The sequence below is a fragment of the Nesoenas mayeri genome, assembly GCF_963082525.1.
Source record: "Nesoenas mayeri genome assembly, chromosome: 1".
NCBI lineage: Eukaryota > Metazoa > Chordata > Aves > Columbiformes > Columbidae > Nesoenas > Nesoenas mayeri.
The window spans coordinates 44855002-44999180 of NC_137541.1; the positions used below are offsets into that span (position 1 = coordinate 44855002).

General features: G+C 39.2%; 2 protein-coding genes across 5 annotated transcripts; one reads left to right on the plus strand and one right to left on the minus strand.

The window, feature by feature from the left end:
• Positions 1-1304: 1304 nt before the first annotated feature.
• On the plus strand, positions 1305-98740 carry CDK17 (cyclin dependent kinase 17). Its single transcript, XM_080363811.1, has 17 exons — positions 1305-1398; positions 40154-40302; positions 55870-56034; positions 62307-62440; positions 81092-81217; positions 85194-85250; positions 86873-86987; positions 87483-87577; positions 88775-88837; positions 91988-92111; positions 93100-93220; positions 93759-93856; positions 94155-94260; positions 95071-95113; positions 96320-96410; positions 96642-96719; positions 97132-98740. Exons 2-17 carry the CDS (start codon positions 40185-40187, stop codon positions 97167-97169), a joined length of 1572 nt encoding a protein of 523 aa, XP_080219937.1. The 5' UTR covers positions 1305-1398; positions 40154-40184; the 3' UTR covers positions 97170-98740.
• Positions 98741-105825: 7085 nt separating this feature from the next.
• On the minus strand, positions 105826-127571 carry ELK3 (ETS transcription factor ELK3; the record flags this gene model as incomplete). Of its 4 annotated transcripts, XM_080355084.1 has the most annotated exons (5): positions 105826-105924; positions 109638-109760; positions 115935-116166; positions 116386-116729; positions 127365-127571. In XM_080355084.1, 5 exons carry the CDS (start codon positions 127569-127571, stop codon positions 105826-105828), a joined length of 1005 nt encoding a protein of 334 aa, XP_080211210.1. The 4 variants fall into 4 exon arrangements, with proteins under 4 accessions (XP_080211210.1, XP_080211211.1, XP_080211208.1 ...); XM_080355085.1 differs by lacking the exon at positions 116386-116729 and having other exon boundaries at positions 115935-116273; XM_080355082.1 differs by having other exon boundaries at positions 115935-116729.
• Positions 127572-144179: the final 16608 nt, after the last annotated feature.

Below are 144179 nucleotides of genomic sequence, written 5' to 3' on the forward strand. Positions count from 1 at the left end.
ACTGAAGAGTTGGCCTGCTTGTTATATATTCTTTGTATGGTGGAAATATGAAAACAGAAGTGTACAGTAACTGGCTCAGAAGACTGGTTTTTAGCTTTTCGGTCCTGTTCAGCAGCACATGAAGCCTCAGAAATTTAGGGGTGGGAAGGGCTGAGAAATGAGGGAATGTAAACTGCATCGCTTTGAGGGGAACAAGATTCAAAGCGCGGGAAGGAAGCGCTGTTGGCGCTGGCAGAGCCACCGCAAGAAAGACAAGAGGGATGGTACAGGCACTGTGAGTGCGGGAGACAAAGGAAAGAAAACACCACAAGAATAAATACGGATGTTTTCATAGCGACTGAGCTAGAAATCGATCTAAAGAGCCACATGGCTTCCCTTCAGTTACTGACTTGTCGGCCGGGGAGGAATGGGCTAAGGGGGGCTGGCTGCTACCTCAAAGATGGGCTAAATCATCTCCCAAATCCGAGAGGAAACATCGCCGAAAAGAATAAGCGAGCAAACGCCCCCTCCCACATCGCCCTGCCCGAAACCGCTCGGGGAGACCCCTGGGCCGGCCAGCCCAGGCAGGGCCTCGGGGCGGCCTCCGGGCCCCGCGAGCCGGTGCCGTGAGATCCGCTTCCTCCCGCGGCAGGCGGCGGCTGCGCAAGGCGGCTGAGGCGGGAGGAGCAGCAGCAGCAGCAGCAGCAGCAGCGCCCCCCGCGGCGCAGCTCGGCCGGGCGCTCCCCGGCCAGTGCGGGGTGCGCAGGGAAGGGCCGCGGCGGGAGCCCCCTCCGCCGCCCGGGGCAATCCCCGCGGCGCGGGCCCCGCGCTCCGCCCTCGGCCCCCCTCCCCCGGCTGCCCCGCTCCCTGCGCTGCCACCGGCTCGGCGGGCCGCCGCGGCCGCTAGGTGTCGCCGGCGCCCGGGCCTCCCCCGCGCCCCTCCTGCGCCCCGGCTGCCGGCGGGGCTGGCTCAGTGCGAGCCGCCGCGCTGCGAGCGGGCGGAGGCGTCAGCCCGCAGTGGAGACGCACAGCCCGGCTCGGGTCGGCTGTTCTCCGCGCACTCCCGCGGCCCGGCCCGGCTGACGCGAGGCCACCCGCGCCGCTCTCGGCACCGCCGGCCGCCCAGCGGGCGGCTCCTGAGCACGGCCTGCGGCCGCTCTCCGGCGGCGGGGAGTCGCGGCAAGGCGACGGCTGCAGCGGCGGCGGGGGGAGCAGCCATGTTGGAGCGGGGGATAAAGTGACTTTCCTCGGGGAGGGAGCGCGGCCGGCGGCCCGGCGGAGGCGGCGGGTCTCGGGGCAGCGAGGGGAGGGCGGGGGGCTTGTCTCCCGGCGGCCGGATACCGCTCCTGCTCGGAGGAGAAGGGGAAGGAGAAGGGGGAGAGGAACCGCCCCCAGACCCACGGAGCTCGGGCGCTGCTGGTGAGTTGTGGCTGCTCATTGTCTGCCGGCCCCGGGGTGCGGGTCGGGCCCGCGGGGGGCCCCGGGCCTGCGTGTGCGTGGGGCGTCGCGGGGGGGTGGAGGTCAAAACGCGGCTCCGGAGGAAGGTGGTGGGAGATGGGGCGGGGGGTCGCTCCGCCAGAGCGCTCGGGGAGCCCGCGGGGGCCGCAGGGCCGCTCTGCGCCCCCGGGCTGGGCTGTAGGGGATTTCCGCTGCCCGCTGGCGGCTGGGAGCGGCTCCGCGGCGGCCGGGGGCAGCCCCGGGGTTCGAGCTCCGTGTGCGGGGCGAGCGGAGGGAAGCCGGGCCTGAGGGGTGAGCCGGGGCTTGCAGCCGGTGGGCACCGCGGGGCTTTTTGGCGATCTGGTGTTGGTAACTGTCCTTTCCCCGCCGCCTCCTCCCCTTCGAACGAGGCTGCTTTCTCCTGACAGCTCTTCTCCTCGCAGCCTCCGCACCTATGACACATTCGCTCCTTATTGCAGGTCTTCCCCCCACACGCACACCCAAAATATGTAGGTTTCTGCGCGTGGCATGCGAGTTTTTGTGCCCTGAGCTTTGAGTTAGTGGATGACAGGATACGTGAACATTTGCTGACCCTGAACTTCTGTGAACTCCTCCCTCCCCTTCCTCTCTCAAATATGTAATGGCTTGAGTCCAGTCAGAGCAAAATGGTTCTTCTCTCTCAAGGACGGGGAAATTAGGTGGCATTAGGTGTGTTTTATATTTCGTGGAAATTTACTCCGCCAGCCAGTCCCAGTGCCGTGTTCATGGGGTGGATTAGCTGCTGCGGTAGAAGGCTGCTGACCTTGATCCCCTTTGTCTCCTGCAACAATTTCGGGAGCTGGCTGGAGTTGTTTTAAGCTCAGTGCCGTCTTTGGCACTTTGCAAATGGTGTTTAACAGTATTACGGGTGTTGAGAGGGGAACAGGGCTGAGGTATATCATAAGCCAAACTAAATTATTTAAGAAGCATCTGTTTCCCTTTTTTAATTTTGGTAAATAATTTAGACGTTTGTTGTTTGTTTTTTTTTTTTTCTTTCTGTATTTTAATAGAAGATCAATAGCAACTTTCTTCTGGCTATCATGGCATAGATAGGAGATGAGGAAGCCTGATTTGACATTCTTCCATTGCTTCCCCGCCTGTGTTTCCCTTTTAAAATTGTATGAATTGCACTGGAAGCTAGATGACCAAAGGTTAAATACTTGGAAGGTGTGGGACAGAGGAAAAAAAAAAATGAAATTAGCCTTAGTACCAAATTCAGGTTTGTTTTTGTACTAGAATTGTATAGAAGTGAAGTAAGTGATCTGGTATTTTATGTGCCTAGGATGTTAAAGAAATTGCCATATTGCTTTGTTGTAGGAAATCTGTATCATATGCAGCTCTTGTTATTTATATCTGCACTTCAGTAAATGATGTGAGAGAGACTTGTTTTGAATAATTAACACAAAAGTAACAGATATGAAAACGTGAAATCATATATTTGAAATGCAGAGTGAAAAATTTCCTTAAAAATTGTTTATACTTGAAAGAACAAACTGAATTTTCTTCTCCAACACAGAGAAACTATTATAATGTTAACTTGGCATTAAAAGGGCCACTTACATCTGAAAGATGAAAGCATCTTTTTTTGATGGCGTTATTTAAATACTGCTTTGACGATAATGAGTCTGGCATACAAAAATCTGTAGGAAGGATAATGCAGTGTTCATACCTTGCATTTGCATAGTGTGCAGTGTAGTCCTGTGTTTACCCACGATGGAGGTCTACGCAAATCAGTAGATGGGATCTGCCTGCATCCATACCGAAGAGCTTGCAAATTGGAGCCTGTGTCGTCTGAAGCAAATTATAATTTGAAAGCAGCGAGTCGCTTATTGCAAGCTCGGCTAAGGATGCAGTGCATTAATTGATCTTTTAAATATGTAAAATACCATCGACGCGTAGTGAAATACTTGATTTATAATTCCAAATATAATTAGATTGAGAACAACTGAAAGTCAGAATCGGGCTGTGTTTTTTCCTTGAATGACTCTGGCTTCAATTTCTGCCCAACGCTGCGGTGTGAAAATACGATACAGCTTATGACATGGATGTTGAGACATTCTGTATGCCTGTGTTATAGTTACAATGTGGAGCTCTTACAGTAAAACTGGGCACATTTTTTTGAATGGCTTACTAACATATAACTTCTTGTAATTTCTTAAATGACTATCTGTTGCTAGAAGAAAAAAAAAATAGAATGTTTCACTCTCTTATTAAGTTTTGGTTAAGCACAGTATATCTGAGTAGACCAACCGAAAAAGTGCAATCAGGAAAGGCTTTGTTAGAAACTGATTCAGTGGACAATCTGTATTAAAACCTTTCTGTGAGTTTGCTCTTTACCTTCTTGACACATTTAAAGGAAGCTGTTGGTATTTCACATACTGATCATCTTTTGTTTGTTGGCCAAGGGAGTTAATCAGCTGGTTTTTAAAAATGTATCTATGCCGGTTGTATCCTTATTGAATACACAATCTGGTGCGATGTGAGAATTGACAAGATCATGTCTAAAAGCCAAGCTCAATAATAATAAAGCTTTTCTAGTGTAAATTCATTAAATGTTGCCTACAGTTTTTAAGTTAGGAGTATCTTAAGTTCTTAGCTGCATCATTTTAATGCTTGCTTTTTTATTTTGACAGCAAGCTCTGAGTATGTATCTGCTGAGGCAGCTGGACACCACTGTCATCAGTGGCACTTCTGAATTTGATATGAAACGCTGCTCCACAACTTTATCTTGTAAAAATCCTTTTAAAAGGCCTGATGTTTATGCAGCAGTTATGCTCCTCGTCTGAATAACAGACTAAGCCAGGGTATTGCTACTGATCATTGCCTTTTTTGCAATACCTGTAATTGTAGCAGTGACTTTTTGCTTCTGAGTGTAAGAACTGGAAAATTTTTTCTGTGCCTGTTCACATGCTGATATGAAGATTATCTTACTTGGATATTAGAGGTAAAAGCATTTTATATTTAAATATTTTGATCACTAGACAATAGTTTTAATTTATTTATTAAAAATCTTTAAGAAATCTAAGACTAGGGTTTTTTAAAGAACCTTACAAATGTTTTCTATCCTGCTCTGCATACCTTTTTGGGGCCTACTAACTTTTTTCCCCATTAAGCAGGGAAGAACATGTACTGCTTCCTCCAGAAACAGTAAATTCCCACAAATGCCTATTAATTATGTGGAATACTTTCTTTTTTCTTGTGTATTTATGAAGAGTTGTGAGGTACTTTTGACAACTGTTTCTCTGAAGAGTGAGAGTTGGTGCTTGTTTAGTCAAACAAGTAGTTATAATTCTTTATCCAATACAAATCCGTACATGCAAATTTTTAACTAACCTGATGGATTGGCAGTTCTTCCAGGGTTGTTGGTTTCCTGGACTCCTTTTAGAGTTCAGTACAACTGGCTAATTAGAATATCTACAAACAGCGGTTTAAACCTCAAGCATTTAACCACTGATGTTGATAGTCACAAGGGACAGACAAAACTGGAACTTAAGGTAGTTTGCCAACTTAGAGCACAAGAACATAGAAAAGAATATAGTTATTGAGTTTTGTGATCTGGTTATATGGAAAACAATAACCTTAACAGATGCATAGATCAGGTAATACATCAGTCCTCAGGTAATAAGGCTTTTGCCACTTCCGTGGAGATCATTATACCTTATGTCTGACTAGATTATGAAATATCATAGACACACTGATACTGGAAGCAGTAATAACCCTGTGCTTTACTGGCATGTTTGGGCTTTTGTGGTCTAGTGCCTATTTTTAAAGGATTAGAAATTTCTTTCATTAGGGTACATGAGGTTACCACAGGGTCCTATGTATAAGCACGAATGTTATAAAGAGGGGAAAAAAATAAATGTGTGAGCAGCATTGCTAAAAATACAGCAGCAGCAGAAAAAATAACTGTCAAATCACACTTTATGTTTAATCCTGCCCCACATGAAAAAATAATGATTCCAAGAAAAGCGAAAATACTATCTTTATAACATTTAAAAACCCTCAAAGTCTTCTGTGAATTTCAGGATGATTTTCTGCTTGCTTACTTCTGTAATAGCTTGAAAATACAGTAAGCTAAAGAACAGCTTTATCCTAGATTTTGATTATGACCTTTTTTCCTTACTTTTAATCTGCTCTGGAACAACTAGTTGTGCATATATTATGATGAGCAAGGCTGTGTTATTATACCAGAACAAAGAAATTAAATGTCTTTCATGTACACTCCGAGCTACAGTTCTTGCCGGTATGTATTTTAAGTTGGAGTTGCTAGGTATCTTGCACAAGTGAATGTTACTCTGCTCCCTCTAATCGTATTTTATTTAATTGTAATGTATACCTCATAATTGTACTCCTTTCTCTGCCTGCTGCTGTTTTCAAGGCTTGGTAGGGTTGCATGATGGTATCTGATTTTTAACATCCGCACCTTGTCAGCTTCACTAAGGGTACTTGCATGCTTTCAGTTTGTGTTGAAGTTGGCAGGATCATGACTCTCTTCTGTGCTCAGTGGATTAGGGCATTTTGCAGACATGTAGCTGTACTGATATGCTTATATCATAGTGAACTGCCATAACCTGCATAGTCATCTTTCAGAAATGTCTCCAGGTATTTCTAAGTTCCTACTCTTACCTTACTGATATGGAATTATCTTGATTTGTTTGTATTTTGTTCAGATATGAGCCAGATGTTTTTATGCAGCAATGATTAAAGCTTTAGTGTTCACTACAACAGAGATCTTTGGGAAATATGAATTCCTGAGAATTATCAATTAATACTTCTTATTGGCAAACCTATTGTCCTGTAATTGAGAGAAAACTTCTTAGATTAAAAAGTTACAGTGGCCTGTAGGAGTAAAGAAGACAGTTCACAAAAATGTAAACAAGTTGAATAAAGTGACTATGATTGGTAAGGATTGATGAGGAAAACTCATGCTGTCATAGACTACGACAATAAGGCAGAGTCTTTTTAGGAGGAAAATGAATTCTAACAAAGCCATTAGCCTGTTACAAATGCTTAAGAAAATGTTGGCATTTGACAGTCTTCAGAAGAGGGTGATGTTCATTCATACTGCTATATTCAGAGGTAAAACCAGATGATGGTCGTGTGTGATGATGTGAAACTCTTCCTGAGAGAACCTGAGGGTATTAAACAGCTGACACTGAAGTTGCGTGATAAGAACTGTGAATGTTTATAGGGTGCTTTCTGGAGTGTTAATGCGGATCGTGTTTTTCAGTATGTCTCAGAACACTGAGAAATTGTGTAATTTTAACACAACTTCAGGTTTCTTTCAATGATTTTAAAAGTTATTAATATGCATAGTCATGGGTATTGACAGCAGGAGTTTAAGTGAAGGAAATAACTGTTCAGCATATATTTATAGAAGACTGATCTTATGAAATTAACTTCTGGTTCTCTTGGTAGGATTACAAACTGTGTGTGGTTTAACACTGTTGATATTGCAGACAGGCTTCTCTGAAACCTTTTACTTGGCTGTTATGTGACATTTTGATTAAGGAACTAAAATGATAGATCAAGTGTCTACATATTAAATGGGTTACAACCTGGCAGATAATGTGAATCAAGTGGTTAACTATAAATAGTTGCCGCGTTGTGTAACTGCGTGTGATGAGGACTCCTCATCCTCCAAGTACGATCACAAAGGAGCTGTGGGAAACCTGCTCAGCTCCTGCTGTCGGGCATTGCCACTAATGAAGGGAAAGCCAGTGAAAATTGCTGATTGTTTTTGTAGCTCGCACAAAAATGGGAAAACAATAGAGACAGCAGAACGGGTCATTAGCGCACGGTGGGTGCTTGGAAAAATGGCAGTTTCCTGCTTGTTTCCTTGATGTGGCATATTGTATCAGACTTTAAAAGACTGAATACAGTATATTAACTTCTGAAATAAATTACTGATTTTTTTAAATTAAAACAAATAGAGTATAAGCGGTTGTTAATATTAGCTTCTCGTTTTGAATTTCTTTTGTAAAGCTTTGGAATAGTTTTTAATGTATAATGCAGAACAGATTTTAAGTGTTGATCTGCATTTAGTATGTGGGTTTTAGGGCAAGCTTTTATTTTAAAAACATATTAATAGTACAATTAATTCATTAATAATATACAAGAGGAGGAGAGTCAGTTATGGAATAACAGATGACATATTATAATATTGCCACCGGTTTTCTGTGTATCTTGAAGCAAAGTTGAATTCCTAAATGTAGAATTCATAAACGTTCTGTGTAGGCCAAAAATGTTGTGGTCATTTACATATTTAACTGGGGAAATTTAAAAGCCATTTCTTCTGTCTGTCCCTAGTTCATTGCAAGGTTCCTCTGTTCTTTTTCTCTTCATCCAGATCTGGTTGTCATAAACGGCAGTATTTACATATAGAGGAGGCTTGTTGCTGCCTTAAGTACTATTTGATCTTAAAGCTCTGTCATAAATGTCTTACTAAATTGTTTAAGTGTCTGCTTGTGAAATGTGAAACTGTTCCATAATTCACCTTATTTATGTTTGCTCTGAAAACTAAATATAAAACTTAAGTCTTCCTGTATGACTGTGGGAGACTAAGCTTGGGCTGGTACTGCCTGTGGATAACTTCATTGCTCCACAAGCAATTTGAACTGGCACAATTTTGACACTATTAGAGCTGTAGTTGTTTTCCCCTAGGCCGGCTGGTGCCTCCCTACTAGCAGGTGTCTGGTGACCATTGATGACCGTGTCAGGGAAGCCGTGGAGGTTACAATAGCCCTTCGGCTTCAACTTTACTTTTGTTTTTTAGATGTAAATAATGGTCACTTTCTGCGGAATCAATGGAAAAACAACAGTTTGTAATTATTTCTTTTTAAATATCCTGAGCAGATGGGAGTGGAAACTTCCTGTTGTACAGAGAGGAAATGAGGTCCTTGACTGCGAAATGTGTCAAAGTTTTATATATTCTGTACTAAAGTCTTTTAGAAATTATATGCAAAACAGCAGGTCAGAAACTTCTTTTGATACTGAATAGGAAGGGACAGCGGGGAAACAGTTACCAATAAATCATATAAAGTATATACTTAATTTTAAGCATCTGTACATCTTTGGGTGGGAGTTGTGCAAGGAAGTGGGATTTTTGATGTGGGAATTGTTAGTGTTGGAGGAAAGAAATCCAAGAAGCTGAAAATAATGGGGTTTTTTTGAAAATAATATTTTAGAACTGTACTATTACAAGCCGAAATTGAGCTATGGTAGGCATTAAAAAATCTTCGGAATAGGCAACAATTAAAAAAAAAAAGTCAGTTAATAACTATAGTGGTCATATTTTACAGGGGCCCAACAGGGGAGTTGTGCGGGGTCCTTGTTTTTTCTGAAGAAGGGATCACCTCAGGAGAGACATGATGAGATCTTTGGCTTTTTTGAAGCTAGAGTTTGGATGTAAATTACTGAAGTTTATGCTGAGTGTTCTTGAGGATAATGTCGTGTATGACACTCGGATAAAGCGGTTTCAGAAGCAATTCCAAAAGTTTAAGATTTTGTCTTTACCTTTGTCAATGTGATTCAGTAGGTTATGGTGAAGAAACAAAATATTTTAAAGCTTATGCTATTTACCTTCGGGATTAAACAAGATAAACAGCTTACAGTGTTCCCGTTTGCACAAGTCACAGTATTTTTAAACCTGCTGCTTATAATTCTAGGTTGTTTATCACGGAATGCAGTTAGCCTAAATGTTTTATTGTGACATGTTTTTGATACATCTCAATATAATTCTCAAAACCAAATGTTTGATCCATAAGCAAAAAAAGGCTTTAAAATTTATTTAGGCAGAAGGCCTTTTGTTATTATGCATACCCTTTTGTTTTTTTCTGGACAGCACAAGAGAAACAGCGTAATAGTGTATAGTAATTAGTTTGCTCAGTAGGTATATGCTTTTTTTCTTGAATTATGCATTTTTAGGAGCAATATGAAGTAGATCATGAGTTCTCAAGGTATGGGTTTGATATGCTTTGGTAGTAAGCTTAGTTACTACATTTTAAACTGTGTTTGTTTCAGTTTGTGTATGAAATGTAAACTGTTGAGTGTTGACAAAGTGTTCTGAACCTGCTTCCTTTAAAATGAGCTTCTTTTTTTTTGATGGTCTTACATAATAGGAGTTTTGGTTTCTTGGTATTTGTGCGTATTTCTGGCAGTGGAAGAGGTAGACATTAGTTAAACGATTTAAGTCATAAGTTGTTTCTCATTGTTAAAATTTATTTGCGGGATGAATGGATAGCTGGTGATGATTTGCACCTGTAGATGCATCTTAACAAAATACCTATATTCTTTTTAATTGTTTCTTTCTAGGAGTGGGTAGATAAAAGCTATTTTGTTTTATTTTGTTTTTTCAGCAAAGAGCTTATTCACATCTAAAATATGAACTGCACCAAATTGTCTGATTTGAGTTTTGACTTTTTTTTTTTTTTTTTTTTTTTAATGCTCATCTCTCTGATCAGTAGAGAGAAACAGGTTCAGAGGGTAATCCAAAGATCTTAATATAGAGCTGCCTCCCTTTCCACATTTACCTTGGAGGGAGCCCATCACAGTCATTGTTTTTGTATTACAACATTACAGTTTGAGCTGAATTAAGTGCTTGCTTCGGAATAATTGTTGATGCATTAGTAAACTGAATAGGTTTCCACTGCTATCTTCAGAGCACTGGAGGGAGAAGAGAGAGCGGGAATTACAGGGTTCATTGTGAAGAAGGAAAAGGGGGTCGCTGGGGGATGGAACCTAGCATGTTCTTACTGGTGGTGGGAAACTGTTAATTGATCTCGAACTGGTATGAAGTTTTCTCTGAAGTGCCTCAGGTGCCTAAAGATGAACAGTGTGAACCTCCCTTGCAAATTATGCTAACGAGTCTTTAACATGTAAGCAAGAAATTGTGCAGATTTTTCTTTATTCTTCATTTTTGCTTGCAGATGCTCAGCATGAATTAAAATTCTAGTCATGTGAGTAGTAGTGATGGTGTATTTTAATATTGAAATAGGTTGCTGAATGATATGTTTTCACTTTATGTCTCATGGCATTTTCAGAAACTAGGCTTGCAAGGACAAATAAAATTGATGGGTTTTTTGTCTTATGAGAACTTGGTTCTTAGAATATGTAGGTCTATGGTAAAATAAGCCTAGTGAAGATCAGAGCATATACTACACTTGCAGTTGATGTTTATTATTGACTTTTTAACAACATTGCACTGCATTATGTTAGTAGTAAATGTATGTATTTATATGACTAGATTATCATATCTGCTTTTGGTAACTGAAATTGTATGTTAGTTCAAAGAGTTTATTTTTTTGGTTTTGCTTGGAAGATAGGATGTGAAATCTCAGTTTTACTTGTATATTGAGAACTGTTTCCTTAGGTAAGTTGACATGATTTACCAAGTTTTATGCTAGTTTAGATAAACTGGTGAACATGTTATTTTAGGATATAACTGTAACAGGTTTTGTGTTGTGACATCGTCCAGTTTTCATGGAAAGTAGTGCATTGCTAGCTAAAGTATGTAGGGATGGATTATGTCAGTTTTTGATTGCTTAACTTGAGGACTCTTTAAGATACTGATCTTCAGGGTGCGAGTGCTGAGGAGGTTTTGAAAATCAGCCTTAACAGTGTTGGCTGCAGAGATGTGTTAACAGAAATAATAACCTGACAGTGTCCAAATACCTAATGGTAAACATTTCTAAGAGACAGCTGGAGGAGAAGGGAAGATGGTGTATCTATAAAATATCCTGAAGCCAGCTTTATACTAATACAATAGGGTAGCTTTTCCCTTGTCTATGGCTAGGTGGTATCTTGCTCTCAGTATTTTTATACCAATGTAAATTAATCTTTCCTGGACTATTTAACCAACATTCATGCTTTACATCCCAGTCTAGGTAATTGCACTGGTGCCTTTTCTGGTCGTACATCAGACACAGCCAACACATGTAACCTCACTGCTTTTTGGCAGGCCTAGGCCTGAAACACAGACTTGGAAAGCAGTTGTATTGACTCTCTTCTACACAGAATATTCTCTTAACCACATTTGTTATACAGAACTTCCAGTGGTAGACTGTTACAAAAAAAAAAAAATCATTGTCACTTAAGGGAGAAAAAAACCTCAACCCTCTGATAAAGCACAGGAAGCAAAATTGTTGACGGAGAAAATTCCTTTTCTGTATAGTCACTTTTATGAGAAGAGCCACACCCCAAAGGTAATATGTTTAACTTAGTGGATCCTAGTGACATAAGAGATTTTTTTTCCCTTGTATTCAGAGACTTAAGGGGGATAAAGAAAATTATGTGATTTAATATTCTTTCAAAGTTATTTGTGGTGGTTGCCACATTATTTGTGTTATGTTCTAATGTAAAAATATTTATGATCATAAGAGGCTTCAGAAAAATAACACATTCCTTTTTGTGCAAAAGTGGGAGACATTTACAATGGTCCTTTCATTTTGTTTAACCCCTGACGAAGCTCCTTCCACAGTGTGCACCAGCATTTTCCTGCTAGGTAGTTATATTATTCCAGTTGCAATTAGTTATCCTGGCTCTTTATCATAAAGTCTAGGAAGCTTTTTGATTAAGCAGTCTGAAACACAGGGAAGCTGCACTCTCTTTTCCAGCACAGAAGTGAACTTCTAATCATGTCCATTTCCCTTCCTCGGATGAGTAGCTCTGCTGTATTTTTGAACTAAACCTTAGGATTAGCAGTGGTTTTGTTGGGGGCAAATTCAGGTAGTGAGGGCAGGAACACCTCGCTAGGACCAAAGCCAAGCTTTGCAGGCAGGGCACGGCATTCCGGCACCCTGCATCCAGAATAGGATATTACTGAAGTGCGTTCTTGTGAAATACTGGGGATCTGGTGGTTTCTTTGTTTGTTTTTAAGCCAGAGGAAGGCCTAAGGGTTTTTTTAGGGCTTTGCTCTCTGTGCTATCGACCGTATTTTGATCTAAAAAGTCAGACATCTGTGTTTATGTAGTGAAACAAGCATATGTAAATCTGCTCTTAGATCTCTGTACTGCAGGTTTTTGTGGAGAGATGCTGCATACAGTATTATTCATGATATATGCTGATTATGCATTCTAAGCATAGTTAAACGTTTTGAACTTTAGTAGGCCATAGACATGTATTCAGGTATCCAGTTATGAAATCCTGTCATTTCAATAATATAATGTTTTAGAAAAGCTAGAGGTGATTAGTGGATGATGTTGTTCATTGCTCTCAAACCCACACTCTGCAGCATCAGAAGTTTCATGACAGAGGAGATTGAATTGAAGCTAAGAAGTGTTTCATGTGTCCTAATGTGTTGTATTGTAGTAATACTGGTTTAAACTTACCCATGGTTCTGACGCAATTTTTCATTGACTAGCCCTTCAGTAGAACACTGTGGCTCTCTACCCATCAATAGAGTTCTGGTCTCCAATTTATGCTATGAAATGCCTTGTGCTACTTCTCTTACCTCTCTCTTTTTAAATTTCTTTTTTCACTTTTTAAAACAAAACTTCTTAAAGGCAATAAACAGCTTTTCTCCTTAATTTCTGATATAGTTTTGTTGTCTTTTTGTCTGTCAGTATTTTGGAAGTACTGTGTTTCCTAAAAAATGTCAGTAGGGAATACCAGAAGAGGCATGCTATCCTGTTGTTGGAAATTTTCATATACGTAAATCTTTGCAGCTTATCTGGTTTTTGTCCTTGTCTTTTTTAGTAATTTGGATGCTACTACAAATGATTAATTTTTGAATTTAGATTTTTTTTTAAGTTTAAATTTAGAGATTATTGTTTTTAAGAGCCCTTAAAATAATCTTCATCTGCCTTGCCCATCAGATGGCAAAGCTGATGTTTTTGATGATACTTCAAGCATCCAAGATTACTGAGTAGCAAAATTAGTAATAGGATCTTATTCCGAGCCCAGATTTTCTTTGTTTTTTCCTGTCTTTCCTATATATTTGGTGCAGAAGTTTATTTACTCAAATAATTCCATGAGATTAGCTGTGGGAATCTGTATTGGTGTAATAGTGATTGAAACTTGTAGCTTCTGATCTGTAACTTTGCTGGCTTAATTTTTTTTGTTTGATTTATTTTAAACGATTCATTTTAAAGGGTTACTGATGTTTCAGTATGCAATAATACCATATTTAGGCCTATTAATGTTTCTACAGTATGACACAATGTATAATAGGGGCTTCATTTTTTTTATAAATCCTGTTTGGAGCTATACTGCTGTGTATGCTATACTAAAGTAGGATTGATGAAGGCTGGAGTCTTCATGTGAAAATTATGTATTTTAGACTAAGTTTAAAATTGATAATGTGTAATTCTTCCACCTTGTGTAATTGTCTAGAATGGGGAAGCTATGTTTGAAAAGGATAGAGCAGGGGTGTCAAACTCATTTTCACCAGGGGCCACATCAGCCTCGCGGTTGCCTTCTAAGGGCTGAATGTAACTTTAGGACAGTCCTAAGTAGAAGATTGCCCTGTGTAATGATTTAATTCCGTGCCATTTTGAGGCACGACTTAGAGAGAGCCTATCTGTTATATCAAAGGGGTTTTTTAAATGTTGATTTTTGTTTTAAAAGCAGTGTGCAGTCTAAATTTGAACGTATGAAAAGAGAAAACATGATCTATGTAAAATGTTAATTAAATTCATAGAAAATAGGTAGCTGATGGATAGAAGGACATTATGACCTTGTAGAAAACAGAAGGTATTTAGGATTATAGTAAATATTAGAAGGCTTTCTGAACCATAGACCTTTGTATATTTTGTTTAAGAGATCTGGAAGTAACTTTAATAAATGTAACCTATTTTTAGAGTTAGTTTGTCTTTTGGGTTATAGAATATTCTGCATATGATATATTTAGAACCATTTTTACTTGAAAGATGCAATGAAAGTTTCAGGTATTTCTTTAGTGAAATATTTGCATATGTTGAGAGGAAGAGATGAAAATTGCAATTTTATGGCTGGCTGAAATTTTTATATGGCAAATGAGATGTAAAGAAATGCAACCACATTTTCTTCACACATGCAAGAGCATGTTCTGTTAGCGATTTCTGCAGTTACCTTTGTTGCACACTTCATGATTAGTTAATGTACTTTGGGCATATTATAAATGCATGTCTGGCATATCAGAATATGATTTAAACTGTGTAAATCATAAATACTTTATTCACTATTTTCACTGCTCATTACACAGAATTGTCTAGCAGCTCTTGAGAGACTAAATGAATTCTCTCAAGACCTAAATGCTGTCATCAGCAGTATCTTACGTGTTTACATTCTCGACTGCATGGGCAGTACATGGGCCACTTTCTGAAGTAATCCATTGTGTGAATACAGAATATTCAAGTCGTTCTCGTACTAAAGTAGAAGTTCAGAACAAGCACTGAATCAATTAAAAATACTGTTCTTTTTGATAGTGAAACTGCCTCAGATTGAGGCATCCGGTCTCAAAACACCAGTATTCATAACTTAGTAGGGTTAAAAGAGAAAGTTGCTTTTTAACAGCTCTTCATAATTATTTGAAGTTTCTTGTTTATTGTAAAGGGGAAAGTGAACTTTCTTTGTATGAAATGGTGTACAATGCTAAAATTAACCTTATCTGTAGCATGTGATGTACTGTTTATCAAAATGATGCATTGTAATTTAGGATCGTTCAATGAAAATAGCAATAACTTCAAAGTGTTTTTATTTATACAACCAAATCAACATAAATAGTTTGAATTAAAAACAAAGTTTGAGGCTTTTTATAAAAGATTTTGTCTCTCTAGGGGTGGCATTCCTGTCTTGGGGGGTGTGAGGCTGACAGGGGTCAGGGCACGGTGAGGACCGGGCTGTTTATATCCTGACTGGGCCAGGGACAGTGATGCGGACACAGTCACCTGGTGGCTCCTGTGGGTGTACTCTTAAATGATAAAACTAGCTTGCTACCTCAAAGCTCAGAAACGCATCTTAAATTGCTGCATTGATCCTCCTCAAAGAGCAATATTCGGTGAACACCTGCATTCCGATTCCTGTCTATATTCTCATTAACATGATGATTGGTTCTTCCTGGTCAGCAAACTTATACTCTATAAAATCTTCATGTTGGTACCAAGATAAAGGTTCTGTCTTTGTGGAAGAGATTAGGTTGAATGTATTATGAGGTACAAGGGAATGAACATTTATTCGCAAGCCGAATATTTCACCTGTTTGCGCCATATCTGTTTTAAAGGTAAAAAGAATTTATGGTTTAAGAGTAAAAAAGATTTGAAGTTAGTATGTATTTACTGTCACCTCCAAAAGTCATTACTGACTAGATTATATACTAATCTGGATGGGATCCTTTTGTGGTAAAATATTTCCTTAGTTAACTCTACCTGTCCATTTGAAAGCTAGTAAATCTTTGCATTCTTCTGACATGTATTTTTAGTTCATAAAGATGTAAACAAACAAACACAAACAAATGCTTTCCTTTGATACTCTAAAAAGGATTCTTGAACTGAGGATTTGTGCCTGGCATTATCCTCTGTTATTCTAGAGATCCAGCAGAAAACCTGATTGTAAGCCAGCTCTGGTGGCACTACTAAATGTCTTTATATATAAAGTCAGGATAGATTTGTGTGTGTTCAGTACTAAGGTGTTCTGGAGCTGAACCAACTTGCATCAATCCTCTTATTCACCTGTTGCACTGCAGACAAGGTCGAAAACGAAAGTAGACTTTTGAAAAAGTAAACTGGAGATGCCCACACATAACACTAAGCCCGCTTGCTTTAGCCTTGTCCCTACGCTCTGTTTTCCCTGCAATGTGGTGGTGATGAGGCTGGAGTAGAAGGATGTCCCTTTCCATCGCCTGGTGCTCCTGGGTAGTTTTCCTGCTCTGCAGACTTTACCAATGGAGGGTTCCCACAATAGGGCTGCAAACAGGGTGGTAAATAGGTGGTGCTTTTCTCTCTGGGTGGTAGCTGAATTTAATGCCTTTTAGAGGAGTTCATGATTAGTCATCTTGTTCTCTTGCGTCAGTTATTTGTTGTGAAGCTCTCTGCTGTATATGCTTGTTGACCTAAACATGAACATGTTGAACTGCTGTTCATAGAACACACACATTTTTGAAAAAATGCACATTTTCAGTTTATCCTCCAAGATGCTCCACGAAGTATGTGTAGTGTTTACATAAGGAAGGGGGATGTTTAGGTCTTTCAGTTGTCATGGTGACTAGACTAGGTAATTGTCACAGAGAATACTTTGACACTGGTCATAAATTAAGTAATCACATGAAACCTGTTCATTACAAGCCTAATTAATATGAAAAATTTATTCTATGCTTACCCTTCATATCCTCATGTTTTACTAAATGTCAGGATAATTCATAATTAAAACATTTTGAACAGTTCGTCAAGTATCATAATAAATTGTGAAATGAATGATGTCAGTCCTGTAAGCTGCTTTGAGCTTATTTGGCTGTCTAAAGGAAATACATTCAGTAAGAAATTTTGCTTGTGATTTCTAAAATGTGAACTGCAGTAGAAATGAAGTTCCAGAAGAAGTTTGTTAGGCAGTAAAAAGAATAATACTGTTTTGATAGTAGTAGAAAGACTTGAATCCTTACTCTTCCTCTTATTTTTTTGTGAAAGCTGGCTGTTTGGGTATGAGGAGTTTAGCATGGTATTTACAATTGGATGCGTTTTTGCTGTTCCTGAGAATAGAAAGTTTAGCGAGGCTTCTTGCTAGTATGAAAAGCAGTATCTGTGTTTTCATTCTTTGCCTCCCCTTATTTTTTTGATGTTCAGTTTGCTCTGTATTGCTGTGAAGGAAATATGATCATGTGCTTTTTAAAGAGATGATAGAAGACGTAGAGTGTATTTCAAGTGTTCAGAAATCATCAGATTTAGCTTAAAAAGCATGCGTGGCCTGTGCTTATGTCAAGTGCATGGGGATCCCACGTGTATGTATCTTGGTTTAATAGTCTTTAGATTCTGTTTTTTTCTGCCAAAAACTGTCTTCCTTCCCCAAATAAGAGTTTAGTCTGACCTGCTATGTTTTGTTATTTAATATCATCTTGCTGGGATATACATGAGCCTTTAGAAGGTTAATTTTCTTTATACTGAAATTTCTAATCAACTAGAAGTTTCTTCTACTTGACTTTCTTACTTGCCTCTTATGGTGTCACATTTGAATGGTAAGCCAGAGCTAACTGAGCCTGGAAAGAAGCAAGATATCTGCTTTATCTAAGCCTATTGTAATAGATTTATGCAACATGAAGAGACTGTGTGACAAGAATAGACTTAAAAAGTGTTGGTCCCAACCTTTCTTTGCTTTGTAAATGAGATTTGAATGTTTAACGCACAAATTTAATGATAAATGTATATTTGAAAAACAATATTAATTTTTTTTTGACCCTGTAGATAGAAGATTCTTTAGTGGGATGATAGAGATTCTTATTGTGGAGTGTTGTCAGAGTGATGAAGAGGTGTGGAAGATGGATGTGGGAAAAAGGACAGCTCATATAGGTCAGTCTCATCCTTAGGGCATCCTGGCTCTGTGCGCGAATCTCTACCATTCAGTATGTGAACTCTGGCTTTTTTCCCTTCTGACATCTAATACGGGACAAGTAGTACATTTCATGCTAATTTAAAAATTTTTCAAATTCAAGATTGAGAGCTTTTTCTAGCAGGTTGTTGGGTAGTTGTGTATTCAGTTACTTCAGCTCAGAAGTTAAATGTGCAAATATGCTAGTTTGTTCCCTGCTGAAGGGAGGTTTTCTTCAGGCATCGCATTATCAGTATAAATTTATAAGCCTGAGCCCTGTTCTCTACATGAGTATAAGATCTTGTATGCATGTGGGGATGTAGGCTACATATAGTTACATTTGCATGTTCAGTGTTTATTTGTAAAGTTGTTAAAGCTTATTGCATGCACAGACTGATTCTTGGTGAAGTAGTTGAACTGTACCTACAGAATTTATGTTGCATGTAGGAAGCGTATGATCTTTGTTAAGGGCCTGATTAGAGCTCATGGAAGCATGACATGGGGAATTAGATGTTGGGAAAAGCGGTACCTCGGTGCTTGGTTTGTTTCAGATTTGCCTTGGTAATGTTTGAATGCCTTTGCTTTTTTTGCTGTCAAAATGTCACTGCTTGGATCTGTCCCAATGTTTTTATTCAAGTGATAGAAAACAGAAGGGAAGGAACTAATTGGTATCAGTCTGGAAATCATGCTCTGAATACATGTACAAGCATTTGTGCTTTCTTATTCAGATTTCCAGCATGTGAGATGTGACTGCAAAAGCATCATTCTGGGGATGTAGTTAGGGCTCTGGGGGAGTCCAAAATGTATTTTCATCCTTATTGCTGCTGAAGGAAAGTGGGGAATATTTCTCTCCTTATTCAGATTCTCATAAATTCTTGCTTTATAATGAAGAGCTTGTCTTGCTGGTTCATTAGTAATTGCTACCTCCTACCATCTCTTTTGTCAGCAGGGGGTAGGATTTCCTCCTACACTCAGGCAAAAAAGAGAAAATTAGATAGTGATAGAGGCTAAAATTAAAAGAAATCTGAGAAGACATAGGCCAGGTTAGTCTCTGATTCTGTAAGACGACAATTACTTTAGATTTTCAGTGAAAAAAATCTTTCCTTTCTTGATAGTGATATCTTTATGGGGAGGAGGCAACACCAGTGTTGCTGGGCAGAGAGTATTTCCACATAGATTTTCTGCCGGTACCTGGGCTGGCTAGCATGTATTGATGTTAGCCATTTGATAAAGGTATTTCTAATCTGAAGGCTATCCACAGTTCAGAAGCAGTTGCACCTCATACCTTGGTTGCCTCGCAGCAAGAGGCCGAGGCACTTCTAAAACTTAGTAAAAACCTAAACTGTGAAAGCTTATAATTCTGTTTGTGGTTCGGCATATTGCAAGGATGGTATGGGTAGCAACACTTCAAACAAAAATGCAAGACATAATGTGGTGGTTTGTGTACCTGTTTCATTGTCTTGGCTTCATGTACACTGCAGTCACAGCAGCTGGCTGTAAAGTAATTGGTTTGCATCCTGCTACTGACAGCAGCAGTTTGTTGGAATTAGTTGCAAAAAATGTTATGAAACTCTGTGTGAGGTCTTCCAGTCACCTCCCTCCATGGCTTAAAGTTTTTATTCCCTGCAGGTTAAAAACCTTTCCCTTTTGCTTTTCCATCTTCCATTTAACTTCAACATTTGGTGACTGGAGTGAATGTTTTTTTCAACAATCTGTTTCTTGGTTTGTGATTGCAAGTGATCAGTGAATGTTTATTTCTCCTTCACTCTGAGAATTTGCTGTGCAGTTTGAAAATGCAATCTAAATACACAGAAAAAAAATAGTCCACATCGTGCTGAAGGTGTGAGGTGTTTGCTAAGGCTGCGTGAGGCAGGAGTTGATTTGGAAACCCTGTGTTGTATTGCATTGTAATCACCTGTTGTCATGTTACGAGTTTTCAAAACTAAAGTAAAAGTGTTCTACTGTCAGTACTGAAATATGCAATAACAAAGTGTAATATTCCTTTCCCTCTCCTGTTTTCAGGCTAGTAGGTCTTTTTTTTTTTCTTGTGGGGGTGGGCAGCTTATAACTTCCTTAAGTGTTCAGAGAAGTGTATGAGCTCAAGTGGTCACGATCTCTGTTTGAATCATCAGTAAGAGTTATGTTATGAAACAGGTTGTGTGGCATTACTGACACTTCAGTCTGCTGAACTAGAAAATTGCTTGCAACTTCTTACCTTTAGACCAAGCCTTCTTTTTTCCCTGCATGTGGAAAGTCAAGTAACTGGTTTTCAGGAAGTCAATTTTGCCTTTATTCTTATTTCTTTAATAGCTTTATTATTTTGCATACTCCCTGGACAACAGGTGTCCACAAGCATTATGACTGTTAGCATTAATTTATTTCCATATTTTCAGTCTAATGGCAAGATTGAGAAATAAGTTCATATGGAAAAGATAAATCATACTCACCAAAAATAGAGAGGGAATGAAAAGTTATGCATTTTAAAGTGTAAAGAATGTGAAGTTTATTTGTTTAGATTGAGATGACTCCTGAGATTTTTAAGGTTAAGATGTGACATTAATGTATTAATTCTCCAGTTGATATGATAGATAAGTATTTATTCTTGGGCATCACTACTTGGGGTGAATATTTTGATGGTTGGTAAAGAAACCGATTCAATACTTCACATTTGCTGTTGACATGCAAATTACAGAGTTCAGCCAGAAAGCTAAAGCAAATGTGATCTTTATTTTACAAAGGACTTGACTGTGTGTATCCTTGCTATGATCCCTGTTCATTTCTTCAGCTTTTCTTCACAATAATTTACTTTACCCAAGTCTGGGAACTCGAGAAAAGTGATATGATTTCTTACGTATTTCTTACGTATCCTGAAAAGGATAGGATTTCTTACGTAATTCACTCAGTATCTCTCAACATTAAAAATAGATCCGTGAAATGCTTTCAATTTTTTGGCAGTTTCTCATTGTAAACGTGCAATGTTGGATATTTTCATTTCTAATAAAAATTGTACCCAATGTTTAAACAAACTTTAGCATAGCTCCAAGTGGAAATTTCCAAAATCAATGCTAGAAGAGGAGAAATTCGATACTAAAAGTATGTTGAGATTTCAGCCTTATAGCAGGTCATTTCTGATGCTTTCACTAGAAGCTTCAGTCACAAATTACTATTTTGTTGTTTAGATTAGCTTTGCTTATTTGGCTGTGTGGGTTTTTTTTTTTTAAATGCAGAAAGGTTACCTTCAGCAGATCAGAACTCATGTCTCACAATCAAGAATAGACTGACACACAAGGAAGAGTAAACTAAAGAACAGAAATGCATATTAAAGTACACTTAGATAAGGAGAATATTCTTAAACAATGCTGGCTTAGTGGTGTGGATTTTGTAAAGGCGCTCTTATATGGTCTTGTAAACACATGCAGTTGAAAACAAGGCGATGTTATCTTAAGCATGAGACTTTTGATTCTGTAGAGATCATGGAGGGCTGAGAGACTAAATCCATTGTCAGTGTTCTTTCTTATTTAGCTTAAAAGGTTTGAGGGCTATTTATTGGGATTTTTTGTTATTTTTCTTCAGAGCCATGCATTTTGCAAGAGCTTTCACATTTTCTTTTTTTTCTTCAATGCTTTTATTAAAAAAAAAAAAGGAAGAAAAAAGCAGAGAGAAAAATTAACACACACACAAAAATCCCACTACCTCTAAGGCACAGTCAAGATTCTGAAAGTGCTTTTCTGAGCAGTGTCCATCATAATAGAACCTGGATCAGACCAGAAGCAACTGTAAAATCTATTTACTTCCTTCCATTGTTAGAATAGCAAGATGTGAATTTCTAAATATGGCTTTAATATTCGATTATACTGTTACATAAGATAATAGTAGATTAGATAATGGAGAAGAAAAGGGAAAAATGGAATCTAAAACCACGTTCCTATGTTATGCTTTAATGTCGGGGTTACAGTTGAATCTGTAGTGAGACAAACTGTCCTGAAAATAGTGAGGAAAAATGGATATGTTTCTGTAGTATTGACTTACTGTCCCCTTTCTATTGTTCCTTGATTGAATTTGATACTTAACTATTCTGAACGTGTTTCAGATTTCAAGTCCTTGAAAACTCTTCATCCCAGCACTGAATCCCAGTTTGTCTCCTGTGTAACTTAAATGGTCCCTACAGAGAACTGAAGATTGCTATGGACATTTGTCCAGAGCAAATCCTTCTTTGAAGATTAGTATATAAGTATATTGTTTACATTCTTTTATTTCCAGAAGTATTATTTTTTATTACGTACTTTTCAAGAGTAGCCATGCAAATACAGTGAAAGAAGTTATTATTGTTAATGTTTTTCTTGTTAAATTAATTCATTTGGGGCAAAATGGTGAGACTATCCACTTTCAACTAGCTGTTTAGTGTGTCTGTATCACTATATATACTTTTTTTCCATTCCATTCCATTAGATATCTGTTGTTTAGCCATACCTGTTCTTACATGTAGTCAAATATTGCAAAGGTTTTAAATAATTGTACCTTGAGTAATAATACATTTGTTCCCAAGCAGTCTTGTCTTGTCTCTTGCTGTGCACTGAAGTTAAAGTAGTTTAAAAAAAAAGTTAAGCACTAAGAAAACAGAAAAATCATCAATGATCACCGTATGGCTTTTAACTGTAGCGTGTTGTTTTTCATAGTAAAAAAGAATCTTTTCTTTTCCCAAGAAATCAGTTCTGTCATTAATATTTAGGCTTAAGGACTGTGTTATGGTACAGTTGTTAGTGTCTTTATCTTATTTTAAGGATTAAAAAAATACGTTGCAGTTTAGTAGTTTATTGTATTGGAAATTTTAGGTGTAATTACTTCAAACCCAGATACGAATATGGATTGTGACAACTGTGAATTATGTAAAATATCAAACCTTCCTGTCAAATTGCCTGAGTCACCTATTTCTCTCAATTTTTCTTCCTTTCAAAGCTATTTCAAATTTAAGAAACTGCTATGCAGGGTACAAGATAATTAGAAATAATAGCACATTTCAGTGTTTTTACTTGAATAATTTCAGCTGCATTTAAATTTGCCATCTAGGCCAAGGGGCTGAACACAGATGGCAGAGTAATGGCTGACTGGTGATCTACTTCATAGTTGAAAGGACTAGTCTTAATTTTACGGACAAGGAAATACAGTTTTAAAAACGCAGACTAGAACAATTCAAAATTTTTCAAAGCAAGATATGTAAGAGTAGTAGATTACATGATATTAAAACTGAGTTACTTTTTAAGTGGTTTGCCTTTGCTTTAAGATATATCTCAGTTAATAAAAATAGTAAAATTTTTTTGCAGCACATGTTGAAAATGTTAGCTAGACCATGTGAGAAGTTTGCGTGCTGCTCTGTTTCTCTCTATGTGTAAGAATTGTCATTTGTTTTTATCCTAGCATCCTCACATATAAATCACGGCATGTGTCTTTTGTGGTTTCTGAAAAGGAAAGAAATTGTTGGTTTACCTGCAGGGAATGAGTCACCATTAATTCTGTTAAAGAGCCATTTTTAATATTGCCGTATTTTTGAATAAAACAGAATTGCTTTTTGGATTTTCACGACTTTTGATAAATCTGTTCTTAGACTTTATTCCTCAGTTCATCATGGCCTGACTTCTGGTTTCATCACAATTTTGGTCTTTCCACCTTCTTTGAGGATGGGATAAGAGAGTAGCAAAATAGAGCTTGCCTCGTGCGTTTGTGTCTCTGAGGAATTAGACCAATTTATGTGGTATCAGTAGGCATCACTGCTTTGACTATAACAAATGCTCAAATGATTTTGAGATAGTAACACTACATTGGCTTAAGGCTTCCTGTGTACAGTAAAGGAAACCAGAGATCTTTGAAGCTCTGGAGATCTTGTGTCTCGTTGCCCTTTAAAGATGAAAACCTGCCATAGGCACTGAAGGTTTCACTAACTGAATGTGGCAAATCATTAGCATATTTTGTGACAGAGCAAAAGTGATGATAAATCTTCAAATTTTCTTGCATTATTTTTATAAGAAGACTTCATAACTACGATCTAGCTCAAGCTTTGTCCTTTACTCCTGTGTGCCCTTAGGAGTAATTTCTGAAGGAACAACCCTTGAGACTAGATGGTTTATAGATACCTGATGAATTTTGCTAAGTTAAATACAAATTAATAGTCTCGACTGAATGCTTCAATTCTTGCTCCTATGCAAGGTGGAGGCTCAGTTTCAAGACAGTCCCACTTCAGTGGGAGAGTAATTAGGTCAATTATAGATAAAAAATACTAAATCAAGTAATGGTGGAAAAGACTTCTTTAAACAAATTTCAAAGTAAGACTATTAACCTTTAATTGGATTTATTGAAAACATTTGCTTCTTTGGTGCCTGGAATAAGATTGTCAAGGGGGCTGTTTTGGTTGCTGTTTAACTCTGGAAAGTTGTCTGTACAGCTGGTTTTATGTAAGCTCCTGTTCCTCAGATCTCAGCTTCACCTCTAGCAATAGCGTATTTGTTCATTACTCTCACTGTGGGATCGCATGTCAGTACAAACTTGATCCAGATCAGGCGTAAGCAAATAACAACACTGCTGTTGACTTGATCAGAACATGCAACAATGCTGCTTTTCAGCTTTGTGGTGGCTGTGGCAGGACAGCTGATCTCTGTTCAGCATAGGCTTGGAACAGAATTACACTCACAAAGTGTTTTGTACAGATTTGTACAGAGAAGCCAGAGAGCCTCATTGTATGAATATGTGGGGTCTTGATCGAGTAATTGGACAGCCTGGCACTTGGTTTACTGTCTCAAAATGTTGATAAAGTCTGTGTCATCATTTTCCCTTTTAATTGGTGAGAGAACTTGTTGCATACAGCTTAATCCAGCCCTTTCTCTCTCTTCTTTTCTTATAAGTCTTTGCCTCAGTTTCTCCTCCCTCATCATTTCATGGTTTGCGTCTGTCTGCCGTTCACTGGCCACTGCAGTTCCTTGCTGATGCTTCATTCTCCAGTGGCTCTAGTAGCTTCATCCTGACAACATAAATGAATCTTTAGCCTTAAAAATTGTTTTGTTGTAACTGTTAAATATTTTGGAGTAACTTCCCTAGCAAGAACAAGCTTGTATGTAATGCTTTTAACATGCTAACAGTCTGATTTAGTAGTCATTTAAATATTGGTAGGATGCTACCAATGAAAATAGTTGGTACTTTTTTTTTCCTAGGGATGCATCGTCATAGAACATGATTTCTCTTCCATAGCTCATATGCTTTAATGTAACTGACGACTGATAAGCTGAACAGACAATTGAAGCAGCTTTTATATAAGTTATAATATGGCCATCAAAGTACCAGTTTAGCTTGAAACAATCATCGTCAAAATGAATTTAAGGTTGTGTTTTGATCTTTATAACCTGTGCACTTCTTGAATGTTTACTGGGTTGCTTGCCACCTTCAAAGATTTCTGTATGAGACTTTGATATCAGTTTATGTCTGTTTGGTTTCAGTAACAATATACCAAGATAATATTTTTTTTTTCTTGTTAATTCTCTGAAAATTGGATTATTTTTTTTTTTTTTAGCAACCCCTCTTTAATTTAGCAAATTCAGTTTTGATTCTTGGAAGCCACCTTTGCTTTCAGTAGCTTGAGTAGGTTTCATGTTTTTTGTGTAAAGTGAAAGTGAGTGTGCTTTTACTTCAGTTTTAGTCAGACAGAAGGCATTTCATGCCTACCACATTTGCTGCCATCATCAAGTTTCTCCTACAGCTCTTTTCTCAATAAAGTTAATGAATTCAGAAGGGAAATATGTCATCACATAACAATTTGTATATTTTTTTTTTTCTTCTTCCTTCATGGTCAATAACTATGTTTTTGACCCTGCCTTCCAACAGCAGAGATATCTAAGTTGTGAAGAACCAAAGCTCTCTAGGTTTCTAAAACAATTTTGTAAACATTCATCATTTTACTATATTATGACATTGTTTCAGATCTGTGGTGGATTCTATTATCTACTTTTAGGTTTTCATAATTCAGCTGATGTCCTGAGCTCTTCATCTGCATTTTGTTGGAGCTGAGCCTCTCCAATATGTATATACTCATGCAGGTGGAACAGTTGTTGGGATAGTCTTAAGAATTAACAGAACTGACTGTAGAAGTATCTGTAATACCTCCTTAGAGCTTTTGAAATTGGTAAGATGATCTTGAGGAAGTTCCAGGCTAAGGAGTTATTGACTGCAATAGATGAAAGAAGGAAATTGTAAAAAAAAAAACAAACCACAAACCAACCAAACAAAAATAAGCAAACTAAAAAACCACACACCAGCGGTAGTTCTTTATTATGCAGAAGGCAAGTTTCTGTGTGCTTGACCCGGTCAATGTAAGAGAGTGTCAACCTATAGACCTTGTTTGGCAAGAAATCTTACAGTCTATGGTCACCATAGCATTGTAGTGAAAGAAGAACCTGAACTACTGAATGGCTGAGGCAATGAAGGTAATCTAGAAGGGCTAGGAAATCTTCAGATTATATCAGAAGTGCTTATTTATATACCATCTCCATGATACCCAAGTAAAAATCCCTTTTAAAGGCGTTCTTATGACATCTGCATGCCTGGATCAGAGATGAACAGTGGAGGAATGGTGTCATAAGCTTTATCAGCTGTGTGGAACAGAAGATATTCATATCTCAAAAGGCTGTTGGAGCAGTGTGATGGTCCCAGTTGTTTGAAATTACAATAATTAAAAAAAAACCCCAAAAACACAAAACAACAAAAAAATACCAACAACCAAACTCCCTCCTCCCCCTGCCCCCCAAGGTTAGTTCAGTCAAGTGATACCTGACTGTAGTCAGTCTTCATTTAATAATTTTTAAAGTAACAGGATCTGGAAATAGAACCTCAAATTTGCTCTCAATTTTAGTAAATTAAGTCAAAGGGTGTGGCTTGCTCCATTCAGATGCAAGAAATGGTAACGCCTACAGGATTACTGTGAGAGAAAACACCTGTATTACATGTGTCCCATTGGGAAGGAAAAGGTGTGAGTTTGTTATGCCCTACAAATATACAACATCCCACTTTAGGTGGGGTATCAACTGGACTGCAATCCAGTAGTTTATGTGGTTAAAATCATAAATAGCAGAAACGAGAATACTTCTGAACAATTCAGCTGAAAGCAGCATGCACAGTTCAGTACACAGAAATAAATGACTTCTGTTTCCCTGTTGTATGGTTGTTATAACTAGGCCTTCATTAAAACTAGAGTGAGTTTGTTACTAGTAAAGTTTGCTTGTTCTCATTGAAGATAAACAAAGTTATCTAATTGTGTCTTTTGTCTCTATGTAGTAAATAGCCTGTGTAGTAAACAGCGATAGTGAAAGCCCCTGTCATTCTGGTTTAGCATTCAGCTGATGAGAAGTTTCATTCTCAAGTCCTGTTATAAAGGTGTACTAAAACCAGAAAGCCCAGGGCGACAAAACTTTAAGGTTCACTTCATGACAACAGTCTGCCAGATTTGTATTCTGAAGCTTTCACCAGAATGTAAGAGTGAAATAATCATGTAAGGACAATCTTAAAGGGGATCTTTTGAAGTTATTTCATTAAAAACAAAACCCAAACTTATTAAAAAGCAAATGTAGTTTGTTTTTCTTACTAAAAACAATTGAACAGCTCACTGTATTTACTTCACTGATTGATGTGGTTACCAGATGTTGTGCCACAATCGCATTCAAGATGCACGAATTAAATTTCAGTATGATAGTACCTGATTATTTTGTGCTTTTACAAATTAATAATAAGGCTTAGATGACTTGTCCTTGTGAAACCATTCTCTTGGGTTCCCTTTTATTAAAGCTAAATACAAAAAGCAAAGCTATAGATCTGAATTACAAGTACTGCAAGGGAAAAACAGAAGCTTCTTGATCTGTTTAATTTCAGGCTTATGGATCCTACTGATCAAAAGGAAATAAACTGCAGTGGGAGGATTCTTCTGGTTACTCTTCAGCATACTTGGATATGTTGAAAAGTAGCAAATGTGGCTGTAAAAACAGATAGAAGCTTCCCTTAGAATTAAGATAAATTTATTTTAAAGACTATTTTGGTGAAAGGATACTGTTTTCCAAGGCTGCTGAACTGAATAATTCAAGAACAGCTCAAGTACTTGACATGGAAACAGTAGCTAGGTGAAAGAATAGCATATCCTAAAATTTTGAAGAAATAGGCCTTATGTTATATCAATCAAAATGCAGACTTCTATTCTTTGAAGTGACAGATGGAATCAATTGGACTTTGTATCTTGGAGCTTGAAAGACAGCATACTGGAGCAGGATTGTCCAAAGAAGGTTCAGAAACAAAGATCCAAATAGCTAGTGTGAAATAAATAAAATTTCCAAATTAATTACTAAGATAACGTCTGTTACCCTTAAACTTTGCATACTAATTTTGAATTTTAATTCTGCTTTAACCTGAATTTTCTAATATGTTTATATTCATCACAGCACATAGATTCCAGAAATAAAAAAAAAACATTATGTGAACCAAGTTACTGAAAGAATGTAATGGGAGAGGGAGGAAAGAATTAGAGGAGCTTGGACAGTGCTTTCACTCTAGGGGAGCAGGGGCACCAAATGTCCTTGAGCAAATTAGTTCAGCCTGTAACGATAGGACAAGGGGTAATGGTTTTAAACTAAAAGCAGGTAGATTCAGATAAGATATAAGGAATAATTTCTTTTTTACAATGAAGTTGGTGAAACACTGGCACAGGTTGCCCAGAGAGGTGGTAGATGCCCCATCTCTGGAGACATTCCAGGCCAGACTGGATGGGGCTCTGAGCAACCTGATCTAGTTGAAGATGTCCCTGCTCATTGCACGGGGTTGGACTGGATGAGTTTTGAAGGTCCCTTCCAACCCAAACTATTCTGTGATTCTAACTCCACTGGACTATTTTGAGGGTTGTCTCATCTGATGACATTATAAAACAGTTTTCTGCTCTGGAGTTTTACAGCAAATCTGCTTCAGTACTTCTCGAAGTGAAACACTTATTTTCGATAAAGATCTATATCAGGCTGTGATATTAAATGCTGCTGAAGTAAGATTCTTTTTGGAATGCTGAGCCTCTGTAGATGCAGTGATTTCAATTTACCTTTTTATAAAATGTTTTGTGTTTGTGAGACAAATCTTACAGTTTGGCAGCTTTATCCAGGTCACTGACAGCAGTAGCGATATCAGCCTGTGCAACAGGATTAGGATCCAGAATGGGAATTAGTTTGCTGTGGAAGGGATTGGCCCACTGTTAGTCCTTGGCAGGATGAGATTGCATAAGCTTTATGCTCTAACAGCAGATGAATGATTGTGTTTGTAATTCAGAAGAAATTATTTTGAAGAAAAACATAACATTTCATGTCTTCAGCCAGAAAAACAAAAGAGAGCAAGTGGGTCTGCCCAGCACAAATATGTGTTTGGGAACAGTGCTCTGTGCATATTGTGTTATCCTTTCGCTGCTGCTTTGCAGAGGTTTTGTAAAAAAATATCCAGCTATCCTCACTCTGCCTGTAAGCTGTAGCTTCCAGGATCCTAGAGAAATTCTGCTTTGCTCTGTGTGTGTGTCTGCTTTTGTTGATGGTATCAGTGTTGCTTGCCTGGTATTAATCACAGTTATTTTACCTTTTTTAATTCTATTAAAAAAAAAGATCTGGGCACTATTTGTCCTTCAGTTTTTGTTCACTAATTGTTTATGTCTGGTTTAATGTTACTGACTGACATTAATAGTTGTTACTTTCCCGGGTTTCCTGTATACTGATTTTGTCATTTACTTATGGGTACATCTTTTTCCACTTCTACTGGTTGCCATTTGTCTCCACTGAGTCTAGCTGACATCTTGTCACTGTCTCAATTCTGTGTAACCCTTTTTGTTGTTGTCATTCCTGAATCTTTCGCTACTTGTTTCAGGTAGAGAACAGGTAATACTAAGAGAAGGTAATGTAAAGTTTGAGTAGTCTTTTGATGTGTTGGGCTGTTTGCTGAATCTGGGAGGGGAGTGGCCTCTTGAACTGCTTAACTGGAGTGTAATGTATTTGTAATTTACTTGTTCTGCTTAGTTTCGGAATTGGGTAACCCTTGTCTGGGCAGTCTCAGTTACCTGGATGAAGAGCAGTATGTAAAATTGTGTATAAAAGACACACAGGGAATAATTATCTTCACAGGCAAAGAAAAGGAACATCCAATGATACAGAAAGATCTTCAGTCTCCAGATATCTCAGTCTTCATGTAGGGTTCTTGGTTTTGTGCCAACAGTGACAGTTGTGAGAGCCTGATGCATGGGAGTTGCCTTATTTTGTATGTTTAAATGAAGAAGTACCTCCCCCCCCCCCCCCCCCCCCCCCCCCCCCCCTCCTTGAAAGTACCCTGAAATATATTTCCTGTGAGGCTTGGTAAGACAACTTAATTTGGGAGTGGGATGTTGCTGCGGGAGAAGTACAGAGACAGAAAAAGCAGAATCTGCATGTGGTTTTTACGCAGTGGGAATTGTAATGGCCTGAATTTATTTATTGCAGAGGATGAAGGCACTTGTGCTGAATGCTTTTACTTAATTTCCTATCCATTTGTTCTTCTTTTCCGACGTCATCTTTCCTTAACAGCATTTGCTGTTGTCCTTTATTTTGTTCACAGATGGCATTTGTTTCAGATCTCAGTGTTTGTTTAGCTAGGCTCAGTAAGCTTAAGGCAAAATTCAGCCGTTTTCCAGGCTACTTTTCTGGTACACAACACTTGTATTGCACTGTTCCCAGTGAGGACAGTCTTACCTTGAGTTCAGTGTGCACCAGTGATCAGTGTTCTGCTTCCATGGTGGTATTAAATTGCCTTAAGCAGGCTCATGCTTTCTTCTCTGCCTTGTAGGGCATATTGCCACCACCTTTTTGTTGCCAACATAAGTATTTGCAAAGCTGCTTGGCAAACATATGTCAAACCTCTTCTTTCTTTCCCAGATTGTCAACTAGATAATAATTTGCATTAGGAATACTGTCTTTCTTATGTGTTTAGTATCCTAGGCAATGGATGCTGAAATGATCCATGTGTGCATATCCAGTTGACCATTAAATGGCAGCATGAGCACTTCAGACAGATGCAGCAACATTTGTCTGAATGTTGTAACAGAACAAATTGGTCTCATGCTGGCATATCTTGACTGCTATGTAAAAATTAATACAGCAGAAAAAATTGTAATTGACTTATTGTTTAGAGATTTTCTGTTAGTGAGGGATCTCTGAAGTTGTACCAATTACAGGATTGGAGAAGGGAAGACAGTAATTTGTGAGGTTTTAAAAAACACTGAATTGGAGCATTATATAAGTTTAGGTAAAAGACATTTATTAATTCAAACAAATTTTTGAACCAAAGATGGTTCATTGCAAAAATAAGTTTATTTACTGCTCCTTCTGAATTATCTTTAAAATACCTCAGTTGAGATATTACACATACTCAGTCTGATTACAAGAAGCTTGTTTAGGCTGTTATTTCTGTAAGTAATTATTTTCCTAGTGGTAGCCAAGGTATTTCATCTCTCTATTATTTCAGAATAATAATTGCACCACAGCTTATTATTGTCAGAAATCTCTAGAAAAATACAGAATACAGAAGAGACTGATAAATCTTATGTGTTAGAATATGTCTCCAAAGAGTCTGTTTTATCATTTTTTAATGGCTTGTTTTGTGTCTCAGTGCATTCCGTGCATCAGATCTTAAATGTGGCCTGTTATTCATAGGAAAAATATACATGCATGTTGTCAGTACTGTAGAACATGACCATGCTGTTTATAGCATCTCTTATTAGCTAAATGAAAATTCTTCCCGTGTTGCTATATTGTGCTTTCTTCCAAAAACACCAACAAAACAAAGCTGTTGATTATCGTTTGTTTCCATATGCATAGGAGTGTAAGAGAAAAGTATCCAAAGCTGTTTTAAACCATTCCTGGCTGTTTGATATTACTCATATGCACAGACATGTATGCATACAATAATTTGGAAGGATTTGGTTTTACTTTTCCCTTGTAGGTTTTAATGCAAGGCCTTTCTGGGTTGTTTGGTGGGTTTTGTTTTGGTTTCAGTTTCATTTTGTTGGTTGGTTGTTTTTTGTGTCTATGTGTGGTTGGTTGGGTTTTTTTTATATTAATGCTATATAGAACATGTATAGAGGTTCAACAAATAATAAACCCAAAACCCAGACATTTGGGGGGAAAAAATGTAAGTTATAAATTTACAGAGATTGTACAAATTAACCATAGAAAACAAATTTTTTATGATAGTCAATTTTGTTTGTAGTTTTAATAATTACAAAGCTTTTTTGTTTGTTTGTTTGGGTTTTTGTTTGTTTGGGGTTTTTTTGGGTTTTTTTGTTTTTCTTTTCCCTGGGATGAGCTCTGTTATAGCAATCACTTAGTGGTTAATTTCCAAGCAGGCCACGATAAGGTTTCTTAAACAGCTTCCCCAGTGTAATTAATTTCTGGTTTAAGAGAAGAAGGCCAAACCCCTTTTTATTTTGCTTATCCAAATCAGGAGTGTCTGTAGTTTTTATCTTGGTTTATATCTCCATGATGTATTTGTTGTGTCCCTTGGTGTTTGATTCAAGAATACAGAAATAAATTGAATGCTTTTCATTGCCTTAGGTCTTGGTTGTAAATAGAACTTTTTTGTGAGCACAACAAGAACCAAATGTTGAAGACTCTGGGTGTGGAAGTTCAGATGGTTACAGGACCAGGTGATGCTGGGCTGAGAGCTACTGGAGGTTGAGAGAAGGTTCTTCAGTATGAGATTCTTTGATTTGATGCCTGAGTTGTGGCAGGAAAAAGAGAAAAAAACAAGCCTCTAGTTTTTGAATGTCCATGCCTTTTAGTGACAAAGTTGCTCAGGCTCTCGATAAATTGGAGATGCTTTTCAGTCTTAGAACTAACATTGTCTTCTTGAGCTTAAAAGAGGCTTTCATCTCAGTTTTCTTCCAAAGACTGGCTCCTTTGCAAGACCGAGGAAGGTGGTCCCAGAAGTGATGACTGCAACAGTCTAAATCTGTCCCTCAAATAATCTCAGTATTAGGGAGTAGCAAGCTTTGTGTGCACAACTTTTTTTTTTTTTCCTGGAAGTTGTATTATCTTCACAGGCAAAGAAAAGGAACATCCAGTGATACAGAAAGATCTTCAGTCTCCAAATATCTTAGTCTTCATGTAGGGTTCTTGGTTTTGCGCCAGTAGGCATTATTAAGGATTTATTCTTATTAATCAAAACTAGTGAAATTACAGACATTGCTTTTTGATTTCCAGTGCTCATTACATCTTTTGAGATGGCAAGTCCTGTGGCTCATTGGTAGTATATGTGCTACATTCATGTAACCTTCTGGTTTTTGTCTTCCCCTTCAAGAGAAAAAAGACTTGTAGTTTATGGGTCTGACAGCAAATGCAAGAAGCTTTGCCAGTCAGCTCATTCACTTTGTTGGCATAAATGTTAGCCAATTTAACCAGACATACTATGTTTTTTCACTTGGCTCTTGAGAGAACAGAACTTTTGATAATTAATGTGGAGCAATTAATCAGCTTAATCTTTCTAATCTAGGGAGGTCTTTAAAATAGAGTGTCTATCTTGATTTTGCTATTTGTTATTGCTTGTATCTATATGGGGGAGAATAAATGAGTACATTTTAAAGAATGTAAACTTGCTATGATTACCTGAGTAAAATTTTTTGAGTCCAAGAGAAAGAAGTAAGTATAGGATATGAAAAAAGGGCTGCAAGATTTGGCCTTTTTTGGCAGATTTGGTGGTTTTGTTTCTTTTAAATTGTGTGCCAGTTAGTGTAGTTAAATATGCCTGTAGTCATGATCAATATATTTTTTTGAAGATACAGAAAAGTATTCACAATATAAATTAAATTAGGACAAGCTCATTTTCATATATTTGCTCTATTTGCAGAGGTTCTTCCAGTTGATGATCTAGATCAGGAGCTAAGTATAGATGCTCTTATACTCAGTTTAGGAGGAGCCTTTTGGCCTACATTAACTAGGAAGACTAGCCTCAGATAAGAAGTTAACCTTTGTGAGTACTTTTCTACTGCCAGTTTTCAGTAATTGTTTGACTGTGATTCTATAAATATGTAAAAAGGGGCTTTACCTCAAAAGTTTAATTCCATATTGAATATTGTTTTATTCATAAGGAAATGGCTGTGAGAGGCCTTTTACCCCTTTTTCACTGGGAGGTCAAACTGGGCTGTGAGATTGACTTCATAATTCTTTTTCTTTCATCAGTAACAAAGTCCTTGTTTGTACAACGTCACTTATATCTGTGCAGTGTCAGTTCTTTGACCTAATGCAGTATAAAATATATTAACTTTTAAAGTACTTCTGTTCCTGACAAGAGAGCCTAGTTAGCTGGAGTCAGGTTGCTTTTGAAGACCAAGTGTGGAGAAATGCAGTAAAAATTTTTTCACCAATGTGAACAAATGTGTTTTGAAACAAATACAAAGAACAGAAGCAATGAGTAAGATGCCATATTTATAATCCATTCTTTTACAATAGAATTGTGATTGTAAGGAGGTGCATCTGTATTAGATGGGAATTTTATGAGCATAAACTGGTGGTCTATGGTCTTATATAAATTATCCATCTATTTCTCACTAGTGCGATTAATAGTTTGAAATTGATGTGTGAAATGCTTATGTGATCAATAGATTTTCTTTTTTTAATTGTGGTAGACCAAGGACATTTTAATAAATGCAAACCCTATGGAAAGCTGCTTTTCTTTTTAGGTTAAGGGGACAATATGCTTGACAGGTGTTTCCTGTTTCTCTTTTTAATTAATATTGTTTGCAGTACTCAAGTTTTTCAGGCCTTTCTTTCTGGCACAAGCTTGGATTATCACCTTCAGAAATACTTATTCTTAAGTTAGATGCATCTAAAATTATTAATTCAGCCAAACAAATGATTCATAGTTTATTACATGCTTGCCAATATTTAACAGACCTGTAACTCATGTAATTAAAATGCTAGTGGAAGGTTAAATGATTATCTGTTCAGATTTGAATGGTACAGTGAATGACACCATGGATTTTGAGAATCATTAACAATTATGATTGTGAGAAACATATGAGAGAAAATGTTATTCTTCTTGTTTCTAGTTGTGCGGACTGTTTTTTATTCGTCTGTTCATAATACCTTACTTGATTTTCCATCTTAGATCTTAAAAAAAAGTAAGTCTCTTGACAGAATCTTCAGATCTCTTAAAACCTGTGCCACAGTATACCTTCTTGCAATTTTTTTTAAGCATCTTGACAGTTTTGCCCACTACCGTATAAGTGTACCCATGACATTATAGTGATTTTACAAAATCATACTGAGCGTCCCATGTGGACGTTTGTATCTCCTCCTGTCCTAGGAGTTCATATGGAACCTACTGGGTGAGCCCTTGGCCCTTTCAGTGCAGAGCTGGCCATGCTGATGTCTGCTTGGTTTGATGTCCTGTGCCTGTAGCTTTAGGTTGTTAACCTAAAGCTTGTGGACGGTGCTTGTGTCCACGCAGTGGTTCATATGCCACTGTTATGTAGGGTTTCTGTTCCCGTCCTTTCCTCCCACTTCAGCTGTTGTCTTCAAATGGGTTATCCAGAACAAGAAGGGCCTTTGGATGTTTGGAAGACACCTACCACCTTGTAAATCAGCTTGTAGAAACAGTCAAGTAACAACTTCAGTGTGTGTCTAAGTGGTGAAGCAATCTTAAAATGCTTAATCTTTATGTAGAGGCATCTTAATGCAATATGACATCTGGAAACAGAGGAGTCAGCACTTAGTCTGATCCAAAGCTTCTTGAAGTTGAAGGCCAGATTCCCACTGACTTCAGAGGGCTTTGAATCAGCAAAATCTTAGTGAGCTTATGGAGTTTGTGACCCTCCTGCAATGAACTGGCTAAAATTTAAGCTATTAAATAACCTCATTGCTTTTGAAAATTTTAGCTGAATTTGTTTGAACTTACAAGGATTAAGCACACAGCATATATTAATTGTGTATAAAGATCTTACTTTTTTCATTTTTCAAGGTATGAAGGCTCTGGGAGCTTGAAGGAGGTGTGGGTTTTTTTTGAGATTTCTGGCTATTGGCATTATAAGGCCTCTGATTTTTGCTGAATAGTTGAGTGCAGAATCTAGTTCAGTTATTACTTTACAATCAAAATGCTTTAATGTCTGTCTGCTATGTAGCCAGGGTGGACATTTGTGTCTGCTAAATGAGAAGTGCTCTACTACACGTGTTGTGGGAAGGAATATATATAGATATAAAGAAAGGAAGCCAGAACCCACTTGTTTAATCTGATCTTACCTGAATGATTTTAAAAGTGTAGCGTTTGTTTTGAGAACTGTATTACAGAGATTGCTTTAAAATGGCATCAGGAGCACAGCGGAAGTTTCAGGCTATTGAAGCAAACTGAGTTAATGACAATGAGTGTTGGAAAATACTTTTTCTGCAGGTTTTAAGGAAAAGAATGTGTGCAGAAGGTAAATTTTAGCATAATGTTCAAGAATTAACTTGTGTTGCTTTTAAAGACAAAAATACCAGCCTCTCGGGGTTAGCCTGGAGATTGTAAGAAGCAACAGTTCCTCTACCACATTGTTGCTTCCTTCATTCATATCAATATAAAGATTGAACACGTTTGTCTCTGCCAGCTTTTCTGGGTTGTATCAGACAGTATTGTATCAGATTGCTTGTCCTCATTCTGTCTGCAGAAGACTAGAATTTGCATTAGTTGCATTCAAGTGTACGCGTCTATCTGCGGTGACATCTACAATATTTGATTTTGGTATGACTTATTCAGCATAGATAAATTTACAGAATAGAATAGTCAAGCCCTGGGCTCTGTTCTGGAGCTCAAAAATAAAAATAACAGTGAGTATTCTTCTCACAATTGGTAAGGACTGGGGAGAACATCAGGAATCCTACTGCATCTGATCATAGCCACTAGATGTATATTGCTAGTCAAGTAACTCGATTTTCAATTTGAATTAGATTTGCCATTAAATCGAGAAAACAAGTATGTGTCTGTGGAATTGGTGAAAACTAATACCAGTCAATTTCTCTTTACTGTTGTTAAACTGAATTAAAATTTACTTTTCTGTTAAATTTGTTACTTTTGGAGAACCAACAATAGCTTTGAACTGTATAGATTACAGAATCATAGGATCATAAATGGTTTGCGTTGGAAGAGACCACCTCTCAAGCCTGTCAGGGTCCATCTGGATGGCATCCCTTCCCTCCAGCGTGTCAGCCACACCAAACAGCTTAGTGTCATCAACAAACTTGTCAAGGGTGCACTTAGTCCTTCTGTCCATGTCACCGACAAAGATGTTGAACAGCACTAGTCCCCATACTGACCCCTGAGGAAAGCCCCTTGTCACTTGGACATCGAGCCGTTGAGCGCGACCATCCAGCCAGCTCTTTATCCACTGAGTGATCCATCTGTCAAATCTGTGTCTCTCCAGTTCAGAGACAAGGATGTGTGGGACAGTGCCAAATGCTTTGCATGAATCTAGGCAGATAACATCAGTTGCTCTTTCCTTATTGACTAATGCTGTAAGCCTGTCATAGAAAGCCACCAAATTTGTCAGGTAGATCATATTTGCAAACTCTGTTTGCTGAGGTCTTGTCTCAAACTATCAAGATTTAGCAGGTTCTACAACTTTGGCCGGAAGTGAGAGTAAAGAAGTCAAGGTTAGAGGATGTTCCAAGTGCTAGATACTGGTCTCCTCCTCCTTCTTTGTGGTGTGTTTTTTTTTGTTTGTCTTTTTTCTTTTGTTTGTCTGTTTTGTTGTTTTGTGGGGTTTTTGTGCCTTTTTTTTTGGCTGGTTTTTGTTTGTTTTTTAGATGTATGCATATTTTACACATCTGAATTAGTGAGAGTACTGATGCTTTGAGAAAGAAAATTTGGGTTCGTATTGGCAAGCATCTTTTCCTTTAAAAAACTGAATTGTATTTCAATAGAAGGAAGCATTCACTCACGTGGATTCCCACTCCTGATTCCTTTTTACTATTAAATGATTTCAAAATCAAGCCATGAATCCTGTAATTCAGAATCCTAGTAAAAATGGTGCTTCAGCACTCCGTGAAACCCTCCTTTAACAGGAGAAATTTTGTAACTATAGTTAATAAAATATATACGTTTATATTAGTTTGAGATTTAGAATATTTCTTGGATTTTGTGATCTATGTGTCTGTAATTTATATGTAATATTCTTCAGCAGTAGACCTTCTTTTTTGATTAGAAAATTGTGTAGGCTTAAATATTTGCAAGCTCAGAAGCCAGGAACAGCCTGTTCCATACAAAGGGCCCAGTTACTGCCCAAGTGGAAAATTGGAAAGAAATTGTTGTGCTATCAGGTAGCTTTAGGGCATTACATAGCTAAAAATTGCACATAGCCTTTTTGAGAGTAATACATGTAGGAAGATGCAGGTTTCAAAGAACACTATGGGAGAATTGAGTAAAACCACGTATAAAGGATGTGTCCTTCCAATTTTTTTTTAACTAGTTTTTTAAGAGAAACATAGGCCATTGTTTTGGACGAGTTAAAATAAATGCAGAAATACAGCAGTTTCAAGTAAGGTCTCTAAAGCAGGTCCTGAACAGGAAAAGTAAATGTTCCCCTTGGAACATTCTCTGAATGCAGTTTCTTAACAATAAGAATATCCTGCTTTTGAGTGCGAGAGAGCACAATTATTCATACTAAGGTGTGGCGTTATTGCACATACAGCAACGCATTAAAAGGGTGGTTTTGAAACTGCTGGCTTAGCTGTACCTCCAACAGTTATATTTTTATTTCCTACATATCCGTACCCAGTGCCTCACTACTTCTGCTTATAGTAAACGTGGTTGTCTAAGATGTTACCGTGTTTTGTAATCCACCCCTTTCCCCTTGCATGTGGTTGCTTCTTTGCCAGCAATTTTAATGTTCATCTCAGGCTTTTGGGTTCAAATCCCAAAGGTCTTATTTTATCAGTCCTTGTGTATTACTTACTGTCCTGTGCCATCTAGTCTTGTGATCATTCAGTCTATGTATGTGTTCTCCTACCACCAACAGACGCTCCCAACTTTTTCCAATTTGTTCTCCTTTTAATTATGTAGCATCTAAACAAAGAGTAAGCTGCACACTTGAAATGTGTGTACTGTAAGGGACAATGTCAATATAAACGTAATCATATTCACAATTTGTTATTAAACATAGATCTTTAGAGTACCACTTCTTGCATTTGTGTTTGGAGGGGGACATAGAGGAAAATTTGATTTTCTAATTTTGTATGTGAATTTTGCATTTTGGAGTGTGGAGGCTGATAGATGGAGGAAAAAAAATACATGAGCAGCTCAGACTTGAAAGTATGGTGTGCTTGTGTTTAATGCTGCCTTTGTGACTATCGGAGTCTGTGAGCAGATGAACAAGTTACTCTGAAATAACATCCAGGGCAAATTGTCCATATGGAGTAATGAAGGACAAAATTGTGTTTCTCATCATGTATGGGCAAAAATATGGCACACTGCAAAGTTCACTTACCAGCTCAGACTTGTGGCAACATGTTTATCAGCGTGGACCTTTGTTACTATTGCTTGTTGACTTACTGCTTTCTATGGAGAAAGTACCTCCCAGTTTAGTCTTATTGCCGAATTGGAAAGAAATGTCCGTTCTGTCTGTTGTTATCAGGCCCTGGCTATCTATTTCCCGAGGTGGGATCGGGTTTGAGAATTGCTTTTGTGTTTAAAGCATTTAGTTTTGTCCCCTTCCTCCTTTTGTGCAAAGGGCAAAATATAGAGAAGTTCAGTAATTTCTCATCTATAAACAAAGGGGCTGAAAGAGGGAGAAGGTTCCAGCCTCCTCCTCTTTGGTGGGTTTGGTGAAGGGGGCAACAGAGTGTGGACTCTATAGGTTTTCGGATGGCTACTTATTATTAGATTGTAAAATTAGCGATCAAATCAGCTATTTTTTAAAGAAACAAATATTTTCATTTTCCCTAACAAAGAAAAATTGCAAAAATGTATGGGCACCTACCTCTGAAGACATTCTTCTTCAGGCCAGTAAAATAATCCTGCTTTAAGGATATTGTTTTAAGGGTAACTTGCACACGGACTAAATTTTCTGTAAGCTTTCTTGTGTCTTTATGGGAGGTAATTTAATTTTGGCTTTGGGTGAACTAATTTTTTCTCACTTTTTGCCCCCCCTTTTTTTCTTTCCCCCCAGGCTTCCTTAAGCCAGACTTAACATTGATAGAATGAAAAAGTTTAAGAGGAGACTTTCCTTAACCTTGCGTGGAAGCCAGACCATTGATGAATCGCTGTCTGAGCTAGCAGAACAAATGACAATTGAAGAAAACAGCAGCAAAGATAACGGTAAGCGTATCTTTCACTTTCCAGAAAATATAAGAATTGTCATGGGCCCCACTCAAGTGAGTGCTTTTGGGGTTTATATCAGTTTTCACAATTGCATGGATTTCCTCACTAACCTGTTCTTTTGATTTATCTTACATTTGACTACCCTAGTTCTTTTAACAGGTTGATATGTTGTCACACAGTGGTTTGGTTTGCTTTGATTTTGAACTGTAATACAGCTATTTATCAACAGCTATCTGAATTGATATTTTAATGTGGTGTGCAGCAAGGATCATAGATGCTCTTTAAATAAATCTATTATTTTATTAATTTAGCAGGTCTCACATCAACTTCATATGGCTTCAAATTAAATTTTTCCCCCAAATGATTATTTGGTAATATAATTGATAGTAATTGCTTAAGTATCATAAATAAAACTGTTTATGTTTTTGTTGGGGATGCAGTGCAGTAGTCTGAGAATTCTGTCACCCCTTCATGTCTCTGAATAGTATTTTCTCTTCAGCAATATGAAGGCATCTGGAAACATTCAGGATAACTAACTTGTCTGTGTATTCTTAAATGAGTCTTTGGCTGATCCCATAAATGTACTGGCTGCTATAAAGTTCACATTAATGATGATACTGCTTTTGAATGCAAACTGCAGTAATAATGAGTGGAAAAGATTTTATTGCTTCGTTCTGTTTCTTGGGCTGCAGCTTTTAAGTCATATTTCATCTTTTATGCTGATTAGTAGTATTTCTTGCTTTGCTGACATCTAAGATTTTCTCAAGTATCAAGTGATCTGATTTTTTTTTTTCCCCACTTCACACCAATAAATGATTCTGAATTTTTCCATTGGAAACTGACAGGGGTGGGAAATTTGAGCAGAAGTAGAGACAAAGGAATTTTCCCTGCAGACTTTTGAAACCTCATCCAAGATCTGTTGCATACCAAGTTTTTGAAAGCTGAATTTACCTTTGGCAAAACAAAGCTATTTGTATTTTTCACTTTTACCCTTAATCCTAGGTATATTCATTGCTATATCCTGTCTTCATTGTGGGCCATGCCCAAGAGTTTGGTAAATTATGTTTATTACAATTTTTTATGTGTTGATACAACAGGTCTACTCTGAAATAATAATTTTAGCATTTTTGCACTGATTTCTGTGAAGTACTTTCTGAAACACTGAGTAGTTGTCCCATGTGGCTTCACTTGTATTAGCCTTTTTAACTGATGCATGTTTTGTTCACACCTGTATAGACATCTGACAGGTGGATTTTATTATGCAAATGAGTGCTAAGAATATTACTTCCACGCTGGGAAATGAGCATCAAGAATTGTTACCAGCATCAGTGAATGTAGTGAACTGAGTTGTTGAATGGATTCAGTTGAAAACTGGACCAGGAAGAACAAAAAGATTTTATTTTAAGCTGTATCATGTTCTGGATGCCAGCTCAAGGGACAGGGGATGTAATAACTCATTAACAGAAGCATGAGCTTATGCCATCTTAAGTCGTGTATGAATCTGTGTACAGTTTATAATATTTATCTGAGAATTATCTCAAACAGCAATACGTGGATGTCTTCCGAATGCTTATCACTGATCTTTGACAAACTTAACTTCTCAGTCGGTATCTAAAGTTATAAAACACAATTGAAGAAAGAGGTTCTAATTACAAAGTCATTATTTAGCTTTTAGTGCTCCTTTTATTTTGCTTTACACATTAATTCATTGGCCAAAAGAAACCTTATGTGCTAATATTGTGTGATACAGTACATGCTATGCTTACAGCTGCAAAGTGTTAATACCTTACTTGAGTATCTTTGTATACACTGAAGTGTTGTTGATCCTCTTGAAAGAGGAAGGATAGTAAATATAAACTGTGCTGTTGCTACTTGTAACTTTGAACTCATAATTTTATGTAATTCTAAGTTTTACTGACATTTGCTTCCTTTTTTTTTATATTTGTGGAATGCAGATACTAGTATCTGTCCTATCTTTGATCTTGCAGAGATGAACAGGATACTACTTTGTTGATTGTTGTTTTGCTTTGTTTTTCCTTTCCAACCCTCCTTCTCTCAGAAAGCAGGGTTGGAAGAATGCTTGCTACACCAGCTAGTCCTGCTTTTCTAAAGGCAGTTCTAACTCTCCCACAGATCACGATATTTTGAAGGAGTAGTTTTCAGACAGACTGTAAGAATCAGGGTTTGGGCAACAACAATTGCTGGAAAAAACAGTCAGGAAATGAGTCCTCTCTTTTGGTGAAAGACAAGTTTGGTAGAGAACATAGCCTGGGAAAAAAAAAGAAAAAAAACAACCAGTGCACATTATTAAAAAATTACATACAGAAGAGTGCTTAAATGAGAAAGGTTTATCTCAGAATCTTATAAAATCAGAGTGCTAAGAAGCCTGTACTAAGTGTAAATACCAGCTCAGACACATCGAGGGGGTTTAGTCTCTTGAAGAATAGTTTATAAAGTGAGAGCTGCATGAAGATCTTGAAAGTGCATCTTTTACTGTGATGGTGCTGGTCTCAGAAGGCAGGAGTAACCATCTCCCTAGCTTTGCTTTTAAGAAGAATAAACAGCTCCTTTACCCTGTGGAACAGAGAAACAAAATGCACCCAGTTTGCAGGCTTTGGATCTGTCCTTTAAGAAACTTGAAAAGCACAGTCTAGTAAATCAAAGGCAAACCAATATCTTGATCTACAGAGAATCAAAGTCAAGGATACAAACAGTCTTCAGAAAGTGGTTCTTCCTATGTGGTTTATTTTTGACTGTTATTACATCACGAACTTGAGAAGTTGAAGGGCGTTGCAGCTGTTCTCATGCTGGAAGGCAAGAATAGACCCTGAACACTGAAGATCTTTGCAGCTTTTTTTTTTTCCATTGTTGTTGTCCAGTTTTGTTTTGTTTTGTTTTTTTTCTTCCTAGCAAATCACCTGTCTTACATCCTGTCATTCCATTCTGGTGGCCATGTCCACTGAAGGATATAATTTTATACAAGCTAGCTTTTTTCTTTCCTGGAAAACAGCTGTATAACTGGACCTGAGAGGCTGTACAGGCTGTATCCATAGAAAACCACATCTGTGCTGACCTGGGATTCATGCTCATCTCTGTCTGGTTTTCACATACATGTCCTGTAAAATCTTGATTATAAAGTTCCAGTTCAGCACTGCAGTTCCAGATGTAGATCATATGCACATAGGATCAAGGACCTTTCCTCAGGGTCACCCTTTTGCACTCACCTGTTTCGTTCAGCCCTCTGGCACACATTTCCTCTCCCAGAACAATTGCCTCTGATTTCAAATAACTGCTGCTCTGATCTAGAGACCCACCTTGTCATTAGCTCCAGCTTTGAGTGGGTTGTTTGAAGATTTGCTTTTAAAGAGCAGTACTCCTAATGCAGAACAAATTGTCCCATTTGCAGTTCACAGACATAAAAATAGATATGCAACTTTTAATGTCTTCGCAGTGCATTGATACCACTGAATCAGCTTACCTTTTGTGTGCAATGTCATTTCATACACAGCCTCCTTCATTGCGTGATGTCAGTACAATCTCAGTATGCAGCACTCATCCATCAGCAGCAAAATGGGATTAGCAGAGATCAACCCATATTGTTCCGTGCAGTAGCACAGAGCTATTGCACTGAATGTAGAATATCTAACAGTTTTGCTTTTGGTTTTGTGGGTTTTTTTTTTGGAACACCATCAAATTATTGAGTGATGAGAAACCTATACATAATTAAATGTGCCTTACAAATTATGTTCATCGGAATTGGCTTCTGGGTGAGGAGACATCACAAAATCAGATGCATAAACCATAGAAATAGAGGGACCAGTGAAATGCCTAATATACATCTGAAGCCTTATGAACTGTGGACTGTATGAAGTATACTTTGGGCTATTCTTTTATCTGAGTACAGATGCTTTTCATGGTCTCCGTTTCAACATATAAAGCCAATTAGTTGGATTTGTTGTTTATTTTTCATTCTGTCTTCATTCAAGCAAACTAACAATGTGCCAGCTTGCTTTTTTAATTCTAGATTCTACCTTACTATATGTATTGAGTTTAATATTAAAAATACTAAATGATAATTTGTAGCAGTTGACAGCTAAATTAGCTTCTGAAATTTTTCCTTGCCAATGACATACTAATGAAATTTGGCTAGAAGCAACATCCAAATCATGCATATTTAAAGCCCAATTAACTGCAAAATTTATGCAAATACTTTAAATACATACGAATGTGCTCTCTAATGAAAGCAAGAAAATGTGACCATATTATCTAATATCATGAAATACATTATCACGAGCTCCAAGCATGCTTTTTAGAATAATTACAAGATATGTTACTAAATACATCCACAGCTCTTGCATTAATATATAAGTAACTTGGAAAGCTATTTCATATTGCCAGTTTTTATTTTACATGTAGATGTATACACGCATACCTACTAAACTAAAACAAGTCAGTTTCTAATAGAAATGGCTTGATGAATTTCTAGAATAATATTTATCTCCATTTGGTGTGTTTTAGCTCAGTGATGTGATCATAGGATCTGGTTTCACAAACACTTGCATAATTCTTTTGTAATTTTACAGGTGTGAGTAATAATGGAAGAATCAGCTACAGTAAAGTGCGTAAGTGTTTTTTAGGTTTAAGGCTTTAAATGACTAGTTACTACTCTGATAAGAGGCATGAATGTTCATAAGAATTGACACGTTGCAGTACTGTCTCCGAACATCCAAATGTCTTTGGTGTTGTAGTCATTGCAAATCATCTTCAGTACAGCTGAGAAATTCCCATTCCATCTGCTACGTGTGATTCCTTGAGTATGGAAGGAAAACAATGTGTTGCAACATAAATTCAAGATGTTCTTAAATTGAAAATATGAGCACAGAAATGCTTACTGGTAATAAGTCAATACAATTTCTCTGCTGATACTGGAGGAAAGTATCAGTATAAAAATATCGGGGGTGGGGTGGGAGGAGAAATGCCAAGAAGTGGTAGAGATCATTCGAGAGCTACACATTCCTGCAAATAACTGGCAGTTGTCACAGCTAAATGCTGAACCTTGTATCATCCCTTACACCGTGCTGATGCTGTTTTTATTCTGGTCTGTATGTACCCTTCTGTGCTGTGGCATACATCAGTTTTTGTTAGTGCTGTTCAGTATGGTTTCTCCATCCCACGTACACTGCACAACATGGTGTTCTTTCTCCCCTTCTGTTTTAGTATGCTTCTTCCCACAAAACCTGTGGGCTCTACTCACATGTGGAAGTGCTTATAAAGTCAAATGTGCATGAAAATTCAGTGCCCAAGAGCTCACTGCAGAGACCTGTAGTTTTGGAGCGGGGAGGCTGACCACTCAGAAGTGTTTTCCTTCACAAGCAGAATGCAGGTTTGGCAGGAGAATTTGGTGCTTAGATGCAGAAGTAGACTCTAAATACACCAAATACCTGCTAGCGTAGGCTTACTGATGAATATGGAGAGATTCGTTCTCAAGTGGCATTCAGATGGACTTGTTAAGTACAGAAAAGTAAAACAGACAAAACTAGCCAACAGGGTTATTTCTGAAAATGGGGCAAAAAGAAGCCAGGTCCTCTGCTGTTTTAGTTGGTCAGCAGTGTGGCCTCATGGATGTTTGTCCTGGGAGCGACAGCGTAGCTGTGTGTGGGCAGGCAAGGATGGAGGCCAGGGATACTTGTATCTTGGCTACAGTGATGACTCACATTGATTTAAATTGTACCTGAAACAGTGTTCCGAAGAATTTGGTGTAGTGCAATGCCTTCTGGAATTATGCTTTTTAAAAAGTAGATTAGTAACTGGTGATGTGTCACGCATAGAAGATGGGAGGTACAGGACTACCAAGCTTATGTTCCAGTACGCGTTCTGATGACCCAGAGGTACTGTCTTGAGAATTACCTTTTAAATGGCATGAAATATATAAATCTCAAGGGCAGATTTTCAGCTTTAAATATGTCTCATTTGATTGTGATCTTTGTCTCGGTACCTAGACTGAAGAAAAAAACTTAGTGTGTGTGAAGTCAACTTTGAAAGGCTTTTTGTGGTGTCTTTTAGATGTCTTGATCTCATCTTTTGCCTTGTGTATTATCTCTTGTTTCTGTAGTTTAAACAGGCTCCTTGGAAGAATGTGTGTCCTTCTTGTCCCAAATTAAAAGTTTGCAGGGCATTTCAGTGCCATTTTAGTCATTGAGGTACTTCTTTTCTGGGAAAAACTTGAAGGCTGTCAGCACATTTCTTCATGCTCTGCACATGACTGCTGTACCCGCATGGGTTTATTTTGAACGATGGGAGGAATCATTTGAGGTTCTCCTAAATATTGTAATAGTCATTAATGTGAAGGTTTCATCTTATTACTTAATGAATAAATACAGTTTTAAGTAGTTTTGCGTGATTGCTCTATTTTTAGAGTGACTTAACGTTTTATTGGATATCGCATAATGGAGTCCATGAAAACAACCCCATAAAATAATGTATAAATATATAAATATACAGTATTTTATGGAGTACTCCTCCTGTGGCTCCCTGAGAATACAGATATACCAAATGTATGGCTGCTTCAGGTTATTTAAATATTTCTTTTGTGGGAGCCATCACCTGCACTCAACTGATTTTACTGAGTGGGTCTGACAGCCTTAGAGCAGTGTAATAAGATATCATACAGTGCAGCATACCAGCTCCAAGATGTCAGAAATTCACCTGGTTACATTCTAGAATTTCTGAAGAAATAAAGGACTTCTTGACAACACCTTTTTCAGGAAAGCAGTTTGTTCGAAATATATTTTGTATTGCAAGTCCAAAAAAAAACCCCAAACAATCTTTATTGTCAGTAGACATGTAAAAATTGAGTAATCATTAATAGAGCATACACTCAGATTAGTTAAATGAATGTGTAGTAGATGATGCCAAAACATGATTAAGCTCTATGATAGCAACATTTGAGGCAGTCGATATGAATAATATTAAAAGGTTATCATGATGGATTGCAGGCTTTGTGAATGCAGGGCTGTTTAGAGAAGGAATATTTAGTGCACCTATGTAGAGTTTATACACTTCCGCAATCTCTATCAAAACAGAAAAGAAAAATAAAAACAACCAACCCTGGAAGTTTTGTGAAACAAGGGTGAGGCCAAGGTGGGTGGAAAAGAAACTGCATGAAGTCCTGCCCCGTAAAAATCAGTAGCTGATTCTCGGGGTGTTTAGTGAGATTTTGTTATTGTTGAGCCAATGCAAAGTCAAGCTGCAGCTAAAAGTGCCGAGTGAGGTTCTGTCTCCACCCTTGTGCCAGCTCCTGTGCTCTATGTGCCCCATGATGATCTGGTTGAAAAACCAAAATCAAAATTACACTTATTTCTTGCGGGGGGAGGACCTCGAGCCACCTTTTTCATAGCAGCAGTGAATTGTGGCAGGCTTGCTGTTGCACTATAATTTCTCCTTGCTTAGAATATAGAGCATGCCTGGGTTCAGTTCCCATTATATACCTAAATCAGAGGTCATAAATGCTACATCTGTCTTTGATTAGAAAAAACTCCTCCTATCTACTTAATTTGTATGAAATTAAAACATAGATTTCTGTATTTGTATGGTTTCCATGTCCAGAATGGATAGTTACTGAATAATAATTTTTCTTCCAGATGTCTTCAGCTCTGTCAGAGATTTGACTTAAGGGAAAATGTCACCATGTATGACAGGTGATTGTGATTCTTTATTAAAGCTAGCTGAAGCAAACATCGTTCCAAAATTTAGGCAGTGAAATCTGAAAGCCAGCTTGGTCTTTTAATCACATAATAGAGGCACTCATGGGACATAAAAAAAAAAGAAGAGATAGTTGAATATGTGGCATTAGTTATGCAGAAAGTGTGTTTTACAATGCATTTGCATTCCTAATGAAAACACTTTCTTTCTTTAATCCAGCGACTGACTGACATGTGACAGTATGTCAGTTGCTGAGGCCTTGTGTAGAAATGCCAGGAAATTCTGCAGCCTCTCTGGAACTCAAATTAAGTAAATCCAGCCCAGGAAAGAAATTGGTAGTGTTGGCTCTTTGTTCAGATAGATGGTCAAGGAAAAGAAACATTGGCGATTTATTAAAAAATTGCTTAACTTGGGAGTAATTTCAGGTCAGGGTTTGTGGTTAGTTTAAATTGCAGCTAAACAAAAAAGAGGAGACATCTTTATAACCTCATGAAATAGCTGGTTTTGACTAATTCCTCATGCAAGCTTCTTGGTTATCTACACTATTGTTCTACTCTATCCTGGCAGTTCTTATAATTATGAAATTAAAAATTCAGTGCCACTTAAGCATAAATTTCTGTCACTTCACTACTTAAAGATTTCAGCAGCTCATTTGAATTATTTTTCTGTTCTTATTTTGTCTGTTTGTTAGCATTGGTGTTGGCATTATTTCAAACTTAGCAAAGCAGTGGTACTGTATTTTCTTAAAATAGATCTGTATATTCTAAAACAGATCAGCAACCTGGTCTGGAAACTCTTACAATATTAGTAAGCCAGGCCAGTTATATTTTAAAGAGTATTTTCTCTCAGTGGTACTGTTGTAGTTACTTCGCATTATGCCAATAATAACGGAAGTTTGAATGGTAGAATGCAAAAAATACAAGAAAATGATCCAAGTGAAATAAAGTAGCAGCTCAGCATTTGCTGAACTTGAAAATCAAGTAATACAACAATGCAGTCACCATGCATTGGCCAATTGTAAACCTTGCTGAAGGTGCACATTTGGCAAGATAACATGGATGTGGCATTTAAGAAAAAGTGTGTGTGTATATACGTGTGTGTATATATATATATATATATGTGAACTTTTAAAAAAGGGACACGTATTTCAAGAAGCGTTCAGGGGCATTGAAAAGAAAACTGTGTTCATCCTCTATGCCAGTATAATATTTCTAAATATTCTCAGAATGTTTCTGTTAACCTTTTTCACATTCGAAGACTCATTTTGCAAGATAGCTTGGTAGCTTTCATGAGAAATTTAAGAAATGAGCTGACATTGCTTGAAAGATGAGTGAAAGAAGTGTTTTGTAACCAAAATAATATAGCAGCAACTGACCAAACTCAGTCAAAAAAGAGCCACTAAGAAGTCTTGCTTTCAGCTCACTTTTTGTATTTACAAGTTTTGTCAGTTTGGAATTTCAGATTATAGAGTGCAATGAGGAAAGAGAGCTGGAGATCAATAGTTAATAAGGCCCTTGCTGGAGTGGTTGTGCCAGCGTGAGCCAACACGAGCAAACTGCCCAGGTGCTGCAGAAGCCTTGAGCCATAAGGATAGCTAGAGTTCTGCCTGGATGTTTTCCTGTCCCCAGTGATGGCATTTGAGGGCAAGTCTAAGGTTAGAGCCCAGAATATAACATAATTTCCCCAGAGTACTGCACTGGTTTCTACTTCAGAGACTCCCTGAACTAGGCAGGTCTCTGTGCAGTCAGTAACCCTGAGCAGATTTCTCAGTCTCCCCTTGAGTCTTGTAAACTTCTGATGGTTGTAATGTTGTAATGTGATAAGGAGTTTCCACAGATGTGCGGTGTGAAGAACCGCTTAACGGTACCGTCTGCGACCTGCCAGGGCTGGCTGCTTCAGAGACCCTCACGCTGGAGGAGCTGGTGGATGCAGCTGATTCCTGGGTGCCCTCTGCAGCCGTCCTACAAGTCTGTGGGTTGTATCACACCCTCTGCAGTTTTAATCTGAGAGAAGATGACCAGAACTGTGCATGATGGTCGAAGTGCAGTATATCTGTACACCTGCATAGTGGCATTTCTGCTCTCTTTAATTTCCATTGTTCATTTTGGCTGTGGCTGAGTATTAAGCAAATAGCTCCATGAAAATACCTACTGTGCTGCTGGACAGACCTCCATCGTGTCAGCCAAGCCTTTGGGTGGTTACTGAGTTATATTTACCAAGTGCAGTGACACCACATAAGGAATGTTAGTGAGTTTTATACAGGGAAACATTTTTTTAAAGACAAACCAAACCTGTAATCACAGAGCTAAAATTCTAAGAAGCAGTTTATAAATGTATGTAGTAAAGGCATTTAACTTTTACAGTTTTGACTCATCTTAGTTAAGGCGAGGCAGTTGCACTAAATTCACGCCTTAAAAACTGCAGCATTACCCTTTAAATGTAGTGATTCAGCATCTTAGTAATCCTGCAAAAAAATTGAATTCTTTATGTGAATGAAATGAAATTGTAATTTTGGAAAAAGTACTTAGGAATCTTTGGACAGAGAGAGTTAAATACTCTTTTAAAAAGCACTTTATTTAAATCTCGTATTTCATAAATGCACAAAAATAAAGATGCGATGTCTTATAAATTCATTTCCAGCAAGAGTTTTTGATCGTTTTCAATATTTGCTCCAGTTCTTAGCTGTTATTGTCACATTTGCAAGGAGATAGCACACAATGCAGAATCATGTGAACGTTTATTTAAAAGTTTCTTGCATACACAATGGAAACTTACCTGTATATACAAAAATACTTTTCCAGACTGTAAGTCTGTAAGTTATACAATCATAAAAAGAATAACACTATATGATCCTTTTCCTAACTTAATGTGTACAACGATTTTTAAAAATACTTGTAATGGAGTGTTACTAATGCTTCTCTTAATCACAAGTATAGTAGTAATCTGAGAGATTTTGTAACCTTCATTTCATTGTCTGTCTGTAGTTACGCCTGTCCTACTACATGACCTAAATTATTGTTGCTAAATTTTATAATGGCCTCCATAATTTAGAACAGTGCTTACGACAGTGCAGGAAGGTGGTAGTTGCCTATGATGGTGAAAGTTATTTCCGTATAATTGGATCTTATTATATTAACCATTTGTATTTCATTTCTATATGAAATAAATAACTTACACTTTTTCTATGGATAAACAACGTTTAATCTAATTCCTTAATTGTATTCTTTAAACATGTGTTCATTAGAGCATAAGCAAAACAGCGCTGGGTGCGCGGGGGATTCATTCCACCCAACACGCACACTTTTAACAATAAGAAGTGTGCTTAAATACAGTATGGTATTACATATTCATAATGACCCCAGAAACGCCTATACATATTCATGACCTTTCCCGCTTTTTATTAAAATGAGTCTCAGATAACCATTTACATATTCCCCTCCTTGACCCTCCCCTGTTGCGCCTGCGCAATGTCACTTGGTGAATTTGAGGAGGGGTCTTTAGGGGTCTTTGGATGAAGGCTCCTTCAGCTTCATCACAGTGGACTTTTTACCTTTGGCTCATTAGGAGAAACTGGCTGGAAGCCAAGCTACCAAACCGACTGCAACCAGACTGGCGCCCCCTTTTTGCTGTAAATCTTGGCTATCTTTTCTCCTCAAGGTTGCAGCTGGTGCTGTAAAACTTCTTATCTCGGCATTTAATGAAGTCCTGCTTTTTTTTAGCACAATTAGTTACATACAGCTCTAAACTAGATATTAATAATGTAGTTTAAAATGTTAGCTTGGTAGTAGGCCCTTATTATATAATTGCTTAACCCTTAAAATGTTAGTTCCCTCTATCAATATAACTTCCTAAACAAGTTTCATAACTTTTTACATAGAACTTAACCACCTTTCCCTTTTCCAAGTTCAGAGTCTGTGCCTCATTTGGTTATACCTGTAAACATTAAACATCTTAGCACGAATCACAACTGCATTTTCCACATATATATATTTTATGTTTGCTTAATAATTTTATCTAAGTTTATAATTGAGATGAACTTTTTGTGTTAAGATACCTTAGAAATTTTGTTTTAAACTATAAAATATGTGCAAAACTACCAATGCCATGAGGAAAACAAGTTTTTTAATAATAATCTCTCTTCTTCACGCACTCATGTTAGTAATGAACATGAACCTCAGTCTCTAATTAGTCATTCAGTGTATCATAAACTCTGGCCTTTTTTACATGCTACAGAGTTCATGGACTAGATGAATTTTAGCATGTGTAGCCAAAAGCCATAACATACAAGGGAAATAATCAACTCTGTGAATGCAGCTGTACTCCCCATGTGTGCACACACTCGAGTGTTAATGATACTGGAGTCCTCAGTGGCTGGGAACGTATAGAGGTGTGTATGGGTGCAAATGTACAGAGGACAGCAGAGGCAAATGTGCTGTCCCGCTTGCAGGCCAAGCTTTGCTCCCAGCCAAGCCGCCTTGCCCCTTCCTTCTGCTGCCTTTGTTTCTCCAGCCCCTGTTGAGATATATCCCAGCATCCTCAGTTGCTCATTAGGATGAGAAAAGTAGTACTTACTTTGATGTAGAATTTGCATTTTTGTGTGTGAGAAAGTCATCTTGCCATGGGAGATACATTTTTCAGTTACCAAGCATTGGTCTGTCTCAGCACCTTGCTCAAGATTTAAGTTACTCTCCCAAGCATAAAGCTGTTGACCATAGTGACAGAGCTAAAAAATATTTGAGTTTTTTTTTAAGTGGTAAAAAAATATTTGATTTTGTTTTTCTTCTTTTTTTAGGAGTACATTTCCACACTAAAAATATTCCAAGAACTTTCTTCTTACATTTCTTATTGGGGCTTTAAAAAAGATAATAATAAATAAAATAATATAAAAAAACAACGGAGGGACTTTTTCTTTGCTTGGTGTAGCAGGGCTTGGTCAAAGGCAGGAGAGTTTTGTTTCCAAGATTTTCCTAGAAAAAATATCTCTTGAGCTTTCTCTCTTATTTTCCTTAAAAATTAGTTTAGAAATAATTAAAATGAAGTAGAATTGCATGCTTGATATACATTATTTTTTGCCTAAATAGTAATAAAGATGAAGTAGTAATTGCAAAATGACTCAAACTAGCATCTAAAACCTGTCAAGCATGATGGTTACAACCAGTGATGTCTCTCTCAACAGGACAAACTCATCAGGTATTTGGATTTTCAGAGTTACCATTCATTTGACACTATGTATAAACTCAGCGTGAGGTCCTTAGTCTAGGAGCTAGATCAGATTAAAACCAAAGATCAGTAAGAAAGTTAGAAAGCAAGTTTTAATATATAAAAAAATCAAAGCAGTAGTTGTGCTGTAGGTGAACTGATATGTTTTCTGTTATGTGGAAGTAGTGATAGATACTGTTAAAAAACTCAGGAGGAAGGAATTACTGCCTGCTGCCCCAGGGTAAATCTGCTGTTGAAGGCACAGAACAAGGAAGCTGATACCACTCTGAAATTGAAAGGGTTGATGCAGTGTATTAGGCACAGAAATAAGGATTTGGGACAGATGCACAGAATTTTGAAGGTGAAGACACTGATCATACTTGATGAACCAATACATGGATCTGTGGTGTATTTTTCCTCATAGTCACACATTTTGAAGCTGTGTTTATAAAGGACGTTAATGGGAAGATGCAGACAGGATTGCAGCTGTGCTGATATGTCCTTTCACATTCTATTCTCTGCCTGAAGCATTTTTATGGCTTTTCATTTTCCCGCAGCAGCTGAATAAAAGTGATTTTTTGTTGTCGTTTTAATATAATAATTTGTGTTTACATGCCAAATTTTCTTGCATAATTGTTTTTAAAGTCACTGGCCTGTTCTTGGGTAGCTCTGTCTGTGTACTTCTGTCTCTATAATAATATTTCCAAAAGTTTTTTGTTCATGTGGGAAGGGAGGGAGATTCCCTTCAGGATCTTGTTTTGTTTGGGTTATTAGGTATTCCTTGCTGTTATTTTCCATAAAATAAGTTCATCTAGTGATATTATTCTTCTTATTTTGGAAGGGAAAACAAGATTTTGGCGTCCCTGAATGTGAGAATATAAGTTTGGGTGATGAAATAGCATCCCAGTCTGTTCCCTGTCCCAGTGGGTGCGAGTGGGGCTCTGAGCAGCCATGAATGGCTCCAGAAACGCCTCAGGAGCTTCCACTCCATCAGCAGCACTTATGGTGCAGATGCCGGGTGTGCGGCTGCTGCCTTTTCTATCTTCCAAATAATACCAAACAACATGTCTAAGGGTAATAAGAGTCACATGATGGAAAAATAAAATTACTTAAACCTAAAGTGTGAAGTAGGCACATCACAGAATCACAGAATGTCAGGGATTGGAAGAGATCTCGAAAGATCATCTAGTCCAATCCCCCTGCTGGAGCAGGAACACCTAGATGAGGTTACACAGGAAGGTGTCCAGGTGGGTTTTGAATGTCTCCAGAGAAGGAGACTCCACAACCCCCCTGAGCAGCCTGTTCCAGTGCTCTGTCACCCTCACTGAGAAGAAGTTTCTTCTCACGTTTAAGTGGAACCTCCTGTGTTTCAGTTTGTACCCATTACCCCTTGTCTTACCATTGGTTGTCACCAAGAGGAGCCTGGCTCCATCCTCGTGACACTCACCCTTTATATATTTGTAAACATTAATGAGGTCACCCCTCAGTCTCCTCTTTTCCAAGCTAAAGAGCCCCAGCTCCCTCAGCCTTTCCTCACAAGGGAGATGCTCCACTCCCTTAATCATCAATAATAATCAATCACGTCTGGTCTTTTACCTGGTATGGAGACATTGCTTATAAGTAGTTGCCAGGTGACTCTCACCTCTGGGTATGCTTTGGATTGTGACAGTATTTCTTCTTTGATTTCTTGTACGGTTGACTTCATCAGTGGCCCTGGTAAGTCCAGTTTTGTGACAGGCAATGCAGGATGGCTTCTGTTCTCCTCCTTGTTGGGGATAAAAAAAGTCTCTGTACGTTCTGAGTTAGACTGCATCCATTGCCACAGCCATCCTTGAATGCCAGCCCATGTGTGCAGAGTCAGGATGCTGAGAGAACACGAATGCTTAATTTTTATGCTCATTTGTAGGTCAGATTTTAACATTTCTTATGTTTCATCTTTTTTTGGAAATCATTTGTCAATAATAGTAAGTAAAAAAATTACAGTCCTGATTTTAAGTCTAAGTGCTGTTTAAGACACAGTCCAGTAGAAAGCCAGAGTAACTCAATGAATACTTAATTATTATGATATCCTTTAAGTTAATAACCTTAATCATGGCAGGGCAGCTCTGGTGAGTATAGACAGGTACGTTTCCTTCTGAAGATTTCCAGTAGTAAGGCCTTGCTACTAGTGATCCTCAAGAACTTTGAGAGGAAGAATATTTCCAAAGGCTTGTGTTTGAATTTGCTCATTGTGTGAGCTGATCTAACATCTGGTCTGTTTAAATTATAGTAAAGATGAAACATTGTGCAATAAGACAAGTCATTAATTCAGAAGATAAAAAGTTGATAATGAAATATACGTTCTGGTTTTATTCACATTTTTAAACTGTGTATTCAGGTCATTTACTGATCCAGCAGCAGAGTGACAGAATGTAATAAAATGAGATTTGGGTAATATTTAATGCCATGTTTTGGTTAATTGGTTAATAGAGAAATAGCAGTAGTATTATGGTTTACTGTTAGTATGAAAGAGAATCTTACGAGAGTGGTGATTTCCTATCTAGTAACTGTTTTTTTTCTTTTTCTTTTTTTTTCTTTTTTTTTTTTTTTTTCTTTTCTTTTGGCATGTTCCTGACCATCCTGCTTGCTTGTGGGAATGAATATGTTGATCCTTGTGAATTGTAGAGCCCATTGTGAAGAATGGCAGGCCTCCAACGTCTCACAGCATGCACTCATTTCTCCACCAGTACACAGGATCTTTCAAGAAGCCCCCGTTACGGAGACCACATAGCGTCATAGGGGGCAGCCTCGGCTCTTTCATGGCAATGCCCAGAAATGGGAGCAGATTAGGTAATTTACTACGTTGTTTGTTTAAGTTCATTTTTAATTTGAAGAATAATGTCTGTATTGATTTTTAGCAAGAGATACAGTTATCGTAATGCTTTAATAAATCTCTAGGAATGTAACAGTCTGTTTCTAGGGTGGTTAGAGAAACTTGGTTTTAGGGTACTGAATGTCTCCTAAGATTTTCAGGAAGAAGGCAAATACAAGACCAGAAAGAAGTCTTCTATGAATGTTTTTCAGTTGCAAAATTACAAAATTTTAAAGTATTATTTCTTAATATTTTGCAAGAAACCTATGTGTCCATCTCAGTTAAATATTGGTGAGAACTGCAATAAGTTGCATATGATAAAAATAGAGGATCATCCTCCTCTATGTGGCATTTAAAAAGAACTGGCCTATTAATTAGACTTTTCGTTATTATAAGAAAAAAAATTACTTTTTCAGTGGTAAATTAAGGCCACTCAACTATAATTTCAACTATAATTATCTTTTTTGTTGTGATCTCAATCGATATTTATGGTTCTGTGGGGCAAATAAATTACAGGTTTTTTTCTTCTCCTTCAAGTAATTTGTCGTGTTGCTGCCTCCAGTCACCATTTTACCCTGCTTTTATGTTATTTTAAATGATGCTTAGTTAATTGATACTAGAAAATGAGAGCAACTCACAGTTTAATTAGAATTTTACGATTTTTTCAATCTTCTGCCCTTATTAGGGTGGGTGTGATAAACTGATCTCCTTCAAGATTAAGTTATGAATCTTCAAGATGGCAGTCAAACCATTTAAATCCTCCTCTGCTGTAGTATCACTAACCATATTCAAAACCTTGCCTTTTTACTGTTTGTGCCACCATTCAAATGGAAAGAAGAATTCTGTCATCTTCAATGGCAGCAGTTGTTATCACAGAAGAAAACAGGTTTTGGTGTGAACAGTTTGACTAGAATATCAATTCCTGATTTCAACTCAAGTCCTATACAGTTTAATTTTCTTTTTTTATTTTTTTTTTCTCACCAATAAAAAAAAAGTTATGTACTTAAAGAAATCTCTGGTTAGGAATATTTAGTGTTTTATGAATTATTTGTCAAATCGTATGTATATAAACTATGTATAGGAACACCAGTGATTTATACTTCTGTGCTTTTTTTCATGTGTATTGCCTTTAAAAACAAAATTTTTAAATGTAAATTTACCAATGACTTATTCCCCTTCAAAATTTCTCTATGAACTTCAACTCAGCTTTGCAAAAGGAAAATAATAAACAGTGTTTGGTTTCTTTTAATGATTTTTCCAGTTTTCTCAAAGCTTTATTTTTAACATGAAAAAATACTGATATATAAATTTTGCAGAAGAATGCCATTAGTTTTATTTTTCTCAGGTGATCAAGTTTTGTAGGTGATGAAGTGTTCAAACAGCACTCAAAATTTTGAAATGTTATTCGGTAGGAAGTGTTATAATAACTACTAGTAGCTACAGATTCCTGTAAGATTTGTAGTTTCATTGAAGGTAGTATGGAATAGATTTACTGAGTGGACCATGTATATGTTAAGCACCTTTTTGCTTTGGATGCAGTGATGCTGTAAATTATGCAATTTTTTTTAATGCTCATTTTTGAAAATTTAAGCTGCTTGTACATGTTATCTAGTGGTAGATAACACAAGAATGTACCATATGAGAATGGTTATTACTCAGCAGGATGCTGAGGTTTTGTCCGTTGGGATAATGACATCAGAAATGAAACAGTCAAATATTCTACACTACATTAGACTATTTTCTTTGCTTTCTTCCTTCGTCCTCTTTCCACTTTTTTCTCTATTCCAGTGATGGGAAAATGCTGTCAGAGAAATGAGATATCACAAAATGATGCAGTTAAAGGTTGGTTATTTGGTTAAAAAACAGATTAAAATGAGACCTGCCACAGGTACATCTTCATGCTGCTTGCTTCTGAATGAGACTATCAATACAAAAATTGGTTGAGAAGCCCAGGTTTGATTTGGAGTTCTGTTTGTTTTGTGAGCACCGAACATGGGTTCCTGCTGTTGTGGTAACATGTAAAATCTGCAAATACTTTTTAAAGAATTTCTACTTGGAAACATCTCTGTTAGGTTTTGTAAAAAGTTTTGTGAAGACCAGAATTCTGAATGGATCTTGACAAATTGTGCATTTGTTTAAAATTTTGTAGTCCTTTTTAATTTAGAATTTGGTTGTTGTAATGATTTTAAGTGACATAGGTGACTCTCAGGCCCAGTTTTGAATCGGCCATGCCGCTGGGGCAACTGAAGGTTTGGCTGAGATTTTTTTAGCTCATGTATATCTATACAGCCTCTATATATCTATACGGTCTTGCACCTTCAGAAGCTACTGCAGCTCGTGACGGAGCCAGAGCTAATAAACCCTTTTTGGACCTGACCTGGCTGAATGCAAAGCCAACTTAGTTGTCCTTGTAGTATTTATATTACTGGGAGTGCTGGAGAGGCACTTGGCACGTGCAAAGCCAACTGAAGCCAACCCTCCCGGTGAACCTGAGTTTCCCCTGCTTTTGCCAGTGCTGTTGATATAGTTATGGAGAGGCTTTGTTTCTTTGTCGTAAATATTTGAATTGAAAGGAATTATTTTTCCATACAGCCTTCATAGATCACTAGTGTTAATGGCAAAGGCAATTTCTCACTATTTGAATTGTTATTAATGAAACTAATTGTAAAATTTAGCCACTTGATAGAGCAGTGCACCTTGGAAAGAATCCAGTCTGCAAGTCACATGGTCATTTTTGTAATCATTTGAAATAATACGGAAAGACCCTGCAGGCTGACTCACTGCTGACTAATTAGTGGATATTATTTTAGCTCACTTCGAGGAGTTCTAATTTGCTGCACTGTAGGTTCCCTGTATCAATCTCTCGTGTGGTGCATTCCCCATAGCTGACATGAGAAGAACATTTTGTTTTAAATGTTCTTCCGTTGTTTTCTTGTTATATTGTAGTCATCTGCAACTTTTCATTATGTGGCCATACTGAATAATTAATTAGATATGTAGAGTACATTAACATAGACATGTGTAAGAGAATGGCCCGGGTATTCAGTGTAAGCAATTCAATAAATTATTGAACCATTAAAACCTCTGAAGACCATGCAAGCTGGCTTTGGTGCGGGTGAACTTGCCAATAGAAAAGCTTAGTGAAATTAAGGGAGTATTTGCATGATTTTCATCATTGCTTGATGAAATATTATCTTCATGCACCTGTGTAAAATGATTAAAATTACTAGGTTAATGCCTTATTCCTGGGTTTATGCTATTAAAATAATTAACATAAGGCTCTACTAATGCCTTTTTAATTGAATAAAAGGACACATTTATATTAGATGATAACACGGTTAAGACCTTTTTTAAAAGTATCCCTATTTAGAATATAATTAAAACACTGCAAACCTTTCTAGATAGAAGCAGGTGGGTATTTAGCCCATCAGAAATTCAGGCATGTGCTTAATGATAGATTATTTTTTGGGGGGGATGATACAGCCGGTATCCTGCTTAAAATCTTTTGGTAATGGGTGTATATAGCTTATACAGAGTTAACAGAATTAGTTAGATCACAGCAATATTCATAATAGACTGACCGTCATCTTATTGAAGTCTGAAATACCACATCTTTAGACTTGAGTGGTACTCATTGTATTCTCATTGTCATTGAGTGTCTTCTTATTCCTGGTTTACAAAGAGCAGAATCCCCTTGCAGCTACATTATCTGCCCCAAATGTATGGGTTTGTGTGACTAGTTCTTGAAAGATGCATTAGTTGTGTATGATTGCATAGGCCATCTTTTTAGTAGAATTATCTTTGTCAACTAGGATGCTCTTTGTAGCTCTGAGTGTTACATTTTAGAGTGTCATTTTTTTACGGTCATTTCATAACGTGTGTGATTTTGTGAACTGAACATTGCATATTTTAAGATACAGAATATGACAGTATTAATCACATGATTACTTTAATAAGTGTCAGTCTTTTTAAAAAATAAATTATGTAATTGCTCCATGGCTTAGAAGACAATACTTCTTTAATTCCATCAGGCTTATTTTGTGAGGTTGATCAGATGACTGTCTCTTGTGTAGCTTCTCTAAAGAAAATAGACTTTGAGGCTCAATCGGTGGGCTTGTACTAACATGAGGATGAATAGATTGGGGAACAATTGTCAGTAGCTGTTACACTTAATTTTACAAACAGAATCTTGAGAGCTGTAATTGCTAAAATGAATTATATGACCTCTCAAAAAAGTGTTTTAAAAGAGAATCTTTAATAAAAAACTGATATAGTGAATGTGCTGTTTACCAGATACATCAATGCTGCCGTAACAGCTTTGCTGCAAATACTGTTTTCAATAATGCCTTTATGTTACTGAAAACAACTTCCTTCAGTTTGTTAGATATTTTTAAAAAGACATGTACCAAGTCATTTGAGAGAGTAAGAGAGATTTCTTAGAGACTAGGCAAAAAGGAATCACATTTTGTCTGCTTAGAATGTCTGCTAAGAATCTTTTCCTCTGCTTCAAGCTACCATGCTGTTAGAAGCATTGATGAATATTTACCTTGCTTGAAACCAGAATTTTTGTTTCTTATCAAGCAAGGAGTGCAGCTTTTCTTTCCTCATTCAGTCCAAATCTGAGTATGACTTGCAGGAAAAATTCTGGTGGAATGTGGATTTTTAATCAAGATCAAATTTAGATCCACATTGCTGCTTGAAAATACTCTTTGTGCATGGGATGCATGCTTATTTTATGTGTTTAATTACAATACTTTGAGTTAAAATATGTGCTGCCCGTACCTTGTGAGTTAATCTTTTTATATCCATTCTGTTTTCTGTAAAAGGAAATTCTTTGTACTGAGGAAGGATTTGATCCTTTGAAGTGTACGTGATTCTGTGTGAGCCAAACTGGATGGACGTTGTAGAAGATTTGTTCATACCCAAACACTGGTGTACAGTTTTGTTTTGTTTTGTTTTCTTAGAAAATTCAGCTCTCTTCCTTGTTGATAGTGATAAAACTTGAACGTTCTATTTTTTTTTTAATTAGTGCTGTGCAAATGCTAAATATTTTCAGTTCTGTTGGTGGCAAGGCTGAATGAAGTTCTGTGAGTTTTGCTAAAATTAGTGATTGATTTCTTAGGGGTAGAGTTTTGAGATTTTTAGTTGTTCGTCAGGTTCTGTTTTATCCTGTAAAAGGTCATGCTTAATACCAAGGATCAGGACAGGGCAGGGAAACTGGTGTCTTTTGAAACACCTCCTTTATGTTTGTAAGTATATAATCTCTACAGTAATTTGGAGTTTAAATATTTCAGAGGTGATGGTGAAGCATTACTCACAGTGAATTGCCTGTATGACCAGTTTCCCATTGTGTGTCCTTTTGCAAGTTGTTTGACTCTTTGTGCTATTACTGACACCACCTTGATGTTCGTTCATTATGGTGTCTTCCAAAGTCTGGAAGATCTTGGGGTGCTTAAAAGTAACATGTATGTATATACATAATATACAGAAGTGCTTTTGTGTGGAGGAACCTACCAGATTGTGTTAAAAGTACCAATTTCAGTTGACATGAAGAGCCTGCAACACCATATATAACAACTCAGGCAGTTTGTTACCTCAGTTCCTCCATAAGGTCACAGATTTCACTTAATTGCTCCTAAATATCAGGTCTGCTGCTGAATCCGCTTGCATGTTGTAGGCCTGCGTTTAGATGGTCAGAATACGTCCCCTTCCTCCACACGTGCACACCAGTGATTTTTATAACTGAAGTTTCCATATTTGATATTTCTGAAAATAATGCCTGTACCTCTCAGGTTTTCTTAAGTTTCCCCGAGATATGTCTAGGTTGCTAACATCAGGTACTCTGATTTGAAAATGCTAATGTTTTATATCCAAGAGCAGCTAAAAGAGAAGAGGTATTGAGGGAGTCCAGGAATTGAAGCCATGAGGGGAAGGTGGCTTATGGGAATTAAAATTCGATTTGGACTGTCTGTCTTTCGTTTTGGGAAACTGAGTTCTTCTGTAAAGCACAAAAAGAAAAAATAATGATAAAGTTTGTCTAGAAGTCCGATAAAGTAATCCTGTTCATTGTGTGATTCCTGAGCCATAAAAGGTGTATGAAGACTATACAAAGTACATCATGACCGTGATGAGTCTTTCCCTGCCATAAAACCCAGTCCACAGTAATGATACAGTTGTTTTCCATCTGTACAAGAGAGATGTTTCGTGGAATACTGATTAACTGTTCTCAATGCTTTGGATTATTTTTAAGATATTGTTCATGAAAATCTGAAAATGGGGTCAGATGGTGAAAGTGACCAAGCTTCTGGAACGTCATCTGATGAAGTTCAGTCTCCCACTGGTGTTTGTCTCAGAAACCGGATACACAGGCGAATCTCAATGGAGGTAATTTACTTTTCATATAAGGATCATTTAAATTGACCAGAGACTTGAGGGTTGCTTTAATTGTTCATTTTAACTGCTTGTCTTCTCAATTAACTGTAACTACTCTGACATATATTCCATGCAGGGAGCATCATTTTAATATTAACTTAATTTGTCTCCATTTGTCACAGAGAAATCAGATCATTATGTTGCATAGTTTATGAGTGGTTAATTTTGAAAATCTAAATATATGTTGAAATTTGGTTTCTTGGGAAGAATTTAAGTGTAGCATCTGCATTTCTTTTCGTCGCATTCTGTGCAATTCACTGAGTATATTGAAGAAGATAGACTTTTTAGACATTTTTCACTCAAGACTGTTTTCTAATCTTTGTAAAACTAATGCTGCAGCAGCAATGGTCCTGAATGCTTCAGCCTTTCCCTCTCTTCCTGTTTTTTAATGAACGGAACTTTACAGGATGGTAAACAAAAGGAGGAAAAGTACCTTACGAATAACTGTGCACATAATTTCCTTTATTTATGAGTCTCATTATGAATACTAGCCACCCTTGTGCTTGCTTTGTTGTCATTTCCCTTGGCAAAGAAAAACAGAACACTTCCCTGTTTCTTGAGTGTACAAAAGTTACAGTTAGAATGCCTTTGTTACAGAAGCACGGAACATTTTGTAGTTACTGTTTTATAGTACACATACCGATACGCGCAGTTTGTAAGGTTTTTACATCTTCATTCAATGCCTGTTATCAAATACAGGATTGGGGAAGCAGATCTGGATAAATTAGAGTAGGGTGGATGTGCCAAAAATTTTTTACTTGTGAGGCGTTCCGTTATGCTTGGAATTCCAAGACTCCAAGCATGTAATGCTGATACGGTTCCAAGAACTTGTGAATTAGATGTATTAATGATTTATGTTGCTTCTTGCACCTGGGAGGTTTTGTCCCCAAATTCCTAAATTTGTGTGTTAATCTCAGGTTTGTTATAAAGACTGTTAAACCATTTACTTGGGAGAACTAAGGTGGGTCTGTTGATTTATTGCAGGATGCTTAAATTAAGGGAAAAAAAAAGTATCTGAAAACCAGCATGTCAGAATGTATGCTGGAAAAACTGAAAGTCAAGGAAATTATTTAAAAGGATTATTTACTTTTTGCTCATTGTTTGTTTCCCCCACATTTTGAAATGTACATTTAGAACAGGAACGAAAGAAATCAGTGATATATAGTGAAATTAACAAACTGAAATGGAAATGTGTCAAGTCTTTCAGAGACAGCTCAGAACCATTAAAAAAATCTTTTTTAGATTAGGATTTAAGAAACTCTAAAGGAAATTCCAAAAGAACTCAGGAATAGTCATTGAAGTTCAGGCAATTTCTGTGCATTTTTTCAGAAGGTGTCAAATCAAAACATCTTTTCATTGGCCTCTTTAGTTGTGAAACAATTCTAATATGACTATTTAAGAGGCTTCGGGAAGCTTTTGTTTAAGTTTTGTTTAACCATTGCTAATTTTCACATTTTTCTCCAAATTCTGAATGCTTGTCTCTGCGAGTTGAAATTAACATTATTTCTTCATTGACTGGCTCAGTCAATGAGAGCAATAATTTCTTGGCAGCTATTCATGTATATTCTGTGAGGATTCTAATGTTTTCCCTAAATAGCTTCAGTGTTCATAGGGTGACTTCTCCGATAAGGTTTCAAGCTGATGTCTACGAACACTCTCACTTCTGAATTTCAAGAATGCTGTCATTGAGAGATATTTCTGTTTGGCTTGCGTTTACTTCTTGGAAGTACTTTAGTAGGTGGGATTTTTACCTGTTTGTGCATTCCAGAGGAAAAAAAATAGCTATAACAATCTTGGTAGCTTTGGTTAAAATACCTCTCTAATCATAATCTTCTCAGTCGACTTTCTTATTTCCTAAGTGGAAAGGCCTTAAGTGATTACATTGTCTGCCTGTCTTTTCCTCCCCCTATTTTTCCCATGAGTCATTTTCTGTCAGTTTTGACAGATGGATAGAAATCTCAGATGCTAATTTTCTATTAATTTCTGTGGAAAAAAAAGCTCTGCATCATGAGAGATTGCTAATGCATCCACTGCCGGGAAAGATGCAGTCTTTATTAAACGCCACAGTATCGACATCTGAGTTGAGTCTCAAGATGTGCATCCACGGAAAACATGCATAATTACATACACACGTACATACTAAAATCCAGATTTCACTGTTCTTGCTGTTCATGGAGTGGTATCACTTGCTTCTGTGGCCTTTGAGGGAACCAAAAAAAAGGTTTGCTCTTGTATGAAATCTTACCTACATGCCTTGGGTGATTTCTGCCATGGAGCTGGCTGGTTCAGGAGTAGTAATTTGATAAGTAATAAATAAATAAATAAACAGTCTTTCTTGTCAAGTAAGTTTCTGTTATTTCAGTTTTAATTTGCTGGTTTGTGGGGATCTGTCATCTCTAGACATCATTGCGTAGCCTGAGGCCGTATTCCATTTATAGTCATTTAAGGTGAGTTATAGCTGTATATGTACAGGTTGGAATGAATTAGTGTGTGTGTAATAGTAGGTTTTTACTGTAGTCTGCTGAAGTCAGTAGTCACACTTGAAATCCATTGTAGAATCTATTTGATAACTAGACAAAGCTGAATAAGCCCAATAAAGCAATATTCCTCGTTCCTCCCCATTAAGATGAGTGTGCCTGTCACACTGTGAGTACATGCTTTTTTGTATTTAGTTTGGCCAGTGTTCACTGTATTTGTAATATTTTTGTCCATAGTTTCTCGTTTGTTTTTCTCTGCTGAATTGACAGAAGTCTGGATTTGTTTTCAAGGTAACTAATCAGGTAAAGCAGAAACCTTGGAACTGTTCTTTTAACCTCTAATAACTTTGAATATATAGCCAACTTTTTCATGCTCAGCTTGAACTTCCTTTAGAATTCTGAAAATTAGCAGCCCATTAAAAAACAAAATCCTTGCTAAAAACATGCATTATTTATTCAAAATGCCAATTACCGATACTGAATATTTGTATTCCTGGGATGTTGCGTACCTTAGAATATACATTTTGATTCTTAGTGTCCATCCCCACTGCAGTGAATCATATAATAAAGCTGCTTTTTCTGTAATCATTAAATAATTCAGAGCTACAAATAAAATTGTAACGTTATGGAAGACCAGACAGATTCTCTTGTCCAGAGTATATGAAAGATTTTGTTGGGAAAGAAAACTCAATGTTTCTAAAATTTTCAGGTAGAGATATCATGGAAGACAGAGAAGTGCAAAATAGACAATGGAGACGGAGCTGGAAAATGTCTTTGTTGTAGCAGAATCTCCATACCAATAGAAAGTGGAAATTTCATAACCTTAAGTTGACCTGGTTTAGATAGGAAATCATCATACTGCAGTGTAACCTAAATATGAAGCATTTTAGATATTCCTGCTCCACAGTGAAAAATCTGCTGGGCTGAAAACTTCCCATCCACAGTAGCAGCTATGGAGATACCGACTTTCAATCTGTCATCTCCCCCCAGATGACACAGAGTTTAGGCCAGCGTGACTGTTACAGACAGGGAGATGATAACACATCTGCTTCTGAATTCGACAACACTGCAGTTGTGGGACTAGATTTTTTTTTTTAATGATTGTTCATTGTTTTTGTGTGCTTAGAAAACAAAGAGAAAATACCAGAGTCTCATTGTGTTGCCTAGATAAAGTTTATTTTGCCTGTAATCCACAGGCTACAAATCGTCCAGAAAGCAGTTGCCCTTTTTTTTTTCTCCTTCCTTCCCCTCATTCAGGAACCATGCTGATGTGTGAACATCTATTGTGTGAGGAATTTGGCTTCCAACAGCTGTTAGGTTTTAATTAAAATGTCTACTAATCTCATGCTAATATTAATGATTACTTAGTAAATCAGTAAAACTGTTTATCAAAACAGATGTATGGAATCTTTTTTTTCCAGTGCCAGAAGCAGTAGAGCCTAAGAATGAATACATCTGTGTCAATATTTTAAGTGCAGGTGCTTCATCATGTAATGAGAAACAGTTCTCCAGATCATGGAGTTATACCTTAAAGCATATTCACTTTGATTTGCTGGAAAAGACGACATGGGCAGTAATACATTTATATAAATTAATGTTTCAAGCCATAAATGTTCACTGGGGGCCTTGTGCCCATGTACTGGATAGCAAATGCTTCATTAAGAACTGTGGTGGATATAAAATAGAGAGATAGAGTCTGTGCAAATTGAAACATCTGTTTCCCTTTCCCAGAAGTCCAAGGTCTGTAAGCTGTCTTTGCATGTGAACTGGCGGAGGGCCATAACCCGCTGTTCACCAGCCTGTTTCCCAGATATTTTATCCTGAGAAACAGTTCTTATCCGTCTGACTGTCACATTAGTGACAGGAGCGTGTTCCAGATCAGGCTGCTCCTGCCACACTGCTGTAGGGTGTAATTCTCCCCTAGGAGGATTAGCTGCGGGGTGAGTGCTTTTAGTTGAACAGAGAGAAATTAGGTAGGCTATGAAGTGATCTGCTAGTCGTGTGTGAGTTGTACAGGTCACCCTCCGAAACAAAGAACATAGATAAGAAAGAAGTATTTGGTGAGCTCCACTTTTACCAGGGGTTTGACTGCTTTGGGGGTCTTGACACAGCCTGAGTAGTTCAGGCTTCTTTTGTTTCCAGGGAAAGCCCAACAAAATTAATTTATGTTTTCAACTGATGTAGTGCTAAGACTTTCTGTCTCTAGGCTTCAAATTAGAATGTGATTCCTAGATCCTCATTCACATGTGCAAATAGGGCACTCTTGGCTCCAGTGAACTGTTCCCATTCCAGACCAGCAGACTGAATGGCAGTACTGACCCAGGCTTTCAGCAAGAGGCAGTACAGTATATTCTCCTGTGGTTAATTTTGGAGGTAGGAAGCATTGTATCAAGAGCAGCCTGAACTTTCAGACCTATGTCTCTTGCCGCTCAAGCGGTTCCCTTGGATCCCCAGCAGGCATTACCACACAGAGCCTTCTCTGAGCAGAAGTTCTGCCTTCTTCCTTCCTTCTGTGCTTGGAAACAGTCTTTTTACTTACTGGATGTTGTCTGATTTCCTTCTTTGCATCTCCCAAGAATGCGTAGCTTTTCTGATTCTCTCTTCTTTGAATCTGAGCCTGTGGTCACCTACCAGAAGATTTCAGTACCAGATAGAAAAAAAATTGAGGCCGAATACCATCAAGGCTGTTTGATTTTCAGGGATTGCTGTATTGTCTCCCTTCAGTCACGGTTGGCAGCTGTCTCAACCTTTTGCAGGGTTACGCTAGAAAATATGCAGTTATTTTTGTAGAGTTCTGCTTTCAAGTTCACATGAAGCTTGATGTTTTTGAAATCCCTGTTCAAGAAACACAGGTGCATGTTCTAAATTGCTAGTATGGTTTTGTCAAAACTGATGGACCTGCTTTTGATGTATTCAATTAGCAGACTTTCATTTCTTCTACAGAAGAAAGCTGGCACTGCACAAGGAAAATAATTTCAGCCTAGATAACAGAAAGATTTCTTAAACCTGCCTTTTACTAGATTTTCCAGGGGTAATGTTATCAGCAATTTGTTTTGGTTTGGTTTTTTCTCTTCTGTTAGCAACCTTTGTAATGCTGATGCTAAAGTTCTTGTATTGCACTTGAAAATGCTACTTCCCTTAGAGAAGCTACCACACCAGGCAGTACCCTTTCTGTAAGGATGGAAGATCTGCTTTTTTGCTTTTGCTTCTTCATAACTTGGTTTTCCTTTTAAGTTCCGTTTAAGAGCAGTTGCTTTGGATGTGTTCAGCCATCTACAAAACACATCTCTAGTAATCACTGGAATGCAGGAGATGGGAAGTTAGTACTTGGATGCGGTTTCTTACACTGCACTCATCGTCCTGTCCAGGAAGGTCAGATTTTCAGTATACATATTCAAGAGGCTGGTTTATTTTGAATTAGCCAGTTTCTTCGTGGGACTTCCTCTTTGGTACTTGCAGCTTTGTGTTGATGTGAATGTTTCAAGTTAGTGATTAACATTACAGAGAGCTGGTTTAAGGGTCCAGGCATGCATTTGTGCAGTGATATGTTCTGTTTTGTTTCTCGTGGTGTTTTTTCCAGTTCCCTTTCCCTCCACCTCATTCTTCTTGTAAGCTGGTAAACTTACGCTATCTTTTTCTTTTGGGCAGTTTCTCCTAGTACTCCTCTACAGAAGCTGATGAAAACATAGAGAAATCTATGTTTAAAAATCAGGAAGGAGCAGCAAATAAGGCAGAGGTTGCTTAATTAGCATCTGTTACTGCCCAGCACCTACCACTGAGTCAGACAGCCATCAGACCTTGGATTTCAGCTGGGTTTATCTTAAGAGGCTGATGCCATAGAATGGGATCTTGTTAGGTGATAATTTAGCCAGGCAAACAAAATCAGGCATGATCTTTTTATGTTTATTATTATTTTTCTTATTCTTCCTTATACTAAGTTCACTTCCTTACAGGTTCTCTGAGAATGCAATAAAATAATAACAAAGCAACACCCAAGAAGAATTTTGAAGTATTTCTGACATAATTTGTCACAATTTTTTTGTGTGTGTTTATACCCTTGATGAAAAGAAAGTAATGTCTCAGATTTGAGTTTCATTTCTCCTTTCTTGGATTTTTGAAAAATGGTTTTATGTGTCACATCTATTTGTTTAGTTTTAGTTTGGTTTCATTGGTTGTGAAAAGAAACTTCTGGAATGCAGTTTCTGAATCCTGTATTTGTGCTGAACAGTTTCAGCCTTTCACCTTAAAGCTGCTGGGAGATATGAATTAAATAAAAGAACTGTTGGGGGTGGGAGGGAGAGAAGAAGGAAAGAGCAGTTTTTATTCAGCTAGTCAGTAGTCTGAACACCATACCTATGATATTAAAATTCTTATTAAAAGTATTTTCAAGAAATTATTCATATTTTTGACTGCTTATATGAAAAAATCCTTTCTATTCAACTGTAATACTAATTTTGTGGGTGCAAAAATACTCTTTTTTACAGATATTCCTGAAAAGAGATGAGGTTTCTTATCGTAAGTTTTTTGTTGTGCCAGAGTAAATGGAAGCAAAGCTATCTGCTTGCACTTCTGGTTTCTATGCTTTTTAAAAAATACATTTTTATTTGAATGGCCATAGCTACTGCAAATATTGGTGATAGCTTTCTTGAACTCCTGGCAGTAAAGCCCTTGCTTTGTTGATTAATACTGGTAGATAAGCTGGGAAAATGTGACTCCTAGTCCCCGCATGGAGATTAAACCTTAGGATTCTTAGTAATATCAATACGTCATTGATTACACTTGTCTCCGTGTCTTCTCCTAGTATCTCAACATTAAATCTGACAAACTGTGCAAAGGTGCAGAGAACATGCAATAGCTGTTGTCATTGGTATTTCTCCAGGGTCTGAAATAGCCTGTGGACTCAATCTCTTGATAAAATCCCTGAAGATACTTTGTGTGCTTGATTTGATTAGTATATTGGAAAAAAAAAACACCTTTATTTAATCAATTAATGAATTCCATATTTTGCATCATTTCTGTCTCAAATATAAGCCACCTGATTCAGTGCTCAAAATTGATATTTTCTTTAATTGTGTTGCATTTCGGTAGACTGGCTGAAAACCAGCATGGATTTGTGGAGTGAGAGGTAGCAGTAGGTGAGTCTTCAGATTGTGTTTTCACTATTACTTCTAACAGAAGAAAGAGTTCTTTGATGACTCTTTCCTCAAATTTAACAGAATAATAATAAATTCATTGGATTGAATGTTTTCAGTAAAATTATAATAATAACAACAACATTCAAGTGTAAAAGAAAAATGTGGTATTCAGGTGTAAACCATTCTGCAGAAGGCAGAAAAAAATGCATGTTCTGCATCACAGCTGATCAGGCGAGTCAGGGAATGGTGGTGGTTTTATATACCCAATAGAAAAACTGGTATAGGTAAATCATACCAGGTTCCAGTATAGGTTGGGAAATTACATATTAGAGAGCAGTGTAGGGGAAAGGGACCTGGGGATCATGGTGGACAGCAGGATGACCATGAGCCAGCACTGTGCCCTTGTGGCCAGGAAGGCAATGGCATCCTGGGGTGTATTAGAAGGGGTGTGGTTAGTAGATCGAGAGAGGTTCTCCTTCCCCTCTACTCTGCCCTGGTGAGACCACATCTGGAATATTGTGTCCAGTTCTGGGCCCCTCAGTTCCAGAAGCACAGGGAACTGCTGGAGAGGGTCCAGCGTAGGGCAGCAAAGATGATTAAGGGAGTGGAGCACCTCCCTGATGAGGAAAGGCTGAGGGAGCTGGGGCTCTTTAGTTTGGAGAAGAGGAGACTGAGGGGTGACCTTATTAATGTTTATAAATATATAAAGGGTGAGTGCCATGAGGATGGAGCCAGGCTCTTCTTGGTGGCAAACAATGATAGGACAAGGGGTAATGGGATCAAGCTGGAACACAGAGGTTCCACTTAAATTTAAGAAAAAACTTCTTCTCAGTGAGGGTGACAGAGCACTGGAACAGGCTGCCCAGGGAGGTTGTGGAGTCTCCTTCTCTGGAGACATTCAAAACCCACTTGGACATGTTCCTATGCGACCTCACCTAGGCGTTCCTGCTCCAGCAGGGGGATTGGACTAGGTGATCTTTTGAGGTCCCTTCCAATCCCAGACATACTGTGATACTGTGATACCAGCTGTTAAAATAGTGGTTTTGGTTGCAGTAATCAGGCCTTATTTATAAAGATGTTAAAATAGCATGCTGCAAGGATGCTATAGGTTTCTTTTGATGGATGTGTATGCTGCTGTTTTGCTTCAAGACCTTGGAGGTCTGCAGGGCTGTAACAACAAAATTCTCTATAAATATATTTGCTGATTTAGGGTTGTTATTTTTTTTTTTTCCTGTTTGCTTTTGCCTCTGGCAGTCTTGCTGTATGTCATAATTCTGTAGAGGATCCAGTTGGCTTCAACTGTGCTGTCATTTGACAAAAATGCACTGAAATTTGGTAAGGCAGCCTTCAGAAAAAAACTCCACATGGTATTTGATACTAAAATGGTACAGTAAATACATACATATAAGGTTGTATATTAGAATGTTTACATTCTCATTGGCATAAGCAAATGTTTTTAATTTGTTTCTGTATTTTGAAGTAGCACATAATACACATTTTTATTTAAAATATGCAAGGAAAGAATACTATTAAAAGTTGATTATTTTCTTTTAAGAGTAAGCATGTTGTGAAATAGAACTGTGTTGCATAGAGGGTTATAGGATGTAGCATTTTAGATCTCTTTAAGCATTCTCTAGTGAACAAAACCACTATGACTTATTAGTGAACAGCTTGTGGTCGCAGCTGACATATCTCGCTGGTATTTGCTAAAGCTGGTGAGAAGACTAATTCAGACTGAAGCTTGCACAAGAGAGCAAAGCATTTCCATTTGATCTATAGCGGGTTGTTTGGGCTGTCAGATTCATGGCTGTAGACTCAGAAGAACAGTTCTTTGTGAGGCTGTAACAAAATTTTATTGATGGAATTTAACAATATTTACCCTTAAAAGATAAAATTTCAGGGAGAGGTGGAAAGCTTGTTGTCTTCTGCCATGTAGTAAGTACGTACCTTAAGTAATGGTTGGTCTGGAAATGTGACCTGTCAGTCAACTGCAGAACCAAAGCAGTAAGGATTGATATATAAAGATGCATCTTGGCAGTATAGTCTGTGTCATCCACTGACTACCTGCTCCTGACAGAGCCGACTTCCTTCACCTCTCCTAAACTTGCATCAACAGATAAATTATTCACTTTGTTTTGAAGGAATAGTTGATAGCTTTCTACCAGTTCACCTTCTTACCCCACACTGCTGTGTCATGAGCTGAGATGTTCTCCTCCAAGAAGTGATGGGAACATCTGGCCGCAGGCAACAAAATACTGGGTTTGGAGGTAGTCGGCTGTTAGATTAGCTAAATGAAACATTCCAGGAATAGTCAACTGAGGCTGAGGCTTTCATGGTCTTTCTAGTGAGTCGATGGTACTACAGGATTGCCTTTTCTTGTGCCTCCCAGTTAAAAGATCAATGGCATGTGTAGCCCAGTAGATTTGGGAAGGATTTATTAGTGCTGCTCCAGCGAGAAAGAAACAGCCTGCAAGTTGGCACATTCGTTAAAGGATAAAAATAGAAATAGTCTGAAGTTTTTCTGCTTTTTGTAGCATAATAAGGATTGGACTCAGGAACACCTCAACAAATCCTTCTGTAGGGCAATTTTCAGTTTGTTTATTTTTATATTTTTGATTATTGTTGTATTGGTTTGTGCAAAATATTAGTGTTTATTATCTAAATGTGCTATATAATCAAAGACATAATGACTTCAGTTGTCAGAAGACAGACTAAGAAGTGTGACTAGCTCAAATGGCTTCTTTTTTAGAGCTTTGTTAACATGTAGAGTTCAAACATTCTATATCTTGAGTTAGAATCATCTTTATTTTACTTCAGTGAAATTTACTGAAGTTTGTGCAGTCTACTCCAGGTGAACCTGCTTTAGCAGGTGGGTTGGACTAGATGATCCCCAGAGGTCCCTTCCAACGCCAGCCATTCTGTAATTCATTCTGCGATTCTATCTACTGTGTCTTTGCAAAAAAATTAAATCATGAGTTAAAGAAAAACGGAAGTTGATTTTAATATTTGATTTGAAGTGTGAAGAGTTAAGAGTGTTGCTTTCACAATTAAGGGTAGGTTCATTCTGTGAGAAAATGTACTTTTTCACAGGGCTTATGTGAAAATTGATCTGTTGACCAGGAATGAAATTTTCTGAAAGGTGTCGCACTGCGGCACTAAAGAATATCATATGGGCCAAGACAAGCAATTAGAAAGAGGAATTAGTTTGTAAGCTTGTGTAATGGAGAATAGGAAACCAGAAAAAGTGTAGTTAGCAAAGGAATAGAGTTGTTTGAAAGTCAGATGTGAAAAACAGATTGTGGTAACAAAATTGCAGTGTTAAACTCTTGTGAATTAATTACTGTGTGTGACAAGTCAAGAAGCTAATATTTGCAACAGTATTTTAGGCCATACAAAAGGGGACCAGAAGTGAAGAAATAAAAAATGTGGTTATTTGGGTTTTTTTTTTACTTCCAAGTATGTGTGGAAAACAGGAGATGTTTTGGGGGGAGGTTATTTTGGTAATTGTTTGGGGGGGGGGGTTGTGTTGTGTTTTGTTTTGTTTTTAAGGCACGTTTGTTTACTTATAACATGAATTAAACTTGGCTCAGAGGACCTACAGGTTTTAAGTTGAAACACCTGCCTCCTTTTGTTGTGCCCAAGCATTAAGTAGTCAGTGGTAGACAGAACATACACATCAAGTTACAGCAGCACAGTTGGATGCTCACTAGGCGAAAGAAAAGGCACAACAAAGTGTAGCTCTTGTCAGAGCATTTGCTGTAGCCAGCATTAGGAACAGATAGTAAAGATAAGCAGGAGTTGGGTAGTGTATCTCCACAGGAAACAAAGTGATATTGGTGTCACAAGTGCTTACATGTTTATCTGCCATTAAGCAGAGTAGGACAAATGTGATTCTTATTTCAGGCATATTATAAAAATAGTATGCATTTCTTAGCCAGTAATAAAGCAAGACTGAGAATAAGCATTGCACATGAAGATAGAAAATGCGGTTTTAAGATGTAGGGGAGGGGGGAAATGCCATGAGCATTCTGGCTACCAAAGCGAAGCAACTGGTGCCTGAATATGTTCTTCAGAATATGTTCTGGAACTAGATCAAAACCAAGCTCATTAAGCAACATATAGTTAAATGTAGGCATTTGAACATTTAGGAGTATGGTGTTTACTGAATACTGGTATTTCCTTGCAGTTTGACCCTTAAGATAGGCATAAAAGAACCAAGCTAGAAAATGTTATGCTTTTTCATAAATCACACCTCATTTGGAAAAATAAATTGAAAATGACATCAAGAAAATACTGTCATTTTAATTTTCTAAAAGCTAGTTTATTCTACCTGCAGCACTTTATTGTCCCTGGAAGCTCAAGTTTTGCATTCCAGTGAACCTTTGCTTGTTGGAGTTACAAAGGAATGCAACCAAATTCCCTGTGCATAGTTGAAGGTCTGTGTACGCCACTCACACACCTGTTATGTTTAAAAAAGGATACATAAGATAACATAGGGAGTTGCTCTACTTTACTGCCTTTAAAAAATGAAAGAAAAATTTTAAATATTCATAGAGGGATGCAAAATTAAATAGTGTTAAAAATGGACATTTAACCTTATAGTGTTGACAAGCTTGAAATCTTAAATATCAAAACTTAAAGGGCATAGGGAAAATAACCAATCCTGCCATTAATTTTACATCTTTCTTTATTACTTCTTTCAAAAGCATTGTAGCAGGATCTTGGTAACAGCCCACAGTTTTTAACAACCAGCTAATAATTTCCATTATAAAAGGTTTCTTGGTTTTAGTCATATGCCTTACTTTAAGGTTTTTTTTAGTTTTCTTTTTTTTTCTGAGGAATTCTAACATGTCATTAGATTCAGTTGGTCGTTTAAATTAGCGTGGATAAAGTCCTCTGTCCCAAAAGTGTCTTTTTCGTTGTTTCATGGAATTCCACAGAGGTTTAAGAGAATTAGAAATTGTAAAAAATCCCTGTTCCCTACTTGGCACTCCAGCCTGGCGTCATGCCAAAGCCACGAGCAAGCCGTGGGCTTCAGGGGAGCAGGTTTTGCTACACTGGAGCAGCAATATTGAGGTTGCAGTGGGGTAGCTGCCCCAGCAGCATGAGGGAGCAGAGGTGGTGACTGTGTCCAACACGCAACTCCAGGCTCCACACACCAAGGCCAGGGCTTGACCGGAGCCTCCACTCCATGAAGGCTTCTCAGCACCAGCGGGGAGATGGGTTGTGTCCCCCAGACTTGACAGTTGACCTGAACTGGCCCATGTACTAGTACAGGTTAGGGGTTAACCTGCTAGAAAGTCACATTGCAGAGAGGGACCTGGGAGTCCTGGCAGGCAACAGGTTGACCATGAGCCAGCAATGTGTCCTTGTGGCCAAGGTGGCCAGTGGTATCCTGGGGTGCATTAGAAAGAGTGTGACCAGCAAGTCCCCCTCTGCTCTGCCCTGGAGAGGCCACATCTGGAGAACTGTGTCCAGTTCTGGGCTCACCAGTGTAAGAAGGACAAGGAATTCCTGGAAGGAGTCCAGCAGAGAGCTACAAAGATGATGAGGGGTCTGGAGCACCTTTCTTATGAGGAGAGACTGAGAGAGCTGGGTCTGTTCAGCCTGGAGAAGGCTGAGGGGGGATCTTATTGATGTTTATAAACATCTCAAGGGTGGGTGTCAAGAGGACGGGACCAGACTTATTTTAGTGATGCCCAGTGATAGAATGAGGGGCAATGGGCACAGATAGAAACATAGGAGGTTCCATCTGAATACGAGGAGAAACTTATCTACTTGGAGGGTGCCAAAGCACTGGAACAGGTTGCCCAGAGAGGCTGTGGAGTCTTCTTCTCTGGAGACATTCAAAACCTGCCTGGACACATTCCTGTGTGATCTGCTCCAGGTGAACCTACTTTAGCAGATGATCTCCAGAGGTCCCTTCCAACCCTCTTCATTCTGTGAAAAAGCTGTTCTGTGCCACCTGACATGGAGCTTGACAATAAAAGCTAGGGGGGAAGGAGGAGAGGCTGGGGACATTTGTGTCTGTGGTGTTTATTCTCCTGTCCCAGGCCAAAGCCAGGTGTGCTGTCGTCCAGTGTTCCGGGACACAGCTGGACACCTGCCTGCTGGCGGGACGCACTGAGTCAGTTCCTTTTCCGCTCCAGCACACAGCCTTTGCTCTCCCTGTGAAACTGTCATTACATCCAACCACAAGTCTCCTCACAGTCCTTCCATCTTCTCTGCGTCACATGGGCTCAGCTGTTCGCCCCGCGGGGTCAGCCCACAGTGGGGACAGGTCCCAGGCTGCCCTCAGCTGAACAGGATGCCCCAGCATCAGTGGACAGCCTGGTCTGAACACTCAAGGCTCAAAATTGTTTGGTGTGTGGTAGGCTTCTTGTTTTCCTTTTTAGCATAATCTCATTTAAATTAACTGGCTTTTTCAACTGTGTCAGACTGTTGTAATTTTAGTTTTTGGTTTTTCTATTCAGCCTGTAGGAAACATCGTGCTTATTTCTCTCGTGCGCATCTGATGAATCGCCTTTCATGTTGCCGTATAGCATTTAATTATGGTTGCTTTCTTTTCCCAAGAGGTGGTTGGCTCAATTATGGCAAAAACTGGGAGAAATAAAGGTGGTAGAGGCAAACCAATAATTTCTGTCTTTCGGGTATCTGTGGTCTAAATGATTTTCTTTAATTTTCCCTATTTTAGGCAGTTAGGTAAAGGATAATTATAATACGATGAAGACTTTTTATTTGTGACTTTATATATGTAACTTTATATGTAATCTTTCAAATATTGATGTCATAAAAGGCTGGTAGGTAACAATTTTAATATATGGTTTTAAAAAAGAAGCCTTGACTTGGCTGATATTTCAACAGAACCAAGTATATATATGTGAGTGTATTGCAAGCAGGGAAGTAGTGTAGATCATCAGGAGGAAGAATCTATAAGGTACCTGCTGCAGTTTCCATTAAATCATTATGTTTTCCTCTTAGAAAATAAACTTTCTTCAGCTCTGAGAAGTTAAGGAGAATGGATAGTGTTTTGATTTTATTTACATGACAAAAATTGAGGCTTTCAGGACTAAATACACATTTTTGAGGGGGACTGGAAAGGGGAAGAGTGTTCACTGTCATATATTGGCCATTATATTACACACGTAAGTAATTACATTAAAAACAGATACAACAATCATGAAAAAAATTCTCCCTTCTTTTCCCCTCAGGTTTTGTTGTGTGTTGTTTTCTTTTAAGGACAGACAGTAGGGGTGAGGCAGGGGAACAGTTGTTGCACATTTAAGTAGAGTATTGTTCGTAGGGTTTTTCCCCAAGCTGGAATAGATTTTGGCCTTTGTGTCAGGAAGTACTTATGTTCAGACAGTATCTGTATTATGCACTGTAGAGCACTGTGTTAGCACCAGATACTAAGTTTACAGCTTAAGCTTGGTTTAAAACTGAGGATGTCACATGGGTCGCTGAAGTAAGTCATGGGGGGGTTGCAATTGCCTGTTGCAAAAGTGGCATCGGCAGAGCTTTTGGGAATGAAGGAGAGGGAATTCTGTAATAGAATTACAACCTGCTCCCATTATAATATTTTCTGGCACCTAAAGTATTGTTATCTCCAGTTTTTATGGTAGCAGGACTCCAAAGTAATGAATCCTTAGTATCCATAAAGTATCTTAAACATGTTTTGCTTCCCTTTCTCTCCGTTTGAAAAGGTACATTGTTATTGATGGCAGGCACTGTGCACAGTTAATTGCATAGATTTCAAATTGCCGTCGCAGCTTCAAGGCTGCGTTTTCTTCCTTCCTCCTCCATACCCACCAACTCTCTGTGCTTGGAAATGCTGCGTCGAGGCTACGGAGATGGGTGGGAGGCACCACTTTGGCTGCTCCAAGGATGAGCGCTGTGGGAGGATAGAACAGAGAGATGGAGGGCTCTGGAGTACAATCCACTCGGTGTTTCATGAGGCCTTCGGGTTGTGGTCAGTGGTTTCAGTATCCCTATAAACACACTGTTAAGATACTTGTTGTCAAACAAGCACTATGAGTCGGTAAGAAGAGAGCACTTACATTAGGTTTCTGTGCCATAGATAATAGATAGAAACAGCATAAAGCTATTTTGCCACAGGGTATATGGGATAATGATGATATCTACTGTCTTCGGGAAGTTATATTGAAAAAAGCTTAACGTTCTTTTTTTTTTCTGCTGTCTTGGAATTTGTCAAGTTTCTGCTTTATGTTCTTGAGCAGTGAGAGAAAGAAAGTCAGGATATTGCCCCACTGTTGATCTGAGATTACAATAGGAAGGTGGAGCAGAGACCGATGCTAGTCCTCTTCTTGCCATCCCTGTCTTGTTCCAGCAATTTCGTGGTTTCCTGGTGCAGTGAGGTGGCAAAGCTGCTGTCTTTAAGGCAATGTGGAGATCTTTCCTTTGTGCTCATAGGTTTCATGGGCTATCTGAGTTTTCTGAAGAATGAAATAAACTATAGGCTGAAATTATTTATAATAATCTGAAGCTCTCTTCAGTAGGGGAGAGGACTCTAACTTCACTAAATTTGAGTTGTCTGTGACAAAAATGGCATTAGCAGAGCCTATCATAAAGAAGGAAAATACTTTAGCGGAAAATACTGCTTTACTGAAGGGGTTACTGCAGGCTGGTGTTATAATTAATTAGTTCCTCCACTCTCCTGAAAACCACACAGACAGTTTAAAATTGCCAATATTTTGAAAAATTTGAAATACCAACATTGAAAATTAGTGAAGAAATTGGAGGCTGCCAAAACTAAGGAATCCTTTTGTTTTCTTTTAATTGAACTTCAAATGCTGGCCAAAGCTGCCATTCTGTGAACAGTACTTCTTTTGTTTAAAGGCAATTTTAAATTTCTGTACAAAAATAAGAAATATAGACACTGATTTTTCCAGCTATGCAAAGAAGCTGATGTTGGGCAGCAAAGTAGAAGCTGGCAGACTTTGTGCTCCGTACCTAAGGAAGTGTGAGGAACATAGAGAAAACAGGAGGATCGGCTGCCAGAAGTTGAAGCTTTGTCATCATCTCTCCAAATATTTCTGACCATATCTGGTGAATACCATATGTAGGTCAGTCATTTGGGGGATATATATTAGCACTTCGATTTTACCTGAAATTGAATTAATTGCCAAATTACATTACAGAACCACAAAATGGTTGGGGTTGGAAGGGACCTCTGGAGATCATCTAGTCCAACCCACTTGCCATAGCCGGTTCACCCAGAGCAGATCACACAGGAATATGCCCAGGTGGGTTTTGAATGTCTCCAGAGGAGACTCCACAACCCCCCTGGGCAGCCTGTTCCAGTGCTCTGGCACCCTCAAAGTAAAGAAGTTTCTCCTCATGTTTAGATGGAACCTCCTGTGCTTCAGTTTGTGCCCAAATTTTTTCATTTTTTTAATATATATTTTAAACTGATATTTTTTGCTCAGCTCCAGGTACATGCAGGGATCATTCATGTACATAGTTCACATACATTACCAACACTGAAAGCTTAGTGAGGACTCCACCAAGATGTCAAGTCCTGGAAAGTCTGATGATCCGGTTCTTTGGCAGCCTTAAGCCAATTTAGCTACTGGCTTCCCGGGCTTGCCCTGCTGCCTCTCCTGCCCTGTGTTCAGGCTGTGAGCTTGTCTGACCTGACACTGAACCTGTTTGGAGCACAAAGCTGGCAGGAAGCTCTTCCCTTCGCATGAGATGGTTTCTCCATGATTTAGCATGCTGAAGTAGTTCAAAGCTGCTGCAAAGATACAAGTAGAAGCACATGCCCAAGCCTGAGGGGAACTGAACGGGGGAGGTAGCTGTTGGTATTTAGCTTAGCTCAGGATGCCCAAAATTCAAAGCTGGAGGTGGCATGTAAGATAGAATAAGGTTACCTGAAGGAGAGCTTACTGCCCTCGGGTCAGCATTGATGAAATCTGAGGTCCACCATCAGAAATCTGGAGTTTTCCTGCTTCTTCTGGAGAGAAGTGTGAAAACAGTGGTGGTTTCAGAGATGTCCTCTTAACTTTAGGGCAGAATCTGTGGGCATGGATTGTATGATTTGATGTTGAGTGTGATTTTCAGTATCTGGATAAACTACCTTTACTGAAAAACAGTTCCTGATCTTCTGGAAATTACTTCCCATTTTTTGTGAGTCTGGATATGTTTCCTTTTGTACCTCTGGGGGGATGACAAGCCGCTTTAAGAGAATATTTGATATTTCATTTTCTGGCACGTTTGAGATTAAAACCAAACTAAAAAAATACATGAGGATGTGCAGCTGTGAAAAAGATTTTCTTCGTTTTTATTGAAAGGTGAAGAAATTTTATTTCCCTCTTGTCTTAGAAATTATACCTGTTGTTATAAAAACTTACTGGTGAAAAACAGAATCTGATGTAGGAAAAACTGTATATCCATAGTGGCAGTTTGATTTTCATGTGCTAAAGAGCTTGAAATAGAAAAACATGTTAACATTTGTAGTAGTTTGGCTCAATAATGAAGTGATTCTGTTCTGTAAGACTGGAAAAATGGAAGTTGAATCATGACTTTGAGTAGTTAGAGAAAGGGAGAGTGATATATTTTGAATTGTGGATATCTCTTGTTATACTAATTTAATTATTATATGGAAAAAATTTATTAAACCAGGCTCTGAATTTTTAGTTTCTGGTGTTCCAGGGATGTATGAATATTTAAGTACACTCAGTAAATTTATCCACAGGGTAGTTAATTACATTTTAATATTTCATTCCTCTTGTTCAAGTAGTGAGTTTGTAAATCACTGAATTTCTGAACCTGTTATCTAAGCAATTTGAAGTCTTATAAGAAGAGAATATTTTTAAACGCAGCTTCTGTGATATTACTTATTTTTCATTCATGTACATATTTCCATTTAAATAGCAACACTGTAACAACAGTAACACTACAGGTGTTAAAAAACGTTTCAGAAAATACCGAATTGTCCCTGACCCTTCTATTTTTAACACTGTTTACTGCAGGATTTGAACAAGCGCTTGTCCCTGCCTGCTGACATCAGGATACCCGATGGTTACCTTGAAAAGCTGCAGATTAACAGCCCGCCGTTCGATCAGCCCATGAGTCGACGTTCTCGCAGAGCATCCCTAGTAAGTCTCGTATTGCATCTGCCTTGCTAAACCAGCCTCTTGGGACTTCAGGTCTCATTTAGTGCAGATGTCTCTATACCATAGGTACGATTCTACTTCAGTAGCACCTTGGCTATTATGTCCTGAACTTCTGTCAAAGTCCACTGAAGAATTTCACCCTTTCTTTAATTTCTCTTCTGCAAACTTGGCCTTGTTGTTGCTCAGGGAAGGTCTTGGCCTGTTGAAATCAGTGGCTAAACTCATCTCCCAAAGTGGATGCTTAAATCCTTTTGCTTTTTAGAGCAGGGATGATCTGTTTGAGGAAATAGGCCATGTCGTCTTAGGTCAAGGTTGGGGCTCTCACGTGGTAGAGTAGGAAGGCCCTAAAGCAGCATAGTATGAAGGCAGGTCCTCCTCACTCTTCTGTTTCTATTTGATAACAAATTTGCTTTCTCAAGATTGCTGTTGAGAAGATAGGGAAGTTATGTGTGTGTTGAGGTTTTTTTGTGTTTGGGTATTTTGTTTTGGTTTTGTTTGGGCTTTTGTTTTGGGTTTTGCTTGTTGGTGGTTTGGGTTTTGTTTAGATATATTACTTATTTTGTTTAGATTTATTAATTTTTAGGATATTGGCGTATTTTTTAACATAAGTCTTTCCTTAGAGATGGCAGAAGTATGCCTACACTGTAATTAGAGTGTGAGTGCTTGAAATCCTGGACACATATAAAATATGCACATCCCTCAAATAGTGCAAAAAAAATTGTCTTATTTTTACAAGAATCTTTACATTTCAATCATAATTTGATCTATCCGATTTCTTAGTGTTAATCAAGACCTTAAAGAATTGCTAGACCATTACTGGCTTCCTGAGGAATTTCATTGGCTAGAAATTATTTTCAGAGAAAAATGAGATATGTTTGTGAAATCCACATTATTCTTTATCTCCTTGATTTAGTGGTTTATTTGCTGAAAAATAAATACGAAAGCACATGTAGTGAATTGCTTTTATTAACTGCAAAATACCTTTATTCTTTCTGAATTAATAATGTCTGTAACAAAGCAGTGGTTGAGTTTTATCATGTATTTTTCCCCTGAAAAAAGGCCATTTAGTGTGCTAGACTAAAGCTCTCATCTGCATGTCGTCTTTTACAAGAAAAATATTAAAAGAAGAAAAGATTGAATCAAAGCAGTGGAAGTAATAATAATGTAACAAGCTTAAATATTCGTGCCAGAATTTTGTAGCTCATTAACCCCTTAGTTACTGATGTAGCATTGAACTGAGGAATAGACTTCCCGAAACCTTTTCCTTTCAGATGCTAGTGAAGTACCTTTTCAATAGAACATGTTTCAGGATTGGAATATAGAATTTGGGGGGCTGGAGAGATTTTTCCTGTATCTCTGAATCCATTTGCTCATGCAATAGTGAGCCCTAAGAGAAGCAGCAGTTCTTGCCTCTTTACCGTCTAGAGGACAAACAGAAAAACAGTGCCCTCTAATGAATATGGTGGGTGTATGGAATCACCTTCCTGTTACAAGCTTGTTTGGGGTTTTTTTGGCTTGTAAAAACATTTTCAGGGCTTAAAAGTCCAAAATGAAACCTGCCAGCAGTGCTGGGGTATGCAGGCATGCATTTATTGCATTGTCCTTTCACGATTTCAAACTAACCTTTAAAAAAAAGAAATTCAAGGGTTCATTGTTCTGAGATTGTTGTTGAAAGCTTGCTAGCAGACTTCTAATTACAATATATGAATATCGTGCTCTGCTTCAAAGGCATCTCTCTTTTCAAGGCTTAGTAGGAATCAAAGGAAGAAAGCTATAAAAAGTATCAAGTGAGGACTTGTTATATTTTAGGTCTGGTGTATTTCTTTGAAATACAACCAAAAAAATTAGCTTTTATGGTAATTTTGTTTTGTGTAAACATGTACATTCATGCGCAGTAGCATAGATTTAACTTTTATGCACCAGCCATTTAAAGTAAGAGACCATAAATATGATGCATCATTGTTTCTCTGTAAGTCAAGATAGACAGATGTGAATTGCAGAAAAAATGAGTTCAGAAATTATTTTGAGGAAAAAAGGAAATTTATATTACTTTGAGCAATGTAAAAATCAGTTTTTCTACTGAGTGATAGGCAACTTGTGATTAAAAAACTAAACACATTGAGAGGCAGGTCTTGAAGAATATCTGGCCTCTGTGGGAAATATTGTATGATTTTATTGTCTGAAGAAGATTTAAAGTTTGTTAGTCTTGATGAACAACATTTAAGTTACTCAGAAATCAGACTTTAAGTTGTATTTCAGACTGTCTGGCAATAGCAAGGCCAATGGCTATGAGTTCTCCTTTAGTTTCTCCTGTAAACTAAGCAGCCTATTTTTCTAATACTGTCTATTACTCACCTCAAGATATGTTTGTTTAAGTAGGTCAAAATGCACTTTGGAAACATAATATTTATTTTACTAACATTGTACCTATATCAGTGGTATGTTTAAAATCTGACTGGAGTTACAAGGCTTGTCAGATAATCAACTTTACTTGTATTTTGGGATAAACAGCTTGGCTTCAACAAGCTGTTAAATGTGCTTGATGATAAGGTATCCTTATGCAGTTTTAAAAATTTCAATTCTAACACTAATAGAGCAGAATTACTCTTCATACTGCATTAACCTGATTATCTGCCCATTTTTTCTCTTAGATATGTCAAATATTTTTACAGACAAGATCTTACAATCACTTCAGATGTATTTTCATGCATGTGTTCTGAAAATAAAGTATCAATCCAAATTTTCTTAGTATACCTTCATATTATATTGTTGCCAAATCTTAATACAGTCAGCAGTATTTGTTACACTGTGTTAACCATGAAATAATATACAGCTTTAATATCCATTGGATTTTAGGAGCAAATCAACATCTTCAGACTTGTGGATGTAGGTGCTGAAAACAATCTGGGGTGAAAGTGTCATTCCTTAGAAAGAAATAGCAAGTGGACAGTTATGTTGGGAAGTGGAAGGAGAAGGTGATGCTAGGGAGAAAAGCTGCCTTTTTGTCTTAGTGTATGTTCAGTTGTCAGTAAATCAAAACCTCATGAAGGCTATGGATTTTTAGTTTTGATAGAGTACAGGCTATAATGCACTTTTTAAGTTGATTTAAAAATGGACATATTGTATATGTCTGCTTTCAGCATTCTTTACACTGGAAGAACAATATAAAGCTTTGGTGTAATTTAAAGTGGTCTTACATGAAAGTAACTGTAAGAGATAACCGTATCCAATATGAGAGTAGCAATGGATTTGAACGTGAAAAGAATGATGATCTTATAGTCTTCAGAAAAAAGGCATACTATAGGCAGGCAAACCCTCCTGGTTTGCATTGCAAAGCTGAGTTAGGGACAAAAAAGGGTGAGTAGATCCAAATTAAATACACGAAGACTTAAAGTTATAAGCCATGAAATGTAAATTGTTGAGACAAAGCTGAAGGTTATGGGAAAATGTTTGGGGATTTTACTGGCAAAGTTTTAGACAAAAAGGCATTGAGAGGTCAGAATGGCAGAGGAAAACTGGAACTGAGATCAAATGTGTTAGATATATATTGGTAGAGAGCAAATAAGTAATCAAAGCTACTGTGAAAGAGGCAGCAGCATATGGTTATACTACGGAAGAGAAAGGATGGAATAGTTTGAGATTACTTCTGTGCTTTAGACTATAACAACTTCATTAGTAGTGATCAGATCAGAAGAGTGGAGAAGACTTAAGCAGGAGGTAAAGTGGGGTGTCAGTCTAAGTGTCCCTCAGTACATAGACTGCCCAAAAGGCTGAGCATTAGGCTTGGATGCATTTGTATCACAGTATGCTAAATTGTTTTTAAAGCAGCACAATTGTGTGGTGTTTAGGCAAGTACTATCAGGTATTTTTTGGAAAAAAAGTTTAGCTTGCTGATTAGATGATATATAAATAAAGTGCTCAGTTTCTGTGACTGATTTTGCATTTCTTTTCACTGCAGTCAGAAATTGGATTTGGAAAAATGGAAACCTATATCAAGTTAGAAAAGCTTGGAGAGGTATGTATGGCTTTCTTTTGAAATGATTACTGCTTTGATGACAATTGTGTGAAGTTTTACATACGTGTTAACTGAAAATCTCCATATCCCTCAAAAGATCTGTTGAATTTATTTTTTCAGTAAGCCAAATGTATTCAACATGTGTAACAGTGTCACAACCATACAAATATTCTATGCATATACTATGAGAGAAAAAGAAAAAGGGCAGCAAAACCATCACTGAGCTGGGGAAGAGCAAGACTCCATTAGCAAATGAGCTGTGACCTTCTTACACAGGCTGGATTTGTATGCAGATAAACATAATTATTCTGTTGATAATAAAACTAGTTGAGTCTGGTGACCTCCTGCCATGAGTTGGGTGTTGCGGAGCACTCCTGGTGGACAAGAAGTCAGCGTTTGCAGGGACCACATAGTAGTCATGCATGTTTTCATAGAGAACCTTCATACCTGAGCTGGGCAGCCAGCCAGGGCTGCTAAGGGAAAGATGTAATGCTAAGCTTGCTTTTATTTCTGGGAGGGCAGCAATACAGCTTTCTACCTTCACCCAGCCTCTGACTGCCAGAGAAATGGTAGAATTCAGGAGGGGCCATGTATCAGCCCTGTCTGGTTTGATTGAGGTTTGCCAATGGGATAAAAAATGGACAAGAAGCACCAGAATGGAGCACACTGAGTATTGCAGAAGTCGGCAGGGCTGTTCAGCATCTCTGCTGTCAGTATTGCAGCTAGTCCTCTGTTTGCAACCTTTTCATTTCCAAAGGCATTTATTGTTTTATTTTGCCTCTAGTACTTGTTAGGTGAGTCACTAGACATGACATAACATTGCGTATCTTTGGAGGAATGTTAATCTAGTAGCTATCAGGTCATAGTTGCAGGTATACATTATCTCACTTGCTTACAAAGTGCAGCGTAAGGCACCAGGCATGTACTGTGACCTAGGGCAGCTTCTGGAACTTTGTTGCTTCTTCTCTGCATTTGCTGGGATTAGTTGTACCTACTTGGCTGTTTTGTCAGAATTTCTTGTCCTTATGTAACCTGCCCTGAGAGTTTTGAATCTCTTCTTGTCTAAGGAAAAAAAAAAATATACAAGCTTCATAATATTCACTGTTCATTATGTCAACCAAAACAAAACTTTGACAACTACCCTCCCCAATAAAGAATTCTTATATAAAATATGTAGCAAATACAAGAATCTATCAAAAGGAGTTACATGTTTTCATAAAAGTAATGCAAGGGTATGTCTGCAGCCTTCAGAAACATAACTGCAGTGTAGAGGTACCTGAGCTTTAATCAATTAGACACTTTCAAGGGGTAAATGATCCCAGCAGTGAACTTGGTGAACTTAATGCCAATTGATCTGACTTCTTCGGTAGCTGTGAGGTGTACAGCGTTCTATGTCATTTTCAGAGTTGCTTAGCATACACATCCCTTGGGTCTTCTGTGTTCGGACAAAATGTTTCTGTAGCTTTACATTTATCAAAAGAACACAGTGTAAAAACTATTCATACCCAAAATGAAACCTATTAGAACCTCAGGCAGAAGTTTATATTTTCTTTTTTGACTGATTTTTCAATGAAGGAACAACATCTAAGAGTTTCCTTTTTTTTTTTCTTTTCATTTTGTAGGGTACTTATGCAACAGTTTATAAGGGGAGAAGTAAATTGACAGAGAACCTGGTAGCCCTGAAGGAAATCCGCCTGGAACATGAAGAGGGAGCACCATGCACAGCCATAAGAGAAGGTGATAACTTTTGTTTTAATCCTTTAGAATTTCAGATACTTCTGGATTTCTTGACCAAAGTACTGTTGGTACTTGGAAATACATAGGCTACATGGGATGTTAATTAAACTGGTATTAGTTTTGGTGAGGAAAATTTTAGTCTAGGCATACTTATTTACTGTATGAGGGTGGGTTTGTTTTCAAATGCAGCATTGTAAATGTGTGATTTTATACTGAATTAGACTATTATTAGTGAGTAACTTTTAGGGATTCAGAATACATCTTGCCAAATGATGACCACTGCCTGAAATGTGTAATTTAGGAAATATTTACAGTTTATTACTCAAATGTCTGTTTGGAGTTTCTTACTAACTTTATCTATATGAGTATTATGTTCTTAAAAGTAGCTTTTTTAATTTAAGAGAAATAGTTGATATGTGTGAACTTGCTAGAAATGCATTTATGGCTCAGGTGTTTTACATTCATTTATTTTTTACTTACAATTATCTTTTGCAGTGTCATTATTAAAGGATCTGAAGCATGCAAATATTGTTACGTTACACGATATTGTGCACACAGACAAGTCTTTGACTCTTGTTTTTGAATATCTGGTAAGCGCTTAAACAATTAGCGAGCTTTACATTTGATTTATTGTTCCAAAGTAACATAGACATAACAAAATTCTATACTTTTTTTAAAAGTACTGGGACTTCTGTAGTTTTCTCCTGCATCTAGAATCATTCAAGTGAAAATGAGAAAAGTGTATTCAGTTCTTAAATTGCTGTAAAATATTGTATACTTTTCTGATCATTTCAGAGTTTCAGTAATATCAATTAGTGGTGATCTGCCTGAGCAGACTGTCCATTTGCAGTAGAATCATTACCTGTGAAAAAGGATAATCACATATTATCCAAATGAAGGAAGAAAGTATACTTCTAAGTAAACACATATTCAAACTTTTTGTAACAATCTTCTCAAGCAATTGTCCGCAATTACATCTCTTACTTGCTTACCTCTTGCATTGCAGAATTTTCAGTTTCTCACTGAAGCTTTAACTAATGATCATTTTGTATAATATGCTGGAATATATAAGCATGATAAGAGGGATGAAGAAAAACTCTTCACAGAATGACAGAATGGTTGGGATTGGAAGGGACCACTGGAGATCATTTAGTCCAACCCACCTGCTAAAGCAGGTTCACCTGGAGCAGATCACACAGGAATGTGTCCAGGCAGGTTTTGAATGTCTCCAGAGAAGGAGAATCCACAACCTCTCTGGGCAGCCTGTTCGAGAGTTCCATCACCCTCAAAGTGAAGAAGTTTCTGTTCATATTAGATGGAACCTCCTGTGTTTGTCTGTGCCCATTGCCCCTCATCCTGTTGTTGGGCACCACTGAAAGGAGTCTGGTCCCATCCTCTTGACACCCACCCTTGAGATGTTTATAAGCATCGATAAGATCCCCTCTCAGCCTTCTCTAGGCTGAACAGGCTGAACAGCTCCCATGTATTTTTTGCTTCCAATATAATTGGAGAATATAACAATTTCATAAAATTCTGTGACACACACAAGATGGAGGAGAAGGTGATAAATAATATTGCCTGAGATGATGCAGCTTCCTGGAAAATATGGGCATTTATGTCTTCTGGAAAGCCATTTTTCTTCAGGTTGAGGTTTTTCAGTTTCTTAACATTGAACGTATTTTGCAGAAAACTCAATTTTCTGATCAACTAATTCAGTTCTAACAAACAACATTCACATAATTTATTGTCCACGATTTAACTGAACAATGATGGTGGTGTTTTGACAGGACAAGGATCTGAAGCAGTACATGGATGACTGTGGTAACATCATGAGCATGCACAATGTAAAGGTGAGTGGATTTTTTTAGTGACAGTGACTGTCTTCCAGCTTTCTCTGTTCTAAGAATTTCAGAGAACTTAATAATCAGGAGGTATATGGTTTAGGGCTTAAAAAGAACAAAATAATAACAAAAGAATAAAATGAAGAAACGTAACTTCCTTTTTGACCTTTAGGCCTGGTTTAAGTGCATTTGACATCAGATGGAGTCTTTCCTTTTGGTTTTGATGGCTTTGAAGTGTTCAAAGCACTGAAAAGAGGAGATTATATAACTGTATATGTTTTTCATTCTCTTTGAAGCTATATATTTAAGATTTTAAAATTCCAAAAAAATAATACATTCATACGTCTTTTTACCTCTTCTTGTCCTTCCATTATTAAGTCTATAGTTTGGCATATCCTCAAATTAAATCTAGTTATGAACACTAAGGACAGTGTAGCCTCAGTCATGACTGTGGGTTTGGATGCCACTGCCTATGACACAAGTAAGAAATTAAAAATAATGTGTTTAAGAATGAGTGATGTTCATCTTTCCATTACTAATAAAATGGAAATTATTTTGTTTACGGTTTAAGTGTCTATTCCTTTTACCTATGGCTGTGGCCAGATCGAGTGACTCAGTTTCCCATCTGTCCCGCTGAAACTAACTCAGGTTCAAGTGTTACCTCCCTCATAACAAGCAGCTTTTGATATGGAAAACAGGAATAACTCTTTCTATTCTTTAATAATTAATGGCTTTATAAACAAGATTCAAAACAGAGGATAATATTATCTTGAAATGAGTGAAGTTGTGGAGGAGGTTGGGTTACCAATATCATCCTGCTGTGTGGCAGCCTGTGCAGGACTGTACCTTCAGACCTCTTATTAAGCCATATATAATTCATATAAGGGATGTTATCGGTATGGCAAGTGTGTTTTAGAAACTCTTCCATGCCTCCTAAAAAAAATTACCTTCAAGCTGTGATCCTGAAGAACAAAACCATGAGCATGTGAGCATCGTAGGAAAATTACTTTTACTCTTTTACAGTAGCACATGGCACAAATGTGGTTGACAACACAACGTACTAAATACTGTGAAGTGATGGGCCTTCCTGTGCATTACAGTGGAGTTTTTATCCTTGTTTTTGGCTTAGTTGCATGTTGAGAAATCTGTTCTTAGTTGAATTGCATATGGGATTCATTCTAGATACTGGTTGCTGTTGGGCTGGCTTTTTTATTCTGTTGTCACATTGCAGTAAGTATCTCTAGGGACAGACATCTGCCCTTACCCAGCTCTGTTGCTTCCTTTGAGATTCTGCAAAGGGAAATTCTTCAATTTGTATCTGCTTCAGAGAGACAACAAAAAATGTAATTATGCTTGTGTTTTCAGTTAACTACAAGTTAATAAGTAGTGTTTTAAGCTTTAAAAAAACAATAAAGAAAAGCTGTGAGTGGGACGCTGACTCCTGCAATAAATGCAGTTAGAGAACACACCAAATCTTGTGGTAATCAGAGCTGAGCAGGGGAGCTGTTTTTCCTTGTTTGCCTGTGGTTGAAGCTGTGCCCCAAGAGCAGATTTATACGGTCAGTACCTTTGGCACTGGGAGCAGCTGCTGGACTGTGGTAGCTGTACGTGCTTACCTTCCAATAACTCTGGGGGCTTGGGGCATTATTAACATTTGAGAGACCTTGTCATCACTCCCTTCACATTCCTCAGCTAATTTTATTTTTTTGAGTTTTAACAAAATGAAGTCGTATAATATAAAGATGTGTGTGATCTCTGTAGGTGTTACTGCCTCAAACAAATTTTTGAGCTAATACATGTCGTCTTGTGCATTTCCAAGAGGATCCATGCCAGCTGTGGTGAAGATCCACATTTTCTGTAGAATAATCTGCTTTGCCTTCTTCACTAATCCTTGTGGTCCCAGTGCACACTAAAGCTGGCTATTGATTTCCACAGCGGTCCTGTTAATATCACTTGGCACTGACTACCCCTGCAGTAGTGTGGACATGAAGAGATGGAACAAAACTTGTTGCTCCTCATACTGCTCGTCAAAAAGGCAAAGAAAGAATTACAATTGATTCCCAAATCCTTTTTTTCTTAGAAGAGATTTATCCTGCTTAAGCAGACTGAGGACAGATGGATGTAAACTACACCTGCTGTGTTATTTGCCCAGTTTAGGAAAAAGAATTTGGTGGCATCACCTAGTACAAAAATAAACCGATGTGTTAAAAAATGGTTATATAAAAACATTCTAGTGTTTCTCCTCAGAAGTCCTAGTATTACATGCTGGATTTGTCACATTGATAAACACCTGTATTTTTTCATTGTACATTTGATCATCTCTACTGGCAGAGGACTGTTGTGTGGTAAATGCCAGCAGTGGTTACACAGAAGCCCAATGTTGAAGATCAGACCCTTTATATTATATGTACAGAAACTGCAAAATAGTAGTTCTTAATGCAGTGATATAGAAAAGTGGCTTGGCTGCCCTCTGCCAAACCTTTCTCATCCCTTTCTGCCTCTGTCTCTATATACGTGCAGCATTAATATGCATGACTGCAGTGGGTTGCTTGGTGTGTTGTTCCAAAGGACTAAAATAAACCTGCGTGTGTCAAGGTGAGGGGATGAATATAAATGCCAGAGGCAGCCAGGCTGTTTTAATAATCCTCATTCCCCCATTTCTCCATGTTTCATGAGCTTGTGAATCCAAGTGTATTTTTCCAATAGCAAACCAAAATAATATTTACATAATTTAGCACAATTGGACAGAAGGGATACAGAGCTGCATTTTCAGAATGGATTCTGTGGCAGAAGGGAACTTGAGTATTGTCAGAAACTGTTACCTTTAAAGATATTCCTGTGGAAGAAGAGCATTGGTAAATGCTTAAAAATAAACAGCCCTGTGGTTCTCTTCAGTTAAGCCAGAACAAATTTCTCTTAAAATCTTTGTTGTGAAGTATCGTGTTAAAGCAATGCATTAGCATAAAGGCATTTTAAATCTGTAAACAATGATGAAGATGTTCAGTATGTGTTCATAAGGATAAGTAACTTTTTTGAGAAGTATTTTCATTCTGCTTATAATAGAGAGTTAACTCTACAGTGCCCAAATGGGCTGTTTTAGTCGTGTAATCTGTAGATTAACATTTTTAGTCTAATTTATATAAATGTTTTCTTTTGTAGCTATTTTTATACCAGATTCTTCGTGGTTTGGCATACTGTCATAGAAGAAAGGTATTACATCGAGATCTGAAGCCACAAAATCTACTAATTAATGAGAAAGGAGAACTGAAGCTTGCTGACTTTGGTATGGCCTGAAATTATTCTTTAACAAATATTTTATTCACTCAGGAGAAGAGGCATCTCTCCTTATAAAGGAGAGATGAGGACATGGGGTCTGTAGTGAATTTGTGCATTCTCAGATGGAAAATGAAAGTCAGCCTTTTACAGGGTATTAGTGTTAGGTGTATGGGTGATACTGTCACTTGAGTTGTGGTTTGAAAGTAGTTCTGCAGCTTCCTTTGAAATTGGCACTTGGTCAGATCCCTGAGGTGGAGCTCGAGTTGCTTTTTCTAACTCTCCACAGTCACTCCAAAGCAGAGTAACCACGGTGGGAGAGAGAACAGGTCCATGTGCTAGAGTGTCGGGTGTTACTCTGTCACTGACACACCAAGTTCCTTTGGGATTTCCAATGAAATGGGGCATTCACAGTTTCTTCTTATCTTCGATGTTAGGAAAGTCCTTTGAAAGTTGTGCTACCGCTGGTTTTTCCCCTTGTGGGTGAAGGAAAGTTGCTTACAAGGTTGAATCTAACCTAACAGACCTAGATTTTATTGAATATATTTCCGACGAACTGACAGTGTTAGGGTGGAAAACCCCTGCTGATCCAACACTGATTTGGTCTCTTTCCACTATTTCATTGTCCATTTGTTGCCTTCTGCCAGTTGCAACATAATTCTCAAGTGGAAAGAGTGCGGAAGGGTTTTCACAGAGGGAGGTGTCATGTTGATCTAATGCATTGTTGTTTTAATGAAATTTGTAGGATTACTGCAGGTTTTGATCTGTTTACCTTTCTGTGCTTAAAAATGCTGATCATGAGATTGCTGTAAGTACTAAGAGGCAAATCACAAGTTGTAGAAATGTATTTATTACAGCTTTTAAATGAGCATCATTGGGAAGGTATTTAGCAAGTCTAGCAAGGTTGATTTAGCTCTTAAAAATTCTTTGTCTTTTCCATGCAAAAAAACCCCCATTTCAGCAAGCTGCACATGACTCTTTATTTCTCCTTTATCAAGGACTGGCTAGAGCAAAGTCTGTTCCTACAAAGACCTACTCCAATGAAGTTGTCACGTTATGGTACAGACCACCTGATGTTCTCCTCGGATCTTCAGAGTATTCAACTCAAATTGACATGTGGTTTGTATAGCTTTGTCTAATTTAAATCTTTGTTCTCAGTCAAGTTTTAAAAAATGTCAACTCTTCCTTATTATGTAGTTGCGTTCAAATACTAATCCTTTTAATTTTTGAAGGAGTTAGATTTTTAGAGAAAGGATTGGCAGACAGGGAAGATGCTATTATTTCTCTCTGAAAATGCAGAGTATCTTTTTGTTGCTTGGAGTAAGCAGGCATTAAGCCCACAGCATTAGGGGAAAAAAACCAAACATGTTCTCCTAATGACATGATAATGTGGTGGTTTGCAATGAATTTCAATACAGTTGATAAACTTGACATCTGAAGGAAGAGGATATAATATAGATAGGACATAGATTTTGTTTAGTCTTTAGTCTAGTTGCTGCTACACATCTTCCGAAACAATATTTTTAATAGCAGCATGTGGCTAACAACTAATGTAATAATTTGTTTTAATTGAAAGGAAATCACAGAAGTTCTTTAAGAGCTGAAGGCTTAAATTGTTTATTGCTTCTGATTTATCTTTTTCTTTGTTTTTGTAAAGGGGTGTTGGATGCATATTTTTTGAAATGGCATCAGGAAGGCCTCTTTTTCCTGGTTCGACTGTTGAGGATGAACTGCACTTAATTTTCAGACTTCTGGGTAAGCAGATGCTTTTAGCAGTGATGTTAATCCTGTACATTTGTTGCTCTAAACACTTTTCCACGAGAACTGTAGATCTTTAAACAATGGTATTTTATATTGCATTGTAATTAAGGTAAATGAGTGTACACTTGATCAAAAATGAGCTGAGCGCACAGCTGAGTTTGTACAATGTACAGTCATTGACTGATTTTTTTGTCCTTTCCTGTTTAAATTACAGGATTAAATGCTTATTTATGACAAAGTTAATTCTTTACATTTTTTTTTAAGTTGGATTTGTTGCTTTTTCTAAACGCAGGAACCCCATGTCAAGAAACATGGCCAGGAATTTCTTCCAGTGATGAATTTAGAAACTACAACTTTCCTAAGTACAAACCACAGCCCCTCATCAACCATGCACCAAGGTACTTTGTGTTTTAGTAATAGGAAATATGCATCCTTGTGGCTTTGGATATTTGTAAACGTGAGCATGTTTCCAATCACGCTCTGCTACTGAGTGCTGGAAAACTGCATGTTGGTTTTGTTATTGTGGGCAGATCCCAATGCAAAGCATAATCCTGGTACTACGTGATTACTTTGTCTAATATCATTCAAGGTACCACAACTCCTTAATGGCCTATAGAACTATAAACTCCCATCAACAATGTCTGCGAAGTAGTATTCACACAGCACTTCCTAAATAACCCAAATTCTTTTCCGTTATGTAATAGGCCTATTGTTAAAATGGCAAAGTTTCCTCAGGCGGTCTCTTGAAATCACTCTGAAACTGAATTTGAAGGGTCTGCACAATTATTATAAATAAACTGCCACACAGACTAACACATTTTTTTCCTTGACTCTCAAGAAAAAGAGTTCGCAGTGTCCTTCTATTAAATGAATAATGTGGGGCTTTAAAAAAAAAAAAAAGCTTTTTTGCTAAAATAAATTATCAGGTCAACCCAGGAAATCTTATCCAGGTCAACCTGGTAAATCACAATCCAAAGCCCAGTATTTATCTGTCCCCAGTGTTTTTCAAATAATCTCGTTCAGAGATATTGGTACTAGTCTGTACATGTATTAACATGCAGAAAACTTGTTTTGGGTGGAAGCATTTCCATGTTTAACTTGAATTTTCAGGTTTGATAAAATTTAATAAAGTCAGTTCCTTTGCAGTGTTGCTTTTGTAAATATAGTTCGGTAACTGTTTTAATTTTTAAAAATATCTTTGTTTTTAGGCTAGACACGGAAGGAATTGAATTGATAGCGAAGTTCCTTCAAGTAAGATGTGTTTTGTGACTTTACTTTATAGAAGTGCAAGTTTAGAGTTTTAATATATCATTCACAAATATGTTAGATGCTATAGTATCTGTTAGATCTATCTCAAAGTGGAATATGCAGCCGAGTCTGTAGAGAATGACAGATATGGGAAGAATTACAGTTTGGGGAAGCTTATGTACTGTAAGAAACTAAAACCTGATGTTTATACTTTTTATTTTTGCCAGAAGTTATTTCTTCTCTCACTGCTTTTTCTAGATATAGAATTGATGCTGTGTTAACATTTCCCTGAAAAAACTAAATCTCTTTTGAAATATGGTATTAAAACAGAACTTTTAAATACAAATACAAATTTCCGTAACGGTGAACTTAGCTTACTACCAGAGAAGCAGTTACTAAGGTGTGATATTACTCTTTGATCCTGCAAACTGTATTCAAAAGGTGAAGTAGTACGTGGGTTTAATCTTTTGATCTGTATTAAAAATGAGACAGAAGCAAGAGGAGGGGGAAAGCAGGATGGAGGCCAACTCTTGAGTTTTTGTGTATATGCGCTGTAACTTCACTGTGTTAAAAATTCTTAGTACACAAGGCAGAGGGCAGTTACCCTGCTTTGCAGCCTGTGATTTAAATTCTACATCAGGCCTTCATCTATTTACGCATTGTGTCAAGAAAACAGTATTTGCAGTCCTTGTTTGCACTTTGTTCTTACTTATACACAGCTTTTTAAATGTCTGCATCTTTGGCCAAGTGTGCACACATGCCAAGCAGAAGATATTGGAGCACAGATCGAAGACCACGTTGTCTAAAGTTCCATATTATGCAAAATGCTGCAGCATAGTCCATCAAATTAGAAAACTCGTGTAATAGCATTTCATTGCAATTTAATATTAGAATATGATGCAGACAGAAGTCTGTTATCTAATAATTGTTACATCTGTCAGTAAAGATCAAGTATATTTTTGACTTGCATCCATTTACAGCAATTATTTTGGCTATTTTAGCAAACTTGTTGTATGTTGATAATACTGATTTAGGTAACATACGTTAGATTTTCATGTGTGAACTAAAAATAATGAAAGCAAATTTATCCTTGTGACTTGGTGGGAAATATTGAGCAAGTAGAACTCTTTTCTTCCCTTTGATGAAATCACTTGGTACAAAGAGTATTTTAATGAAAACCAACACAATTGTATCCTTTTATGTTAATAGTATGAATCGAAGAAGAGAATTTCAGCAGAAGAGGCCATGAAACATGCATACTTCAGAAGTCTTGGAACAAGAATACACACTTTGCCTGAAAGTAAGAGGAGTAGTAAAGTAGCAGAGTATTGTTAAGATAGTAGATTAAAGCTGAGTACCTTGCTTAAGGAAAGACTCTCAAGTCTACTCTCTTAAAGAAGTCTGGTATATATTGACTTAAGTATTCGGGACTGGGAAACATTTTTTATCTAAACTATATAATTAAGAATAACTTTGTTCAATAAAGCATCATTGTGTTTGGATCTGAATTAATTTCTTTGTTACATTCCAGGTGTTTCAATATTCAGTCTAAAAGAGATTCAGCTGCAAAAAGACCCTGGCTTTCGAAATTCCACTTACCCAGAGACAGGTACAGAAAGCTCAATATTTTCTCATATCTGCAAATGGAGTGCAGTTCAGAACTGAAAAATCCTTTGTTAAATTGGTCTGTGTGAATGTACTCAAAGTATCAAGAATGATTTGCTCAGATTTCTGTAGAGACAAATAAGTTAAATGCACAGAAGGAGGAGAGTTTATTAGGGATGGGCAGAAGGACTTAATACGAGAACGTCTTGGAGTTTCCAGCCATCACTGTGTGGGCGTTGAATAGTGGCAAAGTACAAAAAAACGCAGTAAGCGCAGCTAAAAGAAAGATGCCGATCTCGGTTTAAGCACAAATAAAGGATATTCTTTCGAAGCGGGAAGACAGCAGATGTAGATAATAGCTGAACACTGTGGTGCGAATGCTTTGGTTTCTCACCGCAGTCCGTGTTGTGTTGCAGGACACGGGAAGAACAGGAGGCAGAGCATGCTTTTCTGAAGGGACGTGCAGGGACAAGCCCGAGCCTATCCTGTCGACAAGGACTGGGATCTGAAGGCAGTGCTTCTCTGTTGGTGGACTTGGAATCGCAGTTTGTCTACACTGTCCTCTTCACAGTGGGGTCTTTTTATTTCCAACCTGCAGATTATGTTTTTATATTTGTTGTCACAGTGTGACAATTTTTTGTACAGTTGGTTTTAAGGTCTCCTCTGCCACTAGAGCCAGTAGGTTACAGCTGTTGATGTAACTGTAGCTGCAATTTTTGTGCAGGACTGAGAAACACAGTGCATTATTTATTGCGGAATCATTGCTGCTAAATAACTACTGTCTGTATAGTTAACACAACAGTTCCATGCCTGAAGAAGTTGCAATGGCTTTATGATATGTGAATGCATCTGTTTCTCTTCATAAAATGTTCTACTGCTGCGGGGTTGTTTTGTATTTCTTAAACTGCAGTGTTTCCTGGAATGTAAGCAGAGCTTTGCTTGGCTATAGGTGAACCATCTTTAATGCTCTAAGTTCATGGCACTTAATTCCTTATTTAACATTGGAAGTATGTGTTGAAATAGTTGAGAAATTATAACGCATCTTTATGTTTTTGAAAAGCACATAGTGTGAAAGTTGATTCAAACAAGTGAACAGTAACTATTATTTGCTCTTAGATCCTACGTTAGTTATTGATAAATTTGAGCATGGAGACTGGACAATAACATTTTCTCAGGCTTACTCCAGCATAAGATATTTGCACATTGTTGTGCACATGGGGCCTGCAGAAGCGATGACTTTTTTTACCTTGTTTTTAACTTCGAAATACAAACAGTAAAAAGATGATTCATAGACATTGGACCCTGGCTTACTTTTGAAATGTAGAATTTCATTACAGAGGAACAGGACAACAAATTACGAGAACATGGGAATAATGTCACACTTCTCCCACCTTGTTGCTCTCCCATTTGCGCATTATTCACTTGAAATCAACTGGAAAGACGCAAGTTTGTACTTGATAAGAACTCACTATGCTACAGAGCTTTTACTATGGGAACTTAGAGAGTTTTTCAGATCATAGATGTTATCTGTTTACCAGAGATAGTAAACATGTTACTACTATGCTTATGCATCTCAGTGAGTATCATAAGTACACCCTTGGTGATGGTTACAGTATTTTTAAGCATTTGTGTTCACCTTTATGAACCTATTTGTTTAGTGCATCTTAAAGAGACTGTAAATCTTTATTGGTATATTTTGAAATGGTCATGTAAATCTTTGGCTGGTATATCATGAAAATAGTCATAGGTAACTTAATTTTTCCTGACATTCACTGTAAAACATTCAGGGGTCCTACCATTTCTGTTCAGGAAATCTTGTAGTTTATTGTTATTTAACAGTATTAAGTGAATTTTTGTATATTTCATTTTAACTTTATTTGTGAATAGTGATTGTGGCATGTTTGGGGGTGTTTTATTAATATTTCATTGATGCTGGTAAATTTGAATTGGGATTTTTTTTTTTTTTTAATTTTCTGGAAGAGAGAAATTCATGTGTAATGGTGACTATTGGACCACTACTGCTTTTCAGCATTTGTAAACCGGTTTTACGTTGAATCTTGTAGACCTAACAAACTGCTGTTATTTCTAACTGACCGACCTGTATTAATATTGTACTTTTGAAAGTATAAATATTATGTGGAATTCTTTGGTTTTGTTTTGAAATTTATAATAACAAAGGCCCTGTGTTGTTAAAAATACAGACTGAGTGAGCTTAACGCGGTTCTTGGGGCGTTGTTGGAAATGTGTAGCTAGATCTGTGTGTTGTGGGAGTCGTCGGTTTGGACTTGGGCCGCTGGTTAATTCGTGCAACGCAGGAGTAGTGGCAGCAAAACACAATGTGACTCATCCGCGATCGAGGTCGTTTGGGATCTTACCGTAAACCTGGTCCGCAGTCTAATGATTGGCAAGTCCTGCCTGTCACAGGGTATCAGAAGCCTTGCCCAGGTCTAGGGGTGCGATACGTGGCTCAGGTACGCGCGTGGGTCTCCCACGCGGGAGCGTCGTGTGCGCGTCACAGGCAGATTTGACACTGATGAAAAACCTTTGTCCTGAAATAGTTGTTATATATATTTTTGTATAGTTGCTATGGATCTGATCTAGATTTTATACCGATTAACTTTGTAGGAAAACGTTGTAGACGTGGTGGTGGTGAAGGAAGAAGTATCAGAAAAACATCTTTTCTTTTTATGAGAGTAGTGAAGATATAGAGTAAATGTTCACTGTGGGTAGATGTGGGATTTCGCGTTTCTAGAACAGTTAGTGTTTTATAGGTCGTAAAAGAACAAGTAAAATGTGACGCTAACGAGTAAAGGACTTAAAGGTTTAACTGGTAAAATCAAGTGCGTTAACAAATTTAGAAAGGGGTCAGCTGCAGCTAACAAAAGGAGGTTTCAATTTTAAGTAGGAATTCAGCTGTTTTGTTACAGATTAAAAGATCTTCCATAAAATTAAAGCACTCTGTTCATAAAGAGATTTCTCTAAGGACCTGCAAGTGAATCGGTTTGCTTCATCAGAAGGTAGCTTTAAAGAATGGATTTCTTAAGAAACTTGGCATCTATCGTCAAGCCGGTTTCTGTGTTTTTTTGTAATTGTAATTGGAATTCCTGCGTCAGCAGAGACGGTTCTGTGGCAGCTGCCTGTTTGGGGCAGCAGTCAGTGAGTCTGAAGTCACTGGGTATTTCTCTGACGTCCTTTTCTGGCAGTCCAGCGTGCTGCCTCCTCTCTGACAGCCACAGCCACCGAGGACTTGGTTTCACCGTCGGGAGTGTCGAAGACCTCAACCGTGACAAAACCCAAGCAGATTAGTCGCTAAAAGTGGACGGCTTTCAAGCTTTGGTGTGACAACCTTTGCTTGAAGGTGAGTTGGTCAGTTCACGAGAAGTGGCCCGCGAGTTGTTGCTGATGCTGAAATGGCTTTGAGGAGATCCCTGGTGTATCCCAGCTCCCGTAGGAACGCCAAGGTGTGCGTGTAGGTGTGTGTGGGAATCCGGTGGGCTTGGAGACAGGGAGGAGGAGGCAGGTGGTGACGAGGTTGCAGGTGGAGGCTGAAGGGGAGAGAGGGCGGGTGGAAAAGGGGAATGGACAGGACAGGACAGGGTGGAGATGGAAAGGGCAAACCAGCTGCTCAGCAATGCTCTAGTGGAACGTGCATCTCAACACAGCTGTGTTATTGTTGTGCTGCTTTACCACAGCATTAAGTAGCCAGAGTGTATCCCTGAACTGGGCAATAAAGGTTGAAATAAACAATTATTAAAGAACCTGCATACTTTGTTTTTGCAAATCATTTGAAAAGCTGCAAGGTAGCGTTCTTTGGGCTGCTTGCTTGTTGTTTGCACAGGAATTTTTCTGTGTAATAAAGGTGCATTGTTTCTGTTTTGCAATGTTAAGATGGAATTAAGGTTAAGAATGCATTCAGTTATTGAGGACAAAATATATGAAAAGTATGTTGTAAATATCCCCAAGCTAAGTATTATAAGCCTAGGAAATACCCAGAATTAAGGTCAGACTTGAAAGAAATCCAAACAAATTCAGGTATGGAAATGCACAGCTATAGCACATAGTGACGCTGAAGAAAAATTAGACCTTACCTTGTCTGTGACAACATGTGGTCACAGACATGATCATTTTGTCTGGTCACTAGTGGGCAGAGTTGAAATAATTCATGCATCTTGTTAGCACATTTCAATACCTTTTTTTCCCTGTGGTACAGTGCAACGTTTCTATGAAATTTCTTAAATTTGGGGAGGAACTTGAATGCTTACTTTTCTCCATTTCAGAGCCTGGGCTGTGGAGATTTAATGCTACTCTTTGGCCTGTATGTGAGTCAGCAACATTCGTGTTTCTCACCAACATCCATGTCAGACTGATGTAAGAGACTGACAAGATAGCAAGTATCTATTACAAAACATAAAGGAAGCACCATACAAGTGTTTAGGTCGTTGGTACATTGTAAAGTATGCTCTGGCTGTACACGTAGGATGATTCTGAAAAGTACAAAAGCCAAGCTTTGTAATTCATACCATCCAGCCCTTTGGTCTGTGGAGTTTACTTGCAGAGAAATCACACTCTTTTGCTAGGCCCCAGTGGAAATTCATGTTGTCAGAACTGGGATTAGAGTTCAGCTATTCTAGATGGTTTTATTTCTCTTCTGTGTGTGATTTTCACTGGGCTGTACTGTAAAGATTGTCAGTGGAAAAACGTGCACTTTACAATGTTCCATTAAGTTCACATTTTCTAAAATCCCTTAACTCATTTAAGTTCTGTGATTTCTGAGCCAGCTCAAACTGTGAGTGTACACATAGGCACATACTTGCTGTTGTAAATAACTGCTTAACTTCTTGTCCTGGCTGCATCCTCCAGAATCACTTAAGCAGCAGGCCTGCCCGAGCAGATTGCTTTTACGGTCCTCCTAATGAAATATGAGTCTTGCTTAGCTCAGACGCGAACGTGGAAACACGTTTTTCCCCCGAGAGCTCTGAAGTTCCTTCATTTGCTGCAGTGGGATCTTCTGGCTGATGGAAATGGCATTAACTGCGGATTGCAAACCAGGGAGAAGGCTCTTCCCTGTCCCCGCTCCAACACGCGCTTGCAGAGCTTCTCCGGTGTCGGCGCTGCCTGCTCCTCTTTCACATCCTCAGCTTGTTTTTCCAAAGACTCCTTTTTCCCTCTTCCATGTCCTTTTACTTAATTTGTGGGAGGAGGCGGCTGCCCTGGAGCAGTGTTAGGAATAATTAAGGTTACATTTATCCATTCACACTTCCTGCAGAGCAAACACGAATCTTTGAAGACAAAAAACACCCTGTCCTGAAGTCCTCTCCTCTAAGATGCTTTTCTACAAATATCCCTCCCAAAGCAGGTCGTGATGTCCAGAGGCCTTGCCTAAGGTCCCTTCTCCTTTTTTTCATTTAAATAAATTTACACTTCTCCTCACTAATGCTGTCAGCCTCTTTGCCCTCAAGAAATAGGTTTGTCCTCCATCTGTGTAGGCCAAGCGCTCACGTGTTACTTGATAAGAGCAGTTACAGTTTGGGGCTAAAAGGGATTTCCAAAGTTGTAGTTTTCTGAAAACTTTGTGGAGGTGTTTGCAAATCTGAGAGACGCGTGTTTGTTTATCCTGTGGGATATAGAAACGGCCTCAAGGTCAGAAGGGAACAGTGATGCCCTTACATAAAAGTCTACCTGTAGTTACTGTACCTTTCCTAAATTGATTTGGTGGTCATGATGGCTTCTATAGATGCTTCCTGGACGCACAAAACCACACAGCCTCTTAATGTAGAGACTTGCTCTGTCAAAATTAAATGCCATTTTCTGCTCTAAAGGACCATCTTCCCTTTCAGCAGTCACCCGTTGACAATTCATTGCTTCATTAGTAGGTATTTCCAGATTGGCAAGTGCCTGCCTCATGAAGCCAGTTTTATTCAGACAAAACAAACCATTGACGTAATGGATGTGTCAGATCTTTCTTTCTCCGTAGTTTGCTATCGCCCATCGCTGTTTTCCCCACCTTGAAAGTTTTCTTTAGAACTGAAGCCACTTACCTGTGCCAGGGCAGAAGATGTGTGCAATCTCTTGGCAAAGCTACCCGGTAACTGCGGCCCTGCTGGTGGGTACTTGCTTCTCTGGAAAAAGAATAATAAAACAATGTAAAGGTAAGCCAAAAATAGCTTAATCATGCACATAGCCTATATCATACCGAAAACTTCATGTATTGCTGAAGCATGAGTAAAATGTAAATCTATCAAAAAAAACCCCAAACCCTGAAGAATGATCAAGTTGCAATTACTCCAGAGAATACTCAAGGAAGAATAACTCCAGTTTTGTTCCCCAGGGTTGGTGTCTTGGAGCTCTCCATGCCACAGAAATATTGATGCTTTCACAGTATTTATTTTATAAATGTTTATTTGACCATCCTCTACAGTTAAAAAGATACTTGCTAAGAAAATCCAATAGACAATTACCAATAGAATATTTTCTTCAGTGTAAAGCAAAATAATGTAGTGGTTTTGGTAAGTGTTAGACTTGAGGGGCCGGACTTTATTTGTATAAATACTTCATTTTGTCCCCAGTAGGAAGAATTTTTGTTGCACATCATTGACCAGTTTGGAAGGCAGATTCCATTTTGACAGCCTATTTTTTTTTGTTAATTGAAAAATCAACCAGCAAAACAAGATGTGAAGATGTGTTCTGTTGCTATTTTTATTCTCTCAAAGATGAGGAGACAGCTCTGCTTTCCAGTTTCTAGGTGTCTTAAGTTCTACTGGATTCTCTTGGATCCTTGACAGTAATCTGTTGAAACAGTGTTTTTTGGGTTTTGTCCAAAAATTACTATTTTCTACTCTCTCTAAACGTTACTCAAGGAGTTAGGGGAGGTGTGGAGGTGTGTGTTGAGGTGGTGTTGAGCCTTTTGAGAAGAAAAAACATCTGCCTTACTAATAGCAAAACCTTGGAAGAAACAGTCATGAGAATTTTTACGAGTATCTACTTTTTAAACCCTTCACCTCTGTTGCTTTGTTCTCCCGGTAGCTATCCTGGTGTGTTCAAGGCAAAACCCCACTGAAGTATTTGTGCTTTTTTAAAAGTGAGAGGAGCATTGGCTCTGCAGTGTCAACTCTCCAACTTGGTTACTGAAAAATACTCTGTGTACCTGGGAGGAATCCACTGAAAGAGAATATTTGACCTGTGAGCCCTTGTGATTTCATCTCCACTGGACTAGTCAACATGTTACCTGCTGCCCCTTCTTCACACCTATTCTGATTTTACTCGGTATAAAACTTCCCTTCGCTCTCCAGCTGTGCATGGGTTCATCTTCTGGTTTTGACTGCGCAGGGTGGTACCTCTTGGAGCTCTTAAAACGCTGAATCGAGCAAATGGCTTCCCGTGTGTTTCATTCTTTTTCTTTATGTCTTGCACCTAATTGCTCTGTTTATCAGCACTGGTACTTTGTACAGATACAGCAGGTTTTTATCCCGTTAATTGCTGCGAGTGAAACTTGAGGAGTCATTTTTTGGTTGTGCAACCCAGGAGCCTGAGGAAAATTCCTGCTGTCTTTTGTCAGGCTACCTCTGCCCCAAAAATGGCTTTTCAACATCACAACTGCATTAATAAAATGTTTATTTAGCACCTTTCAGGTTGAAGGATCCAAAAGCACTTTACAATTAACTACACACATCATCACTGAAATGCATCCAAGCAGAAAATCAGCAGACGACTCACTGCATAACTTTCCAAAAGAACGGACTTGGAAAGCAAAGTAGAAGCTCTAATGACCTGTAGCAAACAGGATTCTGATTTTGGTTTGGTTTTTGAAGGTCTCATCTGAAAAACCTACGTGGTAAAGCTGCATTCAACCCGATTTAGCCACCTCAGAAAACTGAAGATTTGCATCGGCCCGGCCAAGATTAGAATCTGTGGTGCCAGGGAGTCTAGCCTAAGCCTAACCTGACATTTAGATGACTAAACCATCTACCTCAAGGTAGAGGACATACCCAGTAAGTTCAAGTTGCGAGTATATAGTAACACAGTGCTGGTTTTTAATCCAGAATTCAGATGTTTATACATAAACATCCTGCTTGTACAGTATGCCTCTTGACGAGCCCCAGGCATTCATTTACAGTCCCGTAACTTTTCCAGCTTTGCGGGGAGGAGAAAAGTGACTTTCTGAGCTTGAGCAGCCAGAACCATCTTTCCAGGGAAATAGTAGAAGGCACTTGGCACGGCTGAACAAAGCACCTGGAAATTCTCTATCAGGAATGATCCTCATTCCCTGGGAGGACAGAGATTACCTGCAGTCTTTCCAGCTGTAATGTTGACAGTTCATAAGAAGTATACGCCAATTAAATTCCGAGCAACATCTCATTTTCTACAGAAATACTCTCAAATGCTGGAAATGTCTCGAATATACACAGCCCAGTTCGTCCCTGTTGCAACTCTGCAGAAGAACTTGGGCATAAATGTGTAAATGTGGCTTTGTTACTCCTAAATGCATCTCCTGACTGTAACGTCGGTTACGTTTTTCACTTCAGCAAAGAAAAATTATAAGGCTATTTTTATACAATTGGAAAGCACTTAATACAAAGTTACATGAATACACTGCATCGTATGGCCTACCCGTGGAGAAAATACTGAAATAACTACCGTAGGGCTGTTCAATACTAGTTTTGTCTTTCAACCTTTTATCTTAATACTAGAAAATATATAAATCATTTACGTGACAATATGCAAAGGAAGGCACAGCCGGTTATAGTTTACACAAGCACAATGCATAATATGCAGAAAAAGGGATTAAAAAGAAGCTTCACATCCTTATTAGATACATTGTTGCGATCCATTAAGAAAAGTACTTCATCAACAACAGAAGTGTTCAACACTTGAGAGCTACGATATAAAAAAATTATAATTCATTTAATGCAAAACAGATTTATATATACTTTTATATATAAACACTGTTTAAAAAAATGCTAACATAATACAAGTAGATTATCCATGTAATGAAAAGTGCAAACCAAAGTAATAGAGGGTTTCACAATGTCCTTCTCATGACACAGGAAAAACGAGCCCATAGGAATGAAGTGTTAAATCCACCAGTAAGTCCTTGGTGCGAGGAGGTGTCATCAGGATTTCTGAGCGTTTGGAGAGAGCAGAACAGGCGAAGAGGCTCCGTCCAGACTGGGGAGCGGCACCGGGATGTGGCCATTTAGCAGAGTTGGAAACTGGAAGAGGCCAAAAGGTAAAAATTACTCTTCCCTCTCCAAGTATTCTGCCCAGAAATGCACACATTTAGCATCAGCAACTGACTCGGGGTGGCCTCAGGGCTTATCATTTCTATACAGGAAGATATATACCAAATGTAAAATCGAGGATGAAATCTGAATAATTTGTACACGTGTGGGGATGTGTAAATCTGTTACTGGCTGGTTTTTATATAAGAGCTCACATAACGATACAGCTGTTGTCAACCTGGGAAAGTGAATACTACAGAGCAATCTTTGCCATCCATTCTGCTTTCCCAAAATGTTTTTCAGTCTATAAAATACTGAAGTCCATGTTTTTCGCCCGCCCTTCATAAAAGCAGGAAAGAGCTTTGCAAAAGGGAAAGCTGAGAGAGATTTTAGGGCAGAAAAAACACAATTGTGAATATAAACATGGGAAAAATTACTCTCAAGTAATTACAGTTTTTGCCTGTACTCACTAAGAAACCACAGACTAGGTAGGCTGGATCATTCGGTATGTGAAGCAGAATATGCCGTAATACAGTATTAACCTTCTACTTCTGAAATACTGCGCAAAAAATACCGATTCAATACCTAGCCCGTATATTCCTAGTTCATGACAGCGTCCTGACTGTAACTTGCTTGCAGTGACGTGTAGCGACTAGTTCTTAACATCTGACCTGAGCAAAAGCAAAGCAAGTAGGTGGAACGAACGTGCTGCGGCATGAGGCAGGAGTTGTCCCTGCCATAGATACCCATCTGGCCTCCAGGCCGGTACCACGAGCTGCGCCGCGCTTCTCCTGGCTCTGAATAACAGAGCTCCTGACTTGAAGCGTCTGGTGCACTTTTACCACCGATCGGATCAGTCCTTCAGCAGCCAACGGTGGCATAATCAACCTCTGCACGTGTGTGTAATCTGCTCGTAACAGGATTACTCTTCCGCAAAGACGTTAGATAGTGATATTGATCTTCCAATGTTGAGAATGACACTGAGCAAGGCAGCAGGGGGCTGGAACTGCGCTCCTGGGGGCTGCTGGACCGGCTGATACCTCCGTTTTAACCAAACCTCAGGAAATGTTTCTTTCGCTTCTGCCAAGATTCATTAAAACACAGAACTCGATAACAAGCTCTTGCTTTTCTAGTCTAGGTTTCCAAAGCGAGACATGTAAATTACAAAGTGGTTCACGTGATTTCTAAAGCTGACAAAGGGTTGTTAGGTCTCTGTTGAAGCCGGTGGCACACTGGCACTACGGCCTGAGATGCAAACAATGCTGGTGTCGCAATTTCATCCTTCTCCTGGTCTCCACCCCAACCCAGCTCTCTTGTTCTTCCTGTTGTCTCTGTACCCCTGGGGCCAGGATGATGCTCTGTATTCATACACCTCCATATAGTGAGGATCTGAGACTGGCCTATGCCTTCTCAGTGCTGCCATCTATACAGTGGTAGCAAAGAAAATAAAACATTTCATTTAGTTAGCTAAGTGCTAACTGAACTAAGTATTCAGGCTGACTTGGTAGTCCTTCCGTTTGGCTGTATTTTCTTGACCAATTCCGTGCAAGTCTCTTGCTGTTCCAGTTATGTGGTAATTTCAAACTAATGACAAAATATCAAAATAAGTTTAATTACACAGCAGCGTGGCGTCAAAGGGAAGATTTGCCAGGTAGGTCAGTATCAACTGTGTGGAAGGAGCCTGCAGATTTCAGTGATGCTCTACATGGGCTGTAGGGGTGTACAGGCCTAGCTGTATGGGAGTTGCTTTCACATTATAAACATCAAAGCAGAGCTTTTACCGGTTAAAAAGCATCTACGTGCTCTGTGAGGCAGCAGGCACATAGTTGTGTCCAGCACAGCCAGAACAGGCTCCTCAGGGTTCCTTAAAGGAGGGACTGCACCCTCCCATAGGCTTGTTCTGGGTCGTATGGGACCACGGACACGGGTGGCTCCCACCCTGCTCCTTGTGCTACACCAAGATGAGTACTAAAGAACCATAGTTAGTGCCAAGCATAGCACTGTTGTGAAAAGCAGCACACACCTGAAACAAAAACAAATTCAGGAACCCAGTCTCTCCTCCACGCACGCCAGCAGGAAAGGGCACAGAGGCGGGTGGGCAGCGGCAGAGCTGCCCCGGCCGCTCGCTGCTCCCAGGACTTTGACTCCTTCAACTAGGACCGAATGTCTTTCAACTCCAGTGCGAATGAGCAGGTGGAAGCAAAAGCGACTTGTGAAGCAGCCCCAGCTCTCACCTCCCCTCCCTGCCCAGCTGTAGGGAGCCTGGCCTGGAGCTCTGCCCCAGGGCCCATGCGGGATGACCAGCAGTTGTCAGTGGGGTTGGCCAAGCTTCGGCTGCACTTGCCATTTCCCATTTACTGTCCAAATCAAGTGCCATGCTCTAAAGACTTGTCAGTATGGCCTTTGCCTGAATCCAACATGGTTTATAAGGCCCTTTGGGTCTCTCAGAAGGGAGACAGTCAAGGCTGGTCTTCAGTCTCAGTTCTCACAGGGGTTGGCCTGTGTCCATCCATACAAGCTCGATTCGGGCCGTGGCACAGACGCTTCCCTCTTAAACGAAATGTCTGGCTGTTTTTAACCACCTGTGCAAAACTAAGGTCCAGTGGGGATAAATGAGTTTATCTAAAACATGAATAAGGAGCCCCAGGGATCCAGGCTGAGCTGTCCCACTGGAGGTAGGACTTACTACCCCAGAGGGGATCCCACCTGAGCAGAGCCCTGGAGCTGGGCAGTCAGTCACGCTGAAAGTTCAGAGACTAATGCAGCAGACCCATATAGCAGCAGCCCCCTCCTCTGTTAGTTCCGGCCCTCCACAGGAGTCAGGGAATTCATTCCAGGGGTGTCCCTGCATTCTTTAGCTGCTCAGATGGCCATCAGCTTCTTGTGCTTCTTGCCAATTAGCTGATGAGCATAATTTCTTCTGTGACTTACTGAATCAGCTGTTCTTCAGCAGCTACAGCTGGAGCTGCTATTATAATACCATCTCCTTCTCAAAAGTCTCCAGTAAATGCTGCAGCTGAGTGCCATGGCCATTGCAGTTTACTGAATAACTTTTGTACTTACCACATCTCTACAAAACTTGGAGATTTTTACTCTCCCAGTACCCATGTGAGAAGGGACAGTGCTGCCTTTCTCCTGTTAAACACGGAGAGGTCATGCTCAGAGCTGTGCAGTCACTTGGTAGAGGACACAGGGATAACTTGCAGGCGAACTGAAAGTGGAGCCTTCAGGTTCAGAGCACCCCTGTTGTAAATACAACTATGCCCTGTCTTTCTGAGTAAGAAGTAGCTCATTAAGACAGAAGGATAAACGTACACTGACCTTACTGTGTGAGACCCAAACCTGTCTTGGTTTTCCCAGAGTCCACCACTCTCCTGGCTGGTCCCTGACTGGTCTGCACTCTCCTCTTGAAGCTCTGAGAGCTCAGTCACCTGCTTTTACTGGGGTCCAGCATTTATTTCTGTTTCCTTCACACAGCATGTATGTGCTTGCTGCAGTAGATGCTGCCCTGTGGGTTCTGACTGTGCTGCCAAGGGTTTAAAGAGGGTGCGAATAAGTAGACCTCTTTTTAAAAGTGCCTGTTAACTCCTGTATTTTCTTAAACTATTTGAAAAAGCTCCAGATCGATATGAGGAGATGCTCCCCTGATGTCTCCTCCACATGTGCACTTTCAGAAATGATACCTGTGCATTGGCAAGACCTACCTGGAACAGAGTGTTTGGTCCCTGCAGCCTGGCAGGACTCAGAGGAGCAACAGGACTGAGGCTGCTCCAGAAATGAATGCTAGACAGCAGCGGGCTTGGAGTCAGCAATAATCCATTTGGGGTCTGCAAGACAAAAAAAACCCCATCTCGTGATGCATACATGGCTCAGGGGCTACAGCTCCAGACAATGGTCATAACCCCCAAAGTCTTGCACTTCACCTACTGGCTTCTTCTCCCAGTGAATGCAGACAGACATACAGCAACTGCCTACCCTACCCTGCCCTGCATCCTGTCTCCACAGTGCTCAGTACTGGATATCTGCACGTTTAATATTCCTTCATATGCAAATTGATTCAGTTGTTACTGTGATTTGCTTTAGAGGAAACACAGTTATAGTTTATTTGAACCACACATGCGACTGCATAAAACACCATGCGTGCCCCAACACCTGTAAACACAGCCTCGGCTCCTTCGCAATAATTTTTTACCTTTTGAAGGGCAGCAATTGCTCAAACCGACTGCAGCTTTTGAAGCATTAATGCAATTGCGTGTGGAGCCCAAAGAGCCACTGGCTGCCCTTTGAAGTTACTCCTCTGGTGACGCCTGTTCGAAATGGAAGAAGTTTCAAGAACCTGGCGGTGCGCAGGCTGATGCAGCCAGAGGCAGGTGTATGGGCTGGCTGCCCAGAGGGACGCTGGAGAGCACAGCTAATTGTTAGAAAAGAACAAGAAGGCACTAACTAAGAATTCAAGGCTTTTCCCAGCTCAGAGGTGGCTCCTGCCAGTTCCATGGCGCACAGGGATTGCTCTCGGCGCTTCTAAAGCAGGGTTGGAGGGGAGATGAAGTTAAAGCACATTCAAATCTCCATTCAAAGGAAGAATCACATGAATTATTCTGTATCCAGAGTAACTTTTATCTTTCAAAAAAAAAAAAAAACGCGACGTGAAAGTGATGTGACAGTTTTGAACAAAGTGTTCGGCATAATGAGTTAATCTCAGCAGTAATCTTGATGCCAATTATCAAAATCAGTCCTATTTAGCAGAGCACTTAATGGAATTTGAGTGCACACTTAGCGAGTAAGTATATATTTCGCTGAGTAGGACAAGTGTCTCGGTGATCTGCTGAACTGGAGCATCGGTTTGTGCAGAGTTTAAAACATGTGAAGACAAGACAGAAGATGAGGAGTATCTCCCCCTACTAATGAGCACGTCATGCATTTTGGTACCCGCTAGCTTCCCACCAGGACAGAAATATAAACTCCGGCATCTGGCAACTGCAACCAGGCGTTCTCACTTCACAGCTTCTTCCACCACGGGCTGTCACATCCAGCTGCTAGGACTCCGCACGAGCAGGCTCAGAAAGGCGGGTACCACAGCTCACACTTATTTTCGAACACGATGGACATATGATTTGCAAAGCGGTGCCTGAGGGCTCAGCTGTGATGTTTGAGGCTCTGTGCAAATGCGCAAGAATAATACAGACCTGCTCTGACCTGCTTGCACTACAGTTCACAACAGAGTCAAACAATTAGTTTAACACTGGCAGAAGAGATGGGAGAGACAAGGAGCAGCAAACATTAAGGTCCTCCCAGTGATTCTGTCCCAAGGTGTCTGAAAGGCTCTTTAATACGAAGAGCTTTAATAGGTTGAGAGAGGTTCTCCTCCCCCTCTACTTTGCTCTGGTAAGACGACATCTGGAATATTGTGTCCAGTTCTGGGCCCCTCAGTTCCAGAAGGACAGGGAACTGCTGGAGAGAGTCCAGCGCAGGGCAGCAAAGTGATTAAGGGAGTGGAGCATCTCCCTTATGAGGAAAGGCTGAGGGAGCTGGGGCTCTTTAGCTTGGAGAAGAGGAGACTGAGGGGTGACCTCATTAATGTTTATAAATATATAAAGGGTGAGTGTCACGAGGATGGAGCCAGGCTCTTCTTGGTGACAACCAATGATAGGACAAGGGGCAATGGGTACAAACTGATACACGGGAGGTTCCACTTAAATATGAGAAGAAAGTTCTTCACAGGGAGGGTGCCAGAGCACTGGAACAGGCTGCCCAGGGGGGTTGTGGAGTCTCCTACTCTGGAGACATTCAAAACTCACCTGGACACCTTCATGTGTAACCTCATCTAGGTGTTCCTGCTCCAGCAGGGGCATTGGACATGATCTTTTGAGGTCCCTTCCAATCCCTAACATTCTGTGATTCTGTGAGCTTGGCTGCTCTTGAAGGGGACAATCTCCCTTACGAATCTCAAAAGAAGAGGGGCTCATGGAGAAATGCAAGGGGGAAGGACACTGCCATCTCCTTTGTGCTGGAGAAGGTGGATCAGAATCACCAGACCCCGTGGAAGAAACCACAGTTATGTCCCAAGGAGTGACAAACGTGGTATTGTCGGGAAAGCAAAAGGTGTTCATGCAGTAAAACAGCAGGTAAGGTGGTCACAGAAGTACCAGTGAGGTCAGGGATGACAACAAAAGGGGTTAAAGAGTGGGTGGAGGCCTGGCAAGGAGAAAACTTCTGTCTTGATCTCATCAAGTGACAGCTCTTCTCAAGATATCTGAGAAAAAATGCTTGACAAGCAGGCCCTTGTGAACGGCTCCTTCACAAACAGCCTCTTTGCGGGACCACGGGGCAGGAAAAGTGCAGCACCCATGAGAACACCTTCCCTGTGCCGCTTCACAAGCTGGTGCTCGGCAGGCAGGCAGCTACTGATGGGGATTTACAAGGCTGACAAAGAACACACCGAATTAGGTCAGGATAAATACTCAGAGATCTACTTACAGAAGAGCCTACTAGCCTTAAAACCAAAGATGTTAATCAGCAACCCAACAACATTTAGCTAAGGACACATTGTTGTGCCAAGTGTACTAAGAGTTCCAATGAGCTCTGCCTCAGTCCTTTATTTTTTCCTCTAAGAAGCTGCAGATATCCAAAACTGAAAATCCAGTTCTTGAGAGGGTCTTTTGAAAATAGTGAATAAAACTTGGAGGTGTTTATTCCTACCTAGATAGAGTCAGAGCAAGTCTTCAGAGAGAGAGGAGGTTTGAAACTGAGCTGTCCTCCCTTCATCTCTGGAAGCATGTTAACATGCCTAACAACAGTGCTCAGCAAAAGTTCATGTCCTCTGATGATCAGAGCACTGATGTCTGCAAGTTCTGCCAAAGCCAAGAGCCAGCCAAAGCAAGCCTCTGAATCTGTTAATATTTAATGCAAAAAGAGCCTCCCAGGCTTGTTCTCAGTATCTCCATGAGCCAAGCATCAAAACTGCCAGAGGACACGTAAGTGTAAACACCACCACAGCACAGGCTATCCTTAAATTACACACGGAAATTGATGTGTCACTTCATTTTCTGCCCTCACGCAGCTGTACATCTGTATTAGAACTCAGTGGGAAGTTCCTACTTAAAAAACGTCATTATAATCTAAGCATAGGAACCATTTGGTTACAAACAACTCATTGCACGGAAAGGATTATGTTCAGCATTGATGCTCGCGGCTCCTGACTTCTCCAACAAAGAATACGTGTAAGTACAATCTTTGCCACTTCTGGCTGTCAGATAACAGACAAGTGCTGTCACACGTACAGTACTTCCCAGGTCATTAGGCACGTGCTGGAGCCTGTACGGTGTATGGGGATACAACACAGACCACGCACGTGCTGGCTGCAGGCACACGGCTGCGTCCGTGAGGAAACAGTGCGTTGTAGATGTCACAAACGCTGAAGTACAGGCCTGAAGAAAAAGAGTCAAAATTATGTATCCACACTGGCCGAGGGAGAGCCAAGAAAAATAACGAGTGTGAGTAATCTGTAAAAGAAGCAAGTACTGAATAAAATCTAGATATCATAGAATCATGGAATCACAGAATGTCAGGGTTTGGAAGGCACCTCAAGAGATCATGTAGTCCAACCCCCCTGCCAGAGCAGGAACACCTAGATGAGGTTACACAGGAAGGCATCCAGGCAGGATTTGAATGTCTCCAGAACAGGAGACTCCACAACCTCCCTGGGCAGCCTGTTCCAGTGCTCTGTCACCCTCACTGAGAAGAAGTTTCTCCTCAAATATAAGTGGAACCTCCTGTGTTCCAGTTTGTACCCATTGCCCCTTGTCTATCATTGGTTGCCACCGAGAAAAGCCTGGCTCCATCCTTGTTACACTCACCCTTTACATACTTATAAGCATTAATGAGGTCACCCCTCAGTCTCCTCTTCTCCAAGCTAAAGAGCCCCAGCTCCTTCAGCCTTTCCTCATAAGGGAGATGCTCCACTCCCTTAATCATCTTTGCTGCCCTGCGCTGGACTCTCTTAAGCAGTTCCCTGTCCTGTTATCTCTCTTTGAAGCAAAGCAAATGGAAAGCCGACATTTTTCTACCCAAGTAAGATCCTGTATGAGCTGACGTCTTCAAACCCGTTTTTCTGTTCTGAAATGGGTTGTGTGTATCATGTGCCCTTTCACAGGGCTCCACCCAGGGCTATTCTTTGTGACTGGCAGGTCCAGTGGAAAGCCATCTGAAACACCCTCTCAGGCAGCAGGACCTTCTACATCACTCCTGGAGCAGGAACTGGTGTGTGACACCCTGTGCTGCACCGGCCCCATCGCAGCAGGTGTCTGAGATCTGATAAACCAGAGATCATCTGAGATACGATGCATGCTCTTCCTAGGGTAATGGGATGAGCTGCAGATTTCCAGCTTAAGTTAGGGCTGCAGTTATTTTGCATTGTGGTATCACAGTTCTCTGAACACATTTGTCATCTGGTTTTTATTTCATATTCAATAGGTCAAGTATTTAGGATGCAGGGTGCTTCTTATACATGCTAGAAATAGAAGGCTAAAAGAGAGGAAAAAAGCTGTGTTGCTGTATAGTCAAAAGTTTAAATATGCAGACAGAGAAACTACCCTACACAGGTGCCATCTGCCTCTTCTGTGTTAGGATAACCTGTAAAAAAAGATTTGTAATGCCATTAAGTTGCGTAACAGCCATCACGGCCTTAGCCAGCCAGCCTGCTAAAGGGGAGACACAATCATCTACCTAATTCCCTTCTACATCTTTCAGGGGCAATAAGTACACCAGTTTATAGATGAATGAGAAAATGAAATATTCAAAGAAATAAATACAAAATGAGAAATCTCTGTTCATACTGAGTTTTGGGGCAGTAGCAGATTAAAGCGAGCTTGTAATAACCCATGCTGTCATCATATCTGGTTGGCATCTGATACGATTTATTTGTCAGATTTCCTCCCTACGAGCAAAATACTTACTGTGGTTATACCACAGTTAGAGGTTATAAGAGCCTGTCAATGCACCTCAATTTTGGTTTGCCACACTTCTGTTCTTCCTGCCAAACAGAACTTCATTTAAAGGCTTTACGATGTCAAAAACGACAGAAAACGGCCCACAAAATCCAACACCGTCACCTCTGCCAGGTGAATGGGGCAAGGGGATTCTGCATACAGTGTGAGCCCTAGACAGCCCAAAGTAAATGAGAGCTTGTTACACACACCTTTGTGTTTATTTATTTACTATTTGGTTGGTTTCATGGAGGGTGGGGGGCATGTTAGGGGGCGTTCCCCCACTGGGGTAATTCTAGTCTAGTTTTGCAGTGGTAGCATAAGACAAAACTCACAGATGACACACCGAGTCATTAGCTACCTGATTTTCCTCTTCTCTGAACTGCTAGATTTTTTTTTTTTTGTAATCTTGCTTGAAAATGAGAACTCGCCATTGACATTGCCACAGATACGTGATTAAAAAGAACACTGGTTATTCAGTAGGTCTGTGCTGAAAGAAAGCTCTGGCAAGTACTCTGTGGATCTAAAAACTTTGGAAATCAAAACTGGCTTAAGAGCCTTGTCTTAGAAACCACTTAATTTGCCTTGTATTCAAATACTAATGAAAAGGTCACGCTGTTTGAATGGATACAACATCTAGGACAGAAATCTAACCAAGCATCCCACAATGCACGTGCTCAACTCGTGACCTACAGAAACCCCCGTGTTTTTCTTGTTGGTTTTTTTCCTGCTTGTTCTGTAGACCTGGAGGCTGCTTTGAACTGATAAGGGATTCACCCACGTTAAGTAACAGCTGCCCATCTCGTTACCCTTCCAGGCAGTCTGTGAACTGTGATGGCTTTTCCCATAGCCATGTAGGAACCCCAGGAGGAACCTACTTTCCACCCTTTGTTCAGACCTCTGCTGTGATTCCCTCTTCCCCCAATAATTTTTTTTCCCCATCGGATGATGACAAACCCATACGGCTGACACAGAGGGAATACCTGGCAAAAACAAGAGCAAACGGGCAGGTCTTACCTGTGCAGTGAAGAAAGCTGGAGTCAGGGATCCCGAAGGAAGCGCAGGGCTGTTGAGGGCGATGGAACCGATGTCAGTGCTGGAGAGAACCATGGGGGGGGCGGAGATTTCCAAGCCTTTGGGTTTTTTAGCCTTTGGGGGAAGAGATGGAGATTTTGCCTTGGAGCCTGAGGAGAGGTTCAGAGGCTCAAGGGAATCTGAGTCGTGGCAACTGGACTCAAGGAAGAGGCTCCTGTGTTCTGCAGGAAGGGGTGAGGTGGGAGACAGAGACGGTGACCTGGAGGAAGATGATGATGGAGATGAAATGCTGGCACTGTTGGGTAGCATTAAGGAAGATATTTTAGCTGATACTGACGAGCTGAGAAAAGCAGAGGCAGCTGCTGTTTCGGAAGTGGAAGGCAATGACACCATGGGCCTCATCACTTGTTTGTCTGTTTTGTTTGTCACGAATCTTATAACAGTCCGAACTTCTTCGACTGATGTGTTCCCTTCTGACTTCTCCTCCAGTTTTTCTGTTTTGATTGGCTTGTAAGGATCTGGCTGGTTCTGCAGAGAGTTGATAGTGAAGGAGGAGTACAGGCCAGAGTGGATATATTCATTACGGCTTGTGCTTTTGAGTGCTGACAAGCTGTGCTTGTGCTGATCCCTGCTCTCAGAAGGCATCTTACAGTCGCTGTCCTGCAGCAAAAGGTTCTCTCTGCTGATTTCCACAGCATGTGGATCCATTTTTAAAATCTCAGGAAAGCAGACAAATTTGTACACAAATTTTTGTCCGATCACTTTCTTGATGATGTTCTGCAAATACAAAAGCAGATGCTAGAAAGATCAGCATTTTAGAGGCACTGAGTACAGCAAACATAAGGAGATGCATGAGGGTAGGGGTGGGCACAGCTCCTTCCGTGAGCTGAGCAGGTCATTTTGGTGGGGCTCCTAACACTGCTCATCCTTGGCTTATTCCCATGTCCCTACTCAGCCAGGAAAATCACCCTCTGCTCCTCATGGTGCCTTACAAAATCACCATTACTAGGTGATAAAGACCTACCGGTGGGCAGTTTTCCTCCTGCTTCCTCTGAGGCAGCTTGGGAATACTTTCTTTCCAGTAAAAATACTATTCTGCCACCTTGCACACTCAAGCCGTGGCATCATTTGTGTTTCATGACGACCGCAAACTCCTTCCTTTATGCCTCCCAAAACTGACACCAACTACCCTGAGTATGAAATACTCTCAGAATGTCTGCAAGGGACAAAACCCCCCCAGCCTCCCTGCTCCAGTCATGTACCCTGCCCTCCTTGCCACATGCAGGATTGACCTGGGCTGAGAGTGACTCTCAACAGTCCTGGACTGTGTCTGTGACAGACACAAGTGCTTGCAACAGCATTTGTGTCCTCCTGTATCCCCTGTGCTATCTTCAGGTTGGCATTAGGCTCAGGATGCTCACTGGTGCAGGCAGAGGTTTTCATCGGTCTAAGCAGGCTACTGAAATTAATTACTGAAAAAAAATCTCAAACCTCTCAAAGGTTTGTAGAACCCAGGAAAATGACTGGAACATTTATCACCCTAAGCCAAGTTCTGTGGACAACAAGAAGCGATATTTCCTGAGACTTCCATAGCGATCTCTCTCTTCTTGAAGCCTCTGTTGGGGAGTTTGTCTTTAAAGTCACCTCTGAAAAACCCTTTCCAAGAAGCTTCCCTTTAGTGCCACACGTCTGCTGCACCTCCGGCTGATACTCTGCAAACAGACATCTGCTTTTCTGTACATATGGGGATGTAAATATTTACAGTATTCCTAAAAACCTAATTTGCTTTTCATTCCACCACAGATTCTGAGACCAGTAGAGGAAACATTTGTTAAACTGACTGAAAATGAAAAAAAAAAAAAAGAGAGAGAAAGAAAAAGGAATACAATCATCATCTTTATTTATATATAGACAGTACCTAGTGCTGGGTGCTTGCAGTGCCCACACTACACCTTTTTTGTCACAAAAGCAAGGCTCATCTTGGGAAAGAAGAGTCTGCACTTGAGTATCAGAACCTGTTCTGTCTTTCAGCTGAGCTTCTGCACCCTGTAACTCATCTATCTGAACATCCTGGTGTTCCATTCAGGCACCTTCCTGCATACAAAATCAAACCTACAAAGAGCCCTGGGACATAGCTTTGCTCCACACGTCAGGAGCTGTGACACAAATGGAGAAAGTTGTTTCCCAAGTTGATAACGGGGATCTGTAGCAAAGAGAATTAAATTCAGCAAGCTCAGAGTAAAGGCACAAAACTGCCCTTTTCTATGCCCAACCGTACACACATCTCCCCACCTGGCGGATCCTGCAATGCCTATTTTTGCCCTCCAAAAGTTCAGGACATACAGTTAGCCCACAGAATCTCAGTCTGCATGAGCTTTAATTCCCATGGCTTTGGACTAGGCCTCGATTTTGGGGGGGATGTCTTAATCAGGTGAAACATTGGATGGACACATTTTTTCTGCACTCTCAATATTACATTCTTGAAAAAGGCAAAACCTCCAAATTACTTACATACAAAAAGAAACATCCCAACTGGATTCTGTTTTCTTTTTTTTTTTTTAATACATATTTTTAAATTTAAAATAATACTTCCCCTCTGCTCCTGGCAGCTTTGAGTTATTGCTACATCAAGCCCTGGCAACTGAGATCCTACTTGGAAAATGTGAATCCCAGCAGAAAAAGATTAAATGTATTTCAGGGTGGGACTTTTACACTGACACAGGCCTGAAACAGGGGAACACTGCTATAAAAAATAACCAAACCGGCTCGTGAGTTTATACTTCCTCTGTTATTATTAAATATAGTTATATTTTAAGAAGGTCTCAGTGTGGCTCCTGTGACTCTCTAAGCCTGCAGCAAAGGCCCACTTAACGATGGCTGGAGATGAAAAGGATCCAAGTGCAGATCCCTCAAGAACTTCGCAGGCTTCTCTGAAATGTGGAGCCTGAGGAAATCTCTGTCAGCATGTAAGAGAAAATAAGGATGCAAATTAATTAAGTGCCTCCGAAATGCCACTGGCTTTTCTAAATTTCTTTTTGACAAATAACTGAGGTGAAGGTAAAAAGCAGCTTATTTTACCATCACCTCAGTGATCTGTCAGAATCATTTTGAGCTGTGGATGACGGTTCAAACCACAGAAGACAGTGACAGGCATTACAACAAGCAGGGGTCTTCCACCCTCAGTTTGAAGAGCAAAGGAGGCTGCCTTATATTAAGGATTGCATTTGCAGGAAGATTAGACCACTCGCTTGGTAGCAGGACTGTAAGTATACAGAATCATAGAATCATTTTGTTTGGAAAAGACCTTTAAGTTTAACAAGTACAACCATAACCCTAGCACTGCCAAATCCACCACTAACCATGTCCCTAAGAACCTCATCTACGTGTCTTTTTAACACCTCCAGGGATGGTGACTCAACCACTTCCCTGGGCAGCCTGTGCCAGTGCCTGACAACCCTTTCTGTGAATAAATGTTTCTTCAAATCCAATCCAAACCTCCCTTGGCACAACTTGAGGCCATTTCCTCTCGTCCTATCATTTCTTACTTGGGAGAAGAGACCAACCCCCTCCATGCTACAACCTCCTTTCAGGTAGTTGCAGACAGCGATAAGGTCTCCCCTCAGCCTCCTTTTCTCCAGGCTGAACAGCCCCAGTTCCCTCAGCTGATTCTCATCAGACTTGTGCTCCAGACCCTTCACCAGCTTCGTTGCCCTTCTCTGAACTCTCTCCAGCAACTCAATGTCTTTCCTTTAGTGAGGGGCCCAAAACTGAACACAGAATTCAGGGTGCAGCCTCACCAGTGCCAAGTACTGGGGACAATCACTGCCCTAGTCCTGTTGGCCACACTGTTTCTGACATATGTATATATGTATGTGCACATTTGGCCCTTTTTTATTGTTGTTCTTTTAATTTTCTAGGTAAATTCCCCTGTGAGCAGCCTTGCCATAAGCGCTAGTGGCTGCGGGCCAGGGCTGTGGGGAGCTCCGAGGCTGCTGGGGACGGCAACTGGTGGGCCAGTGCAGCTGCTGGGGAGGAGAACTGGGCAAGCGGGCCGGGAGCCGGGGCTCCAGTCCAATGGCTTAAAAAAACCCCTCTTATCAAGAGACAGCACTCTGACATTTAGAAAGAAAGCAGGGAGCCGGGAATGCCCCTCTTCTCTTGGCTTCTTGACTGTTCCGCACTTGAACACTTTACACTTCCCTTCCTGTGTCTCCAGTGTGTCACAGGGTGACTACAGCAAATGTGACCGCCCCCATCGCAAAGTGCTTTGCAAGCTGCCGATCAGAACTGGGTACAGCACTGCCTGACATTTGCTGTAGCATGCCTGCTGTGTGAGGAAGCTCAGGTTTTGTTCTCACCACATCGCTTCAGGCACTCACTGTATGAGCAACTCCAAAACCAGCCTTACCCCAGTGCCCTGAATCACCAGCTGGAGGGATGGGTCTCTTCCCCTGTCCTTCTCCATAGACCAGCCAGCTGAGCCGGATGCCAAAGGCTCAGTGGCCTGGTTCCCCCTGCAGTTTAAACCAGGCTATAATGTGGTGTTTGAAGTTTTTTGTGTCTGTGTGTCAATTATGCATTTGCACTAGTACTTTTGGAAGGCCTCCAAAAATAGACAGGAGGAGCTGTTTGCCCTTCTCAACAGCACATGATCTCTGGGATTCTTCCCATTTTTCTCCTTTCCTCACAGAAGTTTTCTGGTGAAACTCAGACTTCTTCTGTCATGTGTTTTATTTTCATCAGCTCTGACTCTTACTCCCTGGTTTGAGCCATATAGCACTAAGGTGTAACTATACTACCTACCAGTGTGCCACAAGGATTTTAGTGGCTTGGGTCAAACCTGCTAGCTAGCAAGTTTTCTGGAGACTAAGGAGGCTCAGGAGACTAAGCTGGGAAACAGGACCCAGTTCCCAGTTGAACTTCAGACTAACGAGGGGCCTCAGGGGCAGAAACACCAGATTGGGACTTTTTTCCTGCCCCCAGGAAGTGATTTATAATCAGGGTGCCCGAGATCTCAAAATTTATGGCAGAACAGGATGAACCTGTCTGTATGTACTAAACACCCCTGCTTGGAAAAGAAGGACCAGAGCTGTAGCTGCCAGACTTAACTCCCATTTGGATGTGCTGCAAGTTTCCTGGCTCCAAGAGTACTAAGGGACCACCTGTAGGGACACTTAGGCTATGAATTCCCCACAGGACTCTGGGCTGCCTCCAGCTATTGGAAACCCTACCCACAGAGAGGGCTGCTCACACCCCCATGTCTGAAGTACATAAGCTGGCAGGAGGTACCTGTGGCTGCATAGTTTGCACCAAAAAAACAGAGCGTGTGTCCATTTCAGCATGTGCAGGCAGGCAGGTTCTCTTAACATCATACTTCATGCATTTATGCTTATTATACTGTGTGCACAGAAGCTAGATTTTGTGAAATTTTTGATGGTGACACAGGTGCTAGTAGAGTGTGCGCCTATACAGACCTTGGGAAGAGCAAGGCTCTCCTTTAGCTGGATTTCAGCCTTTCCTCACCTGCCTCCATCTGGAAGGCAAAGGCCGTTCCTCTGGCCAGCACCTTTGGCCAGGTTCTCTGCTCTCTCTGCTGCAGCTCACTGGGCGTTCCTTTCCTCTTACATCAAACATGAACTGTTTGTCACACCTTTCAGGGGGTTCTTGGGTTTTCTTCTCTACCCATCACCTCCTACTGAGTATCAAATTCTTCACTCCCATCTTTCTATAAGGACAGCACTGAACAACCACTTTTATGCCATTTCAGACAAGCACTTTCCTGACTTCCGCATGTCGCTCTTGAAATAAGCTGTTTTCAGTTCTCTATAAAGCTATTTTTTAATGCTCCTTTAAGTATTTCCTTATAACACCTCTTACCTCTACCACTACAAAACATATAGCTGGTACTCTAGCACCATCATACCGCTATTGTTTCATTGTAGTATTCTGTTTCCCCTGTGGTAACTCAAGAGAAGACTTTCCCAAAAGTAAAACTGTTTCTATTATCACTTTATAGCCTGAAGTTCTGTAAGCAGAACAAGCAAGGGACCCTCTTCCCAAAACAATTCTTGCACACTGCCACCCACGCTTGGGCATTTAAAACAGGAACTTAACCAGACTGCCGGGTCTGACCTGTTTATGGGAAGGGAGGGAATGCCATGGGCATCCCTGAATCCTGAGAGCACCTGAGAAGCTTTGTCCCCTATACTGCAACAAGCACAAAGCAGCCCGTATTATTTATATACTGTACATCACCCTGCCAACCCATCTAAACAAGCAGGCAGCCATTAACTGAAACTAAAATGATTTATTCTGTCTTTAGAAGACAGATTGAATAGCACTCACTGAGTAAAGCCTGGGGCCACATACTGTTCAGAGAGGATGCAAAAAAATATTGAATAGTTCATCACAACAGTATGTGACTGTGTAATTAAAGATGTGACATAACTCATGCAAACATTAAGGTTACCCAGGGAACTGCGATTCTTGCATTTCCGAACTTCTGAGGGCTTGACTTCCACAACTGCTACATCCTATTAGTGTTGTTATCCACATGTAAATTCCTGGATTCGCCCTCCTTCCCTCAAAACAAAAAACCCTCATGGGGAAAACTCACTAGCTTCCCTCTTGTGGTGTCATCTTGAAATATTCATGGAGACCTTTAGCAGTCTTGAAAACGCTAGAGACTTCCACAAGGTATCATCTGTCATTACAGCTATCAAAAAAACAAAGTAACTGGGCAACTTCAACAAAAAGAAAGGTACTAATCTTACTTATAAAGGTACTTTAGTTCTAAACATCAAGCTAAAGTGTTCTGCCTGGGAAAAGATGCGAAGGATTTTCTTGCTTGAAATCAGTACAAGACACTTCTGAGCAGCAGAAGTGTGTGACATGATGGACATGCTGCTCAAGCTGTAGGTAGAGAGACTGCAGGATGCCTTTCCTCAGCGTTATCTGTCATCCGTTCTGCTGCTCTGTTGAGGGAATAGGGGAAATGCATTAAATAAAAAGGGGGGAGGGGAATTCAGGTAAGGAACAAATGAGGATATGGGAAGTCTTCAGATTATCTACAAACCTTTAGCAAACAGAATCATGATAGCAAATTACAATCAAGACATGCTACATTCTACATTTCCTGGGGTGCTTTATATTTGAATTTAATATAAACCTAGCCATCAGCCTCAAGAGCACATCATGCTTCCTTTCAAAGCCAGGCTAAGGAACTTGTCCTAATTGTGTTATTTTTCCCCAGTACTGGAATTAATTTACTTTTAAGTTCAGATGAATCACATGATGAATTTTAACAAGCCAGTGTTCCCCCCAAGCAAAATAGCAGAGCTCATAAACCTCCATTTATCCAGCGATCAGTTTTTATTTCTCCACAGTGAATAATTTCAAAGGCAAACCATGAAGCAGTAGCTCAGCTGGTGTCAGCTGTACCCAGTAGCAGCAGAGGGCAGCTGAAGAAAGGAAGCACCACCCCATGTGCCACCATCATTTCTAAAAACTCTCTGCGCTTTGCCTCAAACTCACATGCTGCCAGGTCATTTGGGTTATAGGTTGAGAAGTCCCTGTCAATAGTTCCACAATGCAAATGAAGTCTTGTCCAGAGTTCTGCCTTTTGCCTTTCCTGCTGCCACTTTCCAGCCTGCAGCACAATGTTTATCCCATTTGCTCAGTGTGCATCCCATGTGCCTCAGTACATCCAGCTGCCAACCCATCCATCACTGCCAACTGCAAGGGAGGGGACAAGGGTCTCAGAAGGCTCCTTAAGGCTAACTCAGGGTCTAAACTGCTGTTTATCCCACAAACTGGTGAATGGTCCAGGGGAGAGGAGTGCAGAAGTCTGAGAGGCTCTCACCTCACCAGTCCTCCCTTTTTGTTTTGCAGAAGGGAAAAGAATGCCCGCCCTTCTTTCCTTCCTTCCTTCTTTCCTTCCTTCCCTCCTTTCTTCCCTCCCTCCTTCCTTCCTTTCTTCCTTCCTTTTCTGTGCTATGCAGCATAGACTGAAAGCAGAGGAAGCATCTAGGACTGAACCCACTGCTAAGCATCCCCTACCAGCCTACTGTGATTCATTATCTGCTATTGTGCCAGTGTTTCTTATACTTCAAAACCTGCAGCAAGTTCCCATCTCTCTGCACTCTCCTAATAATCTGCCTTTCTCCACTCCTTGGGCACCAACAGGACATAACACACCAAATCCACAGAGAGACTGAGAAGCTCCCACTGTTTTCCACTAAAGGAGTTACTCCCTCAATTTAAATAGCAATAGGCAACATTTTGGTTTGGGGTTCAAACCCTGATCACAATACACTGGGAAGAAAGAGTTTCTCCTTCTTTCAGTCTAAGGAGCCACAACCTCCGTTGGGCTGCAGGACTTCCAGAAAAAAGGCCAAATTCCTTGTGCCACACCTAGATAAAATTTGCAGACAGATCAGAGCACAGTCTGGGAAGACTGCTGTAAGAAGAGCAAGGAATCGCCCCAGCCAGAGCCCTGGTGAAGGAATGGTACAGCCACTCCTGGAGCGGATGCTGTGTGAGCAGAGACAAAACAGATGACAAAGGTGTGTGTGCTGAGGGTGGCAAATGAAAACAGTACAAGGGTACAAAACAAAAAAAAGGTTAAGGGATAAAAGAAGAAAGGGAGCCTCACGTAAAAAAGCCATTATGTTGCATTGATTTGAAGAGATCAGAGAGATCTCAAAGGAAAAGTGCTACCAATATCTCATCCCTTGTTTTTAAGCAGTGTCTGTTCAGGCACTAACAGTGCGTTTGGGCTCTGCCTGGATACGCTGTTCATTCACCAGCAGGCACTCTGTCTCCATTGATCCCAGTCACGTTTATAATCAGAGGGGCTGGAGTCACACAATAAAGCGAGCTTCCCCATGCTGAGCAGAAGCCTTTTGAGTGCTTAGTGAAGAGGAATTCATCACTCCAACTGCTTGGAACAGCCGCTGCACTGTCCTCTCTGTATCCTTTTGTGCCTTCCCAGTCATTTGAAACACGTTAAGTGGAAAAATTTGACTTCTAGTGGACGAAATACTAAAAACCTTTCATTGCAGAACTTACAGCTCTAAATCTGAAACTAAAAAAATCCTTACAGGAGGAGCCCTTCCAAATGCCAATGTGGGTAATGAAAATTCTGATCACCAAATCGTGCACAGTTAATTTGTGATTGTGGTTTTTTGATTGCTGAGTTAAACTGGCTGCGTAGCATCCAGCTCGACTGTGCCCTTCAAGAATAAGCGCACTACAAGTAATACACGACAACAGTACTCAGAGCTTGGTTCAGAAAAAATGTCTAGTTTCCTGTGCCTTGTGCAGGCAGCAATCATGCCATAACTGTGCTGAACGCTGGTGTTACTCACTGTATAATCTCATCTCACTGCCTCTTCTGAAAATCAAGATGAGACCAGGCTGCTAAGCGTGGCTATTTTCTTGTTTAATATACAAAATCTATAACAGTCCTTCTTTCTAATATTTAATCTTCAAGAATATAGGAAATAGCAAAACCTATTAATTTAGACTTATTATAAAATACAGTCATCTATGGGGAACTAATCCTGAAAAGATTTAACATTAATTAGTGAAAACAACATAGTGGTCATCAAAAAAAAGGCTGGAGAAACGATTTGGAAACTCCTTGAATTTACTGGAGTCTAAAATTGAGAAAGGTGAATATGCAAGATATTTTAGCACCTCCATATGTGTTCTACTATTTTTTCTTCTAGTATCTTGACACATCTGAGAGATTCCTTTCAAATATCTTTCTGTTATAGCAACCCAATACACATCCTGGTTACTCTCTGTTCTCATTTTTGCATTCTCTGTTGTACTGTTGCCACCTTGCTTCCTGCTGAAGAACAAGACCAAGGACTAAATGTCAAAGTAAAGGATCGTTTCACAAGAGTGACAATGATCTTATGAACTCTCACTATATTGCAGAAATTTTCTTTTCAGAGGTGCGAGCTAGCAGTAACCTCTACTGACTGCTACTAGATTGTAGGCATGCTCATGATGTCTGAAAATCAGAGGCAAATCGAGGGATCAAAATAATTCCAGATTACTATGTCCCGTGTGTTGCTATTTCGAATTTCAGTTTTAAAGGAAGAGGTTGAAAGCCGAGCTCCCAACAGCTCTGCACTAAGTGTATGCCTACACTATCTGCTTGTAACCAGCGTCTGAGAGCACCCACATAACCACAGCTTGCCAGTTATAAAGTAGCTGCCTAAACCATGCTGACTCCTTGGCTCTTATTAGTTCTATCAAACCCCAAAGGATATATCCATGAAGGAGAGGCAAAATTCAGTAGGTCTTGCAAGGACAGAAAAGCTGGATGAAGAAAACCCTACCAAAGCGCATGTTCTGCTCTTTAGACTTGAGATACCCAGAATGTAAGTTCCCAAGTGGGAGTAAATTTAACTTTCTACAGCAAATACAGTCTTCACCTGAGATGAGCTCAGCATGAGACTGCTACTTTGACAAACAGACTCACATGTATCCCTGCTCTGATACCCACCATCCAACCAGCCACTTTTCCCCTCTGTTTGCTACTCTTATTCTGCATTTTCATCTAGTAAGACACCACATCAGTGCTCTCTCATCTATATTGCTGCTAATTTAAATGACAGCAACATATAATTTAGACTACGGTTCAAGCTAGCAGATTTTTTCCTAAAATGACATAGTGGAAAATTTCCAAACTCCTAGAAACACTGAGTATTAACAAAGGAATAGTTACAGTGAGATCCTGCTGAGGTAATACTGCGCTGTCCTAACTACAGAAGTGTTTCAGTGTTGTATTTCCAGCTAATAGATTAGGACACAATGTAACTGTAGAAAAGATTTACCAGAGAGCTAAGGCAAGACCAGCTAAAAACACTGGCCAACAGTGCTCCAAAAGATGTGTCCTATGAGAACTGTGAAAACTCAGTCCCACTCTCTATGCTGTTGGGTTGTTTGTTTCTCTTTTCCTTGTTCTGACATAGGTGATACCTGCTGGTAAAGCTGCCACTCTGCCTGCTGCATCGCAGTATCCCTGCTTTCTACCACCTCCCTGCATTCCAGAAGACCCTATGCGGGCTGTAATAATCAAACAGTTCTCCGTTATCAACAGTTATTTTATTGTTGTCAAAAGCTACAGAAAATATAGGGTAGCCAAACGCATAAACACATGAAAGCAGCGGTAAGTGTAAACCTAGGTCAAAACCTCCCCTCCTCAGGAAATGGGATGTGCAGGGTTTTCCTGTGCATCTTTTAGCTGTCCTCTTACCTTCACCGCGATTGCCTTCAATACTGTTGTCTGTTGTAAAAACTAGTTAGAGGAACTTTTGAATAGTTTCCACAGAGAGGTGAAATATTAAATGGTAGTGTTTCTATTTTCTTAGTCTGCATGAGAATAACAAAATTTACCTTGTCATAATAGTATCTGAGCGCTCGGCTCAGCTTGTCATAATTCATATTAGTTTTGTTTTTTCTGAGTCCCCACAGCTTAGCCACTTCTTCTGCCTTGAGTAGCTTGAATTCGCCATCATTAGACGTCCAGCAAATCAGGTGCTCATGTTTCTGGTCTAGCAGCAACTGCAAAAGGAACTGCCACAGTGTGATTGCACTCTCCATACCTACAAGGGACAAAGGAGAGCAAGAGTGTGAAAAACATTTGGGAGCAGGTGTTCCACCCAACGCTCATTTCAGTAATAAGCTCTGTGTTGGAGTCATCCTACGTAACCGAGCAAAGGAAGCTCCTATATCATTTATGACCAAACATCCATAAGACCTACAGGTCTTGCACTCCCGTTTCATTATTCTTCCCACTGCAGTTTTCTGAAGGGACACATAAAATACAGTAAGCATTCAGAAAAGTGTTGCCAACGTAGTTGATATGGTACAGGGTGACAATTCAATGTACCCAATCACCATTCAAAGGAACATATGGGGGAGAGAGGGAAAGGACTTGATATAACTATCCACTGAAATGAGCCGAAAGACTGCTGTTTACTGCCATGAGAAGCATACTGAACTTGTTTGGATATGTCACTGTGAAGAAGAGGAGGAAAAGACAAGACCAGGACAGTCACCTTTTGTTAGAGGAGCAGAAACCAAACTCTTTCCTGTCCCACCATACACACCTGCCATCCCAGTGTCATGTGGCCTTTGGCTGTTTTGTTTCTCCCAGGGCCTGAAATGACTCTTGCTGCTTCTGGTTGCCAAGCCAAATAGCTCAAAAGATATTATCTATCTTGCAGAAATACTGAAAGTTCAGTACACTTAAGCACAGTAAAGTAAGTGATGTTTACCCTGACCCTTTCTCTAACAGGGATCTTTCATTATTAAGCATACAACTAAGAATTAGGAGTATTTTAACAGTGCCTGACCCCGCTTCTAAGGTTGTTTGAATATTTTTTCTCTGCTAAAGGTTATTTGAATATTTATTTCTCTGCTAACTGCCTGTGCTACTGAGCCCTCCCTACAGTAAACCTTTTTTCAGGCACTGCAATAAAAGGATACACTGAATAATTACTGTATTCCAACTCAGCACAGGCATATACACAACTTAAAACTTGGGAGCATTACCGCTGAAGACAATCTGAAGACAATTGTAATGAACATGCGGCTAAAATTGACCTTTTAAAGTATACAGAACTACAAAAATGAGATTTTCCCCTACTTTCAACAATATTGCCAGCCATAGTATGTTAACACTGTATCAAATAATTTTTTCTTGGCCTTTTCCAATACTTAACTTGGATGTGTTATGTCTGACTATCATGGATTTAAAGATGCTGGTATTACTGGACTGACTATAGTGCTAATGGGGCTAATTGTTACCTAACTTTGTCCACGTACCAATGGATATTTCTGTCGTTATCTAAACTAATGACTTTTAACTTCCTTGCTCCTCTTGTTTCCTAATAAATTATCGTCAGTGTCCTAAGGGATTACACAGCCAGAACAGGGCCGAGGTTTCTCCTGGTGTGCTGACCACAAGAGGGCACAAGACCTCCAACCATCCACCCCACGGAGCAGGACAGCGGACGGAACATCTACCTCCTCAAGTCTGCCCCAGCACCAAGGGCATCGTGCTGCGTAAATTTCACTGGTGTAAAGGAAAATAAATTGCATCAGCTTCACTAGTTTAAAAGCAAATTAAAGGTGCTAGAGACCCCTGTCGATAGTTTTACAGAAAAACAGAATTTGGAGCTCTGTTTTGGTCCAAATAATTTCTACGTACACTGGCCGAACAAAGGTTTGAAGAATTAATGATGGTCTTATTATCCATGCAAAAGCCTGATTTCTCTAATTAACTGAGAATCCAGTATGACTGATGAGGACAAAAATATCTGTTCCCGCCCCCCAGCTGCGTAACATCGTAACTACATTGCACCTTCCAGGGAGGACAGAGGCTCCCCGGACCACCGGGTGTCCTTGAAATAGAATTGCATGGATGACTTGGCACTTTCCAAGGTTTGCATTTGCTTCATTGCATTTTTTATCACTTTATACGAGTCATTTTCCACATAGTGTAAGGCAAGGAAAAAAACGCATAGCTAGAAAGTTAAACCGGAAAGCTTTATACTGGTTTTGCAGTCTTTTAAAGTTCCTTTAAATTACACCACCTGTGCAAGTATTAACTTCTTGAATGGATTATTTATCTATAACATGATAGCTAATAAAGTATACCTATTAATATATATATTATATATACACACATATATACACAAATATATATACAAATATATATGCTAGATATATACAAGTATATATACAAATATACATACAAATATATATATGCTAGATATATACAAGTATATATACAAATATACACATATATATAATATATATACATACTTTTAAATTACTATTTATAAATTTCGCAACTTACTTCACTAAACATGCATAGGTATATACAGCCATATTACTTTAAAATATCTTCTGTACGTCACATATTATACAGCCATACTCTGCACAATTTCAGCTTCAGAATTTTTTTTTTTTTCTCTGGAAAGTTATAAAAACTTATAAAAATATTTCTTCAAAATGGTATTAAAATAAGTACAGGGTTCCCATGCTACAGAGACATCTCAGTAGAACTTCAGTTGAGGAAGTTAAAGATGGAAGAGTTCCAGAAGCACCAACGCAAACTCTACCACCGTGCCATTAGCCAAAAGAGTACAGTGCATCAGAGATGCAACTCACTCATCCAGACTTTATATTAACATCTTCCTCCAGATCATCAGCAATCTCACCTCCGCGGAGCCGAGGTGGAACTGAACTCACAGCAAAGCACATTTTGCTGCAGCCTCCACCATCCCCATTCACCTCAGCCCAACACCACTCACAGAGTAACCTACAGCTAACGTTGCACTATACTTTCCAGTATGAACCTGTTTTCTGACGCTTATAGTTTGTAAAATGTACACAGTTTTGGATTCCAGTTTATCTATGGAGTGTGGGCCTCACACAGGCATAATGTATAACATGTGAACAGTGTAAGCCTGGGTGAGAAGATCCTACAGGTGTATCCACTTCACATGATCTGTCCTGGTGACTAAGGAGAGCTGAATTCCATCAGGTCATTATATATAAGGTTACTGCCACCATTTTCAGAGTGGGTCAGTTACTGGTGATCAGTTCTTTAAGCAACTGAGATACAGACATAATCTCTGGGGGACACTTCAGGTGCCAGATCCAGGCCAGATGGCTTTGGTGGGATCACAGAATGTTAAGGACTAGAAGGGACCTCAAAAGATCATCTAGTCCAATCCCCCTGCCAGAGCAGGAACACCTAGATGAGGTTACACAGGAAGGCGTCCAGGAGGGTTTTGAATGCAGAGAAGGAGACTCCATAACCCCCTGGGCAGCCTGTTCCAGTGCTCTGACACACTCACTGAGAAGTTGTTTCTTCTCATATTTAAGTGGAACCTCCCGTGTATCAGTTTGTACCCATTGCCCCTTGTCCTACCATTGGTTGTCACCGAGAAGAGCCTGGCTCCATCCTCGTGACACCCACCCTTTACATATTTATAAACATTAATGAGGTCACCCCTCAGTCTCCTGTTCTCCAAGCTAAAGATGTAGGCAGCTCTTCACCACCCTGCTTGCCTTACCGTCAACTCTCCCAAGAACAATGCTCTGAACAGGTGTTGCAAAGGACCTGCACACCTCAGAATTCAGCATTGATGTGATTAATTGGTACATGCATAAAACTTCTACTGAATATAATCCAAGTCTGTCCATATGAAAATGAGATTAAAGCAGTTCAATGCTACATTGTTCTACATCCCTCCATCCGCCACTGGGGTCCTGTACAAAGCTTCCCATATTGCCTATATAATAACTATGTTTATGATTCCTACATGAGGCAAATCATGCAAATTAGATTTTCAGCTCATCATTAACTGTACAGTACTTTTCTTCTAAGCACCCAACTTGAGGCATTTAGGTCTGAGCTGTGCTGAATATTCGCAGCTGTAACTACCTTTAACAGAAGCTTTGCACTCCGCATATACAGTGAAGTAAAATCTTAAATACCTTGAATTCGGTAAACTGGTGTTAATCTTTGCATCTCATTTCCGTTCTCCAAAATGTGATTTGCAAGGGAATAATAAAAATCTAAGATCCTGCAGTGACAGGATTTTTAAACTGATGCAAAATACTTCATTTCCAATCAGGTCAACTGAAGTACTAACCTGTGTTTCTCTATGAGCACCATTTTTGGGTTCCACAAAGTGTTAACCATCCTTTTGGGAGGACAAGGTGGCCACTCAGTGTACTAAGCCTTAACTTGTGCCTCACTTCAGTGGTGGAGCAAGAGAGTCACATGACAGATGTATTACAGGACATGTAATTTAACCAAGAATGTGCTACCTGTATTAAAAGTTATTATGAATTATGATTGGGGGGAGCCAGAAATCTTCAGAAAACATTGTATTTAATTTCTGTATTTTCTAATTCTTTTGAATTTTTACTGGCACAAAGGGAATTTAGTGGCTTGCCTTAATTTGACAGAAACGGGTGGTAGGATGTGGTCCCTTTCTACAGGGCATATATTTCACATTTCACTCAACTCTTTATTAATATTAAATAGTAATAATGAATAATCCTGTTACTTTTGTGCTCAGGACAGAATTTGAATGCTGGGCAATAAATAATACATGGAACCACATACTGAACTACATGGAATGGAAGAAAAATAGTTTTAAAACATCACTTACATAGGCAGTGGCATCCATCTATGTTACAGAATGTGAAAGGCAACCTATGTAAGAATCATATATTCTGTGTCACGGAAAGCCTGATCAAAATTCAAATAGCCAAAAGAGTCAACTAATTTTTTCATCCATTAACTTTAACACATGCAGTTTTGCCATCTTACCATTTTTTAAATATTTATACAACGCATTTGACAGTTAAAGGTATTTTCTAAGCCATGAAACAAAATTTGCTAGGTTTTTCTGACCTAAACAGCCTAGTAATTTTACTTTGTGATCAGCTCCGCCACCACTGATGCAAATAATCACTGGCAAAGCTAGAGGGAATTATACTTGGAAATGCTGTGTTAGACAGCAAAAGGATCTTTCAGGACCGAGTTTTCTGAACGTCCATTTCTCAGGCAGCTGTGACAGGTAACCACACTTGCACACTCTGTGTTACCCATTTACATTTTTTCAACTGTGCCCCCCCCATACAAATCCCACCAACTGCATGATCAGTGTGATACAATGTGCTCTCCAAATATCAAATCTTAAGTGCAGGACTGATGTGGGAAGGAGGCAACTCAGATTATCTGTGCTGACAATACTGTCCCTGTTCATTTTAACCACATCAAGGGACCAACAGAAATGCCTAAACTTGGAGCAGCAGGAAAATCGACATGGTAAGCAGTCCCTGAAGAGAATAATAGAGAAGGACAGAGACATCTACAGGGTAAAGCATCCCATCTAAGAGATTATTGTCCTGCACAGGGGGTGTCCAAATCCCTTAGGTGAGGGGCCAAATGCCAAACACTGGCTCTCCCCTTAGTGCATAGTCTGGCAGCATGAACAAGATTTATGAAGACATTATGCAAATTACACTAGAAACGGTTAAGATGTATGAATTAACACACATACTGATGAGCTGCATGACCATTTTTTGACCAAGACAATATATATGAAATTATTTCATGTGTCAAAATGTCAGTAATGTGGCATTAAGGTCCAAAGAAAGTCATTAACCTGCTAGGGAGAATAAAATAAATAAGCAAGCCATCTTAAACTCAAGCAGTAGAAAACTAGGAAGCCCAGAAACAAAGCTACCTAAATAAAAAGCTCAGCATCAGAGAGATTTATGACACAAACTGTCAGATTTGGGGCATTATGTTTTGTAGGACTCTCACACAGGAAAAGCTCAAAGAAAAAGGCAGAAAGCTGGAAAGCAGCTCCACACCACTATGTTACAGCTGTGTTCTTACCTTCCCTTCTCCCACATACTCCAGATTTCCTACCTGGATTCTTTCTCCCCACTCTATGTTAGCTTCCCCACAGCCTTTCTAAAATAAAAGAGATCCACTGCTGATCCTGGACAACCAACATGAACAAGTTCTGAAGGCTAAAACTAGAAATCCCTCGAGGCATCAGGTTCAAAACCAGCCCCTCGATGCTTTAGAGGGTCCGCAAAGGAACATCTGGGCCAGACTGGCTGGGGAGCCCAGAGGCTGAAAACATCAGCTGGAGATCAATTAAGTCAGGAAGACATAAAAGGCGTTAACCAGCATAATACACTAGAGGTAGTCACAGAGAGATAGTGATCAGACACGTACATGAAAGGGATTAAGAGGCAGAGTCAGGGCAGGGAAATTAATTTCCCTTAATGTATGAAGAAACTGCTGATTCCTCCTGTAGCCAAAGCAGCTGCAAAGGACACAGCTCCTTCTCATCTGCCCCACAACAGGCACACACCTCCACTTCCATTCCCCAACAGGCAAGCATGTGTTTTTGCATTTCCCTGTAAGACATCCCTTTTTTGTGTGTGTGTCCTTTTCAACTACTCTAGAAAACGTATATATATCTACTTTCTTTTTGTACGTCCATTTACTGCTTTTGTATCCCAATTCTGGCCAACAGCGCGTTGCTCGGAGCGGCGTGACGCGGGGCATTGTTGGCTTCTCATTCACGTTAAGCGTTCGGCTTCCTTATTTCTGCAGGTTGCAGGCAGGAAACTGGAAAATGGGCCACAGGAAACCTGGCCTCCTACATCTGTCCCAGTTCGTAATAGCAGCTCTGGTTTTATTTTTCTAAGTGTCTCAGGTTCATTTTAACCCTTGAGATGACTGCTGCAATAACATGGGAAAGAACATTGCTGCTTTGTCGTTATTTTTTTAAACCACCGTTTCTCAATACTGGAAATTGAGATTTTCCTAAACCGTACTCATTTTTTAAGTATATTAATACTTATAAAATCAACAGTTATGCGAGTTTCAAACAATTTTAGTTGAAAATTACCAAAACAAATCCATTCCATAATGACAAACATCAAAGAGTATATTTAGAGAAAAATATGGAATAAGGCAGTCTCTAGTTGTTTCAGCTACATATACATGTTTGACATAGTTCTAAAGTGAATGTCCGTATGGAAAGTTGAACAGCTTACAAATCCCGTAGGTCAACCTTTCTTTTACACTTTAGTTTCTATAAAAAATAGAAGCACGCTTGTTTTGCAAGAGAGTACTGATCAAGAAAATAAATGTTTATAGAATAATCAAAAAAGCAGTCAGCCGTAACATTTTCCACTGAAAATTCATTGTATAACAATGAGTATATCATGAGAGGTTTAGCACAACTGCCAAATCTGCCCAAACGTTTGCTCAGAAACATTTGAAAGAACAAGGCAAAAGTCTGAGTCAGTCCTCACACTTTATTTCTCAACAGAGATGCTTCAAGGGTGATAAATAGGATGTGGTTGGTGAAAAGTTAGTGATTCTGCCAGAAAGGAGGAAAAACAAATATCAATTTGTTTACTCAGAAAGTTTTCAAATACTCTTCAAAGGAGATATTACTGCTAATTTAATTGGCCTTGAAAAAATAAGCTCTCAACCAAGTGTGTAAATATACCTGTTTTAACTTGACGCAGAACTTTCTCTGTTGAGGGTAATAAATCAAACTAATGGTGCAATCTATATGCTGGGTACTTTAGGGAACTGGTTTTCTGTATAATACAGAACGTTGGTAATTTTTCCACATCCAGCAACCAGGACATTTCCTGCCAGAGCATCCTCCGAGTTCTTCCATTGTGTTGAAACTGCAAAAACTTTCTAAATCAGGACTTCCTCCTATTATATCTGAGAGGCGTCTTTCTGGGAAATGCAGATTCAAATGAAAAAAAAAAAAAAATAGGAATTCCTGCAGCACCACCCAGTGGAAACATTAGAAAAAGTTACAGAGTGCCTCAGCCACAGGAGTTCCGATTTGCTGCAAAACTACAGTTAATATTGCCACACAAACCCAGAGTGGTCTAAGGATGTGCCAAAGAAGTAGAGAGGGTTTTGCTTGCCCATGTACTTAGAGTCACATGAAGTATGCCCACTCTGTCGCACCTGCATAATAGTTTTAACGTCATATTATAATTTAAAATATTTAAAGTAATAATTTACAAGGTCTCCTTCTCAAGTGAGAATACCCACTGTTCTGGCACAGGACATTTAAAAAAATAAACAGACTCCTATGGTTAAGAGAAGCACAAAAGAGACAGCAGCAAGATCTAGCAAAATATTATAGGATAACACCAAGTTCCATCGCAGAAAAGAAAGCACTCACACACATCCAGTAATCCTTCCAGTAGGTACATTTGGTAATACAGTGTTCACAGTTCTAAATTTTTTTAGGTAAGTCAAAGAGAGGCTGAGGCAGACGTCCAAAGGAAGAAACTTCTGCAACCTCCACATTAATACAACAAAGGACTGGTTGCCTGCCAAGCTGAGGTGTGATGACACCGCCTCTAAAACACGAGTGTTTTCAGATTCTCCGTAAGGATGCGCTTAAAGAAACAGTTTTAATCCGACTGAAGTACAAGCCCTTCGCAGGAGGGAATACAGCTAGCTGCCCGCCTCTGAAAGCCTTAAAAAAAAACCCCAAAAAAACAACCTGCTAGCTGTAAACAAAACTACATAAACCCGTAATGGCTCCAAGCGTTTGTTCACCTTGGGACAGCCATGAAATGAAGGCAGGCTCCTCGCGCCGCTCGCTGTCTGCTCATGTGGTGCACATCTGTGCTGCGCTGGCAGCGCGCTGCACCGCAACCCCAGGGACTGCTGCTTTCAAAGCCAGCCCTGTATGTTTATTTTTCCCATATGACTTTCTCTTACATTTTTGTCGGCATCGGGAGGACACAGATCGCGATTATTTGACTGTCCTGTATAAAATTTCTGATATTCTCTTTGGTAAGTTCAGAGAAAACATGCACAGAAACAAAAAAGCATAGCTAAAGAGGGCAGAGGAAACAGCCTTCAGGAACAGTGGCTATTCTGAAAGTTCACTTGACATATCCAAATGTAAATGCTTTATCCTTATCTGTACTGCCTTCTTAAACTGAAGCGTTAAAATTTCTAATTTTGTGACAGCAGACTGAATGCTTTGTAACCTATGCTAGCAGCTCTAATGTTTTAAATGGAGTATTAATACTACCTACTGCCTCAAGTGTTGCACGTTCAGATTCTTCAACGCATCTTCCCCTTTTGTGTGATTAATTTTTCCTACACTAGAAACTCAGATAAACAAGCAGGTCTTCCGAATACAGTGAGCAGAGAGGAACCCGGCCAGGAGGATGGGAAATGCTGTCCTGGGAGTTCTGCTCAGGCAAACCAAGCTGCTGGCAATTTCCGTGGGACCTGAAGCACAACGAGATGACCGCAGCATACACTGGCGGTCAGGGCTTGTCGTCCCGTGCACACTGAACATTCAGAATTTGCTGGAGTAGCAAAACGAGCCATTAAGCTATTAAATAATGTATAGGCTTACCTGTGGATTCTCATGTTGCGAAGGGGAGTCAGTCATAGCATTATGCTGAAAATGGTGTAACATGATTCAATATATGGTAACCTACATACATACAGAGACATTTTACATGGACAATTCCTTCCCAAAACTTTAGTGCTATTGCAACGGTTCTTGGAGCACAAGCCAAGGTGCAGGTTCCTTAGTCATAAAAAATGAGCAACTAGTCACAGCACTAGTCAAGGTTTGTATTTTTCACTTTAAGTGGTATTATATCTGTGTGCAACAGTCTCATAGTAAAAACCTGAATTAAGACTCACTCTTACATGTCAAAATCTCAAAAATCTGCTATTTTCCTCCTTTCTCAGTGCTAATCAAAGTCCTGACAGGCATGTTTATCATGAGCTGAGCTAAACTGAAACCCAATTAAAAGGTTCCTATCTTCTGACATTATTAACTTGTCTACTACATCAACAAGAACCTGAAGGTCACACCTACACATTTCCCCTAACATCGTTCATTAAACACTGGAATACTCAACAGAATGTATCATAAAATACATAAGATTTCAGACAACAGAAGACCTGGTTGTTACTCTCCTGTACTGTCTATGTCCTGCAAATTAATTCCTGTGGCTGCTGCAAACTATGAAGGAGAGACAAATGGGACAATACTTTCATGATTTCAGCAAACTCTGCTGTACCCAAGGTGCAGGGATTGCCTATGTTTAGAAGTGGCATCAATACTGGTGAAAACCAGCTTCTTAGTGTCTCTGCTGCTCAGGATACGTAACAGCCACTATTTTGAATTGTACGTTGAATCCTGGATAAGATTCCACGTTTAAATAAAACAAAAAAAACATATAGATGAAGTTCTTAGAGACATGGGTTAGTGTTAGAAGTAGGTTATGGCTGGATTCAGTGATCTTGAGGATCTCTTCCAACCTAAATGATTCTGTGATCCTATGATAAAGACTCTATCCCCCCTCCTCAACTTGGATGAAACCACACAGTCAGATTTATCGTACCCTCCTCGCAGGGAATCAGTCCAGCCTCAATGCTGCTCTGGTTGGAAGCGTTCGCATGGCAGAGCTGAAGCAGGAGCGCTGAAGGAGTTCTGCAGCCATCCCTTCTGCACCAGCCCCACTCCACGCTCGCAGTTTGCTGAACTAACCACACACGCCAGTCGCTCTGAGCCTGCTCTGAGTCACCAGACTTCACAGAGGTCTGTATCTAGAATCTACACCCACATTCCCACTTCAGCTGTATTAGCAGAGCATGGAAGACACACTCTGAAGGTAGTCAACTTTCTCCAGGTTTCACTGACAGAGCTGCAAACGGGAGTTTGTTCTGACTTTCTAAGTGCATTTTAAAGATTGTTTCTCCTCATGAATTACTGTTAATTGCTGGGAAGAGATAATAGTGGTACTTGAGCCTATAAACTTTTTGTTTGTGCTGTATTGTGACTTGATATAACAGAAGCCACTCAACATTACCACAGTATAAACATTTCAAAGCAATAACACTCATTACTGTCCTTCTCAAAAAGCTTAAACTGAAATACATCTGATCAATTTTCTTCATTAAAAAACAAAACAAAACAAAATAGATGAAGAAATATACAGAGGTACAGTAAGGAGATACTGTCACCACATTAGAGGCAAATGGATGCATAACAGAAATCTGTTTTCCAGATGAACTGTCAGCTGTTTTTCAAAATGAGGATGGGAAACTTATAGAACATTTGATTAAAAACATTTAGATTCTTTAGATGAAGTATATAACCCAAGTCTACTCTTTTTTTGTACAGCTGCAAAAGTGTGTTGTATACAAACTTCTTTGCTTGTTCACTAGTATTTTCAGAGAAAGGCCTATCTTAGAAAATTATATTAATAAGACTTAATACTCTGGTTAGTGCTTAGAAAGCTTTTACTAATTTTGAATGCTTGGTAAGAATCACCTAAATTACAACCAAATGATTCATTACATAATTTAACGACAACTAAAATTAAAAGATAATGTGTAAGATGTAAGTTTTCCTCTCCGAGTACCTCAAATAATCTTTGAGCTAGGATCCACAAGATGAAAAAATAAATTATAACTTAAAGCTGAAGAAAAGGAGACATGGATCTTTGCATGAGAGCCAACATACACTAACTTGTAGTAATCAGTATTTATAAAGATTATCCAAGCTATATTCTGAATCTTCAAATATTGAGTAGTGAATTGGTAGGCAGGGATGCAGACATGATTGGAATGACTCTCTGAAACGGGTGTGAGGGAAGCCACAGAATGGGTGGTATCCTTCATACCCACAGTACATCCTGACACTGAAAAATTTAGAGCTAAGCTATGAAAGAGACAAGGGGCAATGAGTATAAACTGGAACACAGGAGGTTCCATTTAAATTTGAGAAGAAATTTCTTCTCAGTGAGGGTAACAGAGCACTGGAACAGGCTGCCCAGGGGGGTTGTGGAGTCTCCTACTCTGGAGACATTCAAAACCCGACTGGATGCTTTCCTGTGTAACCTCATCTAGGCGTTCCTGCTCCGGCAGGGGGATTGGACTAGACGATCTTTTGAGGTGCCTTCCAATCCCTAATGTTCTGTGATTCTGTGACTAGGAGGACACTTGCAAAGAGCAAGCAAGAGCTACTCCAATGCCTTAGTTGCACTGAAAGCCGCAGCTAGCATCTAAATGTTTGCAACATGCAGTTAGCCTCCCTACAGTAACAGAAGTGCTGACACACTCAAAACTAAATACATACCTAAGTGCTTTAAAAGATCAAAACAAGGTAAGTTTCTGGCTTCCTACAGGAATTCTTCTCCTGAAGACCCTAAGCTGTATCTAATCACTCAGATGTAGACAGAGAACATGGCACAATCCTTACACAATTGACTGATACTTATCTTACAATGTCATAGGTGTCACCATACAGGTGAACAGTTTTCAACATGTGGCCTGTGCACGCAGAGGTCAATGGATTCCTCCTGAAGCAGAGGCAGAAGTACAGCGGTGCTACCACAGTGGGCACGGATCCACAGATATGAAAAGGACAAACCCCCCCTGCTCCAGATAGTCACAGCAAGCAGGCCAAAATTGGACATGGTGTTGGTAACTGCAACTCCATTGAAATGAGAAAAAAGAAGTAGAATTTTCAGCTGAGTTCTATCTGCTTAGGGGATGGCAAAATTTGGTCTCCAATGTTCTTAATTGTAATATAACTTCAAAATAATTACTTAAACATTGAATTATTCAGTACACCATGAGATAATGACCATGAGTTATACTGATTAAGCAGATCAACAATTGCAAGGTACTCTTTGTTACTGCAAAAACTACCACAGTACTCATACAAAAGTAAAAATGCATAATGACTGTACGGTTATTAATTGGCATCAAATTAGCTGGCAGGTAGCGCCTTAGTGATATTTTCATATCAATGCTTATGGCAGGTATTTTCTCTAGCTTCTGGTTTCAGAAAAAAAGCAAGTTTCCTTCAAAGAGTTTTTGAATTAGAATCCAGTCTTAACAGCATACCCTTAAGAATTTGAATTCTGATATAATTACTGGCATATAAAACCACAATGAGCTAAAGAAAGTTTTAAGGAAAAAGATGCGTTTTCTTTTTTTCTGAAGGGCACAGATAAGAGGTACTTTGTGCTTCATCTGCTTTGTTTCCATCCATGCAGCCCTGTACATTGCAGTGCAGTGAGCTGGACTTCCTGTGCCTACACCTTGACATTCTCCTCAAAATCGTGACTAATTCTTTAATCATTCACTATTCAACAAAATACTTCAACGTGAGAAGAGGCATATTCAGCCTTCCAAGAGCTCTCAACAGCCTCCAGAATATTAGCTGATTCATTTAACAAGCCACAGATGAAGTAAACATCTGTCTAATGATTCAGGACTGTGAGATTCCCTATTGTGGGAATCACCGAGGAGAAAGCCACGGTGAATCAAGCCGGGGATACGCAGCACAACGTGATTTTTCAAAAGCTCCATTGGGTGTGGTTACAGAAGACAGACAGCAGATCAAAACCAACAGCGCTCTTTGAAACTGGCCCAGACTGACCGTGTCCTGTGACCAGCGTCGTGGCTCTGAGGTGGATCCAGGCATCAGGAAAAAACAGGGGCTGGTAAATACACACAAGCGAGTCCAACCTGTCGCATCCTTGTGGGAATCACTAGCTCATGTATCGGCTCTTTGCCATCTTCGATTATTTAAGACTATGACAGAGCACCACTCACAGAGATAACTGTAACTGCAAGGACACACAAATTTTGTATGGTATCACCAAGACAAACCAGCTAAATTAACTCTTTATAAACACATGCATCACAAATAACTGTATGTTGCCTCTCCCAGCCTTATCCCACATGTCCTTATCTTTAGTAGCCAAATTACTTTTTATTGCAGCATCTACTTATTTTCTTTGATTTTTGGAAGCAACACATTGAACTCATGTGATTGCAGTCCCAAGGCAAAGATTTGTATTTTTTACAACAGCTGATGGACCTCAGGGTCAGTCAGTATTATATATACACACACCTATCTTCCTACATATAAACATACAACCCTCAGAGCAACAACAAGCTCCATGTACCTTGGTGAACCTGCAAAATGACTTCTATTCTGTGCTAAGTCCTCCAGAATAGATTTTTAAACTAAGGTAGATTTCAACTTCAGTTACATTAAGCCACTTGAGCTGCAATACCTTCCCATAAGAACACCCTGAAGCTGGCCTCCATGCTGAGAAGGGCATTACAACAAGAAGGTAAAGTTTACATAACTGGATTTCATGCACAGCAAAGGGGAATACTTCAGTCTTTGATACTTGATTTGTTTTCATAATTTGGCTTTAATGCAATAACATTAAGTTAAAGGAGCAGAAAACCACTGTGAATCAGTAAGCAGTGATAACTGCTAATGAGCAAAACAAAACAGCTTTTTGTTTCTACATATGAAAGTATGCATGTGCGTAGTGGTGCATAAACACAATTCATAAACGCAGTTACAAGGAAGGCTGTAACTGAGTTTCTCCCCCTGAGATTGTGTTGCTTATTTCAGCTGTTGCATCCAGGTGGAGTTAGTGGTATCAGAAAGGATATAAGCCTAGAGCTTTTTTTGCTTTTTAGGAACAACTCACGCAGGTGATTTGGAAAATCAAGATAGAAACAATTATGATAATATTTCATCCCTTAGCAGATGGTATATATTCTTCTCACACACTTATATTTCATAAATTAAAACAGGTAAATAATAAAATCATACTTACAGTGAAAACACCTCTAAAACATTTTTAGAGTGGGGACCATCATGCACTATTTAATATTTGGATTTTTTTTTTCTGTTCCAAATAGAACTGTTGTATTTTTTAACACACGTTCACTCTTTCAAATATACAATACACACAACCGGTACACTACTACTACAACATCTGTTTTTCTATGTCGACATCAAGATGTTTTTACTTATGCTGAGTGAATAAAATATATGAAATTTATATAGTGTAGATAGACTATATATATTTATCTGCATGTATGAAAATGTGTGCTTCATCTATACTGATTCAGCAGATGGCACACTGAAATTCCAGCAATATTTAATGCAATAAGTGGACAATTTAATGTCCATATTTCAAAGACAGATAATAAGAGCTAGGGAACATTCTTCATTAAGATTTTTGGTGTTATACACCACACTAACTGTTGCATGCCATATTGCACAGAATTTTGAATATTACGCCAAATAATGCACCACTTTGTCTAAAATTTAGAATTTTACGAAAGAAATAAAACTCCAAAACCAGAAAATAGCTCTCACTACCCGGTGACTGCATTAGATTGAAACATAGATCAGACACTTTCTGGTTTACATACTACTCTAAAAATTCTTCTCTGCCCAACCAAGAAATCAAGAGGCATCTGTGTCTGGAGACTGTGTCACTAATCCACTAATAAAAGTCCTCTGTAAAGTGATGTTAAAGAAGAATTCTTCTGTGCAGCTCAGACATAGGAAGTGCAGGAAACACTGAAGATCCCCAAAGGTAAACATGTGGTATACTGCAATTAGTCCTCCATCCATACTTTTTGCACAATATTTGCTAGTTTAATGCTATCACATGATAATTCAAGTAAGTAGCTAAGTGTTATTTCCTATTAAATGCAGTTTTATTTACATATTTTCGATATTTCTGTAAGTTAAGACCAACTTGCAAACAAGACTCCATTTTCTTTGTTTGCTCCAGACTTTTTTTTGGAAAAAAAAATGTTAAATTCTAATTTAAAGATCAATGGGGCATGGCAAAAACGCTTCTCATTCTGAACGCAGATTTTTTTCATGACCCCTATGAAAATAAATCCTCACTAAATAATTACACAAACCACTAAGTCAAGTGATATGTAGCAAATAAATATCACTTGGAAATTAAATATGTAAAGCACCAATACATCAAGGTTATATAAGCAAATATACTTTTCAAACATGCCCATGAGCTCAGCATCTCGGCACAAGTCTTTTTATCGTGCAATTACATACAATTGTCATAGACACACAGAATATGCTTACGCTAAAGCGGCTCTCTGTGTAGCCCATTTCTTAACCCTATGAAACTATTTTTGCATAACTTATGCTTAATCTGAAATAACTGAAGAGTCTGTATGAGCAAAATATGAGATGAACCATGACTCTCTGTTTGAAATTAAATGAAACCATTGACTTTTTGAAGTTGGACTCCTCGGAACCAAAAAGATGCTGCATTGTGTAAACCCATCTTAGCACTACACCCCAAAGTAAATAAAGATGTAAGTTGTCTCCCTTTCAAATGCAACGTTAGAAAGGCTGACAGGGCTTCACAAAACCCTCCTGTGTTAGGGAACGGAAACTCCTAATGAGATTAGTTGGTGTGTGTGCAGACATTACTTAGCCATGACTAAATGGGCTCTCTTCCTGCAGCCAGTGGAAAATTCAGGGAACTTTTTCCCCCTGCAGCATCAGAGTCCCTCTAACCTTCAGCAAAGCCAGATCCAAAAACAACTCTCCACTTTCTCTCCCTTTCTCTCTCTCTCTCTCTTTTTTTTTTTCTTCTTTTTCTTCCCTTACAAACATTTTTAGTGTTTTTTTCAACTATCCACGTCGGCCAAGGGGTCTTGGGGCCGGGGGTGGCTCAGAAAAGCGGGGAGGGGGAGGGCCGGAGAGAACGCATAAGACTACAAAGGAAACTGTAAAAAGGAGCAAATATATAAACCTGAGA

Coding starts and splice junctions, on each gene's coding strand:
- CDK17 (XM_080363811.1), top strand. CDS start 40,185: ATGAAAAAGTTTAAGAGGAGACTTTCCTTAACCTTGCGTGGAAGCCAG. Junction 56,035..62,306: donor CAGAAATGGGAGCAGATTAG/GTAATTTACTAC, acceptor ATTATTTTTAAG/ATATTGTTCATGAAAATCTG. Junction 96,411..96,641: donor AATACACACTTTGCCTGAAA/GTAAGAGGAGTA, acceptor GTTACATTCCAG/GTGTTTCAATATTCAGTCTA.